Source organism: Mustelus asterias, chromosome 8, assembly GCF_964213995.1.
Source record: "Mustelus asterias chromosome 8, sMusAst1.hap1.1, whole genome shotgun sequence".
Classification (NCBI taxonomy): Eukaryota; Metazoa; Chordata; class Chondrichthyes; order Carcharhiniformes; family Triakidae; genus Mustelus; species Mustelus asterias.
This window is the reverse complement of record NC_135808.1, coordinates 34,511,741-34,655,919: the sequence shown is the minus strand read 5'-3', so window position 1 is coordinate 34,655,919 and position 144,179 is coordinate 34,511,741. Positions and strand designations below refer to the sequence as shown.

At 48.5% G+C, this 144,179-nt stretch overlaps 1 protein-coding gene across 3 annotated transcripts; it reads right to left on the bottom strand.

The window, feature by feature from the left end:
• Positions 1–38,213: 38,213 nt before the first annotated feature.
• Positions 38,214–129,066, bottom strand: LOC144497049 (H-2 class II histocompatibility antigen, A-B alpha chain-like). 3 transcript variants are annotated; one of them, XM_078217780.1, is made up of 5 exons: positions 128,894–129,066; positions 113,412–113,660; positions 90,613–90,894; positions 68,898–69,045; positions 38,214–38,915 (listed from the first exon to the last, which is right to left on the bottom strand). In XM_078217780.1, the coding sequence occupies exons 1-4, from the start codon at positions 128,958–128,960 to the stop codon at positions 68,900–68,902; spliced, it is 744 nt and encodes a 247-aa protein (XP_078073906.1). In that variant the 5' UTR covers positions 128,961–129,066; the 3' UTR covers positions 38,214–38,915; positions 68,898–68,899. The 3 variants fall into 3 exon arrangements, with proteins under 3 accessions (XP_078073906.1, XP_078073908.1, XP_078073907.1); XM_078217782.1 differs by lacking the exon at positions 128,894–129,066 and adding an exon at positions 113,804–114,016; XM_078217781.1 differs by lacking the exon at positions 128,894–129,066 and adding an exon at positions 113,744–113,820.
• Between the last annotated feature and the right edge of the window lie 15,113 nt (positions 129,067–144,179).

The following is a 144,179-nucleotide window of genomic DNA, read 5'->3' as shown; positions in this document are numbered from 1 at the left end:
GTGAAACTAGAGCTTCTTAACCTTTCTAACCCCACTGCTCTGTCTTGGTGCATCCTCAATATCCACAGCAGAGGTGAAGGCAGCCTGCCGTCTGTCACACTCTGTTGCCTGTGATGATCTTAGAGGGTGTTCTCTCCTGTACTTCCTCCAATGCATTCACATCCCTCCTGTAGTGTGGCGCACAGAAGTGACAACAATATTCCAGCTGAGGTATAACTAGTGACTTGTACAAGTTCAGCATAATCTCCTTGCTCCTGTAATCTGTGCCCCTGTTACTAAAACCCAGAATACTGTCTGCTTTATTAACTGCCGTTCACCTCATCTGCTACCTTCAATGATCTCGGCATATATACACCCAGGTCCCTTTGATCCTGAAACCCCTTTAAGAATTGTCCCCATTATTTTATATTGTCTCTCCCTATCTTCTTATCACGAAAATCAAGAGTCCCAATACTGACCCCTGGGGAACACCACTACAAACCTTCTTCCAGCCTGAAAAATATCAGTTGACCATTATTCTCTGCTTCCTATTTTGTATCCACGTTGCTACTGTCCCTTTTATTTCTCACCAAGTCTGTTGTGTGGCACTGAATCGAATGCCTTATGAAAGTCCATGTACACTACATCAACACCATTACCCGACCGATATCGACCCTTTCTGATACCGTTAGTTAAACATGATTTCCCTTTTAAAAACCCATGCTGGCTCTTTCTAATGAAACCGTATTTGTTCATATGACTACTAATTCAATCCTGAATCATTGTTAATTCTAGAAACTTCCTCGCCACTAATGTTAAACTGATTGGTCTGTAATTGCTGGGACTATCCTTAAAACCTTTTTGAACAAGGGCGTAACATTTGCATTTCTCCAGTCATCCGGCACCTCCCCCGAGACTGGAAGATTATGGCCAGCGCCTCGCTCACTTCCTTTGATATCCTTGGTAAATCTCACCCTGTCCGGGTGCCTTGTCAACTTTCAGTACCTACACCCTATTCAACACTTCCTCCTTATCAAATTTGAACTATTCTAGTGTGTTAAGATCAGGGCAGAAACTCCAAGATGTTTTATGAAGATAACCTGGAATCTAAGTTGTTACCTTTGATTTTGGCACGGGTGACCATAAGATGTTTCACTCCATGTATGATTCAATTGATCCACTCGGAAGATTTTATCAAATAAAGTTTATTTAAGAACACAGTTAAAATATAAAAAGAAAAATTAACATAACTTTACCAATTACAAAAAAAAACAATGAACTTTACCAGCTAACTACACTGTTCCAAGTCAAACAACCCCCACAAACATCCCTTTCTTCACATGGCACAAAAAATGTATGCTCATGTGATGCTGGATTTTGCAGCTGTTTAACACCTGCTGTGAATTAGTCCTTTGGATGTTGGATGATGGACAGGCTTCCCAGTCTTGGACCTTTCAGGATGCCTCTGGGAGAGAGACAGAAACGCACTGCCTTCCTTCACTAGCTTCTGACAGCAACTCAAAAAACAGCAGAATTTTCAACTCCAGAGAGAGGGAAGAAAAGAACACTACTTTCTGTTTCAAGTCCAAACAGCTCTGAGCCAGCACCTAAACCAAAACTAAAACCCTGCATTTTGCTGTTGAAACAAATTGTCCCAATGCATCACCTGACCTGTCAGTCACCCCCAAACGAAGCCCCAGTCAGCAATCCCAAGGGACACTGCATTAGTCCAGATTAAAAATAAACATGATGTCCATTATATTGCTTCAGTAACAGTTAGAGGACACCGACTACAGACAAAATGGTGCCAAATAAATTAACAGGGCCTGTTTGAAAAAATGGCATGATTAAACATGATGTGGAGATGCTGGCGTTGGACTGGGGTGGGCACAGTAAGAAGTCTCACAACACCAGGTTAAAGTCCAACAGGTTTATTTGGTAGCACGAGCTTTCGGAGTGCTGCTCCTTCATCAGGTGAGTGGGGAGCTGGGTTCACAAACACAGCATATATAGACACAGACTCAATTGCAAGATAATGTCTGGAATGCGAGTCTTTACAGGTAACCAAGTCTTTACAGATACAGACAATGCGAGTGGAGAGAGGGTGAAGCACAGGTTAAAGAGGTATGAATTGTCTTAAGCCAGGAAAGTTAGAAAGATTTTGTAAGCCCAGGCCAAATTGTGGGGGTTACAGATAGTGTGACATGAACCCAAGATCCTGGTTGAGGCCGTCCTCATGTGTGTGAACTTGGCTATCAGTCTCTGCTCGGCGATTCTGCGTTGTCATGTGTCTTGAAGGCCACCTTGGAGAACGCTTACCCGAAGATCAGAGGCTGAATGTCTGTGACTGCTGAAGTGTTCCCCGACAGGAAGGGAACACTCCTGCCTGCTGATTTTCGAGCGGTGTTCATTCATCTGTTGTCGTAGCGTCTGCATGGTCTCCCCAATGTACCATGCCTCGGGACATCCTTTCCTGTAGCGTATCAGGTAGACAACGAGAGACAACGAGAGGCAAGGTTGTGTGGTGTCGTGGTCACTGTTCTCCAGAAGGCTGGGTAGTTTGCTGCGTACAATGGTCTGTTTGAGATTGCGCGGTCATTTGAAGACAAGTAGTGGAGGTGTGGGGATAGGCTTGTGGGGAAGGCTTTTTTTAACCTTCCCTCTGAATCTCTTTTTTCCTCTTGGTTCCCAATTGTATTTTCGACCTGACACCTGCCATATGCATTCTTCTTTATCTTAATTTCTAGCTCCTTGTCACTTCAGAGAGTTCTGGATTTGTTTACCCTGCCTTTCTCTTCTAAGGAAATGTATCTTGATTGAGTCCAGACTACTTCTCTTTTGAAGGTGGCCCATTGTTCAGCTTAAGTTTTTCCCGCTGGCCTTTCGTTCCAGACAAACTCCGTTCTTGCCCCATTGAAGTTGGCTCGCCCTCATTTAATTATTTTACTCTAGCGCCTATTTTCCTTTTCCGCCATCCTAAACCTTATGATACAATGATCACTGTTTCCTAAATATTCCCCCACTGACACATGATCTGCTTGGCCAACCTCATTTCCCAGAACCAGATCCAACAGTACATCACTTCTCCTGCTGTAGAAAATTTTCCTGAACACACTGTGGGAACTTTTGCCCCTCCCCACCCTTTACACTATCACACCCCGGTCTACATTTGGGGAATGAAAATCCTGCATTATGACTACCTTATAATGTTTACATCTCTTTGTAATTTGTTCTCTGCATCCTTCTCTCCTGGCTGGATATGTTATCCATACAGCTCTTAGCCTCGCAAATGCTCCTTGGTGACTCCCGCCATCGCTGGAACTCTGAAACTCAAATTTCTGCAGCTGGCAGCAAGTTCTGCACATATGGTCATCTGGGACACTAGTAGCTCCATGATGTGCGATAAATCACACGGGAGGCTGGACGTACCCGGGAAATAAAGGCTTTTATTGCCAACAATAACGGAGCTACTGTATACAATATACAATCCCAGACTAAAGGGTCACCAGGCAGAGCAGTGACCTTCATACCTCTCCCAGGAGGCGGAGCCAACTGGGGTGTACCATAGGACTATATTAACAGGTAGAACAGCCCAACCCTAACCCCAACAGTAACATATCTACAGACTCATAGTACTGGCCAGACCATGGCTCAGCACTCCTGGTGGTAACCAACAATGGTTCACCACATTCACCCCTCCTTTTAAAACAAAGGCCGGCGGGGCACAAAAAAACAGAACAACTGTTCATCTGTCAATAAGTTCAAACGGTTTGGGGGACCGCACCGTCGCTGCGACCTCCTCAACACCGGCGATGACGCCGGTTCAGGCAATCGCGGTGACCTTCTCTCCAAGGCGGTGTCCAGTGACTCCTCCAGTTCCTCACGGGCCAGTAGACCACGAGGTGGTGACAATCCACTGGACTCGAGCACGCCTCGAGGTGGCGACAATCTCCTGGACTCAGGCAAGCTGTACACGGGAGTAAGAGGGTTAAGTGGCGGTCCCGATACTGCCCGCGCCGTGTCAGGAGGAGAGATAATGGTCGGGGGGTCCCTAACTGGGGGTGTGGGAGCGACTGGGGTTTCCAAGCCCCCTGCTGGCGCCAGATCTCGAATCGAGACCGTGTCCTCTCGCCCGTCAGGATATGCCACATAGGCATATTGAGGGTTGGCGTGGAGGAGATGGACCTGTTCAACCAAAGGGTCGGACTTGCGGGTCCTAACATGCTGCCGCAGGAGGACAGGTCCTGAGTATGTCAACCAAGACGGTAATGAGGTCCCAGAGGAAGACTTCCTACGGAATGAAAACATTCTCTCATGAGGAGTAGCGTTGGTTGCCGTACACAGGAGTGAGCGTAAGGAGTGGAGCGCATCAGGGAGTACCTCTTGCCAACGGGAGACTGGAAGACCTTTAGACCTCAATGCCAGTAAGACAGCCTTCCAGACTGTAGCATTCTCTCGTTCAACCTGTCCGTTACCCCTTGGGTTGTAGCTCGTGGTTCTACTAGAGGCAATCCCATATGAGAGCAGGTATTGCCTCAAGTCATCGCTCATGAACGACGAGCCCCTATCGCTGTGGATATAACAGGGGTAACCGAACAGGGTGAAAAGATCCCATAATGCCTTGGTAACCGTGGCAGCGGTCATATCAGAACAGGGAATGACAAAAGGGAATCATGAGTACTCATCAATCACATTGAGGAAGTACACGTTCCGATCTGTCGAGGGAAGGGGGCCCTTGAAGTCCACACTCAGTCTTTCGAAAGGACGAGTGGCCTTAATGAGGTGTGCCCTGTCAGGTCGGTAGAAGTGCGGTTTGCATTCCGCGCATACCTGGCAACTTCTGGTTATGGACCTGACATCCTCCACCGAGTAGGGTAGATTCCGGGCCTTTATGAAGTGGAAGAGCCGAGTGACCCCCGGATGGCAGAGGTCATTGTGGAGAGCCTGTAATCGATTCTCCTGCATACTAGCGCATATTCCACGCGACAGGGCGTCCGAGGGCTCGTTGAGCTTCCCTGGACGGTACATGATATCATAATTGTAGGTGGAGAGTTCGATTCTCCACCTCAAGATTTTATCATTCTTGATCTTACCCCGTAACGTGTTGTTGAACATGAACGCCACGGACCGCTGGTCCGTGAGCAGAGTGAACCGTTTTCCCGCCAAGTAATGGCGCCAATGCCGAACGGCCTCCACAATGGCCTGGGCCTCCTTTTCCACCGCAGAATGCCGAATTTCAGGGCCTTGGAGGGTGCGAGAGAAAAAGGCGACGGGCCTGCCCGCCTGGTTAAGTGTGGCGGCCAGGGCGAAATCAGATGCATCACTCTCCACCTGGAAGGGGATGGACTCATCAATAGCGTGCATCGTGGTTTACGCAATGTCGGCTTTTATTCCTGCAAAGGCTAAGCGAGCCTCTGTTGTTAGGGGAAAGGAGGTAGACTTGATGAGCGGACGGTCTTTGTCCACGTAATTGGGAACCCACTGTGCATAGTATGAGAAGAAGCCTAAGCATCTTCTCAGTGCTTTGATGCTAGTGGGCAGGGGGAGTTCGAGGAGGGGACGCATACGGTTTGGATCAGGGCCAAGGACCCCGTTTTCCACCACGTATCCGAGGATAGCTAGGCGGCGCGTGCGAAATACACACTTCTCCCTGTTGTAGGTCAGATTCAGGTGAGATGCAGTGCGTAAGAATCTAAGAAGGTTGGCATCGTGGTCCTGCTGGTCATGGCCGCAGATGGTGACGTTATCCAGGTACAGGAAGGTAGCCCGCAGCCTGTTCTGGTCCACCATTCGGTCCATAGCACGCTGGAAGACCGAGACCCCATTCGTGACACCAAAGGGAACCCTTAAAAAGTGGTACAGGCGACCATCCGCCTCAAAGGCCGTGTATTTTCGGTCCTCTGGGCGAATGTGGAGCTGGTGGTAAGCAGATTTTAAGTCAATGGTGGAGAACACCCGGTACTGCGCAATCTGATTGACAATGTCAGATATGTGCGGGAGGGGATACGCATCCAGCTGCGTGTATCTGTTAATGGTCTGACTATAGTCTATGACCATCCGGGGTTTGTTCCCATTCTTAACCACCACGACTTGCACTCTCCAAGGACTAGCGCTAGGTTGGATGATCCCTTCCTTGAGGAGCCGCTGAACTTCAGATCGAATGAAGATCTGATCCTCAGTGCTGTAACGCCTGCTCTTTGTTGCGATGGGCTTGCAGCCTGGCACGAGATTCTGGAATAGGGAGGGTGTGGTAATCCTGAGCGTCGAGAGACTACATGTGGAGCGCATTGGGCAATTTAGAGGCTGCAGATCTCCCACTGAAAGCGGAGGGAGTGGCCCATCGTACTGCAGGGTTACACTCTTCAGGTGGACCATAAAACCTAGTCCTAGGAGTATCGGCGCGCAAAGGTGTGGTAACACATGGAGCCTGAAGTTCTCGTAAACCGTGCGCTGCACCGTCAGATTGACCACGTAGCTCCCTAGCACGGTGACAGACCAGGACCTTGACGCCATCGAAATTGTCTGCTTGACAGTCCGAATCTGGAGACCACACCGCTTCACGGTGTCAGGGTGAATGAAGCTCTCCGTGCTCCCGCTGTCAAACAAACAATAAATCTGGCGTCCGTTTACCTGTATGTCCATCATGGACTTGTCGAGTCTGTGAGGCTTGGCCTGGTCCAGGATGATTGACGCCACCGTTGGATCGTGGGTGCAACTGCAGGCAGCTGAGATGGTTGATGACGGCCCCTGCTGGTCATTTGCGGTCGGTGCCGACCAAAATGGCTGCCCCCATAGGTTGCACGTGGTCGATGGCGCCAAAACCGGCGGCCCCTGCAGGTCGCACGTGTTTTGCAACTCTGTCGTTAGGAATGGCGACGTCCTGGAATCGCACGTGGTGGAAGACCTCGAAGATGCAGAAGACAAGGAGGCCGGCTCCGGGGAGTCACACGCCGCACTGCTGTGTTTGGAGAGTGGTTTGGTCTGGCATACTTTGGAATAATGTCCCTTCTTGCCACAGGCGGAGCACAACACCGTTTTAGCTGGACATCGCTGCCGAGGGTGTTTCACCCCCCCCCACAGAAGTAACACCGCGGGCCACCTGGAGCTGCTGCCGTCGTCAGGTCCGAGGCTGGAAACGCAATCGCGCAGTTTTTCGGTCCCGCTGAATAAAGTGGAGTCTGCGGCTGCCCCTGCCACACTGTCTCCACGTGGTCGTCGGGGGACATCTCCAGACTTTTGGAGGCCGTTTCTAGAGCGTCAGCTAACTCTACGGTTTTAGTGAGGTCGAGGTTACCTTGCTCCAGCAGCCGAAGGCGGATGTACGATGAGCCGATTCCCGCCACGAACGCATCTCGAACTAGGTCGCTCATGTACTGGGCTGCCGACACTGGCTTGCAGTTGCAGGCTCTGGCTAGCTGCTGAAGTTCACACAGGTACTGTTCCGTCGTTTCGCCGGGCTGCCGCCGTCGAGTGGCTAGAAGGTGTCGAGCATGGATCTCATTCGGCGGTTTGATGTATCGCTTTTTGAGAAGCTCGAGGGCCCCTTTGTAGTCTTGGGCCTCACGGATCGCTAGGTATACAGCGTCGCTTACCCTCGCGTGGAGGACCCGGAGTCTGTCGGTGTCGTTGTGGACCGCTGTGGAGGCGTCGAGGTAATCTTGGAAACACTTCAACCAGTGGTCGAAAGTGTTCGATGCTCCCGCCGCACGTGGATCCAACGTAAGCCGTTCGGGTTTCAGCATTTGCTCCATGGTTTTCTTTTGGGTTTTTTTCAAATAAAATTTACTTATTGGCAATAAAATTGATGCGTGATAAATCACACAGGAGGCAGGATGTACCTGGGAAATAAAGGCTTTTATTGCCAACAATAACGGAGCTACTATATACAATATACAATCCCAGACTAAAGGGTCACCAGGCAGAGCAGTGACCTTTATACCTCTCCCGGAAGGCGGAGCCAACTGGGGAGTACCATAGGACTATATCAACAGGTAGAACAGCCCAACCCTAACCTCAACAGTAACATATCTACAGACTCATAGTACTGGCCAGACCATGGCTCAGCACTCCTGGTGGTAACCAACAATGGTTCACCACACTCCATAACTTTAGACTTATTGCAGGACACACATTCCACTTCTCTGAGCTGGCCTGCCACTTTACTTTAACTTTACTTCTTGTGTATTAACTCTATTTTACTTTGAGTTATACGTATTATCTTACTATATTGGTGCTAATATTCCCTTATTCCACATGCTAGTTTTTCACACACAGCCCCTTACGCTGAGCACTTACCAGTTTCTTGTGATGTGACAGTTGTCTTTTTCCCCACTGCTGCTTACAGCAGCTGAAATACTCGCCAAGTAGCTGGCCTCTTCTCCTGCAGAAGGGCAGGACTACTTTCTGAAGGGTGAAAAAGTTAGAAAACCAAAGAGCACCTCTTACCCCAAAATTCCTACTTTGATCCAAATTCCCAAATATACTCACTCGGACTGTGTCTCACTCAGGATGAACACTCCCCCTCTGCTTGTGCATCACTCCTGATCGTGCATTTGAAAAAGCCCCTTTCTTATATAAAGCTGAGAAGAGTCACTCCTAAAGTTAGTTTCCTGCTCGAGTTATTAACATCTATTCAGGTCCTATTCAGGAAAAGGGCTTTCAGATGCTGACAATTAGCTGTCACTCAGTAACTGCTCCTCCTTCCTATGGGTGCCTGCGGGCCCCTGGCCTCCTTCCTGAGATAGAGGGGCAGCTGAAGTGAGCTTGAGAAGCCCTGCCATCTCCTTGCATTATCTTGTTGATCCCCACAAGTGCCTACATGTCTCACAGCAGCGCAAGACAAAAATCTTGCACCAAGGTTTGCACGGTGGCTGCCACCCTCCCTGAGCTGAGTTGACCTCTTTGTGTTGGAGTGTCGGCACAATCGCCTTGGACAGAAGTCATTAGTACTCCTCCATTCTGTCTCAATCCGAGGAGTGTAGCTGACCTGATGTTCCCGAGTTTGCCTTTGGAGCTCTAGGAACTGAGGCATGACCAACTCCAGAGGCACATCACCTGCCTGGGACTTGGCAACATCCCGGCTTCTAGCAATCCCCTTAGTGTTATTTCTCTGGGACATCTGCCTCCGCCTCTGCAGATCAGAGAGTGTGAGGTGCTCACCAATTTGTGACCACAGGCCTCTCTAAAATTAGGTCCCATCGAGGTGTGTGCTTCTGCACTGGTGGAGGGTGTAAGTGAAAGCTGTGATGCCTTTTTAGTGTCAACATCTGAGAATTCTTCTGGGTTGGTGGAAGAGCTAGAATCTTTGCTGGAGGATGCCCGTGTGTGCGTGTGCATGTGTGTGTGCATGACTGTGGCACAGATTATACGAGCAGGGAAGTTATGATGGGACTGTGTGAAACACTGGGTAGGCATAACCAGCTTACTGTGTGCAGTGCTGGTTGCCACAGTATAGGCAGGATGTCATCACACTGGAGTGGGGACACTGCCTGAGCTGGAGGGTCTGAGCGATGAGGACAGATCAATTAGGCTGGGGCTGTTTATCTTTGAGCAGCATCGGGTGAGAGGGGATCTGATAGAGATGTGTAACATTATACATCATTTTGAGGGGCATAGGATGGATAGGAAGGCATTTTTTCCATTAGTAGAGGGGTCAATAACCAGGGGGCATAGATTTAATGTCAGAGATCGAAGGTTAAGAGGGAAATTGAGGTGCTGGAAATGTCTGCGAGTCTATAAATCCCCATTGTTTTTGAGGGTTCACAGCAGCTACAATGTTGGCTCCTCAGGAACAAAGGACATTCACTAGGATGCTACCGGGACTTGATGGATTGAGTTATAAGGAGAGGCTGGATAGACTGAGACTTTTTTCTCTGGAGCATAGAAGGCTGAGGGGTGACCTTATAGAGGTCTATAAAATAATGAGGAGCAAAGGCAAGGCAGCAAGGTTTGAGGGGTATAGACAAGTCAATATCTTTTCCCAAAGGTAGGGGAGTCTAAAACTAGAGGGCATAGGTTTAAGGTGCGAGGGGAGAGATACAAAAGTGTCCAGAGGGGCAATTTTTTCACACAGAGGGTGATGAGTGTCAGGAACAAGCTGCCAGAGGCAGTAGTAGAGGCGGGTACAATTTTATCTTTTAAAAAGCATTTAGACAGTTACATGGGTAAGATGGGTATAGAGGGATATGGGCCAAATGCGGGCAATTGGGATTAGTTTAGGGGTTTTAAAAAAAAAGGGCGGCATGGACAAGTTGGGCCGAAGGGCCTGTTTCCATGCTGTAAACCTCTATGACTCTATGACCCACTGAGGAGGTGGTTGATGATGCCTGAGCGGAGGCCACAGAGTGCAGCTGAGACCAGATACAATGAGGCTCTTGCTGCAACTTGCACTCTGGTAGATCAGACCACAGGGATGCTGAGGATGTGGTTCTGGTGCCTGGACCAGTTTGGTGGAGCCATGCAGTATAGAACACAGGGGTGTCACACATCATGGCTGTCTGCTGCATCCTGAATAACCTGACACTTCAATAGGGTAAGGAGATACCTGAGGAGGAGATGGAGGAGTGGCGTTGAGGTGGAAGACGCCAGGATCCACAGCAGAGGTGGAGGTAGCCTGTTGTTTGCCATGCCCTGTTCTCTGTGATGTCCTTAACGGCTCTCCTGTAGAGGGCTGGGTCTGGAGAGTCCAGGCCTGTTTTCAGGCTGTTGCTGTGTGGTAGTGTCATCCTCCTCGGCCTGTGGGGCTGGAGCTGATTTGGTCACAGGAAGGATGGAGTTGAATGGTTTGAACACTCCCTGAGTCTCCTGGGTGGAAGGCCCTGAGCTGTATACCAATTGCCTATGCGTGCTAGAGTGCTCTTGGCTTCACACTTAGGATACAGGGCAGCTGCAATGAGGTCAAGAAACTCTGCTGTTCTCTGGCTTTGGCACTCGTGAATATCCACAAGACCCTTAACCTTGGAGTTCAAATCCCGCACCATGGAATTCATGGTCACCACTGCAGGACTGAAGTCTGGCACCAAGGTCTCCATTGCGTCTGCCACTCTCGCAGTGTTGACTTGGCTGTCTCAGGTCATTGGCAACGTCTCCTCAGACAGAAGGCATTGGAACTCTTCCATTTGGCCTTTCAATCTGAGAAGTGTCGCTGATATCCCTTCCTGATGTTTCCGACTTTGCCATTGGAGCTCCAGCAACTGAGGCATGACCGAGTCCCGAGGTACTGGTCTCCAGCAGTGCTCTGGATGCCAGGACTCTGGGATTCCCTGCCTCCGTCTGCTGTTGATCAGAGAGAGTGAGGTGCTTTCCACATTGTGACCCTGAGGCCTCTCTTAATAATCACCGAGATGTGTGTCTCTGTGGTGGTAGGGGGTGTGGGTGAAAGCTGTGACACCTCTTCAACCTCCACATCTGAGAATTCATCCTTGTTGGTCTCTGGGGTGGACTCTTCTGCCTGGTTGGTGGAGGCCCTGAGCTCCTGCCCCGATGCACCTGCAAAGCAAAGAAGATTTCATTAGTGTACGGCAGGAATGTTCAGAGAGAATAGACAAGATTCATATTAGCTTGGTGCGATGGGTGATGGTGTTCTGGGTTCTCACTTGGTTTTTGGCACCCACCTCGCCAATGGCACAGGAGCGGTCGTCTTCCTTCCCGGCCAGATGGAGGGCTCTCTCCTTGGACTGCAGGAGGATTTTAAACTTAGCCATTCCTTCACCTGTCTGCGATCTCTCCCGTTTACTTTGTGAACTTGTCCTGCATGGAACAGATGGACAGAGTGTAAACAGGACACATGCCAGGGCAGATGATAAGGATATCTGGCATGTATGGATGGTGAGTGGGAGCAGGGAGGCGATGAGGAGCTGAACTGCAGTGGAGATGTAGTGCATGGGAGAGCGAATGGTTTCCCTTCGTGTGGCAGCGGGTGAGTTCCCTGTGGATGTGTGATGAGTGTGGGAGTGGAGAGTGATGAGAAGAGTGACTTCAAGAATGGAGGAAATCATTCATCCTCTTGCGGCACTGAATGCCTGCCTTCCTCTGCATTGTTTTATTGTATTATTTTTCCTGATTTGTATGACAGGAAAAAAATTGGTGCGATTGGGAGCCTGCCCAAAACAGGCAAGACGTCAATTAAAATATTTTTGCATTTATCTGAATGCAATTAGCGAGCTGCATGCCCCATTTTACGAGCCCCCCCTGCCTTTACCACCTCATTTGTCACAGCTGGAGCGGTCTGGAAAACTTGGAATTCTCCCAAAAAGTCCTAAGTGCCGAATTCATGGGGAAACTGGAGTAAATCATGCTGGTTTATTCAGTGGGAGTTCACACGAGAATCTCCCACGTTCTGTGCCCTGCAGAGGTCACAATCGTGAATATCATTAAAAGTTTGGTTGAGGGGGCTATTCCCGCTGAAGAGGCTGAAATCGGCCGGATGAGCGGGAACCTGCGCATGCACACATCAGTGGGAGATCGCGGAAAAGACCTCCCAGCATCCAGATTACTGCCCTCAAACCCCCACAGACATTGCTGGCCTCATCGCTGGCCTCTCTTCCCACCCCCCCCTCCCCGACACAGACACCGCTGGCCTCTCTCCCTGTGCCTCCACTGAGCCGGATATCACAGGTATCCCATCCCTCCCTCTCCTCCCCATGAGCACACTGACCTCACTGTGCCTTGCACAGAAATTGCACTGTGCTGCCATGCACACACTCTGCTTGCGAGCATTCCTCTGTTGAATGAGAGCTTTGAGCATTTCACACCCCCTGGACACAGCATATTGTTGAATGAGAGCCAATCAACACACCAAGGGATGGCTGACCCTCAACTGAAACCAGGTTCCCTTCAAATTTCACACAAGGAATTTTTACCATCTGGCCCATGACTGGCCCAAACCTACCGCACCTGCACTCCTCTAACAAGCCAGAGCTGTGTATAAGCTGCAAGAATGGATACACAGCCAGTCACGCCACAAAGATATCTGGCAAGAAACCTATCCCGAGATTCTCCGAGGCTGACCAGGCCCATCTGCTTGATGCAGTGGAGTAGAGACGCCAGCTGCAGTTCCCCAATCAGGGCCCTCACCCAAGGGGTATAACCGCGAGGGCATTGTGGGAAGAGGTGGCAGCTGCATTAAATGCCAGGAGCCTGACACCTCGATCCGGGCATCAGTGTAAAGAAGCTGTACCACCTTCTTCGGGCAGCAAGGGTGAGTGCGCATCCCACTTTGAAACCTGCACATGTTTGGGATCTCAAGCCATGATTAGACACCTAAAGGGCATCCAACAAAGCCCCCCCCCACTCCCCATCCCCTCCCTAGAACTGCATCCAACCCCTTAACCATCTCCCTCAACTAGCACCCGCGCAGTGGTGACGCTTTTCCCTGAAACTGCCAACATCAGGTCTGAGACACAGACACACATTGAACACCATGCACTTCAATATATTAATGCTTGCAATCCATCTCATGTTCCCACAGGAGAAAACCGCACACAACCAGCGAGAGAGGGTACAGACTGGTGGCGGTGTGACTCTGCTGCAGCAACTGACCGGGTGTGAGCAGAGTGCCAGGGACTGGCAGGGGGTGATTCAATAGCCTGAAGACTGACAGCCTGGTCGGCGTCAGCCCAACCCTAACCCCAACAGCAACAAGTAGAACAACCCATCCCTAACCCAACAGCAACATATATACATACTTGTAGTAATGGCCAGTCCCTGGCTCAGTACTATCTAGTGGGAACCAACGATGGTTCACCACATTCACCCCTCCTTTGAAAACAAAGGCCGGCGGGGTACAAAAACAGAATAATTTGACATCAGTCTATAAGTTCAGACGGTCAGGGGGACCGCACCGTCGTTGTGACCTCCTCAATACCGGCGATGACACCGGAGTAGGCACTTGCGGTGGCGTTCTCCCCAAGGCGATGTCCAACTGTTCCTCCACAGACTCACGGGCCGGTTGACCCTGAGGTGACGGTAATCCATGGAGTTCCGACACGCCCTGAAGTGGCGACCATCCTCTGGACTCAGGCAAGCTGTACACGGGAGTAAAAGGGTTAAGCAATGGTCCCGATGCTGCCCGCGCCGTGTCCGGAGGGGAAACAAGAGTTATGGGGTTTGTAACAGGGGGTATGGGAGCGACAGGGGTTGCTACGTCCCCTGCTGGCGCCAGGTCTCGGATCGAGACCGTGTCCTCTCGCCCGTCAGGGTATGCCACATAGGCATACTGAGGGTTGGCGTGGAGGAGATGGACCTGTTCGACCAACGGGTCGGACTTGCGGGCCCTTACATGTCGCCGCAGGAGGACAGGTCCTGAGTACGTCAACCAAGACGGTAATGAGGTCCCCGAGGAAGACTTCCGAGGGAATGAAAACATCCTCTCATGGGGAGTAGCGTTGGATGCCGTACACAGGAGTGAGCGTATGGAGTGGAGCGCATCAGGGAGCACCTCTTGCCAACGGGAGACTGGAAGGCTTTTTGACTTCAATGCCAGTCAGACAGCCTTCCAGACTGTAGCATTCTCACGTTCCACCTGTCCGTTACCCCTAGGGTTGTAGCTCGTGGTTCTACTAGAGGCAATCCTGTATGAGAGCAGGTATTGCCTCAAGTCATCACTCATGAACGACGAGCCCCTGTCGCTGTGAATGTAGCCGGGGTTCCCGAACAGGGTAAAGAGATCACGGAATGCCTTGATAACCGTGGCAGCGGATGTATCAGAGCAGGGAACAACAAAAGGGAATCTAGAGTACTCGTCAATGATGTTGAGGAAGTACACATTCCGATCTGTTGAGGGAAGGGGGCCCTTAAAATCGACACTCAGTCTCTCGAAGGGACGAGTGGCCTTGACTAAATGTGCCCGGTCAGGTCGGTAAAAGTGCGGTTTGCATTCCGCGCAAACCCGACAGCTTCTTGTTATGGACCTGACGTCCTCCACCGAGTAGGGCAGATTGCGGGCTTTTATAAAGTGGTAGAGCCGAGTGACCCCAGGATGGCATAGGTCATTATGGAGAGCCTGCAAACGGTCCTCCTGTATACTGGCGCATGTTCCACGCGACAGGGCATCCGAGGGCTCATTGAGTTTCCCTGGACGATACATGATGTCATAGTTATAGATGGAGAGTTCGATTCACCACCGCAAGATCTTGTCATTCTTGATCTTGCCCCTCTGCGTGTTATTAAACATGAACGCCACGGACCGCTGGTCCGTGATCAGGGTGAACCGTTTTCCCACCAAGTAATGGCGCCAGTGCCTGACGGCCTCCACAATGGCCTGGGCCTCCTTTTCCAGCGCTGAATGCCGAATTTCGGGGCCTTGGAGGGTGCGGGAAAAAAATGCGACGGGCCTGCCCGCCTGGTTAAGTGTGGCGGCCAGGGCGAAATCAGATGCATCGCTCACCACCTGAAAGGGGATGGACTCATCAACAGCGTGCATCGTAGCTTTCGCGATGTCGGCTTTTAATTTATCAAAGGCCAATCGGGCCTCTGGTGTTAGGGGAAAAGTAGTGGACTTAATGAGCGGACGGGCTTTGTCCGCGTAATTGGGAACCCACTGCGCATAATAAGAGAAGAAGCCTAAGCATCTTCTCAGTGCTTTTGCACTAGTGGGCAGGGGAAGTTCAGAAAGGGGGCGCATACGGTCTGGATCAGGGCCAATGACCCCGTTTTCCACCACGTATCCTAGGATGGCTAAATGGCGCGTACGAAACACACACTTCTCCCTGTTGTAGGTCAGGTTCAGGCGAGATGCAGTGCATAGGAAATTCAGGAGATTTGTGTCGTGGTCCTGTTGGTCATGGCCGCAGATGGTGACATTATCCAGGTACGGGAAGGTAGCCCGCAGCCCGTTCTGGTCCACCATTCGGTCCATAGCACGCTGGAAGACCGAGACCCCATTGGTGACACCAAAAGGAACCCTGAGAAAGTGATACAAGCGACCATCCGCCTCAAAAGCCGTGTATTGTCGGTCCTCTGGGCGAATGGGGAGTTGGTGGTAGGCAGACTTGAGGTCTATGGTGGAGAACACCCGGTACTGCGAAATCTGATTGACCATATCAGATATGCGCGGGAGGGGATACGCATCCAGCTGCGTGTATCGATTAATGGTCTGACTATAGTCAATGACCATCCGCGATTTGTTCCCGCTCTTGACCACCACGACCTGCGCTCTCCACGGACTAGCGCTGGGTTGTATGATCCTTTCTTTGAGGAGCCACTGAACTTCAGATCGAATGAAGATCCGATCCTCAGCGCTGTAACGCCTACTCTTAGTCGCGATGGGCTTGCAGCCTGGCACAAGATTCTGGGTAAGAAGTTTAACAACACCAGGTTAAAGTCCAACAAGTTTATTTGGTAGCAAAAGCCACACAAGCTTTCGAAGCTCTAAGCCCCTTCTTCAGGTGAGTGGGAATTCTGTTCACAAACAGAGCTTATAAAGACACAGACTCAATTTACATGAATAATGGTTGGAATGCGAATACTTACAACTAATCAAGTCTTTAAGAAACAAAACAATGGGAGTGGAGAGAGCATCAAGACAGGCTAAAAAGATGTGTATTGTCTCCAGACAAGACAGCCAGTGAAACTCTGCAGGTCCACGCAACTGTGGGAGTTACAAATAGTGTGACATGAACCCAATATCCCGGTTGAGGCCGTCCTCGAGTGTGCGGAACTTGGCTATCAGTTTCTGCTCAGCGACTCTGCGCTGTCGTGTGTCGCGAAGGCCGCCTTGGAGAACGCTTACCCGAATATCAGAGGCCGAATGCCCGTGACCGCTGAAGTGCTCCCCAACAGGAAGAGAACAGTCTTGCCTGGTGATTGTCGAGCGGTGTTCATTCATCCGTTGTCGCAGCGTCTGCATAGTTTCCCCAATGTACCATGCCTCGGGACATCCTTTCTTGCAGCGTATCAGGTAGACAACGTTGGCCGAGTTGCAAGAGTATGTACCATGTACCTGGTGGATGGTGTTCTCACGTGAGATGATGGCATCTGTGTCGATGATCCGGCACGTCAACAGGGAGGGTGTGGTGATCTTCAGCGTCGAGAGGCTACAGGCGGGGCGTTGGGCAATTTGGAGGCTGCTGTTCTCCCACTGAGAGCGAAGGGAGTGGCCCACCGTACTGTAGGGTTACACTCCTCAAGTGGACCATGAAGTTAAGTCCGAGAAGTATTGGCGCGCAAAGGTGCGGCAACACTAGGAGCTTGAAACGCTCGTAAACTGTGCCTTGCACCGTTAAAGTTACCACGCAACTCCCTAGCACGGTGACAGACCGGGACCTTGATGCCATAGAAATTGTCTGTTTGACAGGTTGAATCTGGAGTCCACACCGCTTCACAGTGTCTGGGTGGATAAAGCTCTCAGTGCTCCCGCTGTCAAACAGACAATAAATCAAGTGGTCATTTGCCTGAATGTCCATCATAGACTTGTCAAGTCTATGAGGCTTGGCCTGGTCCAGGATGATCGACGCCACCGTTGGTTCATGAGCGCCACTGCAGGCAGCTGAAATTGACAAGGATGACCCCTGCTGGTCGTTCGCGGTCGGTGCCAACCAACATGGCCGCTCCCATAGGTCGCACGTGGGTGATGGCGCCAAACTTCGTGACCCCTGGTGGTCACACATCTCCGACTCCGTCGACCGTAATGGCGTCGTCCAGGCCTTGCACGTGGACGAAAGCCTTGACGATTTCGACGACGAAGAACCGGGCTCTGAGGAATCGCAGGCCGCACTGCTGTTCCTAGAAGCAGATTTAGATCGGCACACTTTCAAATAGTGCCCCTTCTTACCGCAGGCGGAGCACAACACAGTTTTAGCGAGACACCGTTGCCGAGTATGCTTCGCTCCCCCACAGAAGTAACACCGCAGGCCGCCCGGAGCTGCTGCCATTGTCTGGCCCGAGTGTGAGCACGCCATTACGCAGCATCTCGAACCCGAGGGACGAGGAGGGATTGGCGACTGCTCCTGCCACGTTGCCTCCACGTGGTCTTCAGGATACAATACTAGGCTTTTGGAGGCCGTCTCCAGCATCTCCGCTAGTTCTATTGCCTGGGTAAGGTCAAGGTTACCTTTCTTCAGTAGTTTGAGTCGAATGTACGACGATCCGACTCCCGCCACAAACGCATCTCGGGCGAGGTCGTTCATACTCTGCTCAGCCGACACAGCTTTGCAGTTACAGCCCCTGGCTAGCTGTAGGAGCTCGTTCGCGTATTCCTCCATCGTTTCGCCGGACTGCCGTCGTCGAGTGGCTAAGAGGTAACGAGCGTGTATTTCATTGGGCGGTTTGATATAACGCTTCTTCAGAAGCTCGAGGGCCTTTGTGTAATCGGTGGCCGCACGGATCGCGAGGTAGACAGTGTCGCTTACCCTCGTATGGAGGACCCGGAGTCTGTCATCATCTGTGGTGACCGCTGCAGAGGCTGCCAGGTAGTCCTCAAAACACTTCAGCCACTGGTCGAAGGTGTTAGAGGCGCCCACCGCACATGGATCTAGTGTAAGGCGTTCAGGCTTCAGTATCTGCTCCATACTCTCTTTTCTTTTCTTCTTCGATGTGAGTTTATTTACAGCAAATAAAATTGATGCGCGTTATCATACACGAGGCTTGATGCTCAGGAAATAAAGGCTTTTATTTGCTGTAACAAGGCAGCTACTAATTATATACATGATCCCAGACTGAGGGGTCCCAGCCAGAGCAGGGACCTTTATACCTCTCCCAGGAGGCGGAGCCCGACTGGGATGTACCACAACACTACAGTACAAAGGTGTAACAACCCCACCCTAACCCCAACAGCAAAAAGTAGAACAACCCATCCCTAACCCAACAGCAACATATGTACATACTTGTAGTACTGGCCAGACCCTGGCTCAGTACTATCTAGTGGGAACCAACGATGGTTCACCACACTCTGCACAGGCATCATCAGCCATGACCTTAGCGGGTAACCCTTGTCACCCAGTAGCCAGCCCGGGAGCCTGGGCTGGTCTTCAAAGAGCCCAGGGATATCCGACTGCCGGATCACAAAGCTGTCATGGACACTCCCTGGGTGTCGTGCATCGACCTACATGATGTTCATTTGATGGTCGCAGACAATCTGCATGTTCAGGGTGGGAGGAGTCTGCGTCAGACACCCCAGCAGCGTGCATGACAGCTTTATATTGAGGAGCTCGGATATCCTGGTGGTCTTTGAGGAGGAGCCCAGGCTGCAGGGGTGGCTCGTGGGGGACATTTGGTTACCCGCTGCGGACTTGTCTGATGATGCGTATGCAGAGGACTGTGACTGAGGGGAGACCCGCTATAATGAGGCCCATGTAGCCACCCACGCGATAGTGGAAAGGTGCAAAGGGCTCCTCAAAATGCGACCCTGGTGCCTGGACTGCTCTGGCGGAGCCCGACAGCACAGTCCCCTGATCTCTTCCCACATTGTGGTGATGTGCTGTGCCCTGCACAACCTGGCACAGCAGCGAGGAGACCTTCTGTGGTGAACCATCGTTGGTTCCCACTGGATAGTACTGAGCCAGGGTCTGGCCAGTACTACTAGTATGTACATATGTTGCTGTTGGGTTGGGGATGGGTTGTGTTACTTGTTGCTGTTGGGGTTAGGGTGGGGTTGTTACACCTTTGTATTATAGTTATTGTGGTACATCCCAGTCGGGCCCCGCCTCCTGGGAGAGGTATAAAGGTCCCTGCTCTGGCTGGGACCCCTTCAGTCTGGGATCGTGTATATAATTGTTAGCTGCTTTGCTACAGTAAATAAAAGCCTTCATTTCCTGAGCATCTCAAGCCTCGTGTGTGATAACGCGCATCAATTTTATTTACTGTAAAGAAACTCTCGTCGAAGAAAAAAAAAGAGAGTATGGAGCAGATACTGAAGCCGGAACGCCTTACACTAGATCCACGTGCGGTGGGCGCATCTAACACCTTCGACCACTGGCTGAAGTGTTTCGAAGACTACCTGGCAGCCTCCGCAGCGGTCACCACAGATGATGACAGACTCCGGGTCCTCCATACGAGGGTAAGCGACACTGTCTACCTCGCGATCCGTGCAGCCACCGATTACACAAAGGCCCTCGAGCTTCTGAAGAAGCGTTATATTATACCGCCCAACGAAATACACGCTCGTTACCTCTTAGCCACTCGACGACAGCAGTCTGGCGAAACGATGGAGGAATACGCGAATGAGCTCCTACAGCTAGCCAGGGGTTGTAACTGCAAAGCTGTGTCGGCTGAGCAGAGTATGAATGACCTCGCCCGAGATGCATTTGTGGCGGGATTCGGTTCGTCGTACATTCGACTTAAACTACTAGAGAAAGGTATCCTTGACCTTACCCAGGCAATCGAGCGAGCGGAGATGCTGGAGACGGCCTCCAAAAACCGCGTATTGTATCCGGAAGACCACGTGGCAGGAGCAGTCGCCAATCCTTCCTCGTCCCTCGGGTTCGAAATGCTGCGTAATGGCGTGCTCACACTCGGGCCAGACGACGGCAGCAGCTCCGGGCGGCCCGCAGTGTTACTTCTGTGGGGGAGCGAAGCATACTCGGCAACGGTGTCCCGCTAAAGCTGTGTTGTGCTCAGCCTGCGGTAAGAAGGGGCACTATTCAAAATTGTGCCGATCTAAACCTAGGAACAGCAGTGCGGCCTGTGATTCCTCAGAGCCCGGGTCTTCATCGTTGAAATCATCGAGGGTTTCGTCCACGTGCGAGGCCAGGACGACGCCATTACGACGGAGTCGGAGATGTGTGACCACCAGGGGTCACGGAGTTTGGCGCCATCACCCACGTGCGACCTATGGGAGCGGCCATGTTGGTCGGCACCAACCGCGAACGACCAGCAGGGGTCATCCTTGTCAATTTCAGCTGCCTGCAGTGGCGCTCATGAACCAACGGTGGCGTTGATCATCCTGGACCAAGCCAAGCCTCATAGACTTGACAAATCTATGATGAACATCCAGGTAAATGACCACTTAATTTATTGTCTGTTTGATAGCGGGAGCACTGAGAGCTTTATCCACCCAGACACTGTGAAGCGGTGTGGACTCCGGATTCAACCTGTCAAACAGACAATTTCTATGGCATCGAGGTCCCGGTCTGTCACCGTGCTAGGGAGTTGCGTGGTAACTTTAACGGTGCAAGGCACAGTGTACGAGCGTTTCAAGCTCCTAGTGTTGCCACACCTTTGCGCGCCAATACTTCTCGTACTTAACTTCATGGTCCACTTGAGGAGTGTAACCCTACAGTACGGTGGGCCACTCCCTTCACTTTCGGTGGGAGAACAGCAGCCTCCAAATTGCCCAACGCCTGTAGCCTCTCGACGCTGAAGATCACCACACCCTCCCTGTTCCAGAATCTTGTGCCAGGCTGCAAGCCCATTGCGACTAAGAGTAGGCGTTACAGCGCTGAGGATCGGATCTTCATTCGATCTGAGGTTCAGTGGCTCCTCAAAGAAAGGATCATACAACCCAGCGCTAGTCCGTGGAGAGTGCAGGTCGTGGTGGTCAAGAGCGGGAACAAACCCCGGATGGTCATTGACTATAGTCAGACCATTAATCGATACACGCAGCTGGATGCGTATCCACTCCCGCGCATATCTGACATGGTCAATCAGATTGCGCAGTACCGGGTGTTCTCCACCATAGACCTCAAGTCTGCCTACCACCAACTCCCCATTCGCCCAGAGGACCGACAATACACGGCTTTTGAGGCAGATAGTCGCTTGTATCACTTTCTAAGGGTTCCCTTTGGTGTCACCAATGGGGTCTCGGTCTTCCAGCGTGCTATGGACCGAATGGTGGACCAGAACGGGCTGCGGGCTACCTTCCCATACCTGGATAATGTCACCATCTGCGGCCATGACCAGCAGGACCACGACACAAATCTCCTGAATTTCCTATGCACTGCATCTCGCCTGAACCTGACCTACAACAGGGAGAAGTGTGTATTTCGTACGCGCCATTTAGCCATCCTAGGATACGTGGTGGAAAATGGGGTCATTGGCCCTGATCCAGACCGTATGCGCCCCCTTTCCGAACTTCCCTTGCCCACTAGTGCAAAAGCACTGAGAAGATGCTTAGGCTTCTTCTCTTATTATGCGCAGTGGGTTCCCAATTACGCGGACAAAGCCCGTCCGCTCATTAAGTCCACTACTTTTCCCCTAACGCCAGAGGCCTGATTGGCCTTTGATAAATTAAAAGCCGACATCGTGAAAGCTACGATGCACGCGGTAGACGGGTCCATCCCCTTTCAGGTGGAGAGCGATGCATCTGATTTCGCCCTGGCCGCCACACTTAACCAGGCGGGCAGGCGCGTCGCATTTTTTTCCCGCACCCTCCAAGGCCCGGAAATCCGGCATTCAGCGGTGGAAAAGGAGGCCCAGGCCATTGTGGAGGCCGTCAGGCACTGGCGCCATTACTTGGCGGGAAAACGGTTCACCCTGATCACGGACCAGCGGTCCGTGGCGTTCATGTTTAATAACACGCAGAGGGGCAAGATCAAGAATGACAAGATCTTGCGGTGGAGAATTGAACTCTCCACCTATAACTATGACATCATGTATCGTCCAGGGAAACTCAATGAGCCCTCGGATGCCCTCTCGTGTGGAACATGCGCCAGTATACAGGAGGACCGTTTGCAGGCTCTCCATAATGACCTATGCCATCCTGGGGTCATTCGGCTCTACCACTTTATAAAAGCCCGCAATCTGCCCTACTCGGAGGAGGACGTCAGGTCAGTAACAAGAAGCTGTCGGGTATACGCGGAATGCAAACTGCACTTTTACCGACCTGACCGGGCACATTTAGTCAAGGCATTCCGCGATCGTTTTACCCTGTTCGGGTACCCCGGCTACATTCACAGCGACAGGGGCTCGTCGTTCATGAGCGATGACTTGAGGCAATACCTGCTCTCATACGGGATTGCCTCTAGTAGGACCACGAGCTACAACCCTAGGGGTAACGGACAGGTGGAACGTGAGAATGCTACAGTCTGGAAGGCTGTCTTACTGGCGTTGAAGTCAAAAAGCCTTCCAGTCTCCCGTTGGCAAGAGGTGCTCCCTGATGCGCTCCATTCTATTCGCTCACTCCTGTGTACGGCAACCAATGCTACTCCCCATGAGAGCATGTTTTCCTTCCCTCGGAAGTCTTCCTCGGGGACCTCTTTACCGTCTTGGTTGACGTACTCAGGACCTGTCCTCCTGCAGCGACATGTAAGGGCCCGCAAGTCCGACCCGTTGGTCGAACAGGTCCATCTCCTCTACGCCAACCCGCAGTATGCCTATGTGGCATACCCTGACGGGCGAGAGGACACGGTCTTGATCCGAGACCTGGCGCCAGCAGGGGACGTAGCAACCCCTGTCGCTCCCATACCCCCTGTTACAAACCCCATAACTCTTGTTTCCCCCCCGGACACGGCGCGGGCAGCATCGGGACCATTGCTTAACCCTTTTACTCCCGTGCACAGCTTGCCTGAGTCCAGAGGATGGTCGCCACTTCAGGGCGTGTCGGGACTCCATGGATTACCGTCACCTCAGGGTCAACCGGCCCGTGAGTCTGTGGAGGAACAGCTGGACATCGCCTTGGGGAGAACGCCACCGCAAGTGCCTACTCCGGTGTCACCACCGGTATTGAGGAGGTCACAACGACAGTGCGGTCCCCCTGACCGTCTGAACTTATAGACTGATGACAAATTATTCTCTTTTTGTACCCCGCCGGCCTTTGTTTTCAAAGGAGGGGTGAATGTGGTGAACCATCGATGGTTCCCACTAGATAGTACTGAGCCAGGGTCTGGCCAGTACTACAAGTATGTACATATGTTGCTGTTGGGTTAGGGATGGGTTGTTCTACTTGTTGCTGTTGGGGTTAGGGTGGGGTTGTTACACCTTTGTACTGTAGTGTTGTGGTACATCCCAGTCGGGCTCCGCCTCCTGGGAGAGGTATAAAGGTCCCTGCTCTGGCTGGAGCCCCTCAGTCTGGGATCGTGTATATAATTGTTGGCTGCTTCGTTACAGCAAATAAAACCCTTTTTTTCCTGAGCATCTAGCCTCGTGTGTGATAACGCGCATCATCTTCTTGAGGAGGAGGAGGACGCGGAGGTCGGGTGTCGCTGGGGAAGAGGCCGCCCAGCAGGAAGAGGAGGACAATGCCAAGCAACACCACCCAGGTGCTGGAGGGCTGGCAGCAAGGACCAGGCATGCGAGGGTGGCGAGGGAGGCCCTGATCACCAGACGCTTTGCTCACTAGGGGCCTGTGCTGCTGTACGTGGGCTCCATTCCCCCCTCCCCAAAGTCCTATTACCTCCTGGTGCTTAGCGAGTCCATGAAGCCTGTTGCAACATCGTCACACCAGTGTAATGAGCCTGGGTACTCTGTGTTAGCGAGTGCCTTTGGCAGGCAGGAGGGTGATGACGACTCGCTAAGCACCATTATGATGATGCCCTGGTGCAAACTAGCCTGATTCCTACCTGAGCTCCGCATGCACACTGGCACCTGGATCCACTTCTGTGTAGTGGGTAAGGGTCTGAAACCCCCATACAGGGCCCCAGGGTGGGTGGAGTGGGAGAGGGGAGGGAATCGCTCATGGGTTCTGGGGATGCCATGCCAGATGCTGTACGTTGCTGCCAATGCATGCCACCTACTTTAGGCAGTGATTTATTTGAGCGCCTTCCATTTTCTCAATGGCATTGAGGGGTCTATCTACTTAGTGCTGCCCTTCACCCGTGCCATCTTAGTGATGCTACAACTTCTTAACCTCATGTGGCCTACTACTAGGTCTCGGTGTCTCCCAAGGATGTACATTGGAGGTTGAGGGGGCCAGCTGCCTACCTTGCCCCCTGGCCTGTGATGCCCTTGGCAGGCGTTCTCTCGAGGGCCTGGACCTTGAGGGCTCTGGCCGGCTTCCAGGTGTCTGGGATGTATCCATGACAGCCTCTGCATCCCGCTGCCCCTGAGATGCCCCGGTGTCGGGGGGGGGAGAGTCAGAAGGTGTAGCCACAGCCACAGTCTCCTGGCTGGAAGGCCCCGGCGCAGATTTGAGCCCTTCATCCCCCCTCAGGAATTCTGTGGGCCCCTGGATCACTCATGAGACGGCGGTGCTTCTGCAGTGAGCTCTAGAAGCTTCAGCATCACCTGGCCCTGCATCCTACCCATGGTGGTCGAGCCCTCTGCGATGGCCACCTGAGTCGGGGGCCGCCTGTCAATGGCCGCAGCAAGTGTCCTCTGAGACTGAGCCATGCTCTGCAGTCCCTCAGCCATGACCCTCTGTGACTGGGCCACGTTCTCATGGGCTGCTGCCATAGCCCACTGTGTCTCAGCGTGTCCCACTGGGTCTCCTGCAAGCTCTCGAGCCTCTCAGCCATGGGCTACAGAATCTCAGGAAGCCTGTTGAGTCCCTCAGCTATGGCCTGCTGTGATTCAGCCGCTGCCCTCTGGGACTCCGCTGTGGCCCTGCTGTGACTCAGCCATTGCTTGGACCCTGCCACTCATGATGAGGATTCCTTGCCCCAGGCTTTCCACTGCGGATGCCACCCTTGCAGTGTTGGCCTGGGAACCACGCAAGACAGGTGATAGCTGGTCCACCTGAAAGCTTTGGGATTCCTCCCAGCAGCCTCGCAGTTGGTCCAGTGCGGCTGTCAGCCCCTCCTGCATTCCCTGGCTCTGTTGCTGCATCTCCAGCAGCTGAGGGAGAAGTGATCTCAGAGGCCCAGCATATAGCCTGAGACCAGCTGAGTCCTCATCTCCGGCAGGCCCCCACATGCCAGAGGCCTCAGATGTTCCCTCCTCCACCTGTACATCAGCAGATGTGTCGTGCTCACCAGAAAGTGACCCAGATGCCTCAACACTAACTTGACCCACCAACATGGGATGGTGAGTTGTGAGGTGGAAGCTGTCGCCAAAAAGGTGCCACCGTCAGAGGTCCCTTCACCTGCTTCCTCCGAGGATCGTCAGAGGTGACTGGGGCTGGATGGGTGGGAGCAGCAGTGGGGGCCGTGATGCCAGATGGCCCAGGCGCATCTGGGTCCCTCCCTGCAACACAGGACACAAGGAGAGAGAGGGAGAGGAATCTGGGATTCAGGCAACTTACTTGACATTTTTCCACTGAACATAGAACAAAGAACAAAGAAAAGTACAGCATAGGAACAGGCCCTTTGGCCCTCCAAGCCTGCACCTATCATGCTGCCCATCTGAACTAAAACCCCTCGACCTTTCTGGGGACCATATCCCTCTATTCCCATCCTATTCATATATTTGTCAAGATGCCCCTTAAAAGTCACTATCATGCCACTACCTCCCCCGGTAGCGAGTCCCAGGCACCCACCAACCTCTGTATGAAAAAACATGCCTCGTACATCTCCTTCAAACCTTGCCCCTTGTACCTTAAACCTATGCCCCCCGAGTAATTGACTCAAACTGAGTGGAGGATTGACAGGCGCTCACTTCTCGACTCCAGCCTCGACCTTGCTGTTGCTGATGGCCCAGATGTCCTCCTCTCCTGAGAGCTCCAGCGCCTGCTCCTCAATGGAGATGAGGACTTGGAGGTCAGGCTCACCACCCCCTGTCTTTGCCCTCTGCCAGCAGTTGTGGGCATTCTCCTCCTGTGGGGACAGAAGGAGCCATGAAAAATATGATGGCATGACTCCTGCAGAGTATTGGGGGTGGCACTCAGAGGGCAAGCACAATGACACTCTTGAGTGCTGGGCAGGAAGGAGGTGCTTGGGGGTCAGGGGCTGGAGACATGCAGGGTGCTGGGGATGGGATGATCTTGGGGCGATTTGGGGGAAGATGCCAGTTGGGGTTAAACACTCACCCTTTCTGCCTTGAGGAGGTCATTGATCTTTTTGCGGCACTGCTTGCCGGTTTTTCTGGCCAGTGCTATGGCACTCACAGATGCAGTCACTGCATCCCAGGTCGCTTTCCTGTCGCTTCCCCTGGGATGATGTCCTGCTGGGGCAAGAGGGTGTCCTGTCTTGCTTCCACTACCTCCAGCAACCTGATGTGGACTGGGGTAAACACAGTAAGAAGTCTCACAACACCAGGTTAAAGTCCAACAGGTTTATTTGGCAGCACAAGCTTTCGGAGCGCTCCTCCTTCATCAGGTGAGTGGGAGTTCTGTTCACAAACAGGGCATATAAAGACACAAACTCAATTTACAAAATAATGGTTGGAATGCGAGTCTTTACAGGTAATCAAGTCTTAAGTATTTGTGATATATATAAATGATTTGGAAGAAGGTGTAACTGGTGTAATCAGCAAGTTTGCGGATGACACGAAGATGGCTGGAATTGCGGATAGCGAAGAGCATTGTCGAGCAATACAGCAGGATATAGATAGGCTGGAAAATTGGGCGGAGAGGTGGCAGATGGAGTTTAATCCGGATAAATGCGAAGTGATGCATTTTGGAAGAAATAATGTAGGGAGGAGTTACACAATAAATGGCAGAGTCATCAGGAGTATAGAAACACAGAGGGACCTAGGTGTGCAAGTCCACAAATCCTTGAAGGTGGCAACACAGGTGGAGAAGGTGGTGAAGAAGGCATATGGTATGCTTGCCTTTATAGGACGGGGTATAGAGTATAAAAGCTGGAGTCTGATGATGCAGCTGTATAGAACGCTGGTTAGGCCACATTTGGAGTACTGCGTCCAGTTCTGGTCGCCGCACTACCAGAAGGACGTGGAGGCATTGGAGAGAGTGCAGAGAAGGTTTACCAGGATGTTGCCTGGTATGGAGGGTCTTGGCTATGAGGAGAGATTGGGTAGACTGGGGTTGTTCTCCTTGGAAAGACGGAGAATGAGGGGAGATCTAATAGAGGTATACAAGATTATGAAGGGGATAGATAGGGTGAACAGTGGGAAGCTTTTTCCCAGGTCGGAGGTGACGATCACGAGGGGTCACAGGCTCAAGCTGAGAGGGGCGAAGTATAACTCAGACATCAGAGGGACGTTTTTTACACAGAGGGTGGTGGGGGCCTGGAATGCGCTGCCAAGTAGGGTGGTGGAGGCAGGCACGCTGACATCGTTTAAGACTTACCTGGATAGTCACATGAGCAGCCTGGGAATGGAGGGATACAAACGATTGGTCTAGTTGGACCAAGGAGCGGCACAGGCTTGGAGGGCTGAAGGGCCTGTTTCCTGTGCTGTACTGTTCTTTGTTCTTTAAAGGTACAGACAATGTGAGTGGAGAGAGGGTTAAGCACAGGTTAAAGAGATGTGTATTGTCTCCAGACAGGACAGTTTGTGAGATTTTGCAAGCCCAGGCGCGTTGTGGGGGTTACAGATAGTGTGACATGAACCCAAGATCCCGGTTGAGGCCGTCCTCATGTGTGCGGAACTTGGCTATCAGTCTCTGCTCAGCGACTCTGCGCTGTCGTGTGTCGTGAAGGCCGCCTTGGAGAACGCTTACCCGAAGATCAGAGGCCGAATGCCCGTGACCACTGAAGTGCTCCCCAACAGGAAGAGAACACTCGTGCCTGGTGATTGTCAAGCGGTGTTCATTCATCCGTTGTTGTAGCGTCTGCATGGTCTCCCCAATGTACCATGCCTTGGGACATCCTTTCCTGCAGCGTATCAGGTAGACAACATTGGCCAAGTTGCATGAAGATGTTGGCATATTGAGGTGCGAATTTGGTCCCCATGGCTGTTCTGTGTGTCTGGATGAAGAACTGGTTGTTGAAGGTGAACACATTGTGGTCCAGGATGAAGCGGATGAGTTGTAAAATTGCATCTGGAAACTGGCAGTTGTCGGCGTTGAGTACTGAGGCCGTTGCAGCAATGCCACTGTTGCAGAAATTGGCAGCTCTTGATTGGGAGAGGCTGTTTGAGGGTAAATCCACATCTGGTATGTGGCAGTCTTTTAAGGAATGGTTGTTAGGGCTACAGGACAAGCATGTGCCTGTAAAAAAGAAGGATAGGAAGGGTAGGATTAGAGAACCGTGGATAACCAGGGAAATTGAGGGACTGGTCAAAAAGAAAAGAGAGGCGTATGTTAGGTCCAAGCAGCTAAAAACGGAGGGAGCTCTGGAGGAGTACAAAGAAAGTAGGAAAGTACTCAAACGGGGAATTAGAAGAGCAAAAAGGGTCACGAAATGTTCTTGGCAGACAGGATTAAGGAGAATCCCAAGGCATTTTATTCATACGTTAGGAACAAAAGGGTTGTTAGGAAAAAATCGGACCTCTCAGGGACAAAAGTGGGGACTTATGCTTGGAGCCCAAAGAAGTAGGGGAGATCCTAAATGAATACTTTGCGTCGGTATTCACAAAGGAGAGGGATGTGGTGACTGGGAGTGTCTCGGAGGGGAGTGTTGAACCGTTGGAGAAAATCTCCATTACAAAGGAGGAAGTGTTAGGTTTGTTAGAGAATATAAAGACTGACAAGTCCCCAGGGCCTGATGGAATCTATCCAAGGCTGCTCAAGGAGACGAGAGGTGAAATCGTTGGGCCTCTGACGCAAATCTTTGTCTCGTCACTGGACGCAGGTGAGGTCCCAGAGGATTGGAGGATAGCCAATGTGGTCCCGTTATTTAAGAAGGGTAGGAAGGATAACCCGGGTAATTATAGGCCGGTGAGCTTGACGTCCGTGGTGGGGAAGTTGTTGGAGAAGATTCTTAGAGATAGGATGTATGCGCATTTAGAAAGGAATAAACTCATTAACGATAGTCAGCATGGTTTTGTGAGAGGGAGGTCATGCCTCACTAACCTGGTGGTGTTTTTTGAAGAAGTGACCAGAATGGTTGACGAAGGAAGGGCCGTGGATGTTGTCTATATGGACTTTAGTAAAGCGTTTGACAAAGTCCCTCATGGTAGGCTAGTGAAAAAGGTTGGATCTCATGGGATAAAGGGGGAGGTGGCTAGATGGGTGGAGAACTGGGGTTTTCACTCTGGGTTTTCGCCTCTCCCTGGAGATCACATGGTCTGGAATGGGGGGGTGGGGGTGAGTTAATAGGTTGTGATGAACAAAGCATCGTAGCTGTGAGGGACAGCTCGGTGGATAGGATATTAGGATGTAGATAGGCTGGAAAATTGGGCGGGGATCCTGGATTCAGGATTCAATCCTGGACCGGGGAGCGGCACGGGCTTGGAGGGCCGAAGGGCCTGTTCCTGTGCTGTATTGTTCTTTGTTCTTTGTTTTGTTCTTTGTTGTGGGGGATGCTGGTGTAGAGTGCCGAGACATCCATTGTGACGAGGAGTGTTCCTGGTTCAACTGCTCCATGTGTGCTGAGTTTCTGTAGGAAGTCCGTAGTGTCACGACAAAAGCTGGGGGTTCTTTGTACAATGGGTTTCAGGATGCCCTCGACATAGCCGGAGAGGTTCTCGCACAGGGTCCCATTGCCCGATACAATGGGACGGCCGGGTGTGTTTGGCTTGTGTATCTTCGGGAGGCAGTAGAGATCTCCAACGTGGGGAGTACGTGGAATGAGAGCACGGAGGGTGGTCTAAAGGTCCGGACCAAAGGTCTTGGTCAGTCTGTTGAGTTGACGGGTGTGTTCTTTGGTATGTCAGCCAGGACTCTCACCAACTTTTACAGATGCACCATAGAAAACAGGTTGCATCACAGCTTGGTATGGCTCCTGCTCTGCTCAAGACTGCAAGAATCTACAAAAGGTCATGAATGTAGCTGAATCCATCACGCAAACCAGCTTCCCATCCACTGACTCTGTCTACACTTCCCGCTGCCTCGGCAAAGCAGCCAGCATAATTAAGGACCCCACGCACTCCGGACATTCTGTCTTCCTCCTCCTTCCATCGGGAAGAAGATACAAAAGTTTGTGGTCACGTACCAACCGACTTAAGAACATCTTCTTCCCTGCTACCATCAGACTTTTGAATCGACCTATCTTGCACTAAGCCGATCTTTCTCTACACCCGAGCTATGATTATAACACTACATTCAAAGGGTGTTCCATATCATTGCTATGTGTTGTGCCCTGCACAGCTGAATGCTGAAAAAGGGTGAGAATAGCCACATGAAGAAATGGAGGAGGAGTACGTCTCCTCAGAAGTGAAGAACATTGAACAGGATGATTTTGAAGAGGGCGAGGTTCAGGCAAGCCACATGAAGAAGGCATTACACTGGCAAAACGGGGAAGACATGCCTGTGACAACCTCACAAGAACAAAGTTCCAGCAGGAATAAGGTGAAGACAAATTGATATGAGCGCTGTTCCTCATCATCTTCAATATCTCACAAAAGGTCATCAATCTCAAAGTGATAAGTCACATTCAAGCCTAATGATGGGCTCGTCCTTGGCCTAAGCACCATTGGGACATGTGGCGGCTGTATAATAGGCTGTGTAATAGGGCGGCACGGTAGCACAGTGGTTAGCACTGCTGCTTCACAGCTCCAGGGACCTGGGTTCGATTCCCGGCTTGGGTCACTGTCTGTGTGGAGTTTGCACATTCTCCTCGTGTCTGCATGGGTTTTCTCATGGTGCTCGGTTTCCTCCCACAGTCCAAAGATGTGCGGGTTAGGTTGATTGGCCATGCTAAAATTGCCCCTTAGTGTCCTGAGATGTGCAGGTTAGAGGGATTAGTGGGTAAATATGTAGGGATATGGGGGTAGGGCCTGGGTGGGATTGTAGTCAGTGCAGACTTGATGGGCCGAATGGCCTCTTTCTGTACTGTAGGGTTTCTATGATTCTATGATTCTATGATAAGCACCTGGCCAGCACTCACACATAATGCTCTCCTTTCAGGCATGAACATTTCAGTGGCCATGGCAACCTTCAAGAGACAGAAATGCTGCTGCACACATCAATGCGCTCATGCCAATTTGACAGAAGCTTAGCATGAAGCTTAGCACCTTGCTTCATAGCAAGGTGGCTCAAAGACGGAAGGCATCCATCAGTGGTTATCACCAGATCATCTGAAGATGGAGCTACATTTGGACAGCACCACTCTCCAAAGTCCAGCTCATTCATGATTTAAGGATAAGACTGAAGCGTTTGCAACAATCTTCAAAAGTGTTGAGTGGATGATTCATCTTGGCCTCCTACTGAGGTCAGTAATGTTCAGTGTCATTACTGAATGATACTGAACATTGCTAATGTTCAGTATCATTAGCAATTGCTCAGATACTGAAGCGGTCCATGTCCAAATGTACCAAGACCTGGACAAGGTTTGGGCTGACAAGTGGCAAGTACCATCCACAAATGCCAGGCAATGACCACCTCCAACAAGAGAGGATCTAACCACTGCCCTTGATATTCAATGGCATTACCATCACTGAATCCCCCACTAACAACATCATAGGGGTTACCATTGACCAGAAACTGAACTGGTGTAGCCATATAAATACTATGACTACTTGAGCAGGTCAAAGGCTAGGAATCTTATGGTGAATAACTCACCTCCTGACTCCCCAAAGCCTATCCACCATCTACAAGGCACAAGTCAGGATAGTGATTGATGGGTGCAGCTCCAACTATACTCAAGAAGCTTGACACCATCCAGGACAAAGCAACTGCTTAACTGGCACCATATCCACTCCCTGCACCACAGACGAACAGTGGCAGCCATGTGTACCATCTACAAGATGCACAGCAGGAACTGCAGTTCCTTAGGCAGCATCTTCCAAATCCACAACCACCACCATCTTGAAGGGCAAGAGCAACAAATGCCTGTGAAGACAATTACCTTGAAGTTCCGCTCCAACTCACCCACCATCCTGACTTGTAAATATATCACTGTTCCTTCACTGTCGCTGGATCAGATTCCTGGAATTCCCCCCCTGATAGCACTGTGGGTCTACCGACACCACAGGGACTGCAGCAGTTCAGGAAGGCAGATCATCACTATATGGAGGGCCTCATGGGTTTGTGAGTTGACGATTGTGATATTCCACAGAGATTTCTACTGGATTCCTCAAAAGAAACTGTTAGCAAAAAGATTGAGTGACTTAAGAGTAACTGGCCTCCCAGTCCATGTGGGGGAAAACCCATGACTCCTTGAGAAGGAGGGGCACCTGGAGGGATGTTGAGATACCCTGCCCCCCTCTGTAACACCTGCTGTAACACATCCATGGCAAGAGAGAAGGACTGCAGGTCCGAGCACAAATCTGGCAGAAACACTGTGTTTTTCTGGATCTGTGTCTCCAATGTGGCTGCCACCCTTTCCATGGAGACTTTGATGCGCTCAGATGCCATAGCGAAGACATTGGACATAACGTGGATGGATACCTCCACCCTTCGTTCCAGTCTGTTAACAGCTTCTGACAACTCCATCTGATGTTCTCTTGCTTGTTTTTACATCTACAATGTTTGTCCAGGAATCGACTACAGATGCCCATCAGTAGACTTGGGCTCAGCAAGGGCATGGTCTCCAGCAGTCCTCTCTGTGTCAGGGACTTCAGCTGTCAATACTCTGCCTTCTGTGGGCCTGTGTCTGTGCTGCACTCAAAGAATTGTGACCCCCAAACCTACTCTAGAACTAGGACCCACCGGGGTTTGTGTCTCTGAGCTATGGAGGATGCAGGTGAATGCAGTGATGAGTATTCTTCAAATGGATACAGTTCTGAAGAGGCCTGTGGCTTGGGGCTGACGCACTGACTGGAAACTTGCCTCCTCTTTTTCTTGCTGATATCTGGAATAGAAGAGAGAATTAGTGATTGACTAGGCAGATCACTCACAATTCATTTTCTGCGTATGGCTGATGTATAATGGATGTATCTTCACTGGCTCATTGCCTTCTATGCAGGAACAATCTCTATCCTCACCAGTTAGCCCAACAGCCTCCTCCTAATGTGGAGAGGTCCCGCAACTCTGGGGTCCCACCTCTGGTCTGGGATCATTCCATCTTGTTGTGGGTTATCTTGTCCTTCATGCAGAGTTGCCACTCAAGTGGACAGAGCCGTGAAGAAGGCCTATAGTGTGTTGGCGTTTATTAACAGGGGGTTTGAGTTTAAGAGCCGTGGGGTTATGCTGCAACTGTACAGGACCTTGGTGAGACCACATTTGGAATATTGTGTGCAGTTCTGGTCACCTCACTACAAGAAGGATGTGGAGACACTGGAAAGAGTGCAAAGGAGATTTACCAGGATGCTGCCTGGTTTGGAGGGTAGGTCTTATGAGGAAAGGTTGAGGGAACTTGGGTTTTTCTCTTTGGAGCGGAGGAGGTTGAGAGGAGACTTGATAGAGGTTTATAAGATGATGAGGGGGATAGATAGAGTGAACGTTCAAAGTCTATTTCCTCGGGTGAATGGAGCGGTAACTAGGGGGCATAACTATAGGGTTCATGGTGGGAGATATAGGAAGGATGTCCGAGGTAGGTTTTTTACTCAGAGTGGTTGGGGTGTGGAATGGACTGCCTGCAGGGATAGTGGAGTCAGAAACTTTAGGAACATTTAAGAAGCTATTGGATAGGCACATGGAGTACTTCGGGATGATAGGGAGGAAATAGCTTGATCTGGGTTTCAGACAAAGCTCGGCACAACATCGTGGGCCGAAGGGCCTGTTCTGTGCTGTACTGTTCTATGTTCTATGTTCTAGACTGTGAACGCACTGAATAAAAGAGCAGTTCAGAAAAATGCATGTCTGCTGTTACGCTGAGTCCTCCCCAGGAAGGAATTAAAATATTGTTTGTGTCTTACGTGAGATGGTGAAGTTAAAGTGCTTGGCAGACATTTAGTGCTGATGCTCCATCTGCTGGCAATCTATGAGATCCCTGTGGACTCTAACCCTTAGACTGCCTGATACCCTTCTGAGAGTGACTTTGAACTGAATAGAAGGTTCACTTCTCCTGGTGAGTGGATTAGATCATTCATCCTTTTCCTGTTCTGTAGCAAAGTCTTTTTTTGTTTGCCATGGGCACTGATCTCTCTGGCAACCTCCTCTCAGGCTGCCAAGTCTAGGTGGAAGAGCTTCCTGTTTCCATCCCCAAAAGAGGACCCCCAGCTTTCCTGGAAGATAATCCCTTGGGAAGCCTGACTGAACCTGGGAGTAGATGGTTTGGTTTTTTTTGGGTGCCATTTCTTGGTTCAAAACAACAATGCCTGGGTGCACTGAGTGAGTGCGTACCTCTGTCATTTCAATATGGTGCCAAGACCTTCGACATCATGAGGTAACATGAAACAAATTCCTCCCGCCCCGTCAAGAGATTCAATGAGGTTCTTGCTGAAGCCTAAATAATGAGCTGAAACCGCGGAAGACCTGAAGCCGAAAATCCACCCCGGTGCCCATCGTGAATCACACCTCCAATTTTATTTTATAATCTATGAAACAAAATTGGTTCACCTGGCTTTCAGGCATTGGGTGAAGTTTCCTGCTCCAGAGACTAAGTGCAGTAGTGGGCAGGATTAGTGATACATTTCCTGCTACGCAGCGAGGTGGAAACCTTGTCCAATTTTACATCTAGAAGCTCACTATTTGTGTGAGCAGCTCTCTGAATCACATGGCAGAACAGGGACTGACTGGTCCACCACACCGTAACCTAATAGGGTGAAGGTCCTTGGTGCTATTTGTAAACAGAGCTCATTCCCATAGGGAAGGTGAGATTGGCCTTTCCCAGCAAACCAGTGTGGATGAGCCCTTCATGAGTTAATCACACCCGAACATTTAGAGTGAGTGACGTGTTGTGGATGGGTGGGGAGGGGTGTGTCAATTAAACAGCCCTGATTTCTCCTCTCACTACCCATCCGTGAACAGAAAGGTGTTTTCTAATTTGAATTTCCCCATTAAGGCACGCTGCTTGGTTTTTCTTTGGTACTCGGATGATGGTTGTCTTCTTGAAGCAGATAGGGACCTCAGATTGTTGTAAAGAGAGGTTGAAGATGTCTGTGAATACCTCCGCCAGCTGATCCGTGCGGGATCTGAGTGCTTGTCCGGGTACCCCATCCGGGCCAGTCGCTTTCTGTGGGTTGACCTTTGAGAAAGCTGCTCTGACATCTGCAATGGTGACCCCAGATACAGGTTCATCCAGGGCTTCCAGGGTGGAGGGCGTGCTCGCATTGATCTCTTGCTCAAGACAGGCGTAGAATGCATTGAGCTCATCAGGGAGGGGTGCGTTGGAGCCAGTGATTTTACATGCCTTCATCTTGTAGCCTGTTATGTCTTGCAGACCTTGCCATAGTCGGCGATGGTCGGTGTGGCTAGCCTGGGACTCGAGCTTGATCTGGTACTGTCTTTTGGCATCTTTGATGGATCTCCTGAGATCATATCTGGCTTTCTTATATAGGTGAGTATTGCCTGACTTGAAAGCCTCAGACCTGGACTTCAGAAAGCAGTGGATATCCCTGTTCATCCATGGTTTCCGGTTGAGGATCACATGGATTAGCTTCGATGACACACAGTCTTCTACGTACTTACTAATGAAGTCAGTAACTGTTGTGGCGTACTCGGTGTTTGTGTGTGTGGGTGGGTTTCCCGGCGTGTGTGTGTGTGGGTGGATTGCCTGGTGTTTGTGTGTGCGAGTGGGTTCCCAGTGTGTGTGTGTGTGTGTGGGTGTGTTTCCCGGTGTGTGTGTGTGTGGGTTGGCTTCGCAGTGTTTGTCTGTCTGTGTGTAAGTGAGGCTTCTGGTTTTTTTTGTGCGTGGGTGGGTTTCCTGGTGTTTGTGTGTGGGTGGGTTTCCCGGTGTGTGTATGTGGGTGGGTTTCCCGGTGTGTGTGTGTGTGTGTGTGGGTGGGTTTTCCAGTGTGTGTGTGTGTGGGCGGGTTTCATACTGTTTGTGTATGTTGTTCAGATGTGTTAGTTTGGGAGGTTTGGGGAACCATTAGTTTTGCATTGGCCCAAGAGGCCAGCCCCACAACGGACAATGGAAGCTTGAGGCTATTTACTGAATGGCAGACCGGGGTTGTCAGCTGAACAGGGAGTGGAGGGCCATCACCCCAGCACTAGGGTAGCATGGAGGGGGCATTATCATTACCGGTGGTGAATGTGGGGTGTAGTTGTTGGGGGAGCTGTTATTGGCCTGACTCTGAGAAGGAGGTTGGCTTGGCCCCTTAAAGCGAGAATGACTCCGTGATGGGAGGGCATTGAAGCCACTTGTAAAGCTTACCCACCGCCAGGCCGGAATCCAGAGCTGACAAGTCTTGCTGTCTTGAATGGGCCTGGTACTCGGCCGGGGAATCTGGGCAGCTGGGGTGGGTGAGTACCCAGAATACAAGGCATTTGGCAGTGGGCAGGGGGTGTGGAGTGAGGTGGCGGGGTGGGGTGGGGTGGGGGGTGGGGTTGGGGGGTGTGGGGTGAGGGTGTGGGGGGGGGGTGGGGTAGGGGGGGTAGGGTGGGGGTAGGGGGAGGGTTTCGGGCCTGTTAAGCCCCACCCATAGGCATTGCATCGTGAAATGTACTCGCTCAAAACTTTGCAGGCAGGGTGCATATGGAGGGCCTTAAAAATGCACTCAGAAGACGAATCTGACACCCTCCCAGTTTCAGGTCCGCCCAGCACTTAGACAAAAAAAGGTAAAATACTGCCCAGTATTCCAAATGTGGCCTAACCAGCATTCTATAAACCTGTAACATAATTTGCCAACTTTTATACTTGATGCCGCGACCGATGAAGGCAAGCATGCCATCTGCTTTCTTCACCACCTTTTCCACCTGTGCTGCCACTTTTAAAGATCTGTGGAGCTGTACTCCTAGATCTCTCGGTGTGTCTACACTCCTGATGGTTCTGCCAATTATTTTATAGCTCCCACCTGAATTGGATCTACCAAACTGCATTTGTCCGGATTAAATTCCATCTGCCATTTCTCCGCCCAGTTTTCCAGCCTATCTATATCCTGCTGTATCCTCTGACAATCTTCATCACTGTCCGCAACTTGAAGAATACAGGGAAAGTAGAAAAGTACTCAAATAGGGAGCTAGGAGGGCAAAAAGGGGTCATGAAATGTCATTGGCAGACAGGATTAAGGAGAATCCCAAGGTATTTTATACATATATTAGGAACAAGATGGCAGCTGGAGAAAGAGTTGGTCCATTAGGGCGGCACGGTAGCACAGTGGTTAGCACTGCTGCTTCACAGCTCCAGGGACCTGGGTTTGATTCCCGGCTCGGGTCACTGTCTGTGTGGAGTTTGCACATTCTCCTCGTGTCTGCGTGGGTTTCCTCCGGGTGCTCCGGTTTCCTCCCACAGTCCAAAGCTGTGCGGGTTAGGTTGATTGGCTATGCTAAAATTGCCCTTAGTGTCCTGAGATGCATAGATTAGAGGGATTAGCGGTAAAATATGTAGGGATATGGGGGAAGGGCCTGGGTGGGATTGTGGTCGGTGTAGACTCGATGGGCCGAATGGCCTCTTTCTGTACTGTAGGGTTTCTATGATTTCACTCAAGGACAAAGGAGGGAACTTATGTGTAGAGGGTGTGAGGAAGTGGGTGAGATCCTTAATGAGTATTTTGCATCGGTATTCACAAAGGAAAGGGACACGTTGGTTAATGGTGTCTCGGAGGGGCATGTAAAATCCCTAGAGCAAGTTACCATTACGAGGGAGGAAGTGCTAGGTATATTAAAATGCATTAAGGTCGACAAATCCCCAGGACCAGATGGCATCTATCCTAGATTACTGAGGGAGACAAGAGATAAAATTGCTGGACTTGGAGCTCCATTATTATCCATCAGCGTTTTGCTATCCTGCTGAACCCATTAAACAGAATGGTACCGAACAGTGCAATGGACATATTATTAATCATGAAAGTACAGCTATAACAAAAAAAACTACAAATCTTTTTACAACTTTGTACAAGTTTTAATGAAATCTGTGACATGAGAAACATCTTAATGTACTAACATTGTTCATGTAGCACAAGAACAGGGTTAACAAATTAGGCTATCTTAATAAATGATTTGAAAATGATCATGAATTCTAAGACATAATTGTATCAAGAATAAATCAATGTTCCGTGAATTAGAAATTGGTTTCAGTTTCCGGCAGCTTCACAAGGAGTGATGGGAGCACACAATACAACGATAACAGATTCATGGGGCAACGAGAGGACACAGTGCGACAGTGATGGCTTCACCCTGGGGCTGAACATCTTCTACCTCCCTCCTAAATTGAAAAGAAAATCATCACAAACACATTGAAAAGAAGGCACATTGATTTATTAAAATCTCATTACCTGCACAATCCCTCGATCAGTACATATTAACATACAAAATAGGAGCAGAGATAGGCCATTCGGCCCCTCGAGTCTGCTGTGTCATTTCATAAGATTATGGCTGATCTATTTGTGTTTCAAGTTCAACATTCCAATGTAACAAAGAACAAAGAACAATACAGCACAGGAACCGGCCCTTCAGCCCCCCAACCCTGCACTGATATTGTGTTCCTAACTAGACCATCCGTTTGTATCCCTGTATTCCCAGTCTGTTCATGTGGCTATCTAGATAAGTCTTAAATGATCCTAGCGTGTTTGCCTCAACCACCTTGCTTGGTAGTGCATTCCAGGCCCTCACCACCCTCTGTGTAAAATACGTCCCCCGCATATCTGTATTGAACCTTGCCCCCCATACCTTGAACCTACCTACCTTGAGAGGATTGCCCCCCCTTACCTTGAGAGGATCATTGGGACCTCTTCTGGGGCAGGTGGGACCTGTACAAGAGAGACAGGTTACACCTAAACTACAAGGGAACCAATATACTTGCAGGGAGATTTGCTAGTGTTATTGGGGAGCGTTTAAACTAGATTTGCAGGGGGATGGGAACCAGAGTGCCAGAGCAGATAGTGGAGCAGGGGTAAAAAGACAGGTTAGTTCAAGCAAAATCACAAATGGAAGGGTAGAGTGTGGTGGAAATAATCTTTTGAGGTGTGTCTATTTCAATGCCAGGAGTATTGTGGGGAAGGGAGATGAGCTGAAGGCGTGGATAGACACATGGAAATATGACATTGTAGCCATGAGTGAAACTTGGCTACAGGAGGGGCAGGACTGGCAGCTCAATGTTCCAGGGTTCCAATGTTTCCGGCGGGATAGAGGCAGAGGGATAAAAGGTGGGGGGGTGGCATTGTTGGTCAGGGAAAATGTTACAGCAGTACTCAGGCAGGATAGATTAGGGAGCTTGTCTACAGAGGCCCTATGGGTGGAGCTGAGAAACAGGAAAGGTATGACCACATTAATGGGGTTGTATTATAGACCACCCAATAGTCAGCAAGAATTGGAGAAGCAAATCAGTGGAGAGATAGCGGACAACTGCAAGAAACACAAAGTTGTGATAGTAGAGGATTTTAATTTTCCACATATAGATTGGGACTCGCATACTGTTAAAGGTTTAGACGGGGTAGAGTTTGTAAAATGTGTTCAGGAGAATTTTCTACATCAGTATATAGAGGTGCCAACTAGAGAGGATGCGATATTGGATTTCCTATTGGGAAATGAGTTAGGGCAGGTGATGGATGTGAGTGTGAGGGAACACTTTGGATCCAGTGATCATAATGCCATTAGTTTCAACCTGATCGTGGATAAGGATAGATCTGGTTCTCGGGTTGAAGTTCTGAACTGGAAAAAGGCCAAATTTGATGAAATGAGAAGGGATCTGGGAAGTGTGGATTGGCACAGGCTGTTCTCTGGTAAGGATGTAAATGGAAAGTGGGAGGCCTTCAAAGGAGAAATTTTGAGAGTGCAGAGTTTGTATGTTCCTGTCAGGATTAAAGGCAAAGTAAATAGGAATAAGGAACCTTGGTTCTCGAGGGAGATTGTAACACTGATTAAGAGGAAGAGAGAGTTGTATGAAATGTACAGGCAGCAAGGAACAGGTCAGATGCTCGAGGAGTATAAAAAGTGCAAGAAGCTACTTAAGAGGGAAATCAGGAGGGCTAAAAGAAGAAACGAGGTTGCTTTGGCAGACAGAGTGAAGGAAAATCCAAAGAGCTTCTATAGGTATGTTAGGAGCAAAAGGATAGTGAGGGATAAAATTGGTCCTCTTGAAGACCAGAGTGGTAGACTGTGTATGGAACCAAAAGAGATGAGGGAGATACTAAATGGTTTTTTTGCATCCGTATTTACTGAGGAAATGGGCATGGAGTCTACGGAAATAGGGCAAACAGGTAGGGAGGTCATGGAACCTTTACAGATTAAAGGGGAGGAGGTACTCGCTGTCTTGAGGCAAATCAGAGTGGATAAATCCCCAGGACCAGACAGGGTATTCCCACGGACCTTGAGGGAAGCTAGTGTTGAACTTACAGGGGCCCTGGCAGACATATTTAAAATGTCAGTATTCACGGGGGAGGTGCCGGATGATTGGAGGGTGGCTCATGTTGTTCCATTGTTTAAAAAAGGTTCCAAAAGAAATCCGGGAAATTATAGGCCAGTAAGTTTGACGTCGGTGGTGGGCAAGTTATTGGAAGGTGTGATAAAGGATAGAATCTACAAATATTTGGATAGACAGGGACTTATTAGGGAGAGTCAACATGGCTTTGTGCGTGGTAGGTCATGTTTGACCAATCTATTAGAGTTTTTCGAGGAGGTTACCAGGAAAGTGGATGAAGGGAAGGCGGTGGATGTTGTCTACCTGGATTTCAGCAAGGCCTTTGACAAGGTCCCTCATGGGAGGTTAGTTAGGAAGGTTCAGTCGCTAGGTATACATGGGGAGGTAGTAAATTGGATTAGACACTGGCTCAATGGAAGAAGCCAGAGTGTGGTTGTGGAGGATTGCTTCTCTGAGTGGAGGCCTGTGACTAGTGGTGTGCCGCAGGGATCGGTGTTGGGTCCATTGTTGTTTGTCATCTTTATCAATGATCTGGATGATAATGTGGTAAATTGGATCAGCAAGTTTGCTGATGATACAAAGATTGGAGGTGTAGTGGACAGTGAGGAAGCTTTTCAAAGCTTGCAGAGGGATTTGGACCAACTAGAAAAATGGGCTGAAAAATGGCAAATGGAATTTAACGCAGACAAGTGAGAGATATTGCACATTGGAAGCACAAACCAAAGTAGAACGTACAGGGTAAATGGTAGGACTCTGAAGAGTGCAGTTGAACAGAGGGATCTGGGAATACAGGTACAGAATTCCCTAAAAGTGAGGTCACGGGTGGATAGGGTCGTAAAGAGTGCCTTTGGTACATTGGCCTTTATAAATCGGAGTATTGAGTATAAAAGTTGGAGTGTTATGGTAAGGTTATATAAGGCATTGGTGAGGCCGAATTTGGAGTATTGTGTACAGTTTTGGTCACCTAGTTACAGGAAGGATGTAAATAAGGTTGAAAGAGTGCAGAGAAGGTTCACAAGGATGTTGCCGGGACTTGAGAAGCTGAGTTACAGAGAGAGATTGAATAGGTTGGGACTTTATTCCCTGAAGCGTAGAAGATTGAAGGGAGATTTGATAGAGGTGTATAAGATTTTGATGGGTATAGATAGAGTGAATGCAAGCAGGCTTTTTCCTCTGAGGCGAGGGGAGAAAAAAAACAGAAGGCATGGGTTAAGGGTGAAAGGAGAAAAGTTTAAAGGGAATATTAGGGGGGGCTTCTTCACGCAGAGAGTGATGGGAGTGTGGAATGAGCTGCCGGATAAAGTGGTAAATGCTTCTGGCGCTTCTAACATTTAAGAAAAACTTGGACGGGTTCATGGATGAGAGGGGTGTGGAGGGATATGGTCCAAGTGCAGGTCAGTGGGACTAGGCAAAAAAATGGTTCGGCACAGACAAGAAGGGCCAAAAGGCCTGTTTCTGAGCTGTAAATTTCTATGGTTCTATGGTTGTGACCCCTTGTGTTTGCCATTTCTGACTTGGGGAAAAAGCTTCCAACTGTTCACCCGATCTATGCCCTTCATAATTTTATAAACCTCTATTAGGTCGCCCCTCAACCTCCGTCTTTCCAGGGAGAACAACCCTAGTTAACTCAATCTCACCGCATAGCTAATACCCTACATACCAGGCAACATCCTGGTAAACCTTTTCTGCACTCTCTCCAAAGCCTCCACATCCTTCTGGTAGTGTGGCGACCAGAACTGGATGCGGTATTCCAAATGTGGCCTAACCAACGTTCTATATAACTGCACCATCATATGCCAACTTTTATACTCTATGCCCCGTCCAATAAAGGCAAGCATGCCATATGCCTTCTTCACCACCTTTTCTACCTGTGCTGCCACCTTTAAGGAACTGTGGACTTGCACACCTAGATCTCTCTGTGTGTCTATACTCCTGATGGTTCTGCCATTTATTGTATAGCTCCCCCTGCATTAGAACTACCAAAATGCATCACTTCGCATTTATCTGGATTAAATTCCATCTGTCATTTCTCCGCCCAATTTTCCAGACTATCTATATCCTGCTGTATTCTCTGACAATGTTCATCACTATCCGCAACTCCAGCAATCTTTGTGTCATCCGCAAACTTACTAATCAGACCAGCTACATCATCTTCCAAATCATTTATATATATCACAAACGGCAGAGGTCACAGTACAGAGCCCTGCGGAACACCACTAGTCACAGGCCTCCAATCAGAAAAAGGCCCCTCCACTGCTACCCTCTGTCTTCTATGGCCAAGCCAGTTCTGTACCCATCTAGCTAGTTCACCTTTGATCCTGTGAGATTTAACCATTTGCACCAGCCTGCCATGAGGGACCTTGTCAAACGACATCCACGGCCCTTCCCTCGTCAATCATTTTTGTCACCTCCTCAAAAAACTCAACCAAATTTGTGAGGCATGACCTCCCTCATACAAAACCATGTTGTCTATCGCTAATGAGACTATTCAGTTCTAAATGTGTATAGATCCTATCTCTAAGAATCTTCTCCAACAATTTCCCTACCACGGACGTCAAGCTCACTGGCCTATAATTACCCGGGTTATCCTTGCTACCCTTCTTAAATAACGGGACCACATTTGCTATCCTCCAATCCTCTGGGACCTCACCTGTGTCCAATGAAGAAACAAAGATTTCTGTTAGAGGCCCAGCAATTTCATCTCTTGTCTCTCTCAGTAATCTAGGACAGATGCCATCTGGCCCTGGGGATTTGTCTACCTTAATGCTTCCTAAAACACCTAACACTTCCTCCCTTGTAATTGCGATTTGTTCCAATGGGTCTACACATCCCTCTGAGACACTACCAATCAACGTGTCCCTCTCCTTTGCATCGGTATTCACAAAGTATTCATTTAGGATCTCACCTACTTCCTTGGGTTCTAAACATAATTCCCCTCCTTTGTTCTTGAGGGGTCTAACTCTTTCTCTGACGCATGTATAAAATGCCTTAGGATTCTCCTTAATCCTGTGGCCAAGGACATTTCGTGACCCCTTTTTGCTCTTCTAACTCCCTGTTTGAGTTCTTTTCTACTTTCTCTGTATTCCTCCAGCGCTTCATCTGTTTTTAGCTGCCTGGACCTTATGGATGCCTCTTTTTTCTTTTTGATTAAACCAATAATTTCTCTGGTTATCCACAGCTCTCGAATCCTACCTTTCCTGTCCTTCCTCTTTACAGGCACATGCCTGTCCTGCAGTCCTATCAACTGCTCCTTAAAAGACTCCCACATGCCAGATGTAGATTTACCCTCGAACAGCCTCTCCCGATCAACAGCCACCAAATCCTGCCTAATCCGGCTGTAGTTAGCCTTCCCCCAATTCAGCACCTTACCCATAGGACAACACTCATCCTTTTCCATGACTATCTGAAAGTTTACAGAATTGTGGTCACAATTAATCCCTTGCCTAACAAGAATTCATCTACCTCTGCCTTAAAATTATTTAATGATTCTGCCTCCACTATCTTCTGCGGCAGAGAGTTCAAAGTAGCACAAACCTCTCAAAGATTTCTCATTTCCATCCTAAAACAGTGCCCCCTAGTTCTGGATTCAACCACAATTTGGGTGGCACGGTGGCACAGTAGTTAGCACAGCTGCCTCAGTGCCAGGTACCTGGGCTCAATTCCGGCCTCGGGTGACTATGTGGAGTCTGCACATTCTCCCGTGTCTGCGTGGGTTTCCTCCGGGTGCTCTGGTTTCCTCCCACAGGTTAAAGATTTGAAGGTTAGGTTCATTGGCCATGCTAAATTGTCCCTTATATATCGGTTAGGGGGATAGGGTAATGGGGAGAGGGCCTGGATAAGAGTTGGTGCAGATTTGATGGGCCAAATGGTCTCTTTTGGCACTTTCGGGATTCTATGATTCTAGAAGAGGAAACATCCTTTCCACATCCACCTTTGAGACTGTTCTGGATCTTATACATTTCAAATAAGTCACCCCCAGTCTTCTAAACTCCAGTGGAAAAAGCCCAGCTTGTCCAACCTATCATCATTCCAGGTATTAATCTAGTAAAACTCCTCTGAACCGCCTCCAGTGCATTTAGATCCTTCCTTCAATAAAGAGACCTAAACTGCACACAGTATTTGTGATGTGGTCTCACCAACTCCCTGTATAATTGAAGCATAACATCCTCACTGTTATGTTCAATTCCCCTCAATGAAGGAAAGCATTCCATTAACCTTCTTAATCATTGCTGCACCTGCATATTAACATTTTGTGACTCATGCACAAGAACACCTGGATCCATCTGTACTTTGTAATTTTGCAGCTGTTCTCCGTTAAAGTAATTCTCTGCTTTTTTTATTCTTCTGGTCAAAGTGAACAACTTCACATTTTCTCACATTATTCTCCATCTGCCATTTTGTGCCCACTCACTCAACCTATCAATATCTGTCTGCCGCCTCCTTATGTCCTCTTCACAACATACTTCCCTGTCTTTGTGTCATCTGCAAATTTAGCTACCATGCCTTCACTCCACTCAAAGTCATTGATATAAATTGTAAAAAGCGGAGGTCCCAGCACAGACCCCTGCAGAACTCCATTCGTCACATCCTGCCAATTAGAAAAAGACCCATTCATGTATACTCTGTTTTCTGCCAGCCTGCCAGTCAATCTTTGATCCAGGCTGATACGTTACCCCCTTCACGTTTGCTGACAACACCACCATAGTGGGTCGGATATCAAACAATGACGAGACAGAGTACAGGAATGAGATAGAGAATGTGGTGAACTAGTGCGGCAACAATAATCTCTCCCTCAGTGTCAACAAAACAAAGGAGATAGTCATCGACTTCAGAAAGCGTAGTGGAGGACATGCCTCTGTCTACAACAACGGCAGTGAAGTAGAGATGGTTGAGAGCTTCACGTTTTTAGGTGTCCAGATCACCAACAACCTGCCCTGGTCCCCCCATGCCGACACTATAATTAAGAAAGCCCATCAAAGTCTCTACTTTCTCAGAAGACTAAGGAAATTTGGCATGTCAGCTATGACTCTCACCAACTTTTACTGATGCACCATAGAAAGCATTCTTTCTGGTTGTATCACAGCTTGGTATGGTTCCTGCTCTGCCCAAGACCATAAGGAACTACAAAAGGTCGTGAATGTCACCCAATCCATCACGCAAACCAGCCTCCCTTCCATTGACTCTGTCTACATTTCCTGCTGACTCGGCAAAGAAGCCAACATAATTAAGGACCTCATGCACCCCGGACATAATTAAGGACGCCATACACATTCTCTCTTCCACCTTCTTCCATTGGGTAAAAGATATGAATGTTTGAGGTGAGGGACGCCGTCAGTGTCCCTGCTGATTTCACCTGTGGGAAGTGCACCCATCTGCAGCTCCTCAAAAACCATGTTAGGGAACTGGAGCTGGAGCTGGATGAACTTTGGATCATTCGGGAGGCAGAGGTGGCCATAGATAGAAGCTTCAGGGATATAGGTACTTCGAAGAATGAAGATAGATGGGTGACGGTGAGAGGGGCTGGGAGGAAGCAGACAGTGCAGGGACCCCGTGGTCATTTCCCTCAGCAACAAGTATACCGCTTTGGATACAGTTGAGGGGGACGACCTACCAGTGGTAAGCCACGGTGACTGGATCTCCAGCACTAAGTCCGTCCCTGTGGCTCAGAAGGGAAAGGGAGAGAGCAGGAAAGCAATAGTTATTGGGGACTCGTTAGTTAGAGGGATAGATAGGAGGTTCTGTGGCAGCAAAAGAGACTCATGGATGGTATGTTGCCTCCCAGGTGCCAGGGTCCATGACGTCTCGGACCGTGTTTTCAGGATCCTTAAGGGGAAGGGGGAACAGTCACAAGTCGTGGTACACATCGATACCAGCGACATAGGTAAGAGAAGGGACGCGGATTTAAAACAGGAATTTAGGGAGCTGGGGTGGAAGCTGAGAGCCAAGACAAACCATGTTGTCATCTCTGGTTTGTTGCCGGTGCCACGTGATAGCGAGTTGAGGAACAGGGAGAGAGTGCAGATAAACACGTTGCTGCAGGGATGGTGTAGGAGGGAGGGTTTCAGTTACATGGATAATTGGAACACATTCTGGGGAAGGTGGGACCTGTACAAACAGGACGGGTTGCACCTGAACCAGGGGCACCAATATCCTGGGAGGGAAATTTGCTACAGCTCTTCGGGAGGGGTTTAAACTAATTTGTCAGGGGGATGGGAAAATGAGCTGTAGTCTGGAAGTCAGTGTTGAGTGTAGTGAGGTACTGAGGAAGGTATCAAGGTCGCAGGAGTGTACCGGCAGACAGGAAGGTGGGTTGAAGTGTGTCTACTTCAATGCAAGGAGCATCCGAAATAAGGTAGGTGAACTTGGAGCATGGATTGGTACTTGGGACTACGATGTTGTGGCCATTACGGAGACATGGTTAGAACAGGGACAGGAATGGTTGTTGGAAGTTCCGGGGTATAGATGTTTCAGTAAGAGTAGGGAAGGTGATAAAAGAGGTGGAGGAGTAGCATTGTTAATCAAGGATAGTTTAACGGCTGCAGAAAGGCAGTTCGAGGGGGATCTGCCTACTGAGGTAATATGGGCTGAAGTTAGAAATAGGAAAGGAGTGGTCACGTTGTTAGGAGTTTTCTATAGGCCCCCAAATAGTAATAGAGATGTGGAGGAAGAAATTGCAAAGCAGATTATGGATAGGTGTGGAGGTCACAGGGTAGTTGTCATGGGTGACTTTAACTTTCCAAATATTGATTGGAACCTTTATAGGTTGAATAGTTTGGATGGGGCAGTTTTTGTGCAGGGTGTGCAGGAGGGTTTCCTGACACAATATGTGGATAGGCCGACAAGAGGTGAGGCCACATTGGATTTGGTACTGGGAAATGAACCGGGCCAAGTGTTAGATTTGGTTGTGGGAGAGCACTTTGGAGATAGTGACAACAATTCGGTGTCTTTCATTACTGCAATGGGGAGGGATAGGGCCGTACGGCAGGGCAAGGTTTATAATTGGGGGAGGGGTAATTATGATGCGATTAGGCAAGAATTAGGGAGCATAAGATGGGAACAGATACTGTCAGGGAAAGGCACGAATGAAAAGTGGAGCTTGTTCAAGGGACAAATACTGCGTGTCCTTGATAGGTATGTCCCTGTCAGGCAGGGAGGAAATGGCCGAGTGAGGGAACCATGGTTCATAGAGGAGGTTGAATGTCTTGTCAAGAGGAAGGAGGAAGCGTATGTAAGGATGAGAAAACATGGTTCAATTGGGTCGATTGAGGGTTACAAGTTAGCAAGGAATGAACTGAAAAAAGGCCTGAGGAGAGCTAGGAGGGGGCATGATCGGATCAAGGAAAACCACAAGGCTTTTAACTCTTATGTGAGGAATAAAAGAATGACCAGGGTGAGGTTAGGGCCGGTCAAGGATAGTAGTGGGAACTTGCACATGGAGTCAGAAGAGATAGGAGAGGCGATGAATGAATACTTTTCTTCAGTGTTCACCAAGGAGAGGGGCCATGTTTTTGAGGATGAGAGTGTGATACAGGCTGATAGGCTGGAGGAGGTAGATGTTCTGAGGGAAGATGTATTAGTAATTTTGAAAAACCTGAAGGTCAATAAGTCCCTTGGGCCAGATGAAATATATCCTCGGATTCTTTGGGAGGCAAGGGATGAGATTGCAGAGCCTTTGGCTTTGATCTTTGGGTCCTCACTGTCCACGGGGATAGTGCCAGAGGACTGGAGAGTGGTGAATGTTGTTCCTCTGTTCAAGAAAGGGAATAGGAATGACCCTGGTAATTATAGGCCGGTTAGTCTTACTTCGGTGGTCGGTAAGTTAATGGAAAAGGTCCTGATGGATAGGATTTACGACCATTTCGAAAGATGCAGCTTAATCCGGGATAGTCAACACGGATTCATGAAGGGTAAGTCTTACCTCACAAATTTGATTGCATTTTTTGAGGAGGTAACTAAGTGTGTCGATGAAGGTAGAGCAGTTGATGTCATATACATGGATTTTAGTAAGGCGTTTGATAAGGTCCCCCATGGTCGGCTCATGAAGAAAGTAAGGAGGTGTGGGATAGAGGGAAATTTGGCCGATTGGATAAGTAACTGGCTATCTCATAGAAGACAGAGGGTGATGGTGGATGGAAAATTTTCAGACTGGAGACCAGTTACCAGCAGTGTACCACAAGGATCAGTGCTGGGTCCTCTGCTATTTGTGATTTTTATCAATGACTTGGAGGAGGGGGCTGAAGGGTGGATCAGGAAATTTGCTGATGACACCAAGATTGGTGGAGTAGTGGATGAGGTGGAGGGCTGTTGAAGGCTGCAAAGAGACATTGATAGGATGCAGAGCTGGGCCAAAAAATGGCAGATGGAGTTTAACCCTGATAAGTACGAGGTGATTCAATTTGGTAGGACAAATTTGAATGTGGATTACAGGGTCAAAGGTGGGGTTCTGAGGAATGTGGAGGAACAGAGAGATCTTGGGGTTCATATCCACAGATCTCTGAAGATTGCCACTCAAGTGGATAGAGCCGTGAAGAAGGCTGGTTATTGGATAGGCACATGGAGCACACTAGAATGATAGGGAGTGGGATAGCTTGATCTTGGTTTCGGACAAAGCTCGGCACAACATTGTGGGCCGAAGGGCCTGTACTGTGCTGTACTGTTCTATGTTCTATGTTAGCGTTTATTAACGGGGGTTTGAGTTTAAGAGCTGTGGGGTTATGCTGCAACTGTACAGGACCTTGGTGAGACCACATTTGGAATATTGTGTGCAGTTCTGGTCACCTCACTATAAGAAGGATGTGGAAGCGCTGGAAAGAGTGCAAAGGAGATTTATCAGGATGCTGCCTGGTTTGGAGGGTAGGTCTTATGAGGAAAGGTTGAGGGAGCTAGGGCTTTTCTCTTTCGAGCGGAGGAGGTTGAGAGGCGACTTAATAGAGGTTTATAAGATGATGAGGCAGATAGATAGAGTGGACGTTCAGAGACTATTTCCTCGGGTGGATGTAGCTGTTACTCGGGGGCATAACTATACGGTTCATAGTGGAAGATATAGGAGGGATGTCCGAGGTAGGTTCTTTACTCAGAGAGTGGTTGGGGTGTGGAATGGACTGCCTGCTGTGATAGTGGAGTCGGACACTTTGGGAACTTTCAAGTGGTTATTGGATAGGCACATGGAGCATACTGGAATGATAGGGAGTGGGATAGCTTGATCTTGGTTTCGGACAAAGCTCGGCACAACATTGTGGGCCGAAGGGCCTGTACTGTGCTGTACTGTTCTATGTTCTATGTTATCTGAGGTCATGTACCAACTCACTAAAGTGGCAGATGGAATACAATGTGGAAAAGTGAGAGGTTATGCACTTTAGAAGGAGGAATGGAGATATAGACTATTTTCTAAATGGGGAAATGCTTATGAAATCAGAAGCACAAAGGGACTTGGGAGTCCTTGTTCAAGATTCTCTTAAGGTTAACGTGCAGGTTCAGTCGGCAGTTAGGAAGGCAAATGCAATGTTAGCATTCATGTTGAGAGGGCTAGAATACAAGAGCAGGGATGTCATTCTGAGGCTGTATAAGGCTCTGGTCTGACCCCATTTGGAGTATTGTGAGCAGATCTGGGCCCCATATCTAAGAAAGGATGTGCTGGCCTTGGAAAGGGTCCAGAGGAGGTTCACAAGAAAGATCCCTGGAATGAAGAGTTTGTCCTATGAGGAACGGTTGAGGACTTTGGGTCTGTACTCATGGGAGTTTAGAAGGATGAGGGGGGATCTTATTGAAACTTACAAGATACTGCGAGGCCCGGATAGAGTGGACGTGGAGAGGATGTTTCCACTAGTAGGAAAATCTAAAACCAGAGGGCAAAACCTCAGGCTAAAGGGATGATGGGCTAAGGCAACAACCCTTGAGAACGTGGCCCAGTCACAGAGAGTAATGGCTGTGAGGCTCGAGAGCTTGCAGGAGACCCAATGGGACAGCGCTGAGACACAGCGGGCTACATCAACAGCCCTCGAGAATGTGGCCCTGTCACAGAGGGTCATGGCTGAGGGGCTGCAGAGCGTGGCCCAGTCTCAGAGAGCACTTGCTGCGGCAATCGACAGGTGGCCCCCAATTCAGGTGGCCATTGCAGAGGGCTCAACCACCAAAGAACAAAGAACAGTACAGCACAGGAAACAGGCCCTTCGGCCCTCCAAGCCTGTGCCGCTCCTTGGTCCAACTAGACCAATCGTTTGTATCTCTCCATTCCCAGGCTGCTCATGTGACTATCCAGGTAAGTCTTAAACGATGTCAGCGTGCCTGCCTCCACCACCCTACTTGGCAGCGCATTCCAGGCCCCCACCACCCTCTGTGTAAAAAACGTCCCTCTGATATCTGAGTTATACTTCGCCCCTCTCACCTTGAGCCCGTGACCCCTCGTGATCGTCACCTCCGACCTGGGAAAAAGCTTCCCACTGTTCACCCTATCTATACCCTTCATAATCTTGTACACCTCTATTAGATCTCCCCTCATTCTCCGTCTTTCCAGGGAGAACAACCCCAGTTTACCCAATCTCTCCTCATAGCTAAGACCACCATGGCAAGAATGTCGGTGGTCTTCCAGGACTGGCAGGGCCAGGTGATGCCGGAGCTTCTGGAGCTCACTGCAGAAGCACCGCCGTCCCATGGAATGACCCAGGGGCCCACAGGAACCCTGAGGGAGGAGGAAGGGCTCGAGCCAATGCCAGGGCCTTCCAGCCAGGAGACTGTGGCTACACCTTCTGACTCCCTCCTTTCCTGACACCGGGGCATCTCAGGGCAACGGATGAAGAGGGTGTCATGGATACGCCCCAGACAGCTGGAAGCCAGCCAGGGCCCTCAAGGTCCAGGCCCTCAAGAGGATGCCTGCCAAGGGCATCACAGGCCACAGGGTGCGACAGGCAGCTGGTCCCCTCGACCTCCAATGTACATCCTGGGGAGACATTGAGACGTAATGGTAGGCCACGTAAGTTTAAGAAGTTGTAGCATCACCAAGACGGTATGGGTGAAGGAGAACACCAGTTAGGTTTAATAATTAGGCACTGTTAATTTTCACTTGTTATATATGAGCACTGAGTTTGAAGGCACTTTTATTGGCACCAATAAATATTATTGCATCCCCCAGCTGTGACTAATTTGTCTCTGATTAGCCTCCAACAGGAATGTACTTACCCCGATCTTTGTCAGAGGGAAATGACACATTGCTGTCAGTGGGGTAGAGCCCTCAGTCACAGCTACTGTGAAAATCAAGGCACTCAAATCATTCACTGGCTACATCGGGTGGCATGCAGGGGCACCGACTTACAACATGTCATGGAATCCCCAGAACCAGGGAGACAATCCCACACCCCCCCCAACCCTGCCCACCCAAGGCTTGCAACGGTGTTTAGTAGTCCCACTGCCTCCCCCCCAGATGTGGGCCCAGGTCCCAGTGTGAATGCAGAGCTCAGGTAGGAGTCAGACTAGTTTACACCAAAGCATCATCACAATGATGCATAGCGAGTCGTCATCACCCTCCGGCCTGCCACCGAAACTTGCTAACACAGCATACCCAGGCCCACCACTCTGGTGTTACAATGGTGCAGGAGATAGCAGGGGTGCACAAGGTGGGAGGGGTGGGAAGGTGGAACCCACATGCAGCAAAATAGGCCCCTAGTTGCCAAACCATGTGGAGATTAGGGCCTTCCTCACCACCCTCGCATGCCTGACCCTTTCTGCTGTCAGCCCTTCAGAACCTGGGTGGTGTTGGCCTCCTCTTCCTGCTGGGCGGCCTCCTCCCCAGTGACACCCGGCTGGTCGGCCTCCACATCCTCCTCCAAAAGGTCTCCTCGCTGCTATGCCAGGTTGTGAAGGGCATAGCACACAACATGCAGGACAATATCAGGGGGCTGTATTGGAGGGCCCCACCAGAGCAGTCCAGGCACCTAAACTGCATTTTGAGGAGCCCTATGAACTCCTCCATTATTTTACGGGTGGAAATGTGAGCCTCATTGTACCGGGCCTCCATCTCAATCTCCGACCTCTGCATAGGCGACATCAGCCAATTCCGAATCGGGTACCCCATGGCCCCACGAGCCATCCCTGCGCCCTGGGCTCCTCCTCAAAGACCTTGGGACATCAGAACTCCTCAATATAGAATCCTTACAGTGCAGAAGGAGGCCAGTCGGCCCATCGAATCTGCACTGACTACAATCCCACCAAGGCCGTATCCCCGTGACCCCACATATTTACCCTGCTAATCTCTCTACCCTGTGCATCCTGGGATCCAAGGATCAATTTAGCACGGCCAATGCACCTAACCCGCACATCTTTAGACTGTGGGAGGAAACTAGAGCACCTGGAGGTAACCCACACAGACATGGGGAGAACATGCAAACTCCACACAGATAGTGACCCAAGCTGAATCGAACCCGGGTCCCTGGAGCTGTGAGGCAGCAGTGCTAACCATTGTGCTACCGTGAAGCTGTCATGCACGCTGCCGGGGTATCTGGTGCAGACATGCAGGATATTCAGCTGATGGTCACACACCAACTGTACATTGATGGAATGGAAGCCCTTTCTATTCATGGATCTTGCAGGATTTTTCTCTGGGGCCTTGAGGGTGACGTGGGTGCAGTCTATAGCCACCTCACATTTGGCTTCCCCACGATGGCTGCGAATCCTGCAGGTCAAATTTAAGATACTGGCCAATCTGGGCACACAGGGCATCCACGACCTCCCTCATACACTTGTGGACCGATGATTGTGAGATGCCACAAAGGTCTCCACTGGCGGTCTGGAAGGACCCGGTGGCATAAAAGTTTAAGGCAGCTGTCACTTTCAGGGTGATGCCCCCCCACCCTGCTGGTGCCCTGAGGATCCAGGTCCTGCAACAAATGGCACAGGTGTCGCACTTTCTCCTTTCGGAGCCAGAGCTGTCGGCAGCACGCCATGTCCAACAGTTGCTCAAAGAACACTCGTGTGCGGAATTCCGCTACTTCATTCTCCTCTTCCCCCCGGGCGAATGGCGGCCACATCCTGCCTCCGGCGGCCATCTTCCTCTACTCCTGCGAGTGCTAAGGCCTAGGCCCCCTCTACCCACAATTCTTCCTCCTGCTTCTCCTCCTCAGCTCCAGCAGCAACCAAAAGAACAGCAAGATCAATGGGTTGCATTGCATAAGCCAATCTGAAGTGGGGGTGGAATTTGGCAAAGTGGAGAGAGTGATGTAAAAATGAGAGAACTCTGCTCACCCCCAGCCCAACAACACACACTCCCCAATTCCTCCCACAGCCCCCCAGACAAGCCACATACACTCCCCAATTCCCAGCCCCAGTCCCCATTCCCCCCCCTCACCAAGCCCCTCAGAAAGGCAACAGAGCACCCTCCCATTCTCCCCCCGCCCTTGCAGTAGTGGCCTGAGAATGTTGTTTTACAAATCCCGAGGATGCAGCGCTACCGGTTTCCAGCCCATTCCCCCCCCCCCACCGCCAACATTGCTTGCTGCTGCGAGCACTGGGACGCAGAGTCAGTGCTCAGACCCGGGTCCAGGCTGAGAGGCCAAAGTCAGACCCCATGAACAACAGCCCTCCCACCCCCTCACACACTCGGAGACCCCTCCCAGCCCGAAATGCAAAATGGCTGCCACAAAACAACAATCCATTCTCTCTCTCCCCCCCGCCCCCGAGGCACGGAGTGTTTGGAACCAGAGACCTACTTTTCTACAGGAGATATTCCACTCGCCGGTTGCAGCTGCAGTGAGTGAGCTGGCTAAGGCAGGTAACCGGGGCAACTGCGAGAGAGGTTCGCCAATTACACGGAGATGAATGCAAACAAATGCAAATTGACGTCTCGCCCATTTTTTTGGGACAACTGGAATGGGCACGAAACAGGTGGCATTCCTGCTAGTCGACTCACTCCTGATTTAATACATATTCCCGCTGAAAAATGGGTGCGTGTGGTCGTAAAATTCTGCCCAGAGTCAAATGCTAGAGGTTAAAGCTGAGGAAGTGACTGTTGAAATTCACTTAGGAGCAGTTTCAAATCTTGGAGTTTTAGAGTTTATGGCACAAAGATTTTTTTCAATGCTGCTTTAGTAAAGCAGAAAATAAGGCTAAAAATGGCAATTGATGAAGAATTAAGGGTGGACCATAGAACATAGAACAGTACAGCACAGAACAGGCCCTTCAGCCCTCGATGTTGTGCTGAGCTTTGTCCGAAACCAAGATCAAGCTATCCCACTCCCTATCATCCTGGTGTGCTCCATGTGCCTCTCCAATAACCGCTCGAAAGTTCCTAAAGTGTCCGACTCCACTATCACAGCAGGCAGTCCATTCCACACCCCAACCACTCTCTGAGTAAAGAACCTACCTCGGACATCCCTCCTATATCTCCCACCATGAACCTTATAGTTATGCCCCCGAGTAACAGCTACATTCACCCGAGGAAATAGTCTCTGAACGTCCACTCTATCTTTCCCCCTCATCATCTTATAAACCTCTATTAAGTCTCCCCTCAGCCTCCTCCGCTCCAGAGAGAACAGCCCTAGCTCCCTCAACCTTTCCTCATAAGACCTACCCTCCAAACCAGGCAGCATTCTGGTAAATCTCCTTTGCACTCTTTCCAGTGCTTCCTCATTCTTCTTATAGTGAGGTGAGCAGAACTGCACACAATATTCCAAATGTGGTCTCACCAAGGTCCTGTACAGTTGCAGCATAACCCCACAGCTCTTAAACTCAAACCCCCTGTCAATAAACGCTAACACACTATAGGCCTTCTTCACGGCTCTATCCACTTGAGTGGCAACCTTCAGAGATCTGTGGATATGAACTCCAAGATCTCTCTGTTCCTCCACATTCCTCAGAACCTGACCTTTGACCCTGTAATCCGCATTCAAATTTGTCCTACCAAAATGAATAACCTCGCACTTATCAGGGTTAAACTCCATCTGCCATTTTTCAGCCCAGCTCTGCATCCTATCTATGTCTCTTTGCAGCCTACAACAGCCCTCCACCTCATCCACTACTCCACCAATCTTGGTGTCATCAGCAAATTTACTGATCCACCCTTCAGCCCCCTCCTCCAAGTCACTGATAAAAATCACAAATAGCAGAGGACCCAGCACTGATCCTTGTGGTACACTGCTGGTCACTGGTCTCCAGTCTGAAAATTTTCCATCCACAATGAACCATCAATGAGAGGAGGGGGAAGGATCTGCCTGTTAGAATTGTGGAAGATTGAAAGGAACTGTTTCCTGAAGAAATGAAAATCAGATTTTTATTGCTTTATCTACAAGGCATGGACTCTACATAAACCATTACATTGGCCTTGTGCTTACTAACAAATATTTATTATTTTATTGGATAGGGACAGTCCTGAAATGGAATTTCATGGTCAGAGATTGCCCAAGATCAGCAGAGACAGAAAGCTTATTATAAAAAAGTTAGAAGATGTGAGACACAAAGTTTTCTATGTAACACTGCTCGAGGCAGGTCTACCTGCAGTGGTGTAATGCAGTCTACACCAATGACAGCTTCCCATCCGGCTCAGGCAGCACAAGTGAAATGAAAGGTAAAGCTCCTCATAAGAGACTGTTAAAGTCAAACCCATGAGCTGAAGGTAAATTATTTCCCTGTTAGGAGATGCTGAGTACCAGGAGAGAGAGAGAGTCGGGATAATTGAAATTTGGTAGAACATGAATAGTGTTGTCTCAAAAAAAAATCTGCTTTTGGGTTTCAACTATTCACTCAATAAAGATTTAGATGAGGGGATGGAAAACCACCTACCCAAATCTGCTGATGACAGAAGTAGGCAGCATAGTACGCTGCTGTAAATGGAAGTAAAATTACAAAGAGATCCCGATAGAGGAGGAAAAGGTTTCACACTGAGTGTGGTTAGGATTTGGAATGCACTGCCTGATAATAAGGTGGAGGCAAGTTCAAGCGATGTATTCAAAAGGGAATTGGATTATTATCCAAAGAGGAAGAATGTGCAGGATTACATAGAAACATAGATTATAGGAGCAGGAGGAGGCTTTTTGACTCTTCGAGCCTGCTCCGCCATTCATTACAATCATGGCTGCTCGTCAACTCAATAGTCTAATCCTGCTTTTCCCCCATAACCTTTGATCCCATTTGCCCCAAGTGCTATATCCAGCCGCCTCTTGATACATTCAATGTTTTGGCATCAACTACTTCCTGTGTAATGAATTCCACAGGCTCACCACTTTTTGGGTGAAGAAATGTCTCCTTACCTCCATTTTAAATGGTCTACCTCGAATCCTCAGACTGTGACCCCTGATTCTAGACTCCCCCACCATCGGGAATATTCTCCCTGCATCTACCCTGTCTAGTCCTTTTAGAATTTTATAAGTCTCTATGAGATTCCCCCTCATTCGTCTGAACTCCAGCAAAAACAATCCTAACCTAGTCAATCTCTCCTCGTACATCATTCCTGTCATCCCCAGAATCAGCCGGGTAAACCTTTGCTGCATTCGCTTGAGAGCAAGAACATCCTTCCTCAGAAAAGGAGATCAGGACTGCACACAATACCCTAGGTGTGGCCTCACCAAGGTCCTGTATAATTGCAACAACACATCCCTGCTCCTGTACTTGAAACCTCTCGCAATGAAGGCCAACATGCCATTTGCCTTCTTTACTGCCTGCTGCACCTGCATGCTTCCCTTCAGTGACTGATGCACAAGGACACCCAGGTCCCGCTGCACGCTCCCCTCTCCCAATTTACAGCCAGCTAGTAATCTGCCTTCTTGTTTTTGCTTCCAAAGTGAATAACCTCACTTTTATCCAAATCATACTGCATTCCCCATTGATTTGCCCACTCACCCAACCTGTCCAGATCATTCTGAAAGATCTCTGCATCCTCGTCACAGTTCACACTCCCACCCAATTTGGTATCATCTGCAAACTTTGAGATGTTACATTTTGTTCCCTCATCCAAATCATTGATATATATTGTGAATAGCTGGGGTCCCAGCACTGATCCCTGTGGCACCCCACTAGTTACTGCCTGCCAATTTGAAAAGGATCCATTAATTCCCACTTTTGGGTTCCTCTCTGCCAATCAGTTTTCTATCCATCTTAATACACTTCCCCCAATCCCATGCACTTTAATCTTGCATGATAATCTCTTATGCGGGACTTTGTTAAACGCTTTCTGGTTATGGAGACAAGGAATGGCACTGGGTGAACTGCTCATTCAGAGGACCTGTCAATGGGTAAAACTGGAAACAGATTTCAGTGTAGAAAAGTGTGAGGCCATCCACTTGGAGCTAAAAAGGAGAGTAGAATATTTTATAAATGGTGAAAAACTAGAAAAAGTGGAGTTTCAAAGAGTCTTGGAGACTCTGTACAGAGATCATTAAAATGTCATGAACTGTTGGTGAAAATAATCAGAAAGGTGAATGGAAAGGTGGTTTAATTTCTGGAGGAAAATAATCCAAAGAGGTCGAAGGAATATTTCAGCTGTGGTTTGACCACACCTGGATTATTGGGAACAGTTCAGGTCCCTCGCAACAGGAAGGATAGGTGAGAAGGCAGTGTAGATTAACTGGAATGGTTAAATGAGGAGGAGAGATTAAACAAGTGAGAGTTACATTCTCCAAATTGTCAAACGTTACGGGATGAAGTGATCAGATATTCAAGATATTATTGGAAAATAATAAAAAGTTGACAGAGAGAAGTTATTTTCATGAGTTGTTGAGTCTGGAGCTAAGTGACATAGTTTAAAAATTAGAGCCAGACATTTTAAGAGTGAAATTTAAAAACACAATAAAAGGATGGTACAAGTTTGGAACTCTCTTCCTCAAACAGCAAGCTAGATAAATTATTAATTTTAGATCTGAGACTGACAGATTTTTATTATCCAAAGATATCAAGGGATGTGGAGCAAAGACAGTGTGTGGAGTTAGGTTGCAGATCAATATGATCTGATTGGATGATGGAATAAGCACTTGGGGGCGGAATGATTGTGTCAGTCTGCATAGGAATAGGAGTTAGAGTATACAGTGTTTCCCAATGATCAAGAAGATTTCATACATTTTGTGACTTATTCCTGTAACAGAGATCATTTATTGCCTGCAAAACCTGTTTTGGGACATCCAATGCTTACGAATGGTGGTACATGATTAAAAATATTTCATTTTCCTTTCTTTTTTATCTCAATCTACATTAGCAGAAGTTAACAGGGATGTCAGTGCAGGCAGTGCAATGTTCCTCCTGTGGGATGTTTGAGGTGAGGGACACCAGTGTCCCAGCTGAGTACACCTGCAGGAAGTGCACCCAATTCCAGCTCCTTGAAGACCGTGTTAGGGATCTGGAGCTGGAACTGGATGAACTCAGGATCATTCGGGAGGGAGAGGTAGCTATAGATAGAAGCTACAGGGAGGTAGCTACTCCTAGAAATTATGATACATGGGTGACGGCTAGAAGGGGTAACAAGCAGTCAGAGCAGCGATCCCCTGGATCCCCTGTTCAACAAGTATTCCGTTTTGGATACTGTTGGGGGGACGAATTAACAGGGGTAAGCCATGGGGTACAGGTCTCTGGCACAGAGTCTGTTCTTGTTGCTGAGAAGGGAAGGGGGGAGAGGAGTAGAGCATTAGTTACTGGGACTCCATAGTCAGGGGGATAGATAGGAGATTCTGTGGGAACGAGAGGGACTCGCGGCTGGTGTGTTGCCTCCCAGGTGCCAGAGTCCGTGATGTCTCGGATCGTGTTTTCGGGATCCTTAAGGGGGAGGGGGACCAGCCCCAAGTCGTGGTGCACATCGGCACCCAAGACATAGGGCCCGATTTTACCAAAATTTCGCGCCCGTCTTCGGGCACGAAATTGTGGTACAGTTGGGCGTCGGGCCTAAAACGCGGTCCAGACCCGACCCAAGGCCAATCGCGCCTTTACCAATGGCCGATCCGGGCACGGGTCTGGCGTGCGTCCGAATCGGCCAGCGCAAATGCATTTAAATCGACTTAATGAAGCTCGCGCCCAACTTTACCGACGAATCTGACTTTACCAGGTTGCGGCCCATTTCGCGTCCGCGCATTAAACGACCTGCTAAATAAAAGTCCGAATGGGACTCCAATTCAGCAGGGGAACCGCCGAAGCCAATCCCCCCCGAACATCCTTCGCGGACCTCCCCCCACAAATCACCCCCCACACCCCTCCCCGATTGGACCCCCCTGGGAGGCAGGCCCTGCCGGCAGACCCCCCCCCCGCCGGGATCGGACCCCCCTGGGAGGCACACCCCCGACCAAGCTTGATCGCTGGTCTCCCTCCACCATCGTTCCGATCTGCAGTCCGTCGACAGCCTCCTGCACGTTTCTGGCCTTGCTCTGCCTTTACCTGGGGGGGGGGGGGGGGGGGCACTGCCAGTCTGCGACTGATCCCCCCCGGGAAAGGCAAAGCAGCACAGACAGCAGAGAGGATGAAAGGAATTCCCTTTGGAGGATAATGTCCAAATCACAGGAACTAAAAACCTGACAGTCCAAAATCTGGGATAATATTTCAAAATGTATATCCCCCCATCCCTGTCCTGTGATATTATGATGTGGAGATGCCGGCGTTGGACTGGTGTAAGCACAGTAAGAAGTCTCACAACACCAGGTTAAAGTCCAACAGGTTTATTTGGTAGCAAATACCATAAGCTTTCGGAGCGCTGCCCCTTCGTCAGATGGAGTGAAAATGGGACATTTCCCCCCAGGGAAGAGACGTCACATCCGAACTCCGCCCCCCTGCCCCCAACCAGGGAAAGTCAAAGACAGCGCAGTGCTGTCAGCGCTGCCTTTGACTTTCGCGCTGGGGCGCGCTGAGTGCTGTCGGCTTCGAACTGCGCATGCACAGTCCGGTGCTCCGACAGATGCAAATGCGCTAGGCCCCGCTCACTGGACCCGCGCCGAAAAAAGGCGTATGGGGGCGCTGGAGCACGGCTGCCGGGCGCGGGTCTGATTTACGACCGCACCCGGCACTTAGAGCCGATTTGGTAAAATCGGCCCCATAGGTAGGAAAAGGGATGGGGATGTAAGGCAGAAATTCAGGGAGTTAGGGTGGAAGCTTAGGGCTAGAACAAACAGAGTTGTTATCTCTGGTTTGTTACCCGTGCCACGTGATAGTGAGGAGAGGAATAGGAAGAGAGAGCAATTGAACATGTGGTTACAGGGATGGTGCAGGAGGGAGGGATTCAGATACCTGGACAATTGGGGCCCTTTCTGGGGTAGGTGGGACCTCTACAAAAGGGATGGCCTACACCTGAACCAGAAGGGTACCAATATCCTGGGGGGGGGGGGGGGGGGGGATTTGCTAATGCTCTTTGGGAGGGTTTAAACTAATTCAGCAGGGGGGTGGGAACCTGAATTGTAGCTCCAGTGTACAGGAGGTTGAGAGTAGTGAGGTCATGGATGAGGTTTCAGAGTCGCAGGAGTGTACTGGCAGGCAGGAAGGCGGTTTGAAGTGTGTCTACTTCAACGCCAGGAGCATCCGGAATAAGGTGGGTGAACTTGCAGCATGGGTTGGTACCTGGGACTTCGATGTTGTGGCTATCTTGAAGACATGGACAGAGCAGGGACAGGAATGGTTGTTGCAGGTTCCGAGGTTTAGATGTTTCAGTAAGAACAGGGAAGGTGGTAAAAGAGGGGGAGGTGTGGCATTGTTAGTCAAGGACAGTATTACGGTGGCAGAAAGGACGTTTGAGGACTCGTCTACTGAGGTAGTTTGGGCTGAGGTTAGAAACAGGAAAGGAGAGGTCACCCTGTTGGGAGTTTTCTATAGGCCTCTGAAAAGTTCCAGTGATGTAGAGGAAAGGATTACAAAGATGATTCTGGATCGGAGCGAAAGTAACAGGGTAGTTGTTATGAGGGACTTTAACTTTGCAAATATTGACTGAAAAAGCTATAGTTCGAGTACTTTAGAGGGGTCAGTTTTTGTCCAATGTGTGCAGGAGGATTTCCTGACACAGTATGTAGATAGACCAACAAGAGGCGAGGCCACATTGGATTTGGTACTGGGTAATGAACCAGACCAGGTGTTAGATTTGGAGGTAGGTGAGCACTTTGGTGATAGTGACCACAATTCGGTTCCGTTTACTTTAGCGATGGAAAGGAATAGGTATATACCGAAGGGCAAGAGTTATAGCTGGGGGAAAGGAAATGATGATGCAATTAGGTGAGATTTAGCTGGCATAGGTTGGGACAGGAAACTGCAGGGGATGGGCACAATTGAAATGTGGAGCTTGTTCAAGGAACAGCTACTGCGTGTCCTTGATAAGTATGTACCTGTCAGGCAGGGAGGAAGTGGCCGAGCGAGGGAACCATGGTTTACTAAAGAAGTTGAATCTCTTGTGAAGAGGGAGAAGGAGACTTATGTAAAGATGAGACGTGAAGGCTCAGTTAGGGTGCTTGAGAGTTACAAGTTAGCCAGGATGGACCTAAAAAGAGAGTTAAGAAGAGCCAGGAGGGGACATGAGAAGTCTTTGGCAGGTAGGATCAAGGAAAACTCTAAAACTTTCTATAGGTATGTCAGGAATAAAAGAATGACGAGGGTAAGATTAGGGCCAGTCAAGGACAGTAGTGGGAAGTTGTGCGTGGAGTCTGAAGAGATAGGAGAGGCACTAAATGAATATTTTTTGTCAGTATTCACGCAGGTAAAAGACAATGTTGTCGAGGAGAATACTGAGATACAGGCTATTGGACTAGGCGCGATTGAGGTTAATAAGGAGGAGGTGTTAGCAATTCTGGAAAGTGTGAAAATAGATAAATCCCCTGGACCGGATGGGATTTATCCCAGGATTCTCTGGGAGGCTAGGGAGGAGATTGCAGAGCCTTTGGCTTTGATCTTTATGTCGTCATTGTCTACAGGAATAGTGCCAGAAGACTGGAGGATAGCAAATGTTGTCCCCTTGTTCAAGAAGAGGAGTAGAGACAACCCTGGTAATTATAGACCAGTGAGCCTTACTTCTGTTGTGGGCAAAGTTTTGGAAAGGATTATAAGAGATGGGATTTATAATCATCTAGAAAGGAACAATTTGATTAGGGATAGTCAACACGGTTTTGTGAAGGTAGGTCATGCCTCACAAACCTTATTGAGTTCTTTGAGAAGGTGACCAAAGAGGTGGATGAGGCTAAAGCAGTTGATGTGGTGTATATGGATTTCAGTAAAGCGTTTGATAAGGTTCCCCACGGTAAGCTATTGCAGAAAATACGGACGCATGGGATTGAGGGTGGTTTAGCGGTTTGGATCAGGAATTGGCTAGCTGTAAGAAGACAGAGGGTAGTGGTTGATGGGAAATGTTTATCCTGGAGTTCAGTTACTAGTGGTGTACCGCAAGGATCTGTTTTGGGGCCACTGCTGTTTGTCATTTTTATAAATGACCTGGATGAGGCGTAGAAGGATGGGTTAGTAAATTTGCGGATGACACTAAAGTTGGTGGAGTTATGGACAATGTGGAAGGTTGTTGCAGGTTACAGAAGACACAGATAAGCTGCAGAGCTGGGCTGAGAGGTAGCAAATGGAGTTCAATGTGGAAAAGTGTGAGGTGATTCACTTTGGAGGGAGTAACAGGAATACAGAGTACTGGGCTAATGGTAAGATACTTGGTAGTGTGGATGAACAGAGAGATCTCGGTGTCCATGTGCATAGATTCCTGAAAGTTGGCACCCAGGTTGATAGGGTTGTTAAGAAGGCGTACGGTGTGTTAGCTTTTATTGGTAGAGGGATTGAGTTTCGGAGCCAGGAGGTCATGCTGTAACTGTACAAAACTCTGGTGCGGCCGCATTTGGAGTATTGCGTACAGTTCTGGTCACCGCATTATAGGAAGGATGTGGAAGCATTGGAAAGGGTGCAGAGGAGATTTACTAGGATATTGCCTGGTATGGTGGGAAGGTCTTATGAGGAAAGGCTGAGGGACTTGAGGTTGTTTTCGTTAGAGAGAAGAAGGTTAAGAGGTGACTTAATAGAGGCATACAAGATGATCAGAGGATTAGATAGGGTGGATAGTGAGAGCCTTTCTCCTCGGATGGTGATGGCTAGCACGAGGGGTGTGGTGAACCATCGTTGGTTCCCACTGTGGGATTGTTCTAATGTTGTTGTTGGGTTGTTCTAATGTTGTTGTTGGGTTAGGGCGGGATTGATACACCTGTGGTTGTTACTGTTGTGGCACATCCCAGTCGGGCTCCGCCTCCTGGGAGAGGTATAAGACCCCCTGCTCGGGTGGGACCTCTTCAGTCTGGGATAGTGTGTTAAAGTTCTGTTAGTTCCATTGTTAGTTAATAAAAGCCTTCTTTTACCGAAGCTTCGTGCCTCGTGTCCAATTGATGCGCATCAATTTTATTAACTAACATTAAACTCTCGACAGAAGAAAAAAAAGAAAGGAGAGTATGGAGCAAATCCTAAAGCCAGAACGTCTGACGCTAGATCCACGTGCGGTGGGCGCTTCTAACATCTTCGACCACTGGCTGAAGTGTTTTGAAGATTACCTGGCAGCCTCCGCAGCGGTCACCACAGATGATGACAGACTCCGGGTTCTCCATGCGAGGGTAAGCGACACAGTCTACCTCGCGATCCGTGCGGCCACCACTTACCCGAGGGCCCTCGAGCTTTTAAAAAAGCGCTATACGAAACCTCCCAACGAGATCCACACTCGTTACCTCCTCGCTACACGACGTCGGCAGTCGGGCGAAACCATGGAGGATTACGCCAATGAGCTCTTGCAGCTAGCCAGGGGCTGTGACTGCAAAGCTGTGTCGGCTGAGCAGAGCATGTACGACCTCGCCCGAGATGCGTTTGTGGCCGGGGTCGGGTCTTCATACATCTGTCTCAAGCTGCTAGAAAAGGGAAATCTCAACCTGACCCAAGCTATGGAATTAGCTGAAATGCTTGAGGCGGCTTCGAAGAGCTTGGTCCTGTATCCGGAGGACCACGTGGCAGGAGCAGTCACAAATCCCTCCTCGCCCCACGGGCTCGAAGCGCAGTGTTATGGCGTGCTCCCATGTGGACCAGACGACGGCTGCAGCCCCATGCGGCCCGCGGTGCTACTTCTGCGGAGGAGCCAAGCATCCACGACAAAAGTGTCCCGCTAAAGCGGTAGTCTGTAACCTATGCGGTAAAAAGGGGCATTATGCGAAGGTGTGCAGATCGAAGCCCAAGAACAGCAGTGCGGCCTGTGACCCTTCGGAATGGGGATCATCACCATCGTCGTCAAAGTACTCACGGGGTTCGTCCACGTGCGAGTCCAGGACGACGCCATTGCGGTCGACGGAGTCGGAGGAGGATGACCACCAGGAGTCGCTACGTTTTAAGCCCTCACCCATGTGCGATTCATGGGGGCGGCCATTTTGGTCGACGATGACCATGAGCGACCAGCAGGGGTCCTCAGCATCGACCTCAGCTGCCTGCAGTGACGTTCACGGACCAACGGTGGCGTCAATCACCCTAAACCAGGCTAAGCATCACAGGCTTGATTGTTCGATGATGGATATACAGGTAAATGGTCGTGCAATTTATTGTCTGTTTGACAGCAGGAGCACTGAGAGCTTTATTCACCCTGACACTGTAAAGAGGTGTGGACTCCAGATTCAACCTGCCAAACAGACAATCTCTATGGCATCAAGGTCCCGGTCTGTCCCTGTGCTAGGACGTTGTGTGGTAACTTTGAAAGTGCAAGGCACAATTTACGAGCGATTCAGGCTCCTTGTGTTGCCGCATCTTTGCGCACCAATTCTCCTCGGACTAAACTTTATGGTCCACATGAAGAGTGTGATCCTACAGTACGGTGGGCCACTCCCTTCGCTGACAGTGGGGGAACAGCTGCAGTCTCCAAATTGTCCAAAGCGCCCCGCCTGCAATCTTTCTACATTAAAGATCACCACACCCTCTTTATTCAAGAATCTGGTACCAGGCTGCAAGCCCATCGCTACTAAAAGTAGGCGTTACAGCACTGAAGATCGGATCTTCATCAGATCTGAGGTTCAGCGACTCCTCAAAGAAGGGATCATACAGCCCAGTGTTAGTCCGTGGAGAGCACAGGTTGTGGTGGTCAAGAGCGGGAACAAACCCTGGATGGTCATTGATTACAGTCAGACCATTAACCGATATACGCAGCTGGATGCGTATCCCCTCCCGCGCATATCTGATATGGTCAATCAGATTGCGCAGTACCGGGTGTTCTCCACCATAGACCTTAAGTCCGCCTACCACCAACTCCCCATTCGCCCAGAGGACCGACACTACACGGCCTTTGAGGCGGATGGTCGTCTATATCAGTTTCTTAGGGTTCCATTTGGTGTCACCAATGGGGTCTCGGTCTTCCAGCGTGCTATGGACCGAATGGTGGACCAGAACAGGCTGCGGGCTACCTTCCCGTACCTGGATAATGTCACCATCTGCGGCTGTGATCAGCAGGACCATGACACAAATCTCCAGAACTTTTTACGCACTGCATCTCGCCTGAATTTGACCTACAACAGGGAGAAGTGTGTATTCCGTACGCGCCGGTTAGTCATCCTGGGATACGTGGTGGAAAACGGGGTCATTGGCCCTGATCCAGACCATATGCGCCCCTTCGAGAGGCTGAGTGTGGATTTTAAGGGCCCCCTTCCCTCAACAGATCGGAACGTGTACTTTCTGAACATAATAGATGAGTACTCCCGGTTCCCGTTTGTTGTCCCCTGCGCGGACATGTCGACTGCCACGGTGATCAAGGCATTCCGTGATCTTTTTACCCTGTTCGGGTACCCCAGCTATATCCATAGCGACAGGGGCTCGTCGTTCATGAGTAATGACTTGAGGCAATTCCTGCTCTCATACGGGATTGCCTCTAGTAGGACCACGAGTTACAACCCTAGGGGCAATGGACAGGTGGAAAGAGAGAATGCTACAGTCTGGAAGGCTGTCCTATTGGCGCTGAAGTCCAAAGGCCTTCCAGTCTCCCGTTGGCAGGAGGTCCTCCCTGATGCGCTTCACTCCATTCGCTCCCTCCTGTGTACGGCAACCAATGCTACTCCCCACGAGAGGATGTTCTCATTCCCTCGGAAGTCGTCCTCGGGGATATCTTTACCAGCCTGGTTGACGTACCCAGGACCCGTCCTTCTGCGGCGACATGTAAGGGCCCGCAAGTCCGACCCCTTGGTCGAACAGGTCCACCTCCTCCACGCCAACCCTCAGTATGCCTATGTGGCATATCCTGACGGGCGAGAGGACACAGTCTCGATCCGAGACCTGGCGCCTGCAGGGGACGTAGCAACTCCTGTCGCTCCCATACCCCCAGTGACGAATCCCTTATCCCTTATTTCTCCCCCAGACATGGCGCGGACAGCACCGGGACCAGTGCTTAACAGTTTTACTCCAATGCACAGCTTGCCTGAGCCCCGAAGATCGGCGCCATCGCAGAATGTATCGGGATCCCCTGCACTACCATTTCATCAGGGTCAACCGGCCTGTGAGTCCGTGGGAGAACAGCTGGACGCTGTTTTGGGGAGAACGCCACCGCAAGCACCTACTCCGGTGTCACCGCCGGTATTGAGGAGGTCACAACGATGGTGCGGTCCTCCAGACCGTCTGAACTTATAATCTGTTGACATTTTAGTCTGTTTTCGTACCTCGCCGGCCTTTGTTCTCAAAGGAGGGGTGAATGTGGTGAACCATCGTTGGTTCCCACTGTGGGATTGTTCTAATGTTGTTGTTGGGTTAGGATGGGATTGATACACCTGTGGTTGTTACTGTTGTGGCACATCCCAGTCGGGCTCCGCCTCCTGGGAGAGGTATAAGACCCCCTGCTCGGGCGGGACCTCTTCAGTCTGGGATAGTGTGTTAAAGTTCTGTTGTTCCATTGTTAGTTAATAAAAGCCTTCTTTTACCGAAGCTTCGTGCCTCGTGTCCAATTGATGCGTATCAAGGGGACATAGCTTTAAATTGAGGGGTGATAGATATAGGACAGATGTCAAAGGTAAGTTATTTACTCAGAGAGTAGTAAGGGCGTGGAATGCCCTGCCTGCAGCAGTAGTGGACTCGCCAACATTAAGAGCATTCAAATGGTTATTGGATAAACATATGGATGATATTGGAATAGTGTAGATTAGAGGAGCTTTAGATTGGTTTCACAGGTCGGCGCAACATCGAGGGCCGAAGGGCCTGTACTGCGCTGTAATGTTCTATGAGGATAATTGAAAAGTCTCACCATCATCATTCTGTAACTTTCACTTCTTTCTGTAATTTGTCTCTAAATCTGTTCCTCTAACTCCTTCCCACTATTTGGTGGCCTCGAGCATATCCCCATATTTAATATCGCTCATCTTCTGAAGCTACTTTCATAATGTACAGAAATATTACTGTACATACAAAGTGGAATAGGTCATTTGGCCCCTCGAGCTTGCTCCACCATTCAATGATTTGATCTGATCGTAATCTCAAATCTGCATTTCACTGACCCCAGATAACCTTTCACCCCCTTACTTACTAAGAATCTATCTGCCTCGACCTTAAAAATATTCACTTCTAAGGGTTAATATATGGCCAGTAATACTGCCAATGGGGAGAAAGGCTTGAAAGGTTTTTAAAGCTGGTTGTTTTATTACAGTGTTATGGTGTAACTGCAAAGTAATATCAGAAAGGGAAAGTGTTCCTTCTCCTGAAGCCTCTCGAGGGAAACTATCCTGCATGTTATGGAAGTAACAGTTCTTTCTGTGTAAGAGTTAATAAGGGGTATAACAGCCAAGCTCATTCATTATCCATATTTGTGTATATTGCTGCAGGGGTTCAGTGACCAACAATCAGGAAAAGGGACTTTGGTTGACAGTCACTTCCAGGAATGTTAATGATACACACAGCTTATGCTCCACATGTACTTACCCCTAGATACCGTGTTGCTGCGCTTGCAGCCTCTGTCTCTCTTTGATCAGTAGGATGATCCCTACAACAGCACTGATGATCCCCAGGGCGAGTCCCAGAGCACAGATCACTGTCCCTGCACCAGACTTCTCCTCAGGAACTTCAGCTTCTGTATAGAGAGAGACAAGTAGGCAATGAGTGTCTCACAGTGAAACACGGTGAACACGACAGACTGGAGAGACCATTGAACTAATCTACAAACTGGTGGAGAGTTTCACTGACCAGACATGCATATCAACAATCTGGATACTGGTCACAAATGTCCACAATAACATGTGATGCAGTTATATTCACATACTCAAAGATCCACACGCTAGGTATTATTGCTGGTGATAAGTTTGAACACAATATTAATATGTCCACAGTTAGAGCAGCATCTATAGAGAAAGAATATTAACGTACAGAAAGAGTAGTGTAAGGTCACCAGGATGCTATCAGGGATGGGAAACTAGTTACTAGCAGGGATATGAGATACTCAGAAACAAGGCAGAAAAGGCAGCCATTTGGCACCATATCATTGCAGGTTCTTTGAATGAGCTATCCAATTAGTCCCATTCCAATGCTCTTTTCCCCCTAGCCCTGCAATATTTCCTCTTCAACTCCTTAAACAATTTTCTTTGAAAGTCATGGTCCAATCGGCTTCCTACACTAATTTCCGTAACAACTTGTGTTAAAAAAAATCTTCTCCACTCTTTGAAACACTCAAGAAACATGTACCAACCAACTCAAGAACAGCTTCTTCCCTGCTGCCATCAAACCTTTGAATGAACCTACCTCATATTAAGTTGATCTTTCTCTGCACCCTAGCAATGACTGTAGCACTACATCCTGCACCTTCTCCTTTCCTTCTCCCCTATGTACTCTATGAATGGTATGCTTTGTCTGTATAACATGCAAGAAACAATACTTTTCACTGTATACTAACACATGCAACAATACATAAAGGTAGTTGTAGAATGGAGAATTGCACCACATACAATGGCTGAAGCACAGCACATCACAACATTGAAATTATATTTGATCAAATATTAAAACAGGAAAAGAAACAGGATTTTGAGGAGAGAGTGGGACAGTGGGATTTAGGACTATGGGGGGAGATGGGGCAATGGGGTTAGTTAAGGATTTATGCAGAGCTATGGGAGAAGGGGAATGGGGATGGGAAATGACTTTGGAGCTGATGCAGAACAATATGAAAAGAATGGCTGTCAATAGGTTTTGTTTATAAATGAGAAAGGATTATGGGCAGTTTGGGGCAGTGGGATTAGTCTGAGATTAAAAGTGCACTATGGGGAGAATTCAGAGCGGTGTGATTAGATTGGGATTGACATAGGGGTATGGGGGGAGAATTTCATAAGTTTCTATGAGATCCCCTCTCACCCTTCTAAACTCCAGTGAATATAATCCTAACTGACTTAGTCTCTCCTCATATGCCCGAGCTGCCATCCCAGGTAAACCTTCGCTGTACTCCTTCTATAGCAAGGACATCCTTCCTCAGATAAGGACACCAAAACTGCACAAAATACTCCAGGTGCGGCCTTATCAACGCCCTATACAATTGCAGCAAAACATCCCTATTCCTATACTCAAACCCTCTCGCCAACATACCATTTGCCTTCTTTACTGCCTGCTGTACCTGCGCGCTTACTTTCAGCAACTGATGCATGAGGACTCCAAGGTCTCATTGAGTATCCATCTTCTCAACTTACACCCACTCAAATAATAATCTGTCTTCCTATTATTGCTACCAAAGTGGATATCCTCACATTTATCCACATTATACTGCATCTGCCATGCACATGCCCACACAATCAGTCTGTCCAAATCACATTGAAGCATCTCTGCTCATAGCTCTCTCTCCCACCCAACTTTGTATCATCTGCAAATTTGGAGATAATACATTTAGTTCCCTCTTCTAAATCATTTATAATGTGAACAGTTGGGGTCCTAGCACAGATCCCTGCGGAACCCCACTAGTCACCGACTGCCAATCAGAAAAAGACCCATTTATGAATAGTGGAGGTCCCAGCACTAATCCCTGTCACATTTTACTAGTTACAGGTTGCCAACCAAAAATGACCATTTATGCTTGCTCTCTGCTTCCTGTTAGCTAACCAATACTCTATCCATGCCAATATGTTACCTCATACAGCATGTGTTCTTATTTCCATCGTAGTATCCATCGATATGACACCTTACCAATGGCTTTTGGAAATCCATCTATACCCTATCTGTAGGGTCTCTTTCATCCATGTTGTTTGTTACCCCAAAGAACTCGAATCAATCAGTTAAATATGATTTCCCTTTCACAAAGCCATGTTGAATCTGTCCGTATCCAATAAGGCGGCACGGTAGCACAGTGGTTAGCACCGCTGCCTCACAGCGCCAGGGACCCGGGTTCAATTCCCGGCTTGGGTCACTGTCTGTGTGGAGTTTGCACATTCTCCCCGTGTCTGCGCTGGTTTCCTTCGGGTGCTCCGGTTTCCTCCCACAGTCCGAAAGACGTGCTGGTTAGGTGCATTGGCCATGCTAAAATTCTCCCTCAGTGTACCTGAACAGGCACAAAGTGAGGCGACTAGGGGATTTTCACAGTAACTTCATTGCATAATGTAAGCCTATTTGTGACACTAATAAAATTTAAAAAAACTTTAAATGATTTTCTCAGTTTTCTGCTCTTAATCTCTTTTATAACAAATTCAGCAATAATGGATTTTCCCTATGACAGATGTTTACCTCATTCATAGAAACATAGAAAAACTACAGCACAAAACAGGCCCTTCGGCCCCACAAGTTGTGCCGAACATATCCCTACCTTCGAGGCCTACCTATAACCCTCCATCCTATTAAGTCCCATGTACTCATCCAGGAGTCTCTTAAAATACCCTATTGAGTTTGCCTCCACCACCACTGACGGCAGCCGATTCCACTCGCCCACCACCCTGTGTGTGAAAAACTTCCCCCTAACATCTCCCCTGTACCTACCCCCCAGCACCTTAAACCTGTGTCCTCTTGTAGCAGCCATTTCCGCCCTGGGAAAAAGCCTCAGAGTCCACCCGATTTATGCCTCTCAACATCTTATATACCTCTATTAGGTCTCCTCTCATCCTTCGTCTCTCCAAGGAGAAAAGACCGAGCTCCCTCAGCCTATCCTCATAAGGCATGCCACTCAATCCAGGCAACATCCTTGTAAATCTCCTCTGCACCCTTTCAATCTTTTCCACATCCTTCCTGTAATGAGGCGACCAGAACTGAGCACAGTACTCCAAGTGGGATGTGATGAGGGTCTTATATAGCTTTATATTCCTTTCCTTGATTAAGGTATTACATTAATTTTTTTCCAATTCACTGGAATGGTTCCAGAATCTAAGGAATTTTGGAAGATTATAAACAAAGCCTTTCTGCAGATGTGTCAGCCTTTAGGTCAAAAGTTACCCAGTATCTTCTCCTTGATGACAACAATTGTTTTAAGTTCCTCTCACCCTTTTCCCTCTTCATTTTCCAGTATCTTTGGGAAGTTTTCCACATCTTTTACCAGTGACGACAAAAACAAAATACCTGTTCAATTCTCCCACCATTTCCTAATTTCCCATCATTCATTTCCCAGACTCCAGAGGACCAACACTCACTGCATTTGTCTTTTCCTTCCTAAATACTTGTAGAAGCGTTTACTATCTGTTTTGATATTTCTCGATAGCTTCTTCTCATTCTTTGATTTCTCTCTCCCTCTCTCGCTGGTTCTTAAATTCTGTCCTATCTTCTGGCCTACACTAACCTTCACAGAATTGGACAGTGTTTCTTCAATTTGATAAAACCCTTAACTTCCATATTTAGCCACGTGTGAAAGAAACATCCTTCCCAAAGAGCCTTTCTTCCTCACTGGGATAAATCTTTCCTCAGAGTTAGTAAATATCTTTTTAAAAGTCTGCCATTGCATCTCTACTGTGCCGCAATTTAACCTGGTTTCCCAGTTCATTTTAGCTAACTCTGCCTTCATATTCTTATTAGTTGTAAGTTTTAAACAGTAGTTTTTGGCCTACATTTCTCACCTCCAAACTGAACATAAACTTTATGTTATCTTTGTTAATCGGAGTCTGAGGTCACGTACCAACAGACTCAAGAACAGCTTCTTCCCTGCTGCTGTCAGACTTTTGGATGGACTTAATGCAAAGTAAGTTGATCTTTCTCTACACCCTAGCTATGATTGTAACACTACATTCTGCACTCTCTCCTTTCCTTCTCTATGAACGGTATGTTTTGGCTGTATAGCGCGCAAGAAACAATACTTTTCACTGTATGTTAATATATGTGACAATAATAAATCAAATCAAAATCTGATCACCCAATCTACATCAAGATTAAAGCCACCCATGATTTCTTACACACCCCATTTATTTATTCCTGTATACTCTGTCCCACAACGTAACTACTGTTAGAGGCCTATAATCTACTCCTACACGTGACCTCTAATCTTTCCTACTTCTTATCTGTACACAAACTGATTCTATGAGCAGAAACTTGAGTCCACAAGATCCAGTGAAGCCCAGAAATTGTGAATCTTGCTGGCAAGATCGTTATCTCCGATTTTCGCTGCCCCTCACTGGTGACGTAATCAGGTTCACACTCATAATAGGCATGAATACGATTACAATATATTTAAATAAACTACAAAATAATGATACATTCCCGCACCAGATATGCCCCCCCAGCCACATTTTCAAACCTCGCCAACATGATGTCACATCTGTGAGGTTTACAAAAGGTTCACTCAGACATGAACCTGTTGTGGGGATCCTCCCAGGGGCATAAAGGTGGCTTTAGCCCATTTGGGGGGGCGGGGGGGGGGGGGGGGGGGGGGAATGGCCAGGCAGTGCCCCTGGCACAAGTTGGCACTCGTGCCGGTGGAAGTACCGGGGCGGACCCTCGTGAGAGGGGACTCATTTATTTGTGGGGGGGGGGGGGGGGGGGATGCCAGTGATGACTTTTAGGTGGGGGGAGGGGGCAAAGAGAGTCCGACGTCAGTGTTGATCATGGGGGTTAGGTGGGGAGGAGGGGGAGCCCCTGAGATCTCTGTGGTGGGGTGGGGGGTGGTTATTGCTATGTCTGATCTGGGCGCCCCTATCTCTGTGCAGCCAGCTTTGTGACAAGCTGTCATAAGATCTGGCAAGAAAACCTGCCTGTTTCTCTGGAGAGATACACACAGTCGGCACTTTGCCATTTCTGGTAAGATTCCACCCTATAACTTGCTTTTTCCAGCTAAGATCAGCTCCTTATTGAATCACATAATCCCTGGAGTGTAGAAGGTGGCCATTTGGCCCATCGAGTTGCACTGACTCTCCAACTGAGCATCTTATCCAGCCCCTTGCCACATATTACCCTGCTTGGGACACTAAGGCACAATTTAGCACGGCCAATCCACCACCAGCTTTGGACTGTGGGAGGAAACCGGAGCAGACACGGGAAGAATGTGCAAACACCACACAAGAGGACCCAATTTTACCAACAATTTGCACCCATTTTCGGGCTTGAAATCGCGGGAAAGTCGGGTGTGAGGCCTTTATCGCGATCTGCACCCGCGTCCGAGCAAAATGCCACTTTACCGAGACCTGCGAATGGCGGGGATCCGTTCCGCACCCAAATCGGGCGCAAGGACGATTTAAATGCATTTGCATGCATTTAAATTGAATTAATGAACTGCCCGCCCAACTCTATCATCATTTCCCCCTTTACCACTGCGTTTACCAAACCGGAACCGCGCTTTTAGGGGTCTGCAAAATAAAAGTCCGAAGAACTCTGAAGAGCACGTTCAGTGTTTCCAATGTTTTCGGTGTCTCTGGCTCAGATCAGTTGTTGGGGGGGAGGGGGAGGCGGGTCAGATCGTTGTTTGTGGGGGGGGGGGGGGGGGGGGGAGGGGAAGAGGAGGCGGCGGGTCAGATGTATCTCTGGTGGGGGGGGGCAATCGCTGTCTGGTTGGAGTGGGGGTGGGGGGGAGGAAAAGGATGAGGCCAGATCACCGTCTGGGGGGGGGGGGGGGGGGGGAGTGAGCCAGATCATTGCATGGGGGGGGGGGGGGGGGGCGGGGAGGTGGGTAAGATGTATCTATCTCTGGTGGGGGGGGGGGGGGGGGGGGCTGATGGATCTCCGGTGGGGGGGGGGGAGCAGATGCATCTCCGGTGGGGGGGGGGGGGCAGATGCATCTCCGGTGGGGGGGGGCAGATGCATCTCCGGTGGGGGGGGGGGCAGATGCATCTCCGGTGGGGGGGGGGGGGGCAGATGCATCTCCGGTGGGGGGGGGGGGGCAGATGCATCTCCGGTGGGGGGGGGAGCAGATGCATCTCCGGTGGGGGTGGGGGGGGCAGATGCATCTCCGGTGGGGGGGGGCAGATGCATCTCCGGTGGGGGGGGGGGCAGATGCATCTCCGGTGGGGGGGGGGGGCAGATGCATCTCCGGTGGGGGGGGGGGCAGATGCATCTCCGGTGGGGGGGGGGCAGATGCATCTCCGGTGGGGGGGGGGGGCAGATGCATCTCCGGTGGGGGGGGGGGCAGATGCATCTCCGGTGGGGGGGGGGGCAGATGCATCTCCGGTAGGGGGGGGGGGCAGATGCATCTCCGGTGGGGGGGGGGGGCAGATGCATCTCCGGTGGGGGGGGGGGGGCAGATGCATCTCCGGTGGGGGGGGGGGGGGCAGATGCATCTCCGGTGGGGGGGGGGGGGCAGATGCATCTCCGGTGGGGGGGGGGGGCAGATGCATCTCCGGTGGGGGGGGGGGGGCAGATGCATCTCCGGTGGGGGGGGGGGGGCAGATGCATCTCCGGTGGGGGGGGGGGGGCAGATGCATCTCCGGTGGGGGGGGGGGGGGCAGATGCATCTCCGGTGGGGGGTGGGGGGGCAGATGCATCTCCGGTGGGGGGGGGGGGCAGATGCATCTCCGGTGGGGGGGGGGGCAGATGCATCTCCGGTGGGGGGGGGGCAGATGCATCTCCGGTGGGGGGGGGCAGATGCATCTCCGGTGGGGGGGGGGCAGATGCATCTCCGATGGGGGGGGCAGATGCATCTCCGATGGGGGGGGGCAGATGCATCTCCGATGGGGGGGGGCAGATGCATCTCCGATGGGGGGGGGCAGATGATCTCCGGTGGGGGGGGCAGATGGATCTCTGGTGGGGGGGGCAGATGGATCTCTGGTGGGGGGGGCAGATGGATCTCTGGTGGGGGGGGCAGATGGATCTCTGGTGGGGGGGCAGATGGATCTCTGGTGGGGGGGGCAGATGGATCTCTGGTGGGGGGGCAGATGGATCTCTGGTGGGGGGGGCAGATGGATCTCTGGTGGGGGGGCAGATGGATCTCTGGTGGGGGGGCCGATGGATCTCTGGTGGGGGGGGCCGATGGATCTCTGGTGGGGGGGGCCGATGGATCTCTGGTGGGGGGGGCCGATGGATCTCTGGTGGGGGGGGCCGATGGATCTCTGGTGGGGGGGGCCGATGGATCTCTGGTGGGGGGGCCGATGGATCTCTGGTGGGGGGGGCCGATGGATCTCTGGTGGGGGGGGCCGATGGATCTCTGGTGGGGGGGGCCGATGGATCTCTGGTGGGGGGGGCCGATGGATCTCTGGTGGGGGGGGCCGATGGATCTCTGGTGGGGGGGGGCCGATGGATCTCTGGTGGGGGGGGGCCGATGGATCTCTGGTGGGGGGGGGCCGATGGATCTCTGGTGGGGGGGGGCCGATGGATCTCTGGTGGGGGGGGGCCGATGGATCTCTGGTGGGGGGGCCGATGGATCTCTGGTGGGGGGGCAGGGGGGTCTGCTGCCACTCTGCGGGTGATCGGTCTGGGTAGTGGGGGGGTGGTGGACTTGTCGGGGAGAGCAACAAGGGACCAACCACAGAAGAGGAATGTGTGTGGGAGCTTGCACTTGGACAGAAAGTTCCAAACGGTGCAGATTTGAAATGATGTTGGAAGATTCGCCGAGCTTGCACTTGAGGGCAGGTCTCCAGAGAAAACCCTCACCATGAAACAGTTCTGGGCGTGAAAAAAAGAATGGAAGTAGATCCTTGAGAGCTAAAAATCAGCATCCCCCCCCACCCAGACCTACCGCCACCCCTGCCCCCTCCAATCGCCCGCAGAGTGGCAGCGGACCCCCCTGCCCCCCCCACCAGAGATCCATCTGCCCCCCCACCCCCCACCCCACCCGAGATTCATCTGCCCCCCCCCCCCAGAGATCCATCTGCTCTCCCCCCCCCCCCCACCAGAGATCCATCTGCCCCCCCCCCCCCCAACACCGAGATACACCCTCGCAGCCACTTTTTGCTCCTGGGCCGCTTTCTCTGCTTTCTGCTAAGCCCCGCCCACAGCGCGAATCGTACTGGAGATGGCTGAGAGTGTATGGGGGCACCTGAAAGCGGATTTCTGAGTCGGATCTGTACTGCGCCCAGAATCAGCACTTAGAATGAAAATGATAAACAGCACTTAGAATGAAAATGATAAAATCTGGCCCAGAGAGTCACCTAATGCTCGGTCCCTGGCGCTGTGAGGCAGCAGTGTTAACTACTGTACCATCCAAGTAACAGAGCTATCCCTGTCTCGGTTTCATATCCTTCTGAAGTGTGAAACACATTTCAATATTCAGGTCCAAGCCTTGGCCAACTTTCAACCATGTCTCTGTGATGGCTATCAGGTCATACATTTTTATTGCCTGGCACTTGAGGCGTGAACCTTGCTTGCCACTTGCCAGCCCAAGCCTGGATTATCCAGGTCTCGCTGTATTTGGACATGGATTTCTTCTGTATCTGAGGAGTCACGAATGGTGCTGAACATTGTGCAATCATCGGCGAACATTCCCACTTCTAACCTTATGATGGAGGGAAGGTCATTGATGAAGTAGCTGAAGATTGTTGAGCCTAGGACACTACCCTGAGGGACTCCGGCAGTGATGTCCTGGATCCGAGATGACTGACCCTCCACAACCACAACCATCTTCCTATGTACCAGGTATGACTCCAACCAGCAGAGTGTTTGCCCCGATACCCATTGATTCCAGTTTCCCAAGGGCTCCTTGATGCCACACTTGGTAAAATGCTGTTAAGGGCAGTTAGCCTCACCACATCTGGAGTTCAGCTCATTTGTTCAATTTTAAACCAAGGCTATAATGAGGTCAGGAGCTGAGTGACCCATGGTGGAACCCAAGCTGAGCATCAGTGAGCAGGCTATTGCTGTGAAGTGCCATTTTGGCCACTTTGGCTGATGATTATTGCAAATTCTTCAGAGCATTGCCTCAATATTTTACACTGATGTGCTGGGCTCCCCCATTATCGAGGATGGGGATATTTGTGGAAACTCCTCCTCCAGCGAGTTGTTTAATTGTCCACCATCATTCACAACTGGATGTGGCAGGATTGCAGAGCTTAAATCCAATCTGTTCGTTGTGGAATAATTTAGCTGTCTATCACTTGTTGCTGAAGTTGTTTGGCATACAAACAATACTAAGTTGTAACTTCACCGGCTGGACACCTCATTTTTAGTTATGGCTGGTGCTGCTCGTGGCATGCCCTCCTGCACTCTTTAATGAACCAGGGTCGATCGCTGGCTTGGTGATAATGGTAGAATGGGGGATATACCGGGCCATGAGACTACAGATTGCAGTTGAGTACAATTCTAATGCGAGTGATGGTGCACAACGCCTCATGGATTCCCAGTCTTTTGGTGCTAGATCTGTTCGAAGGCTATCCCAATTAGCTCGGTGATAGTGCTACACATCATGATGGAGGGTATTCTCAATGTGAAGATTAATTCCTGTCCACAAGGACTGTGCGGTGGTCACTCTTACCAATACTATCATGGACAGATGCATCTGCGGCAAGTAGGTTGGTGAGGATGAGATCAAGGATGTTTTTCTCTCTCCACCTGTCGCAGTCTAGCAACAGAGGAAGAGATTAACCAGGGAAAGAGTAGGGCCCATTAAAGACACGGAGTAATCTGTGTGTGAAGCCACAGGACACTGGAAGGGTGTTAAATGAATTCATTCAGGAAAAGGAGAACATAGGTACAGAATTCAGGAAAGGGGACTGTAAGAAACTTGCACAGTTTGACATAGGAAGTGAGGAGGTATTGGAGGCTCTGACGAGCTTCAAAATTGGCAAATCCCTAGGCCCGGATGAATTGCTTTCCAGACTGCTGTCGGAGGCGAGGCAGGAAATTGCAGGGGCTCTAACACAAAATTTTAATTCCTCTGTGGCCATGGGGAAAGTCATGATGTGGAGATGCCGGCATTGGACTGGGGTAAACATAGTAAGAAGTTTAACAACACCAGGTTAAAGTCCAACAGGTTTATTTGGTAGCAAAATCCACGAGCTTTCGGAGCGCTGCTCCTTCATCAGGTAAGTGAGAGTTCTGTTCACAAACAGGGCATATATTGATACAAACTCAATTTACAAAATTTATTTTTAGGAGCAGCGCTCCTAAAGTTAGTGGATTTTGCGACCAAATAAACCTGTTGGACTTTAACCTGGTGTTGTGAGACTTCTTACATGGGGAAAGTGCCAGAGAATTGGAAGATGGCTAATGTGGTTCCACTTTTCAAGAAGGATGCTAGAGATGAACCATGAAATTACAGAGCACGAGTCTCACGTCAGTGGTAGGAAAACTAGAAGAACATTATGTAGGTCTTATGAGGAAAGGTTGAGGGAGCTAGGGCTGTTCTCTCTGGAGCGGAGGAGGCTGAGGGGAGACTTAATAGAGGTTTATAAAATGATGAAGGGGATAAATAGAGTGAACGTTCAAAGACTATTTCCTCAGGTGGATGGAGCTATTACAAGGGGGCATAACTATAGGGTTCGTGGTGGGAGATACAGGAAGGATATCAGAGGTAGGTTCTTTATGCAGAGAGTGGTTGGGGTGTGGAATGGACTGCCTGCAGTGATAGTGGAGTCAGACACTTTAGGAACATTTAAGCGGTTATTGGATAGGCATATGGAGCACACCAGGATGATAGGGAGTGGGATAGCTTGATCTTGGTTTCAGATAAAGCTCGGCACAACATCGTGGGCCGAAGGGCCTGTTCTGTGCTGTACTGTTCTATGTTCTAACATTCTGAAGGAGAGAATTAATCTCCACTTGGAAAAGCATGGGTTAGTCAGAGATAATCAACATGGCTTCTTCAGAGGGAGGTCATGCCAAATTAATTGGAGGGAATTTTTCGAAAATGTGACCAAGTGTGTGGATGAGGGAAGTGCAGCCGATATAGTTTATACGCATTTTAGCAAAGTCTTCGACATAGTCCCACATGGGAGACTGATTGAGAAGGTTGAAGCACATGGAATTCAGGGGAACTTGGTAAAATAGATCCGAAACTGGCTCAGAGATAGGTGGTAGTGACTGGAGGCCGGTATCCAGTGGCTTATCACAAGATTCAGTGCTGGGACCCTTATTGTTTGTTATATACATAAATGATATAGATGATAAAGTGGGGTGGGTGGGGAATGATAAGCAAGTTTGCTGATGAGACCAAGATTGGTAGGGTGGTTAATAGTGAAGGAGGTCATAGATAGATGTTATAGATGTTTACAGCATGGAAACAGGCCCTTCGGCCCAACTTGTCCATGCCACCCCTTTTTTTTAAACCTCTAAGCTAGTCCTAATTTCCCACATTTGGCCTACATCCTTCTACACACATCTTACCCATGTAACTGTCTAAACCCTTTTTAAAAGACAAAATTGTACCCATCTCTACTATTACCTCTGGCAGCTTGTTCCAGACGTTCATCACCCTCTGTGAGAAAAAATTGCTCCTCTGGACCGTTTTGTATTTCTCTCCTCTCGCCTTAAACCTATGCCCTCTAGTTTTAGACTCCCTTACCTTTGGGAAAAGATATTGACTCTCTACCTTGTCTATGCCCCTCATTATTTTATAGACCTCTATAAGATCACCCCTCAGCTTCCTACACTCCAGAGAAAAAAGTCCCAGTCTATCCAGCCTCTCCTTACAACTCAAACCATCAAGTCCCAGTAGCATCCCAGTAAATCTTTTCTGCACTCTTTCTAGTTTAATAATATCCTTTCTATAACAGGGTGACCAGAATTGTACACAGTATTCCAAGTGTGGCCTTACCAATGTCTTGTACAACTTCAACAAGACATCCCAACTCCTGTATTCAATGTTCTGACCAATGAAACCAAGCATGCCAAATGCCTCCTTCACCATTCTGTCCAGCTGTGACTCTGCTTTCAAGGAGCTATGAACCTGTACCCCGAGAGCTCTTTGTTCTATTTAAACAACAGCACAACATTTACCACCTTTCAATCTTCAGGCACCTCACCTGTGGCTGTTGATGATTCAAATATCTCTGCTAGGGGGCCCGCAATTTCCTCCCTAGCCTCCCACAGTGTCCTGGGATACACTTCATCAGGTCCCGGGGATTTATCTATCTTGATGCCTTTCAGACTTCCAGCACCTCCATCTCTGTTATGTGTACACTCCTCAAGACATCACTATTTATATCCCCAAGTTCCCTAGCGTCCATGCTTTTCTCAACAGTGAATAATGATGAGAAATATTTATTTAGGATCTTCGCCATATCTTGTTGATCCGCACATAGGTTACCCTGTTGATCCTTCAGAGGTCCTACTTTCTCCCTGGTTGCTCTTTTGCCCTTTATGTATTTGTAGAAGCTCTTTGGATTCTCCTTTGCCTTATCTGCCAAAACAATCTTGTGTCTCCTTTTTGCCCTCCTGATTTCTCTCTCAACTCTACTCCTACACCCTCTATACTCTTCAAGGGTTCCACTTGACTCCAGTTGCCTATGCATGTCAAATGCCTCCTTCTTCTTTACCAGGGCCTCAATATCCCAAGTCATCCAAGGTTCCCTACTTCTACCAGCCTTGCCCTTTATTCTAGCCAGCAACGCCCATGTCCCACGGATGAATAAACAAATAGGTCATAGGCTACCGTAAGATATAGATGGATTGGCCAGATGGTTAGAGCAATGGAAGATTGTATTTAACCCAGACAAATGCGAGGTGATGCACTTTGGAAGAAGTAACAAGACAAGGGAGTATTAATTAAATGGCAGGACACTAGGAAGCTCTCAAGACATCACTATTTATATCCCCAAGTTCCCTAGCGTCCATGCTTTTCTCAACAGTGAATAATGATGAGAAATATTTATTTAGGATCTTCACCATATCTTGTTGATCCGCACATAGGTTACCCTGTTGATCCTTCAGAGGTCCTACTTTCTCCCTGGTTGCTCTTTTGCCCTGGAACAGATGGATCTTGGGGTACTTATTCACAGATCCCTGAAGGTGGCAGAGCAGGTGAATACGAGTGTGAAGAAGGCATATGGGACACTTGTTTTTATTAATTGTGGCATAGATTACAGTTACAGGGGTGGCACAGTGGTTAGCACTGCTGCCTCACAGCACCAGGGACCCAGGTTTGATTCCCAGCTTGGGTCACTGTCTGACAGGGGAGTCTGCACCTTCTCCCCGTGTCTGCATGGGTTTCCTCCGGGTGCTCTGGTTTCCTCCCACATTCTGAAAGACATGCTGGTTAGGTGCATTGGCCATGCTAAATTCTCCCTCAGTATACCCGGAGTGTGGTGACGAGGGGATTTTCACAGTAACTTCATTGCAGTGATGTGAGCCTACTTGTGACACAAATAGAACCATAGAAACTTACAGCTCAGAAACAGGCCTTTTGGCCCTTCTTGTCTGTGCCGAACCATTTTTTGCCTAGTCCCACTGACCTGCACTTGGACCATATCCCTCCACACCCCTCTCATCCATGAACCCGTCCAAGTTTTTCTTAAATGTTAAAAGTGACCCCGCACTTACCACTTTATCCGGCAGCTCATTCCACACTCCTAGCGTGAAGAAGCCCCCCCTAATATTCCCTTTAAACTTTTCTCCTTTCACCCTTAACCCATGCCCTCTGGTTTTTTTCTCCCCTAGCCTCAGTGGAAAAAGCCTGCTTGCATTCACTATCTAAAACCATCAAAATCTTATACACCTCTATCAAATCTCCCCCCAATCTTCTACGCTCCAGGGAATAAAGTCCCAACTTATTCAATCTCTCTCTGTAACTCAGCTTCTCAAGTCCCGGCAACATCCTTGTAAACCTTCTCTGCACTCTTTCAACCTTATTTACATCCTTCCTGTAACTAGGTGACCAAAACTGTACACAATACTCCAAATTCGGCCTCACCAATGCCTTATGTAACCTTACCATAACACTCCAACTTTTATACTCGATACTCCGATTTACAAAGGCCAATGTACTAAAGGCACTCTTTACGACCCTATCCACCTGTGACATCACTTTTAGGGAATTCTGTACCTGTATTCCCAGATCCCTCTGTTCAACTGCACTCTTCAGAGTCCTACCATTTACCCTGTACGTTCTACTTTGGTTTGTCCTTCCAATGTGCAATATCTCACACTTGAATAAACTTTAAACTTCAGCTGTACAGAACATTGGTTAAGTCACAGCTGGAGTAGTGTACACAGCTCTGGTCACCTCACTATAGGAAGGGTGTGATTGCACAGTGGAGATTCACCAGGATGTTGCATTTGAGCTATGAGAGAGACGGGATAGGCTTGGATTGTTTTCTCTAGAGCAGAGAAGGCTGAGGAGGGGACAAGATAAAGGTGTATAAGATAATGAGGGGTAGCGACAGGGTGAATCGGAAGCAGCTGTTCCCATTGGTCGAGGGGTCAATCACGAGGGCGCATAGTTTTAGGGTGAGGGGCAGGAGATTCATGGAGAATTTGAAAAAATGCTTTTTCATTCGGAGGGTGGTGGGAATCTGGAATGCACGGCCTGGGAAGGTAGTGGAGGCTGGAAACCTTATAACTTTAAAAAAATATTTGGATGAGCATTTGAAACATCATTTTATTGTAGGCGCGGTAAAGAATTCTAAGGTTAAGAGGGATTTTAAAAACGGACAGAGCTACCAACATAGAGTTAAATGACTTTGAAACAAAGTTAGAAGCTAATACACAAATGAAAGGCAGTAAGAGATTTAAACAAGTGACTGTGATTTCAAATAAATGCTGATATTTTTAATATACTGGATGTAGTTTTAAGTCAAAGGCAAGAAACTGAAAGGCAATAATGGAAGTGTGGTCAAAAGGGCAGAATCACATTCTTAACTAACAATGAAAACCTTAGACTGTGTAAATTATCAGTAAGTTTCTTATAGAGGAACACTCAAGGATACATTTGTGAATAGGCCTATTTATTGTCCAGATAAGACAGATGCATCCCAGACACGGGCATGTGCCTGGTTTGGTCAATGAGCTGGTGGGAACTTTACCTCTGACCCTTTAAGGTCAAGCATCTGGGAGTTGCTAAAGGATCCAGGAAATGGGATTAGCCAGAACAGTGATTAGCTTCTGAATCCTACAGACTAATGAAATTCCATCATGCCAGAAGGTGAGGTGTGATTGGCTAAGGTATATGACAGATGTTATAATGAATTGAAGATGATTGTTTAAAGCGAATGAAAGGTGGCAGCACAGTGGTGTACAGTCGGGAGGGAGTTGCCCTGGGAGTCCTTAACATTGACTCTGGACCCCATGAAGTCTCATGACTTCAGGTTAAACATGGATAAGGAAACCTCTTACTGGTTACCACGTACCATCCTCCTTCGGCTGACGAATCAGTACTCCTCCATGTTGAACAACACTTGGAGGAAGCACTGAGGGTGGCAAGGGCGCAAAACGTACTCTGGGTGGGAGATTTCAATGTCCACCACCAAGAGTGGCTCGGCAGCAGCACTACTGATCGAGCTGGTCGGGTCCGAAAGGATATAACTGCTAGACTGGGTCTGCAGCAGGTGGTGAAGGAACCAACAAGAGGAAAAAACATCCTTGACCTCATCCTTACCAACTTGCCGGCTGCAGATGCATCTGTCCATGACAGTATCGGTAAGAGTGACCACCGCACAGTCCCTGTGGAGACGAAGTCCTGACTTCACATTGAGAATAACCTCCATTGTGTTGTGTGGCACGATCACCGTGCTAAATGGGACAGACTTCGAACCGATCTAGCAACTCAAGACTGGGCATCCATGAGGCGCTGTGAGCCATCAAGAGCAGTGGAACTGTACTCCAGCACAATCTGCAACCTCATGGCCCGACACATCCCCCATTCAACCATTAACATCAAGCCAGAGGATCAACCCTGGTTCAATGGAGAGTGCAGGAGGGCATGCCAGGATCAGCACCAGGCATACCTAACAATGAACTGTCAACCTGTTAAAGCTACCAAACAGGACTACTTGCATTCCAAATGGCAAAAACAGCAAGTGATAGACAGAGCTAAGCGATCCCACAACCAACGGATCAGATCTAAGCTCGCAGTTCTTCCACATCCAGTGGTGGACAATTAAACAACTCACTGGAGGCAGCGGCTCCACAAATATCCCCATCCTCAATGATGAAGGAACCCAGAACATCAGTGCAAAAGATAAGGCTGAAGTATTCGCAACAATCTTCAGCCAGAAGTGCCGATGATCCATCTCGGCCTCCAGCAGTGGTCCCCAGCATCTCAGATGCTAGTCTCCAGCCAATTCGATTCACTCCACATTGTAAGTTTCAGGGCAATCCTCCATGTTTTAAAAGGACTCAGGAGAAACCTGACAGTTTAAAAGTGGCCAACTCTGGCTGCTGGCTGATAAAACCTCCCAGAAGGCTCGGCAGGACAAACATAAGCTGCCTGTGGACTGTGCTAAGGAAAGGTGTGACCCCCTGAATATGCAAGTGGCCAGAAAGGCAGACACACCAGTGACCTAATCTTCAGAAGGACAAAAGACAGTAAACAGGCCAGCAGGGAGACAATGGCCACTGAAATCGGCCCATCCACAGAAGACAAGAAGACCCATCCCACTAATGGGATACCGTTCAGGAAGCTCCGGAGGAGCATTAAGAAGACATTGAAATAACGACCAATGGGGGTCCAGGCAGTTCCAGCCTTTTGTGTTTGGACTTGACCCAGTTAAACCGAGACTGCCGGTGATCGAAAGCCCATTGTCCTTGAAAATCACCTACGGGGGCAGGGAAGTTGGTTGTTAAATTAGGCTGAAGTTAAGATCAAGGGAGGCAGACAAGCCAAACCGAGCTCTCTTCCAGAATCGCAAGCTCATGTGCAGAGGTGAAGACCAACAGCAGCCCAGTTTCGACCCTGCACTAAGATGTTCGAGCCCTTGTAGAATTGTGAGTAGCCCAGCCAACCTTGTGAAGCTCCCGAGGATAGGATAGAGGTTGAGGCAAGGGGAGGGGTGATGTATTGTAATTTTAAAGTTCAGTAATCTTGTTTTGAACTGTGGAAAGTAAGATTTTACGTTGTACCCGTTAGCATTTCTCCCATAGTGATAGTATAAAGTATAAGTTTTATTCATACGTGGTGTGGTATTGGAGAGGTTGATTCTATTGTTAAATAAATCACTGTAAATTTTGAAACTCGTTTGGAGTTCGTCTTGCCTCTTGTTCTCTCATCAGCGCACTCTGACAAGGTCACAGTTTCAATATCCCTTACCATAAATCCAGAGTCTCGAACCGAGGGTGATCTGAGTGATTCGAACCCACTCACTCAAGGGAGACTGCTGGTCAGGAGATAAAGAACAGAGTCTCTCTGTTCTCTCTCTTGGAGACCTACTCGAGTGGAGTGGGTGCAGGGTGGCCGTTGTCCCACTGACAAGGGAGAGAATCACTCAGGCCTTGGTGGGGGTTTTGGGACGGCTGTGTGATATAAGTATCAGGTTACCGGTCAGGTATAAACGGTGAGCCTGGTTCAGCGCTCTCTCCTGCGGAGTTGCCCCAGTGCAGCATTCCCCGGCCTTTGAAATTTCAAGGCCTGTAAGAGAGAGACACTCGCAGCAATCGGCAGACCCCCAAATACCGGCCTGTAAGTGGAGTAAAGAGAAAGATCCCACTACAACGTGATATTAAGAAACAGTTGGAGGCACTGGATATTGCAAAGGCAATGGGCCCTGATAACATTCCGGCAATAGCACTGAAGACTTGTGCTCCAGAACTTGCCGCTCCCCTCGCCAAGCTCTTCCAGTACAGTTACAACACTGGCATCTACCCAACAATGTGGAAAACTGCCCAGGTGTGTCCTGTGCACACAAAGCAGGACAAATCCAACCCGGCTGATTACCGCGCCATCAGTCTACTCTCGATCATCAGTAAAGTGATGGAAGGGGTCATCAACAGTGCTATCAAGCAGCACCTGCTCAGCAATAACCTGCTCAGTGACACCCAGTTTGGGTTTCGTCAGGGTCACTCAGCTCCTGACCTCATTACAGCCTTGGTTCTAACATGGACAAAAGAGCTGAATTCCAGAGGTAGGCGAGAGTGACAGTCCTTGACATCAAGACCACATTCGACCGAGTGTGGCATCAAGGAGCCCTAGCCAAACTGGAATCAAAGGGTATCAGGGGGAAAATTCATGCTGGTTGGAGTCATACCTGGTACATAGGAAGATGGTTGTGGTTGTGGAGGGTCAGTCATCTCAGCTCCAGGACATCTCTGCAGGAGTTCCTCAGGGTAGTGTCCTCGGCCCAACAATCTTCAGCTGCTTCATCAATGACCTTCCCTCCATCATAAGGTCAGAAGTGGGAATGTTCGCCGATGATTGCACAATGTTCAGCACCATTCGCGACTCCTCAGATACTGAAGCAGTCCATGTTCAAATGCAACAAGATCTGGACAATATCCAGGCTTGGGCTGACAAGTGGCAAGTAACATTCACGCCACACAAATGCCAGGCAATGACCATCACCAATAAGAGACACTCTAACCACCGCCCCTTAACATTCAATGGTGTTATCATCACTGAATCCCCCACTGTCAACATCCTTGGGGTTATCATTGACCAGAAACTCAACTGGACTCGCCACATAAACACAGTGGCTACAAGAGCAGGTCAGAGGCTAGGAATACTGCAACGAGTAACTCACCTCCTGACTCCCCAAAGCCTATCCACCATCCACCAGGCACAAGTCAGGAGTGTGATGGAATACTCCCCACTTACCTGGATTGGTGCAGCTCCAACAATACTCAAGAAGCTTGACACCATCCAGGACAAAGCAGCCCACTTGATTGGCACCACATCTACAAACCCTCCACCGTTCCGTAGCAGCAGTGTGTACTATCTACAAGATGTACTGCAGCAATTCACCAAAGATCCTTAGACAGCACCTTCCAAACCCACGACCACTTCCATCTAGAAGGACAAGGGCAGCAGATAAATGTGAACACCACCATCTGCAAGTTCCCCTCCAAGCCACTCACCATCCTGACTTGGAAATATATTGCCGTTCCTTCGCAGTCGCTGGGTCAAAATCCTGGAATTCCCTCCCGAACGGCATTGTGGGTCAACCCACAGAACATGGCGATTCAAGGCAGCAGCTCACCACCACCTTCTCAAGGGCAACTAGGGATGGGCAGTAAATGCTGGCCAGCCAGCGACACCCATGTCCCACAAATGGATTAAAAAAAAATATTGAAGTCCCCCACCCAGAGTACATTCGGTGCCCTGGCCTCTCAGTGCTTCCTCCAAGTAGTGTACCCTCCAAGAAGGGTACTGACTGATTCATCAGCAGAGGGGGAGACAGTACGTGGTAATCAGCAGGAGGTTTCCTTGCCCGTATTTGGCCGGATGCCATGAGACTTAATGGGTCCAGAGTCGATGTTGAAAACTCCCATAACAACTCCCTCCTGACTATATACCACCATGCCGCTGCTACCTCTACTGGGTTGTCCTACCAGTAGGACAGGATATATCCAGGGATGGTAATGGTGGTGTTTGGGATGTTATCTGTAAGGTCTGATTCCATGAATCTGATTATGCCAGGCTTTGCTTAACTAGTCTGTGAGACAGCTCTCCCAATTTTGGCACTAGCCCCCAGATGTTCGTGAGGAGAACTTTGCAGGGTTGACAGGGCTGAGTTTGCCACTGTCATTCCTGATGCCTAGGTCGATGCTGGGTGGTTTGTCTGGTTTCATTTTTTTATCCAATCTCCTAAAGTTGTTTGATATAACGGAGTGCCTCGTTGGGCCATTTCAGGGTCAACCACACTGCTGTGGGTCTGAGTCACATGTAGGTAAGGGTGGCAGATTTCCTTCCCCAAGGACGTTCGTGAACCAGATGGGTTTTTACGACAATCAACAATGGTCTCATTGTCATCATTAGACTTTTAATTCCAGATTTTTACTGAATTCAAACTTCACCATCTGCTGTGGTGAGATTCAAACCTGGGTCCCCAGAGCATTAAACTAGGTCTCTGGATTACTAGCCCAGTGACAAAAACACTGCCACCGCCTCCCCGCACCCAATACAGAGATTATTACCTTTGAGGTTCTGCTTTTCAATTTAGCCTCTCGTAGCTGATACTTGCTATGCAGAATTTCCTTCCTAGCCCCATTTCTGCTGTCAGTACCCCACATAGACCACAACAACAGGATCCTCTCCTTCCCACGGCAAGTTCCTCTCCAGCCCCAATCAGATGTCCCAAACTCTGGCACTGGGCAGGCAACAAAGTCAGCTGGATTCTTGTTTTCCTCGACACAGAACCGTGTCTATCCCTTGTGCTGTACTGTCCTCTACACCACAACATTCCTATTACTCCCCCCACATGAATGGCTTCCAGTACCACAATGCCAAGGCCAGTTCACTCATCCACCTTGCCGTCCCCATTCTCATCCATACATTCTGCACCTACAGGGCATTTGCTGAGGCTCCTACGTTCTCAATCCCCTTACCTGCCTCACTCACAGTCACACCCTCCTGTCCCTGACCAAATCAGAGGGCCCTATTCTAAGGGGTATAGCTGCCTTCTGGAACAAAATGTTCAGATAATTTTCCCCCTCCTTGATGCATCGCAGTGTCCACAGCTCAAACCTTAACTCATTCATTCTGAATCAAAATTCCTGAAGCTGCAACCATTCACTGCAGATGTGTTTGCTGTGGATTACACTGGTGTCCATGCCAACCCACATACAGCAGATGCAACACATCACCAGCCCTGCCATGTGTTAATTTATTTGTTCTTAATTTATCAATGATTTTTTTTTCACAATTAAAATCTAAAACAGGATTTGATGTGATATTCTGCTTCTCAGAAAAGGTGGAAACTTTAGTTAAATCTCTTTTATGCCCTAGATTTCATTAAATATAGTCTGAAGGTCCAAGTTGAGTGAAAAACTCACCCATGAGAATAATTCAAACTAAATATTTCTAACTTCATAGACCATACAGCACAGAGAAAAAAATTCCCAAAATGTAATAGACACATATTGCACCTGGCCTGATACTGGCTTTTACTCTGTTGTGCTACATACATTTTCTGCAGAGCACAAGGGAAATCCAACACTGAACAGAGATTCATTGCTGACGATTACACAATCAACCACTTATTCTCATTCTCTGTAAACCAAGGTTTGATTGAATTACAGATGTTGATATTTATTGGATTCTAATTGTAAAACCAATCTAATGCCCCAACTATACTCAACAGCCAGTTAAACTAATTATTATATTTTATTACACGGGATTCTATCCACATTTGAAGTGCAAAAACATCAATTGAGGCCTTTCAAGAATGAGACATAAAGTCTGACTCTTACACTGCATCTGACTATAAATCAATTCTGAAACCAGCTCCCAGATAATCAAATCCATACTAACCCCAAAATACAGTCGCTGGCTCCTCCAGACCCTCATGTTCCACATGACAGGAATACATGTCTCCCGGACTCGGGGTGAATTGCAGGTATGCGAATCTCTGGTAGGAATAATCCTTCTTTATATAATACTCTGTGATGTTGATGCCATTAGTCAGTTTTTCATTGTTTCTCATAAACTTCATGGTGATACGTGGAGGGAAGAATCCATCAGTCAGACAGATCAATGTGTTGGGCTGTCCCCATTCTACTGAGACTTCAGGGTACATGGCAATCTGAGGGGCAACTGTGAACAGAGAAAGGACATGGCATGGGTACAATTAACCAATGTGATGTAGCAGGATAAATAAAATATAACAGGTAGACTGTGCAGTGTGGAAAATATACAATGAGTGACTATAATCAATTCCCATCAGTTCAGATCAGAAATTAGACTACTTCAACATGCAGTGGAGAGATAACTAAAGAAAGAGTTTACATTTATAAAGCCTCATCCTCAGCACATCCTCAAATTCCTTACAAACAATGATTTCCACCTGTTGTGTACACAGCAAGATCCTGCAAACAGATGAAAATGAAGTTCATCTGGATTAATGGCACAAAAATAAACTTGACTAAGACGCTGGGAAAAATATTGACTCTTTCAGTAGCTCCTTTAACGACCACTTTACAAAAAAAAAACCTCACTTTAACATTACATCTGAAAGGCGGCACCTCAGAATGTCTGTCCTGGTTTGATGTTAGTTGCGACCAGGACTTCTCTTTGATTTTCTGCAGTTCTTGTGGGCAGTGCTTGGTATTAAATATCCCCAAATATAAATTGTTCAGGAAAGTTAGGAATGGGGAAAACATTCCAGTGCTGGAGAGAGAGAGAGAGCGAGAGGGAGAAAGAGAGTGAGCATCCAGCTAGATCAAGGGCAGAATCTATTTGGTTTGAACTAGAAACCAAAAAAGGTGCAAATCCATTGCTTGGTGTAGTCTATGGGCCATCAAACTAAAAAGATGCAGAGGAACAAATTAGCAAGGAAATTACAGAGGTGCAAGAACTACAGAGTAGTTACAATGGGAACTTTAGTTATCGGAATATAGACTGGGATAGTAATGGGGTAAAGAGCAGAGAGGGGTAAGAGTTGCTCGAGTGTATTAAGGAGAATTTCCATTGCAGTATGATTCCACTCCAATGAGAAAGGAGTACAGTAAAAAGTCTCTCCACTCACCTGATGAAGGAGCAGCGCTCCGAAAGCTCGTGATTCCAAATAAACCTGTTGGACTTTAACCTGGTGTTGTGAGACTTCTTACTGTTCCCGCCCCAGTCCAACGCCGGCATCTCCACATCAATGAGAAAGGGAGCATTGCTGGATCTGGTTTTTCAGAATGAGGGGTCCAAGTGGATCAAGTATCAGCAGAACATTTAGGGTCAGTGATCATTGTATCACAAGGTTTAGGATGGCTATGGAAAACGGCAAGGAACAATCCAGAGTAAGAATAATGAACTGGGGGAAAGCCAAAATTCAATGGGGTCAGAATGGATCTGAGCCAGATACATTGGAGTCAAAGGTTAGCAGGAGAAACAGTAACCGATTTCCTAATTTACAGATATTTCGGGGATGTTACTTATATCCTCGAGTGAAGACCAATGCAAAGAACAGAACAAAGAACAGTACAGCACAGGAAACAGGACCTTCGGCCCTCCAAGCCTGTGCCGCTCATTGGTCCAACTAGACCATTCGTTTGTATTCCTCCATTCCCAGACTGCTCATGTGATTATCCAGGCAAGTCTTAAACGATGTCAGTGTGCCTGCCTCCACCACCCTACTTGGCAGCGCATTCCAGGCCCCCACCACCCTCTGTGTAAAAAACATCCCTCTGATATCGGAGTTATACCTCGCTCCTCTCACCTTGAGCCCGTGACCCCTCATGATCGTCACCTCCGACCTGGGAAAGAGCTTCCCACTGTTCACCCTATCTATACCCTTCATAATTTTGTACACCTCTATTAGGTCTCCCCTCATTCTCCGTCTTTCCAGGGAGAACAAGCCCAGTTTACCCAATCTCTCCTCATAGCCAAGACCCTCCATACCAGGCAACATCCTGGTAAATCTTCTCTGCACTCTCTCTAAAGCCTCCACGTCCTTCTGGTAGTGCGGCGACCAGAACTGGACGCAGTACTCCAAATGTGGCCTAACCAGCGTTCTATACAGCTGCAAGATCAGACTCCAGCTTTTATACTCTATACCCCGTCCTATAAAGGCAAGCATACCATATGCCTTCTTCACCACCTGTGCTGCCACCTTCAAGGATTTGTGGACTTGCATACCTCGGTCCCTCTGAGTTTCTATACTCTTGATGGCTCTGCCATTTATTGTATAACTCCCCCTACATTAGTTCTTCCAAAATGCATCACTTCGCATTTATCTGGATTAAATTCCATCTGCCATTTCTCCGCCCAATTTTCCAGCCTATCTATATCCTGCTATATTGTCCGACAATGTTCATCGCTATCTGCAAGTCCAGCCGTCTTCGTGTCATCCGCAAACTTGCTGATAACACCAGTTACACCTTCTTCCAAATCATTTATATATATCACAAATAGCAGAGGTCCCAGTACAGAGCCCTGCGGAACACCACTGGTCACAGACCTCCAGCTGGAAAAAGACCCTTCGACTGCTACCCTCTGCCTCCTGTGGCCAAGCCAGTTTTCTACCCATCTAGCCACCTCTCCTTGTATCCCATGAGCCTTAACCTTCTTAACCCACCTGCCATGAGGGACTTTGTCAAATGCCTTACTGAAATCCATATAGACGACATCCACAGCCCTTCCTTCGTCAACCGTTTTTGTCACTTCCTCAAAAAACTCCACCAAATTTGTACGGCACGACCTCCCTCTTACAAAACCATGCTGTCTGTCACTAATGAGATTGTTCTGTTCTAAATGCGCATACATCCTGTCTCTAAGAATCCTCTCCAACAACTTCCCTACCACGGACTTCAAGCTCACCGGCCTATAATTACCCAGGTTATCCCTGCTACCCTTCTTAAATAACGGTACCACATTCGCTATCCTCCAATCCTCAGGGACCTCACCTGTGTCCAATGAAGAGACAAAGATTTCCGTCAGAGGTCCAGCAATTACATCTCTTGTCTCCCTGAGCAGTCTAGGATAGATGCCATTAGGCCCTGGGGATTTGTCAGTTTTAATGTTACCTAAAAAACCTAACACTTCCTCCCTTGTAATGGAGATTCTCTCTAACGGGTCAACACCTCCCTCTGAGACACTCCCAGTCAACAAGTCCCTCTCCTTTGTGAATACCAATGCAAAGTATTCATTTAGGATCTCCCCTATTCCCTTGGGTTCTAAGCATAATTCCCCTCCTTTGTCCCCGAGAGGTCCGACTTTTTCCCTGACAACTCTTTTGTTCCTAACATATGAATAAAATGCCTTAGGATTCTCCTTAATCCTGTCTGCCAAAAACATTTTGAAACCTCTTTTTGCCCTTCTAACTCCCTGTTTGAGTTCTTTCCTACTCTCTCTGTATTCCTCCAGAGCTCCATCTGTTTTCAGTTGCCTGGACCTAACGTACGCCTCTCTTTTCTTTTTGATCAGATCCTCAATTTCCCTGGTTATCCACGGCTCTCCAATCCTACCTTTCATATCCTTCCTTTTTACAGGCACATGCCTGTCCTGCAGCCTTATCAACTGTTCCTTAAAAGACTCCCACATGCCAGACGTGGACTTACCCCCGAACAGCCTCTCCTAATCAACGGCCACCAATTCCTGCCTAATCCGGCTATAGTTAGCCTTCCCCCAATTTAGCACCCTACCCTGAGGACCACACTCGTCCTTGTCCATTACTATCCTAAAGTTAACAGCGTTGTAGTCACTATTTGCCACATGTTCCCCTACCGAAACTTTGACGACCTGACCGGGCTCATTTCCCAGAACTAGATCCAGTATAGCCCCCTCTCTAGTTGGGCTATCTACATACTGTTCCAAAGAACCTTCCAGTACGCATTTTACAAATTCCTCCCCGTCCAGACTCCCAGCCCCAAGCACTTTCCAGTCTATACCAGGGAAATTGAAGTCTCCCACTACAACAACCCTATTTTTTCTGCACATATCCAGAATCTCCTGACATATCCATTCCTCCACTTCCCGTGGGCTGTTGGGTGGCCTGTAGTATACTCCCAGCACAGTGACTGCACCTGTCATAGCCTTTCTTTCCAGTACTAATTTCCCTGATGAACTAAAAGTCCAATGCAAACTTTCTTAACTCTTTTAAGGGGAGACGGTGGCACAGTGGTTAGCACTGCTACTTCACAGCGCCAGAGATCCAGGTTCAATTCCAGCCTCGGGTTTATGTGGAGTTTGCACCTTTTCCCTGTATCTGTGTGGGTTTCCTCCGGGTGCTCCGGTTTCCTCCCATTGTCCAAACATGTGCAGGTTAGGTGTTTGGCCATTCTAAATTGCCCCTTAGTGTCCAGGGATGTATAGGTTAGGGGGATTAGCAGGGTTATGTGGAGTTATGGGGCAGGGCCTGGATAGGATGCTCTGTCAGAGAGTCAGTGTAGATTTGATGGGCCGAATAGCCTCCTTCTGCCCTGTAGGGTTTCTATGAACAAAGGGCTGCCTTTAAAGAGCAGAGAGATCAGGCAAAGTCAAGGTAATTCCCACAAAGGAGAAAGGCTGAAATCCAGAGCTCCCTCGATGACAAAAGAGACAGAGATTAAGATGAAGGAGAAAAAGAATATTTATAACTGATGACAGGTAGAGAATCCAACCGAACCAGGCTGAATATTGATGGTTCAAAGTGGAATTGATAAAGCAAATAAAAGAAGAAACGAGAGTATGAAAAGAGACTGGCAGTTAACATAAAAGGGAATCCAATGGTCTTCTGTCGGCATATAGACAGGCAAAGGAATTGAGGCCATAGAGGCAGGCTGCATTGCTGAGCTGTTAAATTAATACTTTGCATTGGTCTTTACCAAGGGAAATGTAGCACAGGTCATTGTGAAAGTGGAGATAATTCAGACACTGGAAGAGTTTAAACTTGATAAAAGAGGTGGCATTGGATAGGCTGTCTATACTTAAAGTTGTAAGAAAACAAGAGTGGATGAGATGCATCCAAGGATACCGAGGGAAGCGAGAGTAGAAATGACAGAGGCAGTGGCAATAATTTTCCAGTCTTCCTTAGACTCAGGGGTGGTGCCAGAGGACTGGAAAATTGTAAATGTTTCAAAATTGGAGGATGATACAAAACATGGAAGTATTGTGAACTGTGAGAATAGTGTAGAAATTCAAAAGAACACTCAGGTTGGCGGAATGGATGGGCAAGAGATGAAATTCAAAACTATAAGTGTGAAATGATTGATTTTGATAGAAGAATGCAGAGAGACAATATAAAGGATACAATTCTAAAGGGGCCGCAGGGTCTGTGGGACCTGGGAGTATAATTACATAAATCATTGAAGGGGGCAGGACAGGTTAAGAGAGCGGTGGCACAGTGGTTAGCACTGCTGCTTCACAGCGCCAGGGACCTGGGTTTGATTCCTAGCTTGCGTCACTGTCTGTGTGGAGTTTGCACGTTCTCCCCATGTCTGCGTGGGTTTCCTCCTGGTGCTTGGTTTCCTCCCAGTCTGAAAAATGTGCTGGTCAGGTGCATTGACCCGAACAGGTGCCGGAATGTGGCGACTAGGAGAATTTCACAGTAACTTCATTGCAGTGTTAATGTAAGCCTACTTGTGACGAATAAATAAACTTTACTTTAATAAAGCATACAACATCTTGGACTTAATCAATACGGGCATAGAATACAAAAACAAGGAAGCTTTGTTAAACCCGCACAAAACATTGTTTCAGACCCAACTGGAGTATTGTCTCCAGTTCTGGACACGGCACTTTAGGAAGGCTGTGAAGGCACTGGAGAGAGTGCAGAAAAGATTCATGAGAATGGTTCCAGGGACGAGCAACTTCAGTTTTGTGGATAGATTGGAGAAGTTGGGACTGTTCTCCTTGGAGGTTAAGATGAAATTTGATAGAGGTTTTCAAAATCATGAAGGGTCTGAACAGGGTAGACAAGGAGAAACTGTTACCACTGATGGAAGGATTGAGAACCAGAGGTGAAGGGGAATAATACCATACTAATAATTATGGAAGAGAATAGTGGCCATATCATATTAAGTAACTATGGCCAGTGAAAAGGTTGAAAACAAATATATATTAAGCTAACAAGCTGCTGAATAAAAACTGTCTGTTCAGATAAGAGGGGAAGAAGCCTGGGGAAAGGTCTTTGAGGCAGACGTTAGAATGATTTGTTTTAAAAATGTCCTTCCAGATAAGAGGGAAGATAAAGGAGTCTTGACCGAGGGAAAGGCTATTAAAGTAGCCATTAGGTTGATTTGTGTTCTAATATTCAGACGCAGCGGTAGTGTTAAGGATAGTTGGGACAATAGCCTATTGATGCAATTAAAAACTTTACGCTGAGTGGATATTGTAATCAAGCAAGCGTAAGGCGATTGTTTTAATATCTGTATCTCATGAATAATGTAAGCTTAAGCCATAATTGTGAGTGGATAGAGATAACTCCTATAATTTGATTGGTTAATGCTAATTACTTGTACTCAAATTTGAAACTATAATATAATATTTATTTCTGAATTTAGCACTCTGATCAGTCTTAAAGATTTGGTCAGTGAGTGGTCAGGATTTGGAATGTACTATCCGAGTGTGGTGGAGGCAGATTCACACAATAAGTGGTTAGGATCGGGAATGCACTGAGAGGGTGTAGAGGCAGGGTCAAACAGCAAGCGGTTAGGATCTGGACTGTACTTTTGAGAGGGTGGTGGAGGTAGATTCACACAGCAAATGGTTAGGATCTGGAATGCATTGCGAGTGTGATGGAGGTAGATTCACACAGTGAGTGGTTAGGATCTGGAATACATTGTCTGAGAGTGTGGTGGAGATAGGTGGCCCTTGGTGAATTGCTCCTTTGGAGAACCAGCGCAGAAAAGATGTGCCAAATTGCCTGTGTGTGATTCTCCCACAGTGCTGATAGGTAAGAAATTTCAGGATATTTATCAGTGACAATGAACAATGGCAATATATATCCAAATCAGGATGTGACATTTGAGGGAAATTGGAGATTGTATTGTTCCCACACAGTTCTCCTCTTGATTTATCAATATTGGAGGTCACGGATTGAGGTGCTGAAAGCTGGTGGGATTGAGTGGGGAGGAGAATGTTAAAAGGCTTCAAGGTGATTTAGACAATTTAAGTGAATGAACAGATACATGACAGATGCAGCAAAACATGGATTAATGTGAAGTCCTCCACCTCAGATGGAGAAACAGAATGGCAGGCGATTATTTAAATCGGTGATAGATTGGAAAATATTGATGTACAAAGGGGTCTGTGTGTACTTGTTCCAACCTCATACCTGTGCTATCACTATGTATATTTCCACCCCCAACTCAGCTCATCTGCTGGTAAAACCCTCATTCCTGCCTTTGTTCCCTCTGGACTCAACTATTCCAGGCTCTTGGCTGGTTCCCCACATTTTACCCTCTAGAACTTAAAAGTAATTCAAAACCTGCTGCCCCAGTTTTAACCCACACCAAGTCCATTCCCCTATCATTACCGTGCTTACTGACTTACTTTGGCTCCTTGTTTGTTTTGATTTTTAAAATCCTCGTTTTCAAATTCCTGCATAGCCTCACCCCCCCCTCCTCTAATTACCTTCAATCCTTCTGAGATATCTGTGCTTCTCTAGTCTGGCCTCTGGTGTACCTTCAATTTTAATCAGTCCATTGTTGGAATGCACACCTTCTGTTGCTAAGGCAGAAAGATCTGGAATTCCCTCCCAACGCTGCTCTGCCCCTAAGTCGCTTTCCTCTTTTATGACAGTGCTTAAAATCTCTCTCTGACTAAGCTTCTGGTCACCGGTGTAATGCTTTTATTTTCTAATGTTCCTGTGAAGCAGCCTGGGATGTTTCATTACATTAAAAGGTGCTATAGAAATTTGTTGCAATTGTAAGTACTTTGTAAACATACAACCAACAGCACTGGTGACAAACCAACAGCTGACCAAAGAGCTGTGAGACAATTTCTAAAAACCCAATGAAATACATGGGTGGGGGAAGGGGGGGGGGGGGGGGGGAAGGAGTGGAGTGGCAAAACTTTCCTGAAGAAATACAATGTGTGTATGGTTACAATATGTTGGAATTATTTACTTCCCTGTTCCAAATCAGTTCCTTATCACTGTTGCTTCAATGTACACTTTTTATGTGACTGACTGCCCCAGAGAAGCAGGACGGTGCTCCAAGAATACATGCAAACTACAGTCCTATAATGTCCTGAGGATCTCAATGCATTTCGACAGCAGTTAATTAAGTCCTCCCTGTGCTGGACCCACTCAAATATTTTAAGGGGCAGTCAGATCATACTAAACTGTGTACTAGTGTGCTATGGAACTAAATTCTTTCTGGCTGTATCACAGCTTGGTAAGGCTCCTGCTCTGCCCAAGAAACTACAAAAGGTTATGAATGTAGCCCAATCCATCATGCAAACCAACTTCCCATCCATTGACTGCGTCTACACATCCCTCTGCCTCGACAAAGCAGCCAGCATAATTAAGGACCTCATACACCCCAGGCATTCTCTCGTCCACCTTCTTCCGTCAGGAAAAAGATACAAAATTCTGCGGTCACGTACCAACCGACTCAAGAACAGCTTCATCCCTGCTGTTGTCAGGCTTTTGAATGGACTTATCTTGCATTAAGTTGATCTTTCTCTACACCCTAGCTATAACTGTAACACTACATTCTGCACACTCTCCTTTCCTTCTCTATGAACGGTATGCTCTGTCTGCATAGCATGCAAAAAACAATACTTTTCACTGTATACACGTGACAATAATAAATCAAATCAGAATCAAATATTTGTGTTCAAAGATTGCTGTCAAGAGTAGCAGCTGATGCTGGTTAACTAGAGGCAACAGCTGCTGGTCTGCTAGAAGACAAGGGTGGGGGGCAGGGGGAGAGCTTCCTTCTGGAGTACAAAGCACACTGGCTCTGTACACCAAGAGGCATCTCCTTGAAGCTTTGAGGATCAGTGTTTGGAGGGGCTGCGCTTCTCCACACAATCAGCCTGCTGCTCCAAGACCTGCTGCTTGCTGAGATTCTGCATTCATAGTGGCTGGTAAAGGCTCCACAATCCTTACATTTCCTGCCTCAAGTTTCTTCCAGGTTGCTGCACAGTCTGCCATTTGCACATACATCCAGCAGGTCACCAAGGTCCATTCTGTCAGGGCAATTGTTTCTTCAGAAGGAACTCTTCAAATGCAGATAATAAAAATATAATAAAACTTACTGCGACTTATAAATCAAAGAAAATGTTTAATAAAGAAACGGCATTATTCCAAACTTGGGGCCTCGCCCTGGGCCAATCCAAGCTCCCCATAATTCCCAACAGGTTCTTATTTATAGTGAGTCAGCTGACCATCACATCATTCTGTAATTGGTTCCATGGTACTGCCCTTTCTGTGGCCTCGTGGAGTCCGTGGACCATGTCTATGTTCTGTGTTTTAGGCTGCACACCCTTTTTGGTTTCCTCAAACACCTTTTACTGATGTTTTGTTTGCACTTCAGTCCCACGCTCCTGATCTACGGGCATCTGGTGCGGAGAGGGGCAGGTCGGGATGCCGACCTCCTCGTGAACCTGCTCCTGGGCCTGGCGAGACGCGCCATCAATAGGTCCAGGCAGCGGGCGATCGACGGGGCCGTCCATCCCGACTGTCTGCCCCTCTACCGCGGCTACATTTGCGGCCAGGTGTCTCTGGAGAGGGAGCATGCGGTGTCCACGGGCGCAGTTGACGCCTTCCGCGACCGCTGGGCGCCGCAGGGGCTGGGGTGTATTATCGACCCCGATAATCACCTTTTGGTTTGACGTTTTAAGTTTCCTTTCGACTTTGTTTTTGGTTCGGGCTGTTCCCCCCTTCCTTTTGGGGAGCTGCCCCTTTTACTTTGTCCCCAAGTTAATTTGAGTTCGTTTACTTGATTGGTATCAAAAGAATTCCATGGTTTACTGGATCAGCTGACTCTTACAGCTTGTTACCATTGGTCACATTACATCCAATACAAAGTTGTCACCGGTTACATTCTAACAGCAATCAGTACATCATCTTTCCTGTGGATGCCAACAGTCAAAACTATAGAATAGCACGGCACAGGATTTCTGCACCCGTTGGGCACCGCAGGGGCTGGGGTGCATTATAGACCCCGATAATCACATTATGATTTGATGTTTTAAGTTTCCTTTGTACTTCTGTTCTGTTCAGGCTGTTCCCCCTCCTTTTGGGGAGCTGCCCCTTTTACTTTGTCCCTGAGCTAATTCGAGTTGGTTTATTTTGTTTGCCCTAAAAGAGGCACAGGATTTCCATCAGCCCACTGAGTCTGTGCTGACTCTTCCAAACTGAAAACCAGTTAGTTCCACTTACCTACTCCTTTCACAGATCCTTTTACTTTTTCTCCTTAAAGTATTTATCCACTCCTGTTTTAAAGGTTACTATCAAATCTGTATTCCTCACAATCTTAAGCAGTGTGTCCTAAATCATAACCATTTGTTGCATAAATAATTTTTGCCTTTTGCTGTATTTGATTCTTTTGTGAATCATGTTTCCTCTGGTTATCAAACCTTCAGCAATTGAAAATAGTTTCCGTCAATCCACTATTTAAAGCCTTAATTTAAAAATTCTTTCATACATGTTGATGTTGCTGGCTAGACTAGCATCTGGTGCTCATCCCTGACTGGATGCAGTAAAGGGGACTCTGTTGTAAGGGGGATCGATAGGCGTTTCTGTGGTCATTAACGTGACTCCAGGATGGTATGTTGCCTCCCTGGTGCTCGGGTCAAGAATGTCTCAGAGTGGTTGCAGGACATTCTGAAGGGGGAGGGTGAACAGCAAGGACATCAGTCCCAGTCCTGCCCAGGTGTAACCCATCCAGTTTGTACTGGTCCCACCTCCCCCAGAACCGGTCCCAATGCCCCAGGCATCTGAAACCCTCCCCCTCACACCATCTTTTCAGCCACATATTCACCCTATATATCGTGCTGTTTCTACTCTGACTAGGATGTGGTACTGATATTAATCCAGTCGTGGTGCACATTGGTACAAACAGGATAGGGAAAAAAAGGATGAGCTCCTAAAAGCAGAATATAGGGAGCTAGGAAGCAAACTGACAAGTCAGAGCTCAAAGAAAGTTATCTCAGGATTAATACCAGTACCATGTCCTAGTCAGAGTAGAAACAGCAGGATATATAGGATGAATATTTTTTGAGTCTGACTAACATTCTGTTATTATTGTTTTGGTAATGAATGTTCCTTACCTCGCTTCGTGATCTGGTAAAGATATTTGGGAAGGTGTTAGTTGTTCTTAAATTAACATTTAGATTCATTAACATAAAAGCCTGACACTCACTTTAGGTGAATAATTAACAAGGTATTTTACTTAAATAACTAGGAACTTTAACTAAACAAGTAACATATTAACTAAAGTGCGTTTCGATTGAAATGCTGTTCGAATAATACAAGGAACATTCATTACCAAAACAATAATAACAGAATGTTAGTCACTCTCAAAAAATATATATAACCAGGTCTGGTAGCGTTCGGGAGTTATGGATTTCTTCTGTAGTTGTCGGCTGTCTGTAAACTCTGTCTGACTCGGTATCCTTCTGTTAGATAGCTGGATAATTCTCTTAAGAGCTATTTAAATTGGTAGTGGTGTAGAGCTGCTCTGGAGATGAATGCTGGCTTTTTTGACTGGCTGCCCTGGCCTCTGGAGACGTTCTTCCAAAATGTTCTCTCTCTGCAGAAAAGGCTTTTGCCTTTATACCTGTGATGACTGGGAATTTTCTTACACCACGATTGGTTTGATGCTGTCAACACTATCAATTATTGAGTGTATACATGATGGTTTTCTGAACCAATACATTGAGGAATCAACAAAGGAACAGGACATCTTGGACTGGGCGGCACGGTGGCACAGTGGTTAGCACTGCTGCCTCAGTGCCAGGGACCCGGGTTCAATTCTTACCTCAGGTCACTGTCTGTGTGGAGTTTGCACGTTCTCCCCGTGTCTGCATGGGTTTCTTCTGGGTGCTCCGGTTTCCTCTCACACACCAAAGGTGTGTGGATTAGGTGGATTGGCCATGCTAAATTGACCCTAGTATCAGGGGGATTAGCAGGGTAAATGTGTGGGGTTATAGGTATAGTGCCTGGATAGGATTGTTGTCCGTGCAGACTTGATGGGCCAAATGGCCTCCTTCTGCACTGTAGGGTTTCTATGATTAAAGAGAACTATGATGGTATATAGCACATGGATTGGGGTACATTACTTAAAGGGATAGTGGTGGATAAACAATGGCAAACATTCAAGGAGCACATGAGTGAACTGCAACAATTGTTCATTCTGTCTGAGATTGTACACTTTGGTAGCAAAAGCAGGAAAGCACATTCTGGTTTCCTCGCACAGTCCAAAGATGTGCGGGTTAGGTGGATTGGCCATGATAAATTGCCCCTTAGTGTCCCAGGATGCATAGGTCAGAAAGGTTAGTGGGGTAGATATGTGGAGTTACAGGGATAGGACCTAGGTGGGATTGTTGTCGGTGCAGACTCGATGGGCTGAATGGCCTCCTCCTGCACTGTAAGGATTCTATGGTTACTATCTGAATGGTTATAAATTAGAAGAGCAGATTGTGCAATAAAACCCGAGTGTCCTTGTACACCAGTCACTGAGGGCAAGCATCCAGGTGCAGCAAGCTGTAAAAAGGCAAATGGTATGTTGGCCTTCATAGCGAGAGGATTCAAGTATAGGGGCAGGGATGTCATGCTGCAATTATACAGGGCCTTGGTGAAGCCACACCTGGAATATTATGTTCTGTTCTGATCTCCTTATCTGGAGGAAGGAAGTTCTTCTGATGGAGGAAATGCAGAGAAGGTTTACTGGATTGATTCCTGGGATGGCAGGACTGACGTATGGGGAGGGATTGAGTCAGTTAGGACTGTATTCACTGGAGTTCAGAAGAATGAGGGGGAAATCTCATAAAAACCTATAAAATTCTAACAGGACGAGACAGCGTAGATGCAAGGAGGATGTTCCTGATGGTGGGGTGTCCAAAAGTAGGGGTCACAGTCTGAGGATACTGGGTAAACCATTTGGGACTAAGATGAGGAGAAATTTCTTCACCAAGAGAGTGGTCAGCCTGTGGGATTTGCTACCACCGGACGTAGCGGAGGCCAAAACATTGTACATTTTCAAGAAGGAGAATCCACCCATCTCTACCTGACATTATTATTGTTATCAGTATTATGATAGTATTGTCATCGCTGAATTCCCCCCACAATCAACATCTAGGGGTTAACATTGACCAGAAACTGAACCGGACTAGCCCTATAAATACCGTGGCTACAAAACAGGTGAGACGCTGGGGATCTCCTGCAGAGAGCAGTTCTCTTCCTTTTCTTTAAATTCATTTATGGAATGTGGGCATCACTGCCTGGCCAGCATTTATTGCCCATCCCTAATTGTCCTTGAGAAGGTGGTGGAAAGCTGCCTTGTTCAACCAGGATCGTCCCTGTACACCCAGCATTGTTAGGGAGGGAATTCCAAGATTTTTTACCCAGCTTTTTGGAGGAACGGCTATATATTTCCAAGTCAGGATGATGAGTGACTCCCCAGAGTCTGTCCATCATCTTCAAGGCACAAGTCATGAGTGTAATGGAATTAACTCTCCCCTTGCCAGCTCTCCCCAGCTCTAATAACACTCAAGAAGCTTATCATCCAAAACAAAGCAGCCCACTTGATTGGCACTCTCTCTACCACCTCAGATATTTAATCCTTCCACCACCAAAGCACAGTTGCAGCAGTGTGTACCATCTATCAAATGTGCCACAGTAACTCACCAAGGCTGCTTCAATAGCACCTTCTAAACCTGCAATCTCTATGAAGGAAATGGGCAGCAAATACATAGGAACACTACCGTGTGGAAGGTTCCCTCCAAACCATATGCCAAGCTGACTTGGAAAGATATCACCATTTCATCACTGTTGCTGGGTCAAAATCCTTGATCTCCTCGCTAACAGCATCTTGTGTGTATCTACACTTCAGAGACTGCAGCGGTTCAAGATGGCATCTCACCACCACCTTCAGGGTAGTTATGTAGAAACACAGAAACTAAAAGCAGGTGTAGGCCATTCAGCCCTTCAAGCCTGTTCCACCATTCATTTTGATCATTGAATTCAATATCCTGATCCCCCTTTCTCCCCTTATCCCTTGATCCCTTTAGCCCCAAGGGCTATATCTCATTTCTTCTTGGAATTACACAATGAGTCACACAATGCCTCAGGGAAGGTGATGGCCTAGTGGTATTATCGCTAGACTATTAATTCAGAAATTCAGCTAATGTTCTGGGGACCCAACTTCAAATCCCGCCACGGCAGATGGTGGAATTTGAATTCAATTTTTTAAAAATCTGGAATTAAGAATCTACTCATGATATGAAACCATTGTTGATTGTCAGAAAAACCCATCTGGTTCACTAATGTCCTTTAGGGAAGGAAATCTGCCGTCTTTACCTGGTCTGGTCTATATGTGACTCCAAAGCTACAGCAATGTGGTTGACTCTCAACTGCCCTCTGAACAAGGGCAACTAGGGATGGGCAATAAATGCTGGCCAGCCAGCGATCCCATGTCCCACGGATAAATAAAAAAAATGTTTTGGCTTCAACTATTTTCTGTGGTAGTGAATGCCACACATTCACCACCCTCGAGGTCAGGGGTCTCCAAACTACAGCCCGCGGGCCACATCCGGTCTGCAGTTTGGAGATCGCTGCTGTAGGTAATACAAGCAGGAGAACTGGTGCAATGGTGCCTTAATTACTTACTCCCTGAATTCCCTTTAAAATTAACTGGGATCGGACTGGAGAATTTGTTAATTTTCTTGCTTGTGCAAACAGACTCTAATCCATGAACATAAAATAAGAGGATTGACAGAGAATGCTTATTGTTCATTTCTCAGAGACCCAAACTGCAATGGTAATTCTTGAGTCACACTGCATGGAAATATAAATAAGGCCATCCAGCCCTTGGAACCTGTGGTGTCATTCAATCAGATCATGGCTGAACTGTGCCTTAATTTCATTTACCTACATTTGATCCATGTCCTTTGATACCCTTACCCAGCAGTTTCCAAACTGCGGACCAGATGTGGCCCGCGGACCGTAGTTTGGAGACACCTGCTCTGGGTGAAGAAATTTCTCCTTACCTCAGTCCTAAAAGGTTTACTCCCTATCCTCAAACTATGACCCCTAGTTCTGGACTCCCCCACCATTCAAAACATTGACCGCAATTCTTCCATTGCGACCTGCAACTTTTCTGTCGGGTTGCGGTGGGAGATGCGCATCTGCGGCCTTGAACAGGGATTTGCACGTGCGCCAGGAAAGCCTGCGCGTCTCCCAGAGTCGCGAACAGTCGCCAGTCAGACCACGCTGGAAACCAGCGTGAAGGCAGATAAGTCATTTTAATCTATCAGGACCCTTCAGGTCCCGATTGAATCTCCCACCCGTCAGGAGTACTTCATTCCGGCAGGGTTTAGAGTAGCTCCCCACGTTCCGCGAACTAGCAGGAGACCCTGTTGGAGTGAAGGGGGGGGGCAATCGGGGCCTCCCAGGGGGTCGGGCAGTGGGGGAGTAGCATCCCTGGGCATGGGCACCCTGGCAATGCCAACCTGTGCCCCTTGGCACTGCCCAAGGGGCAAAGTGCTAATGCCGATTGGGCATTGGGTAGTGCCAAGGGGGTGGGGCCTATTGTGGGCTGGGCTAGGGGTGATTGGTGGGGATGGGGGTGTCCTGCTGCCACTCGACACAGGGATTGGTCTGGGATGGAGGGAGGGCAACGATTGGGGCAGGTTGGTGGGGGGTGGTCTGCCGGGGAGGGGGGCGGAGGGGGGCTGCCTCCTGTGGGGGATCTGACCCTGGGGGAGGGGTCTGCCAGGGTCAGAGAGGTGGGGGGATTGCGACTGCTGGGGGGTGGGCTGGGCATCGGGGCGCTCCGGGACTGGGGGAGGGGTCAGGGCTGGCCCAGGAACTGCTGTGGGGGCCACAATTGGCCGTGGGAGGGGCTGGAGGGGCAGCACTGCAGGGGTCCCAGGCTGGCCAATGGGAGGTTGACAGTTTGGGGCCACTGCGCGTGTGCAGAGTTCCAGAACTGTCAGACTCTGGCGTGAATAGGCCCCGCCCCCTGGGTTTTTAATGAGATTCACGACTGGGACCTCTGCAGTGCACAGAGTGCGGAGATTCGAGTGAGAAGCTGAACTGACAAAACAGTTGGGATTTAGAACAGTTTTCCCACCAATTCAGCGCTTTTGGAAGAATCACGGCCATTCTTTCTGAATCTATCCTGTTAGAATTTTATAAGTTTCTATGAGATTCCCTCTCACTCTTCTAAACTCCAATAAATATAATCCTAACCAATTTAGTCTCTCCTCATATGACAGACCCACCATCCCAGGAATCAGTCTGGTAAACCTTCGCTGTACTCCCTCTATAACAAGGACATCCATCCTCATAAGGACACCAAAACTGCACACAATATTCCAGGTGTGGCCTTACCAACGCCCTATACAATTGGAGCAAAACATCCCTATCCTCAAATCCTCTCGCTATGAAGGCCAACATACCATTTGCCTTTTTTACTGCCTGCTGTACCTGCGCACTTACTTTCAGCAACTGACGCAAGAGGACATCAAAGTCTCACTGAGTATCCACCTCTCTCAATTTCCACCCATTTAAGTAATAATCTGTCTTCCTATTATCGCTACCAAAGTGGATAACCTCACATTGATCCACATTATACTGCATCTGCCATGCATAAGCCCACTCAATCAGCCTATCCAAATCACACGGAAGCATCTCTGCATCCTTCTCACAGCTCACCCTCCCACCCAACTTTGTACCATCTGCAAATTTGGAGATAATACATTCAGTTCCCTCTTCCAAATCATTATTATATATAATGTGAACAGTTCTGACTCAGCTCTACCCATACAGATTCCACATCATCGGAGCTAATATCTTTTCTCACTATTGTGTTAATTTCCTCTTTAACCAGCAATGCAAATCCACTGCCTTTTCCTTTTTGTCTGTCTTTCCTAAATACCCCTGGATGTTCAATTCCTATCCCTAGTCTCCATAATCCCGACTATATCATCGAAGCCCTACAGTACAGAAAGAGGCCATCTGGCCCATCAAATCTGCACCGACCACAATCCCACCCAGGCCCTACCCCCTTATCCCTACACATTTACCCGCTAATCCCTCTAACCTACGCATCTCAGGACACTAGGGCAATTTTAGCATGGCCAATCAACCTAACCCGCACATCTTTGGACATCATACCTGTTTACATCTATTTGAGCGATTAATTCATCCACTTTATTGTAAATGCTCCACGCATTAATGCACAATGCCTTAAGGTTTGTCTTTTTAACATTACTTGTCCCATTCCTACTTTTTCTTTTACTGTGGCCCTGTTTGAATCTGGCCCTCGGTATCTCTGCCCATCACTTTTCTTACTCCCCTTTCTGTCTTTTGTTCTTATCCTCCTTGCATAGGTTCCCATCCAGTTTGTACTGGTCCTACCTCCCCCAGAACCGGTCCCAATGTCCCAGGAATCTGAAACCCTCCACCTCGCACCATCTCTTCAGTCACATATTCATCTTCTATATCCTGCTATTTCTGCTCTGACTAGCACGTGGCACTGTTAGTACTCCTGAGGTCACTACCCTTGAGGTCCTATTTTTCAACTTGCTTCATAAGTCCCCACATTCTGTTTTTAGGGCTGAATCCCTTTTTTAAAAACCTATGTCATTTGTCCTCTTTTTAGGTCAAACCAAACCAAGTAAACAAACTCAGATTAAATCAGGACAAAATAAAAGGGGCAGCTCCCCAAAAAGGAGGGGGAACAGCCCGAACAGAAATCAAAGTACATAGGAAACTTAAAAACATCAAATTAAAATGTGATTATTAGGGTACCAATGTGTACCATGACCACTGGCTGTCCACCCTCCCCCTCTAGAATGTCCTCAGCTGCTCTGAGACATCTTTGTCCCCAGCACCAGAGAGGCAACATATCATCCTGGAGTTTCATTTACAGCCACAGAAACGCCTGTCTATTCCCTTTACAATTCTCCTCTAGGTACTGCTGTCTGTCTCAGTGTCCTCCTGTCACACTCTCCCCTAGGTGCTGCAAATGTCTCTCGTCAGCCAAGGCTGAATGTTATTCAAGTTTTGTTGCATGTGAATATGGACTGCTTTTGCAGTTATTTTTTGAAAAGCACAAATGCCATCAAGGAAAATAAGAGATTACAGACCAGCAGGAGACACGAGTGGTTTGGTTATGAAGACTAGGCTTTGAATTGATACAAGGTGTTCCAGCAAAATATAAACAGTTTTTCCTGGAAAATTGACTATAAAGAGGCTTCACATAATGGAAAATTACTGGAGAAAGCAGAAGAAGGATGAACAATTTTTGTCTGGCCGACATGGACTGCAGACAAATAACTTGGCTGATTCTTAACTGCCTCTGAAATTGTCGAGCAAGTCGCTCACTTCAAGGACAATTGGGGATGGGCAACAAAATCTGACCTTGCCGGTGACTCTCTCATTCCTTGAAAGCATAAAGAAAAGATTCTGGTGTTAAGTATCAGTGAACATTTAATTTGCTCTAAGTAACAAAGCTGCTGCTATTTTTTTCTTTTCTCAACCTGTTACATCTAGAATCATTATCTGCAGCCATTTTCATTTCTCTGCATCCATTTCAAATTGGTATCCATGTTAAATCTGTTATCATGGATACAAATTAACTTAACTATTAAAAATAACAACATTTTGAGAGAGTCATCTGTGCTCTTGTAACTTGCGAACCATAAAAACTGTGAAAGCCACCATAGTCCCAGTGACTATAGGCTGCTGTGCTCTTTTGAGGGCAAGAAGTTTAACAACACCAGGTTAAAGTCCAACAGGTTTATTTGGTAGCAAAAGCCACACAAGCTTTCGGAGCTCTAAGCCCCTTCTTCAGGTGAGTTTTGAGGGGGAAGAGTTGACTGGTGGTGATTTAACCTGAGAATCACCACACTTCAGCCAATACAAGAATTGAACCCCCTTCGCTCTGCATCATGAACCAGCCATCCAGCTATCTGGGCTAACCGAGCCCCTAGAAAAACTGTAAGACCCTACAGTTCCTGGATTCAGCACTATGGCGCAAGCAGCCACTGAGCTGCTGGATTCAGTACCATGGTGCAAGTGATCACTGGTTTTGGTGTCATGGTGTAATTGGTCCCAGGACTTTTGTCTCAATGTAATGGAAATATTGTCATGTTAGTCGTGCATGATGAAGATGAATGATCAGATCTATTGCTGCAGCTGTAAACATCTATGCTTAACCGGAGAAGTTACTCCTTCACTGCAAACAACTTATGAGACAGATCTGATTTTGCCACCTGAGCAAGTAATTGAACGATCATCAGTCCCTCAGGTCAACTGTACGCCAACACACCAACAGATTAGTACAAACACCTAGTACAGCAACCACCAATAATTTGCATATACAAATTCGGAGCAGGAGTAGGCCACTTGGCCCCTGAGATTCTCAGTAGCCTGCTCCACCATTCAATAAGATCATGGTTGATCTGATTGTAACCTCAATTCCTGCCTGTCGCACCCTCTTGTTAGTGAAGAATCTAGCTATGCCTTAGAAATATTCAAATATTCTGCTTCCACTGTCTTTTGAGGAAGAGTTCCAGACACTCATGGCTCTCGGACAAAAAAAGTTATCCTCATCTCAGTCTTAAACGAGCGACCCTTTATTTTTAAACAGTGACCTCACATTCTTGGACAAGACATCCTCTCCACATTCACCCTGTCAGTACCCCTCAGGAACCTAAAGATTTTGATCAAGTCACCTAAACTTTTCTAAACTCCAGCCTAGCTTTTTGAATCTTTCCTCATAAAACAACCTGTCCATTCCTGCTAATAAACATGTTTTTTTAATTCCAATTCAATCAAATCAAGTCCAATTCAGACGCTCAACAAGTTGCAACATTCCCGATCCAAGCTGACAAGACAGGGCTCTCACCTCCTGTCTTGGTCTTGATCTACATGATCCAAGCTGATTGGAGTAGGCACAGCTCCTCCTCCAAGGCTTGATCTCATTTGCATCTTAGCCAAAAGGCCGAGAAGCTGCTTTTAAACATTGCTTCAAATGAAGCTAAGATGTAACCTAATGACTTCAACCAAGCACAGCATGTCGATACTACACTTGATCTTAGCCAAAAGACTAATAAACTTGTACAACTTTTATGTACTGCTTCCAACACATTTAAGGAGACCAATACTTACCACAATATTCCAGATGTGATCTTGTGTGTGGCCTATACAACTGAAGCTAACATGACCAGAGTACCTTATAGATTGAAATTCTTGTGATTATTGCATACTATTTTTCTCTTTGTAAAGTGGATTTTGGATAAATACAGTTTTTAAATGGTTTATATACACATGGTAATAGGGTTTGATCTCTGGGATCACTGTGGCAAAGACACCCCACTGAACATGATAAAATTCTCAGCATTTCACTGAAATGCTCCCAGTTACAACCCCCAATGGGATCAAGGGCCGGGATTCTCCCAAAACAAAACTAAGCGCCCAATGGGTGGGAAATGGGAGCATTTCCGCCCATTTTTTGAGCGTACTTACCAGAATGAATCTCCCACACTCTGTGCATAGCAGAGTGATTTTTGATGGGTGGAGCAAGCCAGTAAACTCGCATGAGAGCCAAGAGATCAGGATCACGCCCCATTGCTTGTCTCTTGCGATCTTACTGGAACAGGATTTCTGGCGCGGTCAGCTTCTTGCCCATTTCTGGGGAGACGCTGAATAATTTATTTAAATAGTGTTTTGCATGTGTTTAGCGAGCTCATTTGCCTTAATGGCCTTATAGGGACAGGTCTCTCAGGCGAGGAAAAAACCTGCTCCCCATGAATGGGGAACAATCATGTTCCCCAACAGCTGTTCTCTTTATATATTAACGATCTAGATGACGGGACTGGGAGCATTCTGGCCAAGTTTGCCGATGATACAAAGATAGGTGGAGGGGCAGGTAGTATTGAGGAGGTGGGGAGGCTGCAGAAAGATTTAGACAGTTTAGGAGAGTGGTCCAAGAAGTGGCTGATGAAATTCAACGTGGGCAAGTGCGAGGTCGTACACTTTGGAAAAAAGAATAGAGGCATGGACTATTTTCTAAACGGTGACAAAATTCATAATGCTAAAGTGCAAAGGGACTTGGGAGTCCTAGTCCAGGATTCTCTAAAGGTAAACTTGCAGGTTGAGTCCGTAATTAAGAAAGCAAATGTAATGTTGTCATTTATCTCAAGAGGCTTGGAATACAAAAGCAGGGATGTACTTCTGAGGCTTTATAAAGCACTGGTTAGGCCGCATTTGGAGTACTGTGAGCAATTTTGGGCCCCACACCTCAGGAAGGACATACTGGCACTGGAGCGGGTCCAGCGGAGATTCACACGGATGATCCCAGGAATGGTAGGCCTGACATACGATGAACGTCTGAGGATCGTGGGATTATATTCATTGGAGTTTAGGAGGTTGAGGGGAGATCTGATAGAAACTTACAAGATAATGAACGGCTTAGATAGGATGGACGTAGGGAAGTTGTTTCCATTAACAGGGGAGACTAGGACGCGGGGGCACAGCCTTAGAATAAAAGGGAGTCACTTTAGAACAGAGATGAGGAGAAATTTCTTCAGCCAGAGAGTGGTGGGTCTGTGGAATTCATTGCCACAGAGGGCTGTGGAGGCCGAGAAGTTGAGCGTCTTCAAGACAGAAATTGATAAATTCTTGATTTCTCGAGGAATTAAGGGCTATGGGGAGAGAGCGGGTAAATGGAGTTGAAATCAACCATGATTGAATGGTGGAGTGGACTCGATGGGCCGAATGGCCTTACTTCCGCTCCTATGTCTTATGGTCTTATGTTGTTCTTGCGGGTAGAACCGGAGGCCGTTGAGGCTGAGGGTAGGAGCCCTTTGGGTAGTTCCAGCCTGGCACCTTGGCACTGCACCCCACTCCTCCCTAACCAGCTCCAACCCCAACTTGATGGCAAGCTCTGATCACCCTCCTCACTCTTTCTGCCCGAATAGGCCCCGTCCCCTCTGGTCTCATCCTCTTGGCATTGTAAGATGCCCAGTACCAGGCTGGCAATGCCCCAGGGGTACCTCCGGCCCCCTGGGGTGCCTCCATGGCCCCCCTTCACTCCAGGGGGATTGGGCCCCTTGTTCCCTGTTGTAAACCCCGCTGCAGTGAATCACTCCTGGCGGGCAGGAGGTGAGGGGCGAGCGGGCCCAGACACTTCAGTTCCGGAATAAATTTAAATAAAGATTTCATTGACATTTCCACATGATAATCAGCTCCGCCCCAAATTTCGGCACCGAACTGATTGCGCGAAAAATCAGCGCCTGGGAGACTGGCGGCCGGGATTGATCCCAAATACAGATCCTCTGGGATTGAATCCGGCCCCGGGAGGCCCTGCCCCGGCCCCGGCTCAGTGAGGCCCCCGACCCCGGCTCAGTGAGGCCCCCGGCCCCGGCTCAGTGAGGCCCCCGACCCCGGGCTGCTCTCACTCTCAGCCCGCTCCGCTCCGCTCCACAGCCCGGGGCTGAGGGGGGTGAACCCGGTCACTCACCTCTCGGTTCCGCGGTTCCGTTCCACCGGTTCTTCCAAACATTTAAATTCTGTTTCGCGATGGCGACACTGGCTGAGATTCCCGCCTCTCCTCCCTGTATTGCCTGGCTGTTAAACTCGGGAATCCGCGCCACCTCCTTCTTCAGTTTGAAATCCATGTAGAAAACCTCATCCCCGTCCACCTCCACATCCCAGTGTTTATCGGGAATACCGTCCTGAACAAACAGGACCATGAGATCCCGGTGTACATCTGTGTGTGAGAGAGAGACAGGGTTAAAACTAACAACACCTCACCCAGAGAAACTTAAACATCATCAAACACAACAAACCAACCGGAACAAACCGACTGGAACAATCATCCCAGAGCTGGAGCACCAACCAGATTAAACTCACACAATGACCACAGTCCCTCCTCTCATTAATAAATGACCCTGACTCAGGTCACCAACTCTTCACAGCTTCCATGGCCAATCGGTTATTCACAGTAAGAAGTCTCACAACACCAGGTTAAAGTCCAACAGGTTTATTTGGTAGCAAATACCATAAGCTTTTGGAGCACTGCTCCTTTGTCAGATGGAGTGGATATCTGCTCTCAAACAGGGCACAGACACAGAAATCAAGTTACAGAATACTAATTAGAATGCGAGTCTCTACAACCAACCAGGTCTTAAAGGTACAGGCAATGTGGGTGGAGGGAGCATTCAACACAGGTTAAAGAGATGTGTAATTGTCTCCAGACAGAACAGCTAGTGAGATTCTACAAGCCCAGGAGGCAAGCTGTGGGGGTTACTGATAATGTGACATAAATCCAACATCCTGGTTTAGGCCGTTTTCATGTGTGCGGAACTTGGCTATCAGTTTCTGCTCAGCGACTCTGCGCTGTCGTGTGTCGTGAAGGCCGCCTTGGAAAACGCTTACCTGAAGATCCAAGGCTGAATGCCCGTAACTGCTGAAGTGCTCCCCCACAGGAAGAGAACAGTCTTGCCTGGTGATTGTCGAGCGGTGTTCATTCATCCGTTGTCGTAGCGTCTGCATGGTTTCCCCAATGTACCATGCCTCGGGACATCCTTTCCTGCAGCGTATCAGGTAGACAACGTTGGCCGAGTTGCAAGAGTAGGTACCGTGTACCTGGTAGATGGTGTTCTCACGTGAGATGATGGCATCCGTGTCGATGATCCGGCACGTCTTGCAGAGGTTGCTGTGGCAGGGTTGTGTGGTGTCGTGGTCACTGTTCTCCTGAAGGCTGGCTAGTTTGCTGCGGACAATGGTCTGTTTGAGGTTGCGTGGTTGTTTGAAGGCAAGAAGTGGGGGTATGGGGATGGCCTTGGCGAGATGTCCGTCTTCATCAATGACATGTTGAAGGCTCCGGAGGAGATGCCGTAGCTTCTCCGCTCCGGGGAAGTACTGGACGACGAAGGGTACTCTGTCCACCGTGTCCCGTGTTTGTCTTCTGAGGAGGTCGGTGCGGTTTTTCGCTGTGGCGCGTCGGAACTGTTGATCGATGAGTCGAGCGCCAAGGTGCCTCACAAAAGGTTGCTGCAGAAGATTGGGGTACACGGAGTTAGGGGTAAGGTGTTGGCGTGGATTGGGGATTGGCTATCTAACAGGAAGCAGAGAGTTGGGATAAATGGGTGCTTTTCTGGTTGGCAGTTGGTGACCAGTGGCGTGCCGCAGGGATCGGTGCTGGGGCCTCAATTGTTTACCATTTACATAGATGATCTGGAAGAGGGGACTGAATCTAGGGTATTCAAGTTTGCTGATGACACGAAGGTGAGTGGGAAAGCGAATTGCGTGGAGGACGCGGAAAGTCTGCAGAGAGATTTGGATAGGCTGAGCGAGTGGGCGAGGATCTGGCAGATGGAATATAACGTTAGCAAATGTGAGGTTATCCACTTTGGAAGAAATAATAGTAAATTGGAATATTATTTAAATGGAGAAAAATTACATCGTGCGACTGTGCAGAGGGACCTGGGGGTCCTTGGGCACGAATCGCAAAAACTCAGTCTGCAGGTGCAGCAGGTGATCAAGAAGGCGAATGGAATGTTGGCCTTTATCGCGAGGGGGATAGAATATAAAAGCAGGGAGGTCTTGCTGCAACTGTACAAGGCACTGGTGAGGCCGCAATTGGAGTACTGTGTGCAGTTTTGGTCCCCTTATTTGCGAAAGGATATATTGGCCTTGGAGGGAGTGCAGAGAAGGTTCACCAGGTTGATACCGGAGATGAGGGGTGTAGCTTATGAGGAGAGATTAAACAGATTGGGTCTGTACTCGTTGGAGTTTAGAAGGATGAGGGGTGATCTTATAGAGACATATAAGATAATGAAGGGGCTGGATAGGGTAGAGGTGGAGAGATTCTTTCCACTTAGAAGGGAAACCAGAACTAGAGGGCACAGCCTCAAAATAAGGGGGGGCCGGTTCAGAACAGAGTTGAGGGGGAACTTCTTCTCTCAGAGGGTAGTGAATCTCTGGAATTCTCTGCCCATTGAAGTGGTGGAGGCTTCCTCGTTGAATATGTTTAAATCACGGGTAGATAGTTTTCTGATCGATAAGGGAATTAGGGGATATGGGGAGCAGGCGGGTAAGTGGAACTGATTCGCTTCAGATCAGCCATGATCTTGTTGAATGGCGGGGCAGGCTCGAAGGGCCAGATGGCCTACTCCTGCTCCTATTTCTTATGTTCTTATGTTCTTATATCCTGTTCTTATGAGGACATCTTTCAGCGTCTGGAGGTGTCTGTTGCGATCCTCCTCATCCGAGCAGATCCTGTGTATTCGGAGGGCTTGTCCATAGGGGATGGCTTCTTTTACGTGTTTAGGGTGGAAGCTGGAGAAGTGGAGCATCATGAGGTTATCCGTGGGCTTGCGGTACAGTGAGGTGCTGAGGTGACCGTCCTTAATGGAGATGCATGTGTCCAAGAATGCAACCGATTCCGGAGAGTAGTCCATGGTGAGTCTGATGGTGGGATGGAACTTGTTGATGTCATCATATAGTTGTTTCAGTGATTGCTCACCATGACTCCAAAGGAAGAAAATGTCATTGATGTATCTAGTGTATAGCATCGGTTGAAGGTCCTGTGCGGTGAAGAAGTCTTGTTCGAACCTGTGCATGAAGATGTTGGCATATTGAGGTGCGAATTTTGTCCCCATGGCTGTTCCGTGTGTCTGGATGAAGAACTGGTTGTTGAAGGTGAAGATATTGTAGTCCAGGATGAAGCGGATGAGTTGTAAAATTGCATCTGGAAACTGGCAGTTGACGGCATTGAGTACTGAGGCCGTTGCAGCAATCGTGGGGGATGCTGGTGTAGAGTGCCGAGACATCCATTGTGACGAGGAGTGCTCCTGGTTCAACTGCTCCATGTGTGTTGAGTTTCTGTAGGAAGTCCGTAGTGTCGCGACAAAAGCTGGGGGTTCTTTGTACAATGGGTTTCAAGATGCCCTCGACATAGCCGGAGAGGTTCTCGCACAGGGTTCCATTTCCTGAAACGATGGGATGGCCGGGTGTGTTTACCTTGTGTATTTTTGGGAGGCAGTAGAGATCTCCAACGCGTGGAGTATGTGGGATGAGAGCACGGAGGGTGCTCTGAAGGTCCGGATCAAAGGTTTTGATCAGAGTGTTGAGTTGACGGGTGTGTTCTTTGGTCGGATCTGTGGGTAACTGTCTGTAGTGTTCCTCGTTGTTCAGTTGTCGGTACACTTCTTTGCAGTAATCCGTTCTGTTCAGTATGACGATGGCCCCTCCTTTGTCTGCTGGTTTGATGACAATGTTGCGGTTGGTCTTGAGAGCGTGGATGGCGTTGCGTTGTGCTTGGGTGATGTTCGGTGTTGTCTTGTGAGTGCGACTGATGAATTTGGTGTTGACGCACCTCCTGATGATTTGGGCATACATGTCAAGTCGAGGGCAGCGGCCTTCCGGAGGAGTCCAATTCGACTCTTTCCTCTTCGGTTGCACTGCGGATCTCTCTGTCTGCTGTTCCGGTTCATTAGCTGTCTCATTGTGTTCACTGTTGGCTCTTGGGGTTTGTGGAAGAACTCCCGCAGCCTCATTCGCCTGATGAATTCCTCTGTGTCCGCTGCGAGACTGATGGGGTCTATTTTGGTAGTGGGGCAAAAGTTGAGCCCTCGGCTGAGAACTTCGATTTCATCTGGCTGAAGTGTGTAGTCCGATAAGTTGACAATGGACTTCCCTGCAGTGGTACTGTTTTCTACTGTGGTGCCGGGGGAGGCTTGGTTGCTACTGGTGGTGATGCCGAGTTTCTCAAGTTTCCTGTTCTTGGTGTGCATGTAGATGGTGTAGTTCCTTTGTCTCGTCTGCTTGGCAGAGTTTCGCAGCTGGTCTGCGTCCTGAGCGCAAGTTGAGAATATGGATTCGATCTTGGTTTCCAGGCTGCGGCATTGGTGTATGAGGTATTTGAGGAGGGTGAGAGAGGTGCGACGGCAAAGTCTCTCTGCGTAGTCTGTGTTAAAGGTTGACCTGAGTGGATTCGTGATCCGTAGTCCTTTCGGTATCTTGTCTGCTTTCTTGCATGTTTGTAGAAACTTGATGTCTGTGTCGATATGCGCGATCTTCTTGGAGATCCTCTCGGTTATACACAATAAGAAGTTTAACAACACTAGGTTAAAGTCCAACAGGTTTATTTGGTAGCAAAAGCCACTAGCTTTCGGAGCGCTGCTCCTTCATCAGGTAAGTGGGAGTTCTGTTCACAAACAGGGCATATAAAGACCTTCAGGTAGGCAGCAAATTGGATTACAATATCACAATAGTGTTTAGGTGAAAAAGTTGAGCTTTACTGTAAGGACAAAATGGAGCTGTACAATCTCCATTGCAACATGGCCTCGCCCACATGGGAATGGGCTAGCAGCCACCAGAGGGAACCCTGTGCATTAACTTTCCTTCATCATCAATATCATTATATTGAAAGAATATTTATTGGCATGAAATGAAATCTCAAGCTAACATGGGAGGAAATCCTGCAACCATCTTTATAATGAAAAACAAAAATTATGAAAGGCAATCCAAACACATGCATAGAACTTACATATGGTCAGGTAAACATTTCACAACGATAGACCACCTTCCAGCCACTGGGGTTTCTACTTACAGACATTAGTGTATATTCTGAAGTATAAAATTGGATAGCCCTTTCAGGTGATGTCTCTGCCAAGTGGAGCATTAAAAAGCAAGCTCAGAGGCTAGTGGTACATGTAGATTTTTAAAAACTCATTTAAGGGGTGTGGGTTTCATTGGCAGCATTCATTGCCCATCCATACTTGCCCTTGAGAATCATAGAGTACCTACAGTGTAGAAAAAGCCATTTGGCCCATCGAGTCTGCACCTACTCTCCAACAGACAACAATCCTACCCAGGCCCTATCCCCCTAACTCCACACATACCCCACTAATTCCCCTAACCTACACATCTTGAGATACTAAGGGGTAATTTAGCATGGCCAGTCAAAATAATCCGCATCTTTGGAGTGTGGGAGGAAACCGGAGCACCCAGAGGAAACCCATGCAGACATGGGGAGAATGTGCAAACTTCACACAGTCAGTCACCCAAGGCTGGGATTAAACCCGGGTCCCTGGTGTTGTGAGACAGCAGTGCTAACCACCTTGGTGCTGAGCTGCCTTCTTGAATCACTGCAATCCCTGAGGTGCAGGCATACCCACAGTGCTGATAGGGAGGGAGTACCAAGATTTTGACCCAGCGACAGTGAAAGAAAGGCAATAAATTTCCAAGTCAGAATGGTGAGTGACTTGGGAGGGAAATCTCCAGGTGGTGGTGCTACCAGAAATCTGTAGCTCTTGTCCTTCTAGATGGTAATAGCCATGGATTTGGAAAGTTCGGCCAAAAGAACCTTGGTGAGTTCCTGCAGTGAATCTTGTAGATGGTACACATGGCTGTCACTGTTCATCAGTGGTGGAGGGATTGAATGTTTGTGGATGGGATAGCAATCAAGCGGGCTGCTTTGTCCTGGATGGTGTCGAGTATCTTGAGTCGTTGGAGCTGCACTCATCCAGGCAAGTGCAGACTTTTCCACCAAATGCTTGACTTGTGCCTTGTAGATGGTGGGCAGGCTTTGGGGAGTCAGGAGGTGAGTTCCTCACCACAGGATTCCTCACTCTGATCTGGTCTGGTTGCCACAGTACTTATATGGATAGTCCAGTTCAGTTTCTGGTCAATGATAACCCCCAGGATTTTGATAGTAGTCTATTCAGATATGGTAATGCCATTGAATGTCAAGGGGTGATGGTTAGATCCTCTCTTGCTGGAGATGGTCATTGCCTGACACTTCTGTGGCACAAATGTTACTTGCCACTTGTCAGTTCAAGCCTGGATATTGTTCAGGTCTTGCTGCATTTGGACATGGATGCCCTCAGTTACTGAGGAGTCACGCATGGTGCTGACATTGTCAAATCATCGGCGAACATCCCCACTTCTGACCTTATGACAGAGGGAAGGTCATTGATGAAGCAGCTGAAGATTGTTGGGCCGAGGACACTACCCTGAGGGACTCCTGCGGAGAGATCCTGGGACTGAGATGATTGACTTCCAACTACCACAACCATCTTCCTTTGTGCCAATAACTACAATCAGCAGAGGGTTTTCCCCCTGATTCCCATTGACTCCAGTTTGATGCCACACTCAGTCAAATGCAGCCTTGACGTCATGGGCAGTCACTCTCACCTCACCTCTGAATTCAGCTCTTTTGTCCATGTTTGAACCAAGGCTGTAATGAGGTCAAGAGTTGAGTGACCCTGGAGGAACCCAAACTGAGCATCATTGAGCAGCTTATTGCTGAGCTAAGGGGGTCACTTTAGTTCAGTTGGCTGGAAGCTGGTTTGTGATGCAAAGCGATACCAACAGAGTGGGTTCAACTCCTGTAACGGCTGAGGTTATTCAAGAAGGCCCCGCCTTTGCAACCTTGCCCCTCGCCTAATGTGTGGTGATCCTCAGATTAAACTACCACCAGTCACAGCCTATGGTCATCTGGGATTTTGGTGACTTTATTGCTGAGCAGGTGCTGCTTGATAGCACTGTCGATGACCACTTCCATCACTTTACTGATGATCGAGAGTAGACTGATAGCATGGTAATTGGTTGGGTTGGATTTGTCCTGCTTTTTGTGCAGAGGACATACCTGGGCAATTTTCCACATTGTTGGGTAGATGACAGTATTGTAACTGTACTGGAACACTTTAGCTAGGGTGTGGCAAGTTCTGGAGCACAAATCTTTTGCCAGAATATGGTCCATAACCTTTGCAGTATCCAGTACCTTCAGCCATTTCTTGATATCACATAATGTGAATCAAATTGACTGGAGACTCACATCTGTGATGTTGGGGACCACAGGAAGAGGCCAAGATGCATCATCCACTTGGCAGTTCTGGCTGAAGATTGTTGCGAATGCTTCAGCCTTATCTTTTGCACTGATGTTCTGGGCTCCTTTGTGGAGCTTTCTCCTTCACCAGTGAGTTGTTTAATTGTCCACCACCATTCGTGGCTGGATGCTGCAGTTACCCTGTCTCGAGTTGCTCGATCTGTTTGAAGTCTGTCCCATTTAGAATGGCAATAGTGTCACACAACACGATAGAGGATATCCTCAAAATGAAGATGTGACTTTGTCTCCACAAGGACTGTGCGGTGGTCACTCTTACCGATACTGTCAGGGACAGATGCATCTGTGGCAGGCTGGTTGATGAGGATGAGGTCAGGTATGTTTTTCCCTCTTGTTGTTTCCCTCACCACCTGCTGAAGATCTAGTCTTTAGGATTATAATGGTGCTACCAAGCCACATTCTGCACCCTTGTTGCCATGGAGGAGTACTGATTCATCAGCTGGAGGTGGGGGTGATATATGTGGCAAACAGCATGCGCTTTTCTTCCTCTTATGCCATGGCACCTCATGGGGTCCATTCACTCTGATCTCATGGGATATGGTTAAACTTGACAACTTCCTCCTGACTGTATACCCCGCGCTGCCAGCTCTATTGGGTGAGTGCTGCTGGTGAACATACCGTGATGTCTGGCACATTGTCTATGATTCTGTGTGTGTGACTAGTCTGTGAGACAGCTCTCCCAGCTTTGGCACAAGCCCACAGATGTTTGTTGCCATTGTCATTTCTGGTGCTCAGGTCCAGTTTCATTCCATTTGGTCGACTTTCTGTGGTTGGATACAACTGAATGTCTTGCTCGGCCATTTAAGACTCAATCACAATACTGTCCTTACCTAGTCACCAAATGGTAGGTTTTAGGGCATAAGTGACTTTGGCAATGGTTTATGGTCACCATTACACTTTTAATTCCAGATTTTTTTATTGAATTGAATTTATTATCTGCTGTGGTGCGATTTGAACCCAGGTCCCCAGAGCATTACCCTGGGTCTAGTCCAGCGACAATACAACTACACCACCCTTGGGAGATGGTAGATGGTTTGCTAGGTGTGAAAGTCCAGTGATATAGGATCAGGGGCTGCAAGATTGAATCAGATGGCTGCATTAGATCAAGGCCTGTGTTGGGGACCAGAAAACTGGATAAGTGATAAAAACCAGACCAGGTATCAGCATCTCTGTATTGAGATGCTGTCCCAAAGTCAGTTGACTGGGCACGATCCAGGGATCTACTGTAGGCTGTGAAGCTTACATAGTTGACCCTGTAGTTGACAGCACTGGAGCTGTGGAAAGTGTAGAAGCTCAGTCAGTATGTTAGACATTCGTAGGACAGGCCTGATGGATGGGAGCTTTCACTGTGGCTGGTATAGTCAGACATGGAGCCGATCACAGAGCAGGAAGGAGGGAGCATTCAGATCTCTTGTCTTGATAAGTTGTGCTATGTGGCTGGGAACTAATAAACTTGGGCATATTGACCCAGCCATCATCGGCAGAGATAACCAAATAGCATTGGTGAGCCTGTGACGTGTTGTCGTCAGCATGAAGGTAGACCAAATCACTAACGTTAACCGAGATGAGTGCTGGGTGCACTCCTAGAATGGGCCTTAGATTTCTGATCAGTGGGAGCTAATGCTGAATCCTAATAACCCTGTCACTGGACAGGAAAATCTGTGGATTGATGAACTTGATTCATTCTCTCCATAAGTCTCTCGCAGAAAGGCCTTGGGAATAGAGGAAGGGTTTGAGCCGAGCAGTCGAGGTAGACAGAGCCAAAGATGTGATAGGACCTCCATTCTTGACATAGAGGCTCGTCTTCCAGTTCCCATACTGCCGTCTCTGCTATTGGGTTCTCATTGGGGTTGTCTGGTCTCCCAAACTCAATCGCAATGTGGTGTTCCTGAAGCACTGTGTCTCCTCAGACCACCCGATGGATGAAACCCAGTGCACAGCTGGAGGAGAGCATCCCTCCCAGGTTGTGTTGTTCATTGACAATGTTGTAAGTGACACATTCTCATACAACCAAAATGGGCCATTGCTTCAGCGGCAGATAAGATGTCAAGCACCTCTGGAATGTCAGAGACTGAGGTACAATAGTGTGTGGCATGGTCTGGAGACCAGTGTGAATATGACAGCTATCTGTAATCCAATCAATGGAGGCAGCCATATCGGCCACACAGAAATATTGTGTGTGACCAATTGGAGTAGCTGACATGATGGTGAACTAGACATAGGTAGAGAGTCACTATAAGGCTTTCCAGAACAGTACATGGAATGATAGTGCATTCCCTCATCCTGAACACAATGAATAAACCATCTTGAGCAATGGTGGGAGCCTGAGGTAATGTTTGACATTGGGAATGTTGTTAAGCTGATTTAAAGCACCAGTGCCTTGCAACACATGGGCATGTGTGTGACGAGAGAGGCAGCTGTAGATCTAGATATGCCCATGGCAGATCGAGTCTATACACAAACATCTTTGTGGGAGTGACGACTCCACAACACTTCAGTGAAGGTTTAGAATCTGGTTGTTTTGATCTGTTGAGTGATGTACTTACACAGGGAAATCTTACATGGGGGAGGGCGATTTTCCGCCAAAAAATCAAAGTGTCTAACGTGAGGGAACACGGGAGGTTTACGTGCCTGTTTTTTGGGTGAGCTAAGTTTCATGAATTTACGGCACTCTGTGCAATACACAGGCCACCAGGTGATTCACGCCAGTAGTGGGGGTGGCAGAGCTTAAACCCAGTGGAGAGGCCAGCAGCAGAGTGCTCAGGGGGCCACATCCACTCTCCGATCCCCCTGACCACCGGCCTCCCAATGGCTGGCCCTGATCTCTGCTTGTCGGCATCGACCTATAATGGCTGATCCCAACCCCCGTGCCCCCGTGAGGTCCCGCCCCCTCAGGACTCACCCCTTGGACACTGCCAGGCGGGCAGTGCCAGGGTACTACATTGGGCACTGCCAGGATAGCACTGCCGGGGTCCCAGGCTGGCTGTGCCCAAGTGGCACTGCCCTCGCCCCTCCCCCAGCCCATGTCCCTGACTTCCCAGGTGGTGTCAATGGCTCCGGTCTCACCAACAGGGCCATCATGTCTGGTCTCTGTTGCTGGGTCTCTGTGATCCCCACTGGTATGAACTCCACTGGCGAGGTTGGAGAGCCAAGTGTGTCCGGACAATAGCGTCTGGAGCTTGCTAAAAGGATTTAATTGAGGAAATGCATATTTAAATCAGCCTTGCACTGTTCCTGGCAAAATAAAAAGGCCCGGGAGCTTTGCAGCCTGCTGACCATCAGACGAGAATTCGAATTTTAAGGGGCGATTCTCCCAGTCCATGGACTGGGAGTCTCAAGTGGAGGTTGTGTAGTGGGCCTCACGCTGGGTGCCACGGCCTCCCTGCGTCTCCGCCCACCAGATTTCCCGTCTCATCAGCACTACACCAGAAACCAGCGTGGAGCTGAATAATTTATGATAATGCTGATTTCAATACAATTTAAATGTGATTAGCGGACCTGGGACTGAAGTCTCTGGGCCCACTAGCCTCACCCCCCCCCCCCCGCCTCCCACTCGCTGCCAGGAGTGTTTCACTCCAGCAGGGTTTACAACAGCTCCCCACTTGCTGGGAGCTGGTGGCCTGACCCCGCTGTCAATCAATCTAATCAAAACCCAACTCAGAAACCCAAGGAGAAAAACCAAAATAAACAAAAATGCATTAACTTAGATTAAAACAAACACATCCCGAGCTAAAATCAATCATTAGCCTGCATTCTCAGCATGTGAGCTGCCAGGTGCAGACAAATCGGCATCGTATGAAAGAGCTGAATTTTAAACATACCCCTTACAAGAAACATGATAAAAATACAAACATGATAAAAATATATTTCTTCAAGGCATAGTATTATATATCCAAGGACGTGAAAGATGCTATATCAGGTATTTATAAAGTCAATGTGGAAGTCCGCTGGAGAGAAGAGGGACCATGGAGGCCCCCCAGGAGGTCAGGGGTAATGGGGGTGACCCCTGGGCATTGCCAGTTTGGCAGTGCCAGCCTGGCTCCTTGGTGGCAAAGTGGCAATGCCCAGGGGGCACATTGGCACTGCCCACCTGGCTTTGGGCAGTGCCAAGGGGGTGAAGCCAGAAAGGGGGGGGTCCATAGGGACAGGGCCTCATAGGTGTTGGGGATCCCGCTGCCACTCTGCAATGGGATCAGTGACAGAGGGAGGGAGGCCAGTGATTGGGGCTGGACATCGGGATGGGAGGTGGGGTCTGCACGCCGGGGGGCCCGGGGCTACGGGGGTGGTGTTGGGACTGCAGGTGGGGAGGGGAGTCGGGGCTGCCAAGGGCAGCATGGGGTTGGGAGATCAGCTGCCGGTGTAGGGGGTGGGGGTAAATCGAAGTGGGCCGGGAGTGGGAGTGGGATGAGGCTGGGCCAGCCACATCTGGGAGGCCAGTGATTGGGTGGTGGGGCGTCACATGGCCAACGATGCTGGGTCGCAGGGCTGGACAGCGATTGGGAGGCCGACAGTGGGGGCTACTGTGCTTGCGCCAATCTTGGCACCGACAGATCAGTGCAGTAGCCCTTTCAGCGCTGTGCTGCCGGTCTCTCCAGTGGGAATCGGCCCGCTCTGGATTTTTAGTATGATTCACGTTAGTGCACTCACGCTAGTGCACTCTGTAGTGTAGTGTGGGAGATTCATTTTGAAAATCCCGCTGAAATAACCAGTGTGATTTACTCCAGTTTTATGCAAATTCGAACTTAGAATTTCCTTGGGAGAATCCCACCCCTCGTTTTCCGCTTACATTTCCAACCCTACTAAGCTATTCGACCAGAGTAGCGTAGCAGGAAAATCGTGCCCAGCGTTTGAGTCAAATTCTGCAAAGAGTAATGTTTGCAGCTTACTGTAGCGGCCAATATTGGGACAGATGTGACAAACTGAAGACCCCCGTTTGACCTTTACACAGAAATGATGGGTCAAGGATTTCCATGGTGATTCTGACATCTTCAGGCCAAGCAAAGACTCCAGGTTTTCAAGAATCTCAAATTTTCATTACAACTCCACAGATTTGTTCCTGACACACTGAGGGCAGCGATATTTTCATTGTGTAGATTGTACACATCCCGTATTAACATCTCCTGATCTGGACTCCTTCTGCCACTTAGGATAATTCACTGATTCTCCATGACTCTGAAAATCTAGGCCTTTGTGTCTCTCCCGGTCTCCACTTAACTCTATACTCTTCTCCCACTGTCCCTCCCTCTCCCCCTTTACTTTCTGCTCCTCTGTCTCTCCCTCTCTCCTGTTTACTCTGCTTCTCTCTCTGTCTCTCCTTCCTCCCCTTTGCACTCTTCTCCTCTCTGACTCACCTATTCTTCCCTTTCCTCTCTCTCTCTCTCTTAATGGCTGCTTCTTTCTGTCCCATTTCCACTCACCATTTATTTGTTGTTTTTATTGCTCCCATCTCCATGGAAGCTGCTGTGTCCAATCCGTGCAGCATTTCCCAGTCTCCCATTCCCACCTACTTGTCAATTTTCCACTCACCCTCCCGACTCCCCTAAAACCCGGCCTCCCGGTTCCCTGCAGTCCTGACCTCTGTGTCCCCTTTCCCACCACTCCACTGATGTTACAACTCTGGACACGCCTCTCCCCCATCCCACCCCCACCCTATACCCCTTCTCCCACTGCATAACCCCTCCCCCACCCAATACCCCTCCCCCCACAATCTCCCGACACCCTCCATTGTTTCTCCCAGCCAGTCCTCCTGAATCTGCCCAGATTTCCGATTCCACCACCCTGCCCCCACCCCAATCTCCTAATTCCTCCAAACTGTTTCACTTCTGCCTGAGTCTAATTGTAAATTACCTTCAGGCTTCTTTTTTTCTGCTGCAAACTTCTTAACCCTGTCACTGCCTCCCTGCAACCACCGCACCCCCCCCCTCCCCCCACCGGTCTCCTCCACCCTCACCTCCAACAAGTGAGAGGAGCTCAAGGATTCCTTTGTCACTAAGATTATTACCTTCCCATCAGCTGCCTCTGCCACTTCCCTCCCTTTCACTAACTTGCCCGGATAAACTTCCATTAATGTTCCCCCCTGGCTGAGCCCTGAACTCACATCTTCTCTCCTGTCTCCCCTCATGTCCTCTCTGAGCTCACCTTGTCCATGAGATCTACCTCCTGTTCCCTCAACCCTATTCTCACTGAATCACCCAACTTCCCCTCCTGCTCCCCATGTTTGCCGATATTGTTCACCGTTCATTCTCTCCAGATGTTGTCCCTCTCTATTTAAATTATGTCATCACCTTCAAAAAACACCCCCCGACCCTTTTCCAGTCGGGTTCTCTCACAGTACTGAGATGATTCTTATCAAAGTCCGCAAACAATATCGTATTTGACTGTGACAAAAATGAACTTTCCCTCCTCATCCTTCTCGGTGCTTCTGCTCTCTGCGGGGTTCCTGTCCCCCTCAGCTCACCTTCTCAATCCATGATTGATTCACATGATTAACACCACTCCATCCTCCTCCAATAGCTCTTCCTTGTCACCCAGCTGGGTGCGACTGCTCTCACCTGGTTCTATATTTAACTGTGGCCAGAGCTCCTCATTGGTTTCTCTCTCTGCTCTCACTGTTATCTAAGATGTGGCTGTAGTGAATGGTGTGGATGTATTTCAGGGAAGTTAGATATGGACATGGTGGAAAAGGGAATTGGGATGAGGAGGTTGATCTGAGGTGGAATATAAACTCTGGAATGTTCCGGTTTGGTGGAATGCCTGGATTCCGTGCTGTATTATTCTGTGTAATTCTATGTGATTTATTCTTGTCTCCCTCCTGTTTCACATCCAAGCTCTGCTCCTCAGTGACATCATCCAAAACTCTGCCTTGAGTTTTCACCTGTAGTTAATAACACCCAGCTCTGCCTCGCCATCACACTTCTGACCCCTCCACTATCTGATTTGTCACATTGTCCAATATCCAGTGCTAGTGAGCAGAAATACCTTCCAAATAAATATTCAGAAGATCAAACCATTGTCTTTAGTCTCCAAGTAACCATTCCATTTCCCTCCCTGGTCACTCACTGAGGTTGAACCAGACTGCTTATAACCTCGGTGACCAGATGACCCAGAGGTGAGTTTCCAACTCCATTCGCCCTCCATCACTGAGATTGCCTCTTTAACCTCTGTGAAATCTCATGCTTCATGCTATCTGTTGCTGAATCCCTCCTCCATGCACCAGTTACCCTTTGACTCGGCTGTTCTATTGCTTCCTTAACTAATTACCGATCTTCCACCCTTCATTAATTTGAAATCATCCGAAACTCTGCTACCTACATCCATACTCACACCCAGTCCTGTTTCTGTGCTCAATGATCTGTATTCGCTCCCAATCTGGCAATGCCTCAAGTTTAAAATTCTCATCATGTTGAAATTTATTTGTGGCCTCACTTTCCCAGGCTCAGTTTTACAGTCCTCCGATCACTCTGCATTCCTCTGCTCTCTCACACACCACCATTGGTGGAAATGGCTTTAGGTATCTCGATCGTAAACTTTCAAATTCTCTCTCTGAACTCTCCCCCTTTAAGAAACTTATTTAAAATCAGTTATTTCACCAAGCAAGCCATCCCTTGAAGCAATTCCTTCGTGGATCAAGTTTTGTCTGATTAGCTCAAGTAAAATGCCTTCAGGCAGTAAGAGGCACTATATAAATGCAAGTTGTGTTTGTTGAAATACAAAATAAATGTAACACACACTATGCAGATTATAATTCAGATTGCCAGGTGGTGAAGGATAGAATTGAAGCAGAATTATTATTCATTATAAGCTTTTATTTACAGAGACACACATTGCATTTGTGTATCCACCTACAATACCAACAACCACATCAGTCTGCTGCTATATATAAAACTATTTATTTACAGAACTTTAGATTACAGACAGATACCCTCTACCTGTTCAATGTATATTATAAACACAGGTAAATCCCCAGTACCAGAATTTAATTAAACACTCAATTAATATACAATTAACACTTCCTGTAATAACACCACACGGAGTCCAGTGAAATCAGAGATTAATATTTAGAAACTATTTACTGTTTCATAACTCACATTTCACAGCCCAGGCTCCATGAATCAAAACCAGCAGCAACACAGTAAAGTGTGTCCCAACTTCCATTGTGATCCTCTTGTTTCTCCCAATTCTGATCCCAGCTCCTCTCAGTTTGCTGTCAGTGTCTGAATTCAGTCAAGTTTCTATCTCACTCACTGAAATATCACTCTGTGATTGACATGTGGTTTAGCGTTAATAAACCAATCAGAAATTCAGATTTCCTCCATCAGCTGTTTCTGGGTGAAATAGCAGCCTGCTCGCAATTTCTCTGCATGATCCTTGAGTTGTTTTATTTGAGAAAGATTAGCAGTGGGAGGAAGATTTTTGGAGGTGAAGAGGTATCTGTTTACTTGTATTGAACTAAACAGTCTCTTGTTGGTGCTTTACTGTTTCCAGTGCCTCCTGCTCTCCCCCATGTCTCATGCATACTCTCAGCTGAATGACCCACCTCCATTCTGATCCATAGAATATAATCCCTATAGTACAGGAGGCCATTCGGCCCATCGAATCTGCACCGACTCTCCAAAAGAGCATCCTACCCAGTCCCACCCTCCCTGTCCTAGCCCCGTAACCCCTCACATTTCCCATGGTTAATCTACCTAACCTGCACATCTGTGGACACTAAAGGGCAATTTAGCATGGCCAATCTACCTAACCTGCACATTTTTGGAATGTGGGAGGAAATCAGAGCACGCAGAGGAAACCCACTCAGAAACGGGGAGAAAGTGCAAACTCCACACAGTCACCCAAGGTCAGAATCGAACCTCTGTCCATGGTGCTGTGAGGCAGCAGTGCTAACCACTGTGCTGCCCCTAAAGAAAGATCGCTGGCCAGTAGAGGGAGTGATCTTTCTTTATATATATTCTGCTTCATGTACCAGTATTTATCAGAAATAAAACAGAAAATGTTGGAAATACTCAAAAGGTCAGGCAGCCTCTGTGGAGAGAGAAGTGGGGTTAATGATTTCTTTCATGATGACCTGTCATCGATATTGATCAGAATCCTTCCTCAGGAGGTTCAGACAGCCAGGTGGAGGTGAGGAGCCTAATTACAGAATCACAAAGTGCAGAAGAGGCCTTTCGGCCCATCAAGTCTGCACTGACATGTGAGATATACACTTCCAAGCTTTAATTTACAGAGAAACATATTACATATCAAGTACCTACCTACAATCTCAACAACCACATTCAGTCTGCTCCTATATATAAAACTATTTACGTACAGAGCTATAGATTGCAGACATATACCTCCTACCTGCTCAATGTATATTCTATGGGCACAGGTAAATCCCCAGTTAATACCCAGTACCAGAATTCAATTAAACACCCAGTTAATATACAATTAACATGCCCTGTGATATTGGGATAAAAATCAGGATGGAATCCCAACAAATATCTGGAAATCTCTATTTTTCCCATTTCCTTCTTTTCCCTCTCCAGAAGATGCTGCTGACAGAGGAATCAGGTTAAGGCAAGAAGGCAAGATGTTTAAAATGTCACAATTTTGTGTTTGGGATTTTGCTTTTTTGCTTGACAGCCACTATCTCTGTCCTCAGGTCTTCCCAAAACCCCCTCCTTCTCAACTCAGGTCAAACCTTGAGATAAAGGTAAGGACACATGTTTATTTTACCCTTTGATCTTGGCAATAAAACTTCAGCAGCTGTGTCGTTGTTTATTGCCAGCCCTGTCTTATCTACAAAACCTGCCATTACTGTCACACACTGGGTCTACATACAATCAGATTCCCTCTACACTGTCTCCACCAAACGCTCCCAGGACAGGTACAACATAGGGTTAGATATAGAGTAAAGCTCCCTTTACACTGACCCCACCAAACACTCCCAGGACAGGTACAGCATGAGGTTAGATATTGAGTAAAGCTCCCTCTCCACTGTCCCCATCAAACACTCATAGGACAGGTACAGCATAGGGTTAGATATAGAATAAAGCTGCCTTTACACTGTCCCCATCAAACACTCCCAGGACAGGTACAACATGGGGTTAGATACAGAGTAAGGCTCCCTCTACACTGTTCTCCTCGTACACTCCCCAAGGAGCTACAGCACGGGCTTAGATACAGAATAAAACTGCATTGGCTAAATTGGCTAAAATTGGAAAATTACCCTGTTTGCATATAGAACATAGAACATTACAGTGCAGTACAGGCCCTTCGGCCCTCGATGTTGCGCCAACCTGTGAAACCAATCTAAAGCCCATCTAACCTACACTATTCCAATATCATCCATATGTTTATCCAATGACCATTTAAATGCCCTTAATGTTGGCGAGTCCACTACTGCTGCAGGCAGGGCATTCCACGCCCTTACTACTCTCTGAGTAAAGAACCTACCTCTGACATTTGTCCTATATCTCTCACCCCTCAATTTAAAGCTATGTCCCCTCGTGGTAGCTCTCACCATCCGAGGAAAAAGGCTCTCACTGTCGACCCTATCTAATCCTCTGATCATCTTATTTATGATGCTTTCTTCAGAAACCAGAAATCAGAGGCTAGATTTTTATCTTGTTCACCCAAGAAGGAGATTCACCCAATGGGATCTCTTTTTTTTCCCCAACCAAATAAACAAAATCAAATTAACTTAGGGACAACCCAAAAGGGGCAGCTCCCTAAAAGGAGGGCAACCGCCCAAAACAAAAATCAAAGCGGAAAGGAAACTTAAAACATGAAATTAAAATTTCATGGGGGCGGCACGGTAGCACAGTGGTTAGCACTGCTGCTTTACAGCTCCAGGGTCCCGGGTTCGATTCCCGGCTCGGGTCACTGTCTGTGTGGAGTTTGCACATTCTCCTCGTGTCTGCGTGGGTTTCCTCCGGGTGCTCCGGTTTCCTCCCACAGTCCAAAGATGTGCGGGTTAGGTTGATTGGCCAGGTTAAAAATTGCCCCTTAGAGTCGTGAGATGCGTAGGTTAGTGGGATTAGCGGGTAAATATGTGGGGGTACGGCCTGGGTGGGATTGTGGTCGGTGCAGACTCGATGGGCCGAATGGCCTCCTTCTGCACTGTAGGGTTTCTATGATTTCTTTCTATGAAAATATGATTAAAGGGGTCAATAATACACCCCAGTCCCTGCGGTGCCAAGCGGGCACAGAAGGCATCAGTGGTGCCCTCAAACACTGCATGCTCCCTTTCCAGGGACATCCGGCTGCGAATGTAGCTGCGGTAGAGGGGCAGACAGTCGGGTTGGATGACCCCCTCGATCGCCCGCTGCCTGGACCTATAGATGGCACGTCTTGCCAGACCCGGGAGCAGGTTCACAAGGAGCTACTCCTCCTTACCTGCCCCTCCCTCCGCACCAGGTGCCCGTAGATCAGGAGCGTGGGACTGAAGTGCAAACAAAACTTCAATAAAAGGTTTTTTTCGAAAACTGAAAAGGTTGTGCAGCCTACAACAGATAACATAGATATGGTCCACGGACTCCACAAAGTTGCAAAAAGGGCACCCTTGGGAGCCCGTGAACCGGTACAACCTACGATTGTACAGTGAAGAGTGCAGCACCCTCCACCCCAGGTCCCCGACATAGTGGGGGGAGATCCCTCTGTAGAGAGACCTCCACGGGGAACTTCACCCAATAGGAGTTTCTACTGGAAATGAGGATGCACTTCACATACATTTTATGATCTATTAAAGTTTGATGGGAAATCACGAGCAACTTGTGCCCAAAATGTTGATAAGAAACTGAAAGGAAAATGTCTGATTGGTGTCTGTTTCCAATAACTCCTTTATTTATAAAAATAATGCTGGAAATAATCGGCAGGTCAGGCAGCATCTGTGGGGAGAAACAAAGTTAACATTTCAGATCAAGGTGAGCTTTAATCAGAAAGTCTTTACTCTGTTTGGATTGAGCTGAGATTGTCACTAACACTGAACGGGAATGTTTTTCATGTTGTGAGAGTTGGGTTCAGAATGTTCATCTGGAATAGACTCTGAAAACTAACAGACTGAACAAACTTTCTGCCTATTGGACAGGGTTGGATCTGAATCCCCATCCACGATACAGATGACTGGTATCTGTCTAACCCACTCTAACCCCTTAATTGAAACTGATAGCCAAGTTCCGTACACGTGAGGACGGCCTCAACCGGGATCTTGGGTTCATGTCACACTATCTGTAACCCCCACAACTTGCCTGGGCTTGCAAACTCTCACTAACTGTCCTGGCTGGAGACAATACACATCTCTTTAACCTGTGCTTAACCCTCTCTCCACTCACATTGTCTGTACCTTTAAGACTTAATTACCTGTAAAGACTCGCATTCCAATCATTATTTTGTAAATTGTGTTTGTGTCTTTATATGCCCTGTTTGTGAACAGAACTCCCACTCACCTGATGAAGGAGCCCGAGACTCAGAAAGCTAGTGCCTAATAAACCTGTTGGATTTTAACCTGGTGTTGTGAGACTTCTTACTGTATATTTCAATTCCAGCCTGTGATAAACTTTACAATGTCTCCCCCTGCAGGAGAGAGATTTACATTCTCACATTCACCCAGGTACAGTGAGGGTGAAATTGATTCACCCAGGAGTGTGAATGCATTAATAGTGAAGGGGTGGGCTGCTTTACACCGCTGTGGTGACTACAGTCAGACTAATGAGGTTGGCTTGCTAGAGGATGAACTACCTGATGAGTTCTCTGGGTGGAGGGTGCTGCACGCAGCAGTGCCGTACAACCGTAGGTTTTTCCGGTACACGGGCTCCCGAGACTGCCCTTTCTGTGGCCTCGTGGAGTCCGTGGACCATGTCTACGTTCTGTGTTTTAGGCTGCACACCCTTTTTGGTTTCCTCAAACACCTCTTATTGATGTTTTGTTTGCACTTCAGTCCCACGCTCCTGATCTACGGGCACCTGGTGCGGAGAGGGGCGGGTCGGGATGCCGACCTCCTCGTGAACCTGCTCCTGGGCCTGGCGAGACGCGCCATCAATAGGTCCAGGCAGCGGGCGATCGACGGGGCCGTCCATCCCGACTGTCTGCCCCTCTACCGCGGCTACATTCGCGGCCAGGTGTCTCTGGAGAGGGTGCATGCGGTGTCCACGGGCGCGGTTGACGCCTTCCGCGACCGCTGGGCGCCGCAGGGGCTGGGGTGTATTATCGACCCCGATAATCACTTTTTAGTTTGACGTTTTAAGTTTCCTTTCGACTTTGTTTTTGGTTCGGGCTGTTCCCCCTTCCTTTTGGGGAGCCGCCCCTTTTACTTTGTCCCTAAGTTAATTTGAGTTAGTTTATTATGTTGGTACCCGAAAGAGATACCTGATGAGTTCTCATTGATGTCCAATCAGGGAGCCTCATGCTCCCTATTTAAAGCAGATGTGACAGTCCCTTAGCCTGCCATAGCAGGAAGCTATCGGGAGTGCAAGCTCTGTATATTTATTATAGTTTGTAAATAAAGTAACTTGGTGATGGGACTCTCCCCTTCCATGGAGTTATTTCAGTGGCGACGAGGAAAAAGGAGTGACCTGAAGGAACTTGCTGAACCACCGCACATATTGAGGGTAAGCCATTGTTGGGAAAACATGCCGCTATTTGGGAAGTTGGACTCTTTTGTCCCCACAGTGGAGGACTGGGCCCAATATGTGGAAAGGATGAAGTATTTCCTCAGGGCAAACGACATGACCTCAGATGAGAAGCAAAGGGTTATCTTGCTGACTGCCTGTGGACCAGCAGCTTTTGCAATTATGCGCACTTTAACTTTCCCGGAGGCACCGGACACAAAGTCCTTCCAAGAGTTGTCAGACTTAGTTCAAGAATATTATGACCCTAAGCCAACCCTGATCCTGAGGAGGCACCGTTTTTATTCCACATTTAGAGCAGCGGGGGAGTCAATCATCAGTTTCCTAACGAGGCTAAGATGTCCGGCGGAGACTTGCGAATGCAGGGGGAGACACTAAATGAGATGCTCCAAGACCGATTGGTGTGCGGAATTAATGATATGACTGTACAGAAATGCCTGTTAGCGGAGGCCCAGCTGGACTGTAAACAGGCATTACAGCTGGCCTTGTCATTAGAAAAAGTGGCAAGCAGAGTGCATGAGCTCCAGGGTAATCCGATGGAGGTAGAGGCCAACACCAGGGAGACTAGGTTAGGGGACTACCACTACGGGGCAGGCCACAACATAGCAGCCCTCCGGCAGGATTCGGATACAAGGGAGCCCACGTCCACCTGTAGAACCGCACCTAGACAAGGTCAGGTTAAGCCCAGAGTGACAGCAGTTCTTGTAGAGCCCCGCCCAACACAACATTGCGATGGTTGCCAGTGTTTGGAGGCACAGAGGAAAAGCAATGTTCCTAAACCAACATGGCCAAAAAGAACACGTAGGTCAAGGGACAGGAGAATGCACAACCTGGAAGCTCCCCCTACCTCTGATGAGGAACAGCTACAGTGCGTAGCAATGACAAAGTCAGAACTCATCAAATTGTCAGTGAGACTGAATGGACGTCCAATTTTAATGGAGGTCGACACAGGCGCAGCCGTATCGATCACTGGGAGACAGTGTTTAACAAGATACTACAACTCTTAGCCCTGACCAAAACTTTGGCAAGGCTGAGGGCCTATACGGGGGAACCACTGAAAGTGATGGGTACAACCCATGTGCCAGTTGCATACGGGAAGCAATTAGTTAGGCTCCCATTAATGGTAGTGGAAGGTTCGGGACCTATTAGGGCGAAATTGGCTAAAAGAGGTCCAGCTAGATTGGACAAATATCTTCCAGCTGGAAAATGGTCGCCTGAGTGAGGCCCTGAACAAATATCCGGAGATTTTTCGGGAAGGCCGAGGAACAATCAAAGGAATCAAGGCAAAATTGCCCGTCGACCCGGAGCCTGTCCCAAAGTTTTGCAAAGCCCGACTGGTACCTTTTGCGTTCTGGGAAAAGGTTGATTCTTAAATCAAAAGATTACTGCACGAAGGAATAATAAAACCGGTCCAGTTCGCAGAATGGGCGGCACCTGTGGTTCCTATCTTAAAGCTGGATGGCTCAGTGCACCTTTGCTGCAATTTCAAACAGATGATAAATCGTTACTCTCAGCTAGACAAATACCCAATTCCCAGGATTGAGGACCTGTACGCAAAGTTGGCAGGAGGACTCCTATTCACAAAACTGGACATGAGCCACGCATACCTGCAACTAGGGCAGAACGAGGATTCGCAAAAATTCACCACAATAAATACCCTGAAAGGCCTCTTCCAGTATAAAACATTGCCTTTTGATTTTCGTCAGTTTGTACCATATTCCAAAGGACCATGGAGAGCATCCTCCAGGGGTTACCACAGGTTGCTATTTACCTAGACGATATCCTCATTACGGGTAAAACAAGGGCAGAACATCTGCAGAATCTGGATGAAGTTCTCAGGAGATTTGTAGCAGTGGGAGTGCGTTTGAAAAGGGAGAAATGTGTCTTTTTAGCACAACTAATAACGTTTCTCAGGAACAAAGTGGATAAGTCGGGCCTACATCCTCTGGAGGATCGGGTGCGAGCAATAAAAGACGCCCCGGCTCCCACAACCATCCAGGAGCTATGGTCGTTTTTAGGACTAACATACTACGGGAAATTCATACAGAATAGGGCCTCCATTCTGGATCCCCTCCACCAGCTGCTAAAAAAGGGACAAACTTGGGAATGGTCGGCCCACCAGGACAGGGCCTTCAAGAAAATTAAACAGCAACTCTCATCCAAAAATGTATTGATACATTATAAGGAATTGGTACTCAGCTGTGACGAGTCCCCATATGGAGTTGGTGCATTCCTGGCACACAGGTGGCAGAACGGACAAAACCGGCCAATAGCGTATGCCTCCAGGGCCCTGGCAATGGCAGAGCGAAGATAAGCCTAGATTGGAAAGGAAGGACTGGCAGTCTTTGTAGTCAAAACATTTCACCAGTATTTATATGGGTGAAAATTTATGATCGTAACAGATCATAAACCTTTGCTGGGCCCACTGAAGGAAGACAAAGCAGTGCCGCCGATAGCGTCAGCCCGGATCCAGCGTTGGGCATTATTGCTGGCAGCATATCAGTATCGATCGGAACACCGACCAGGGATTAGAGTGGCAAATGCCGATGCCTTAAGCCGGCTACCGTTACCGGACACCCCACCATTGGTACCCAGAATGGAAGAGACTGTGATGACATTAAACTTTCCGGATACCCTCCCAGTGGATGCACACAATATACGCCAGTGGACGCAGAAAGACCCTGTATTGGCGAAGGTAAAGCACCTGGTGCTAACAGGGCAGCTGGAAAGACCGGTCCATCCACAGTTCCACCCATACTGGAGCAGAAGGGAGCAGATCACGGTGGAAGACGGGATCCTGCTGTGGGGAGCACGGGTCATCGTCCCAAGGCAGGGCTGTCGGGCCATTCTGGCCGAACTACACCATGGGCACCCTGGAGTATCAATAATGAAGATGCTGGCCAGGAGCTACGTCTGGTGGCCAGATCTGGACGCAGACATAGCGAAACTGGTAGGACAGTGCCAGAAGTGCCAACAGGGGCAGATGGCACCACCGGCAGCCTTGCTGCACCCATGGGAATGGCCAGGTAGACCATGGTCACAACTCCATGTCGATTTTCTAGGCCTGTTTGTGGGGTCCATGTTTCTGGTGATAATAGATGCCCATTCAAAGTGGTTAGACGTCTATAAACTAAATTCGGCAAACACGATGGCAACCGTTGAGAAACTGCACACCTCGGGATCCCAGAGCTATTAGTTTCGATAATGGTTCAGTGTTCACCAGCCTAGAGTTCACAAAATTTATGAAATCAAATGGGATCCAGCACATCAAGACGGCACCTTACCACCCGGTGTCAAATTGGCGAGCGGAGAGAGCAGTCCAGATGTTAAAGGCCGGGTTGAAAAAACAGCCAGTGGCCTCATTTAGAGACGAAACTCTCAAGGTGGTTATTTGACTGTAGGACCGCTCCACACGCCACCACGGGAACTGTGCCAGCAGAGTTACTGATGGGCAGACAGCCCACACCAGACTGAGCCTGTTGTTGCCAAACCTGGGAGGAAAGGTGGAAAGACACCAGGAAGCCCAATGCAGGGGCCATAACAACATTCGCCGAGAGAGGCACTTTGAAGCAGCTGAGAGAGTTTGGGTCAGAGGTTATGCAAATGGACCCGCCCGGGTAACCGGAACAGTTGAGTACAGGACAGGACCGGCATCCAACCGAGTACGCGTAGGCGAGGCAGTGGTAAGGAAACACCTGGACCAGGTCCGGGCCTCAAGCTCTCCACTCGTTCCGGAGCCGAGTCCACCCTGTAGCCCTAGGGGCGAGCAGAGTCCCCCTCGACAAGCCAGTTCCGCCTCTCCTGCACCCTTGATGGGGACTCAGGGTCCGAAATGGACACAAGGGATGAAGCTGCAGCGATTCCTCTACCACCTGAAGTGGACGAGGAACCAGACCTCCGGTGTTCACTGCGGAAGAGACAGGCGCCCAACCATTACACACTTCAGAGGCAGAGTTGGAGGATCCTGACCCGGCGCTCAAACAGAGGAAAAGACCCCTGAGGGAAGCAAACCGAGGGGATTCCTCGGACTTTGGGGGGGGAGGAGTGTGATGACTTCAGCCAGGCTAAAGAGGTTGGCTTGCTGGGTATGAACTAGCTGATGAGTCCTATTGGGAGTGGCTGCGGTGGCACAATGGTTAGCACTGCTGTCTCACAGGGCCAGGCTCCCAGGTTCGATTCCCGATCTCTGAGTGGAGTTTGCACGTTCTGCCCGTGTCTGTGCGGGTTTTCTTTATCGCAAAAAGAGATATCTGATGAGTCCTAACTGATGGTTAAATCAGGGAGCCTCATGCTCCCTATTTAAAGCAGGTGTGTCAGTCTCTCAGCCTGCCATAGCAGGAAGCTACCGGGAGTGCTAGCTCTGTATATATATTATAGTTTGTAGATAAAGAAGCTTGTGGATGGGACTCTCGCCTCCGTGGAGTTATTTCAACCGCATCGCATTTCCTTCTGTTAATTTAATTGGAGAGGGAAATGGCTGCAAAATTCAGCTCCATTGTGCTGGTGGCTTTGTTATACAGGATCTGGTTGGGGTAAAGGTGATGTGGAGATGCCGGCGTTGGACTGGGGTAAACACAGTAAGAAGTCTCACAACACCAAGTTAAAGTCCAACAGGTTTATTTGGTAGCACAAGCCACTAGCTTTTGGAGCGCTGCTCCTTCATCAGGTAAGTGGGAGTTCTGTTCACAAACAGGGCATATAAAGACACAAACTCAATTTACAGAATAATGGTTGGAATGCGAGTCTTTACAGGTAATCAAGTCTTAAAGGTACAGACAATGTGAGTGGAGAGAGGGTTAAGCACCAGGCAAGAGTGTTCTCTTCCTGTTGGGGAACACTTCAGCGGTCACGGACATTCGGCCTCTGTCCTGTACTCGTCCACAGATCCTTGAAAGTGACGTCACAGGTGGAGAAGGTGGTGAAGAAGGCATATGGCATGCTTGCCTTTATAGGACGGGGCATAGAGTATAAAAGTTGGGGTCTGATGTTGCAGATGTATAGAACGTTGGTTCGGCCGCATCTGGAATACTGCGTCCAGTTCTGGTCGCCACACTACCAGAAGGACGTGGAGGCTTTGGAGAGAGTACAGAGGAGGTTTACCAGGATGTTACCTGGTATGGAGGGGCTTAGTTATGAGGAGAGATTGGGTAAACTGGGGTTGTTCTCCCTGGAAAGACGGAGGATGAGGGGAGACTTAATAGAGGTGTATAAAATTATGAAAGGCATAGATAGGGTGAACGGTGGGAAGCTTTTCCCCAGGTCGGTGGTGACGTTCACGAGGGGTCATAGGTTCAAGGTGAAGGGGGGGAGGTTTAACACAGATATCAGAAGGACATATTTTACACAGAGGGTGGTGGGGGCCTGGAATGCGCTGCCAGGCAAGGTGGTGGAGGCGGACACACTGGGAACGTTTAAGACTTATCTAGACAGCCATATGAACGGAGTGGGAATGGAGGGATACAAAAGAATGGTCTAGTTTGGACCAGGGAGCGGCGCGGGCTTGGAGGGCCGAAGGGCCTGTTCCTGTGCTGTATTGTTCTTTGTTGTTCTTGATCTTCGGATAAGCGTTCTCCAAGGCGGCCTTCACGACACACGACAATGCAGAGTCACTGAGCAGAGACTGATAGCCAAGTTCTGCACACATGTGGACGGCCTCAACCAGGATCTTGGGTTCATGTCACACTATCTGTAACCCCCACGACTTGCCTGGGCTTGCAAAATCTCACTAACTGTTCTGGCTGGAGACAATACACATCTCTTTAACCTGTGCTTAACCCTCTCTCCACTCACATTACCTGTAAAGACTCGGATTCCAACCATTATTTTGTAAATTGAATTTGTGTCTTTAAATGCCCTGTTTGTGAACAGAACTCCCACTTACCTGACGAAGGGGCAGCGCTCCAAAAGCTAGTGGCTTGTGCTACCAAATAAACCTGTTGGACTTTAACCTGATGTTGTGAGACTTCTTACTGGGGTAAAGGTGGCAGGGGGCAGGAGAGTTGTTCTGGAGTATTTATAGTATAGCCCACATCAATTGCCATATTATGGAGGACGGGTGTGCAGAGTGGATAGGTCATGATACCAGTCAGTCTGTGACACTGATTTATTGCCCAATCTACATTTTGGACTGAGCGCCCCTGTTATTGCCCTCTGTTAAACATGATGAACAGAATTTTACAACATCATTGCACCCATTTTGCGGTGGAAAAAAGTCATAAAATTGGAAGCGCTGGAACTAGCGGGAATGGTACCCATTTTCACGCCCATTCCCATTTTACCAAAAGATATCGGTGCGATTGGGACCCCGTCCAAAATGGGTGAAACACCATTTTGCATTTTTTTGCATTAATCACAGCGAGCTTCACTCCCAATCAGCCCAGCTCGCCTCCTTAACAACCTCACTCGCTGTACCTGCAACCAGAAAACACCAAGTGTAAAAGTCGGATTCAGATGCTGAAGCAGAGAGAGTGAGCAAGGAGGTCGGTCTCTGCTTTCAAATGGCTCCGTGCTGCTCAAGGAAGGGGGGACTGTTTCATGGCAGCCATGTTGCATTTCAGGTTGTGGGGGTCTGCGTGTGTGAGGAGGATGGGGAGCTTTTGTTGCTCATTGGGTCTGACTTTGGCCTCTCGGCACGGACACGGGTCTGAGTGCCAACCTTGGGGCTTGGCGCTGACTCTGGGTCCTAGTGCAGGCAGCAGCAAGCACTGTTGCAGGTGGGGGATGGGCTGGAAACTCTCAGAACTGGCAGCACTGCAGCCTCAGCACTTGTCAAGCAGCGCTGTCTGGGCCACTACTGCACGGGCTCTGGGTGTGTGTGAGGGGTGGAATAGGAGTGCCTGCGTTGCCATTCTGGGGGGCTGTGGGGGTCTATGGGGTGTGTGTGTTGCCGGGAGTCTGTTTGGCAGAGTATGAGGAGTGTGCGTTGCTGGTGGGGTGTGGGGAGGTATAGGGAGTGTGTGTTGTTGGGGGATGTGGGAGGGTATGAGGAGTGTGTGTTGTTGGGGGGGTGTGGGGAGTGTGTGTTGCTGGGGGTCTGTGTCAAGGGGTATGGGGAGTGTTTGTTGCTGGGGTTCTGTGGGGGGGGGTATGTGGGGGGTGTATGGGGAGTTGTGTTGCTTGGGGTGTGTAGGGGGGTTATGGGGGAGTGTGTTGCTGGGGGTCTGTTGGTGAGGGTATGGGGAGTGCGTGTTTCTGGGGGTCTGTGTGGGTGGGTATGGGGAATGTGTGGTTGCTAGGGGTCTGTGTGGGTGGGCATGGGGGGTGTGTGCTGCTGGGGGTCTGTGTGGGGGTGTATGGGGAGTGTGTGTTGCTGGGGGTCTGTGTGGGTGGGCATGGGGGGTGTGTGCTGCTGGGGGTCTGCGGGGGGGATATGGGGAGTATGTATTGCAGAGGGGGGTCTGTGGGGGGGGAGGGTATGGGGAGTGTGTGTTGCTGGGGATCTGTTTGGGTGGGTATGGGGAGTGTGTGTTTCTGGGGGTCTGTGTGGGGTGTATGGTGATTGTGTGTTGCTGGTGGTGTGTTGGGGGCTGCATGGGGAGTGTGTGTCGTTGGGGGGTCTGTTGGGGGGGCTATGGGGTGTGTGTGCTGCTGGGGGTCTGTGGGGGGGTATGGGGAGTATGTGTTGCAGAGGGGGGTCTGTGGGGGGGTATGGGGAGTGTGTGTTGCTGGGGATCTGTGTGGGGGGTATGGGGATTGTGTGGTGTTGGGGGGTGCATGGGGAGTGTGTGTTGTTGGGGGTCTGTTGGGGGGGCTATGGGGTGTGTGTGTGTTGCTGGGGATCTGTTGGGGGGTTGTGGGGAGTTTGTGTTGCTGGGAGCCTGTTGAGGGGTGTATGGAGAGCGTGTGTTGCTGGGGGCCTGTTGAGGGGTGTATGGAGAGCGTGTGTTGCTGGGGGTGTGTGGGGGGGATATAGAATCATAGAGTCATAGAGGTTTACAGCATGGAAACAGGCCCTTCAGCCCAACTTGTCCATGCTGCCCTTTTTTTTAAAACCCCTAAACTCATCCCAATTGCCTCTATTTAGCCCATATCCCTCTATACCCATCGTACCCATGTAACTGTCTCAATCCTTTTTGAAAGACAAAATTGTACCCGCCTCTACTACTACCTCTGGCAGCTTGTTCCAGACACTCACCACCCTCTGTGTGAGAAAATTGCCCCTCTGGACACTTTTGTATCTCTCCCCTCTCAGCTTTAACCTATGCCCTCTAGATTTAGACTCCCCTACCTTTGGGAAAAAATATTGACTATCTAGCTGATCTGTGCCACTCATTATTTTATAGATCTCTATAAGTCCCAATCTGTCCAGCCTCTCCTTATAATGCAATCCATCAAGTCCCGGTAGCATCCTCGTAAATCTTTTCTGCACTTTTTCTAGTTTAATAATATCCTTTCTATAATAGGGTGACCAGAATTGCACACAGTATTCCAAGTGTGGCCTTACTAATGTCTTGTACAACTTCAACAAGACATTCCAACTCCTGTATTCAATGTTCTGACCAATGAAACCAAGCATGCTGAATGCCTTCTTCACCACTCTGTCCACCTGTGACTCCACTTTCAAGGAGCTATGAACATGTACCCCAAGATCTCTTTGTTCTGTAACTCTCCCCAATGCCCTCTCATTAACTGAGTAAGTCCTGCCCTGGTTCAATCTCCCAAAATGCATCACCTCACATTTGTCTAAATTAAACTCCATCTGCCATTTGTCAGCCCACTGGCCCAATTGATCAAGATCCCGTTGCAATTGGAAATAACTTTCTTCACTGTCCACTGTGCCACCAATCTTAGTGTCATCTGCAAACTTACTAGCCATGCCTCCTATATTCTCATCCAAGTCATTAATATAAATGACAAATAACAGTGGACCCAGCACTGATCCCTGAGACACACCGCTGGTTACAGGCCTCCAGTTTGAAAAATAACCCTCTACAACCACCCTCTGGCTTCTGTCAAGAAGCCAATTTTGTATCCAATTGGTTACCTCACCCTGGATCCCATGAGATTTAACCTTATGCAACAACCTACCATGCGGTACCTTGTCAAAGGCCTTGCTAAAGTCCATATACACAACATCAACTGCACTGCCCTCATCTAACTTCTTGTTTACCCCTTCAAAAAACTTAATCAGATTTGTGAAACATGATTTTCCACTCACAAAGCTATGCTGACTGTCCCTAATCAGTCCTTGCGTCTCTAAATGCCTGTAGATCCTATCTCTCAAAATACCTTCCAACAACTTACCCACCACAGATGTGAGGCTCACTGGCCTGTAGTTCCCAGGCTTTTCCCTGCAGCCCTTTTTAAACAAAGGCACAAGATTTGCCACTCTCCAATCTTCAGGCACCTCACTCGTGACTATCGATGATTCAAATATCTCGGCTAGGGGACCCGCATTTTCCTCCCTAGCCTCCCACAATGTCCTGGGATACACTTCATCAGGTCCCGTGGATTTATCTACCTTGATGCGCTTTAAGACTTCCAGCACTTCCTTCTCTGTAAGATGTACACTCCTCAAAACATCACTATTTATTTCCCCAAGTTCCCTAACATCCCCATAGCCCCCCCCACACAAACCCCCAGCAACACACACTCCCCATACCCCCCAACACAGACCCCCTGCAACACACAAGTTCCCTAACATATGGGTAGTGTGTGTTGCTGGGGGTGTGTGGGCGGGTATGAGGAATGTGAGTTGCTGGGGGGTCTGTGGGGAGATATGGGGAGTGTGTTTTGCTGGGCGTCTCTTGTGGGGTATGGGGGGTCC

Bases quoted from the DNA above. Each gene is read 5' to 3' on its own strand.
- LOC144497049 (XM_078217780.1), bottom strand. From the start codon at position 128,960: ATGGAAGTTGGGACACACTTTACTGTGTTGCTGCTGGTTTTGATTCAT. The intron at 113,661-128,893 runs GTGAGTTATGAA...TCTCACACACAG, and splicing joins TGGAGCCTGGGCTGTGAAAT to ATGTACACCGGGATCTCATG. The intron at 69,046-90,612 runs GTTAGTATGGAT...CTCTCTATACAG, and splicing joins GCCAGCGACTGTATTTTGGG to AAGCTGAAGTTCCTGAGGAG.